Source organism: Bufo gargarizans, chromosome 6 (genome assembly GCF_014858855.1).
Source record: "Bufo gargarizans isolate SCDJY-AF-19 chromosome 6, ASM1485885v1, whole genome shotgun sequence".
Taxonomy (NCBI): domain Eukaryota; kingdom Metazoa; phylum Chordata; class Amphibia; order Anura; family Bufonidae; genus Bufo; species Bufo gargarizans.
Window position 1 is genome coordinate 205,110,577 of NC_058085.1, and position 144,179 is coordinate 205,254,755.

General features: G+C 45.2%; 1 protein-coding gene across 1 annotated transcript; it reads left to right on the plus strand.

Moving 5' to 3' along the window:
* The first annotated feature begins 20,174 nt into the window (after nucleotides 1–20,174).
* Nucleotides 20,175–115,162, plus strand: DUSP13 (dual specificity phosphatase 13). Its single transcript, XM_044298307.1, has 3 exons — nucleotides 20,175–20,364; nucleotides 112,511–112,728; nucleotides 114,411–115,162. The coding sequence occupies exons 1-3, from the start codon at nucleotides 20,210–20,212 to the stop codon at nucleotides 114,665–114,667; spliced, it is 630 nt and encodes a 209-aa protein (XP_044154242.1). The 5' UTR covers nucleotides 20,175–20,209; the 3' UTR covers nucleotides 114,668–115,162.
* Nucleotides 115,163–144,179: the final 29,017 nt, after the last annotated feature.

Consider the following 144,179-nt stretch of genomic DNA (forward strand, 5'->3'; position numbering starts at 1 on the left):
AACTGAGGGCATCTACTGGAGTATTATTTTTTTACTGGTACATTATGGGGGGCACTAGGAGGAAGGAGGGTGTGGAGCACTATGGGGGCATTTACTGTGGGCACTATATAGGGTTATTTTATACTGGCACATTATGGGGGCACTATGGGGACATTAGCTCAACTGGGGGCATTTTTTGCACTGTCACATTATAAGGAGAATTATTTCTACTGGGGGGGGGGACATTATGGTGGGCTTTATTACTCCCCCATGGTATGAGCCCCCTAGTAGCATCACCAGCCTCTCCCTGCTCTGCTATTCCTCTGCCCATTCTCCAAATTCTTATTATGAAATCTTTCTCATTAGGATAAAACACATCAGCTCTGCCGAGCCCCCGGCCAAAGTGTTTTAGTGTCAAGTAATTGTAAGTTTTCATGTGAAATATATTTGTTATACACATTTAACACCGTGTAGTCTGTTCTATAACCACCATTGTTTTGTGGCGGCGGACAGAAAATAATCTGAACGTGCCCCTCCCAAGACCAGGCTCTGGATCCGCCACTGCTGCAACTAAATCAGATGTAGGAGTTGTGTGACCTAGTTGCCATAGAGCCATGTTTGGCTCTAACTTTTGAATAAATAGTTTTTGCAGTTAAAACGTGTGCATACTTTTTTAATACTGTTATGTTTTCATGTCATTTTAAACGATAAGGTTGCAGTAAGGCCCCTTTAGTCCATGGCAAACTCACCAGGATCAGGACAGACAGCAGCAGTGGATAATGGTAACTGTGGAGAATAAGACCTACACATAACTCAGCAGGGTCAAGACAGACAGCGGTAGCAGGTACATGGTAACGGTGGAGTATAAGGCCTACACATAACTCAGTATGATCAGGACAGACAGCAGGAATGTGTTCCCAGGAATGGACCAGACCGGGGCAACAGCACAAATAAACTTAGACACCTCTGACAGCATCAGGTTCTTCGTCTAGAGCAGGAATGTGCTCCCATGCATGCAAAATGCAATATTTTCCATTGAATTTTTTCTTTTTTCAAAGGTATTTTAACTTTGTAAAGCCCACAATAAATTAGTGCGAATTTAGCTCCACACGCCACTGGTCTGCTCTGAGTTTCCATATCAGGCACATCGAGTCTGGAACAGAACACTGCGGTAACGCAGCCTGCCACGCCGTGTGCTGATTCCTTCAAGCCAGAGGGCAGCAGGACTGGCGGGGTTTAGCAGCGGCTCTCTCATCCTCCTCTTGTCTGTGGTTTTCGGGGATCCCTGGTGTTGTCCGTGGCTGGGGGGAGGAGACCGAGGACGACATTCTCCTGGGCGATGAGCAGGAGCCAGGGCACTCCAATTTAGTGCAAATGGGGACCTTTATGCTATAGTGTTTGAAGAGGGACCCCTGTATAAAAAGCATAAAGGGCAAGGACCAGTACTGGGTGGCAACGTACTTAGACCCCCTGTACAAACACAAAATGGCGGACATGTTACCAGCATCACAGAGGGCTGTCAGAATGCAGCATTTCCAGGCCTTGCTGCGAGAGATGCTGCATTCTGTTGTTGCGGGCGCTAGCAGAGGAATTTCTACCCACAGCGAAACAGGTGCGTGTACCAATCGTACCGCGCCTGCGAGAAGAGGGCAGTTTGAAGATATGTTTGTCACTTTGGATATGAGATCCTTCTTGCAGCCAACCAATAGACAGCCGCCCTCCGGATCCAGCCTCAGGGAACGCCTAGACCGTCAGGTGTCCGACTACATCGGGTTAACGGCTGGCTCTGAGAAGCGAGGAACCCCTGGTATACTGGGCGTGCAGGCTTGACCTGTGGCTAGATCTGGCACAGTTTGCTATGGAACTCTTGGCTTGCCCCTCGTCGAGTGTCCTGTCCGAAAGGACGTTCAGCGCAGCATGGTGGATCGTGACCGATAAGCGCACTCGCCTAGCTCACAACACTGTGGACTACCTCACATTTCTAAAAATGAATGAGGCATGGGTCTCAGAGGAATTCAACACCTGTGACGACCACGTGTAATTAAATTTACTCATGCCAGCTTACACATATCTGCCACCACCCAGAACAAAGAATGGTCCTTGTTTTATGTATATACAGCGGCATAAAAGGCCTTTTCTGTCAGGTGAATGCCAAATTTTGGGGGCCTCTACTCCAGTGGCTACAGTTAAATTTGTATCCAGTGACTGCCTATTGTACCTCCAGCCACATCATCACAAGTTCTTTTCTGTCGGGTGAATGCCTAATTTTTGGGGCCTGTACTCCTAAGATAACATTTTTCTAGGCTCCAGCAGGGCACATTTTTGAGTTTCCCTTTAAGGCCTCGTTCACATCAGCGTTCAGACTTTCTGTTCTCCTGCTCCGTTATAGGAGCAGGAGAACGGAAAGGACGGATTGGGCACATAACTGAGGCGAGCGGAGTCTATGGACCCCATAGACTATAATGGGGTCCGTTAGGTTTACGTTTAGAAAATGATTTTGGAGCGGAGACAAAAGTCCTGCATGCAGGACTTTTGTCTCCGCTTCAAAATCATTTTCTGAGCGTAAACCTAACGGACCCCATTATAGTCTATGGGGTCCGTAGACTCCGCTCGCCTCAGTTATGTGCCCAAATCCGTACTTTCCGTTCTCCTTCTCCTATAACGGAGCAAGAGAATGGAAAGGCTGAACACTGGTGTGAACTCAGCCTAAGACGCTTAAAAATGGCCCCTGATTAAAATACATATTTTTCGGGGGAATTTTTGCCAATGATCCCCTCTGGTATATCATTGCCCATGTTGTGGGACCATTTGTGTACTTCTAGTAAGTGTTTGCTGGCTGCAAATATGACCTGAAGGTTTTTCAGGTTCACCTTCCATTAAGGTGAATGGGGCCCGCCGCGAACACGCGGTTCGCAAACATTTGATAGCGAACGCGCGTTCGTGAAACGTCCCGGCCAATGTTCATCCATCACTATTGGGGAGCACAGCGGCACAGTATAGGGGGTGGTAGGGTGATTTGTCCAGAAGATGGGAGGATGATGGAAAAGTAGCAAACTAAGATTTTGTTTGTCAAACTGCTAAAAAATGTCGGTCTGGTCTGAAGGTCTGAAAGGAGAAGATGAGGAAAAGAGAACATCTGCATCAAAGAGATGTCACTGGATGTAAGAGGTATGTGGCGCTGTATTACCCTGTATGTAGGGGTGGATGGAGGGGTTAGTAGTACAGTACTATCTGCACATTGTAAAAAAGTACTATATATTTGTGTCAGAAGTCGTGCTTTTTAAATTTTTTGAATAATGATACAGCCATTTTATTTGATACTTTTGTGCTGATTCTTTTTTTTTTTCTCTATATAAAGGGACATTTTAGTCACCAGAACCACAACAGCTAAATGTAGTAGTTCTGGTGTCTTTAGCATGTCTCTGCAAGCTGTTTAATGTAAACACTGCCTTTTCAGAAAAAAGGAAGGAACACCTCTAGTGCCAATCACCATTATTAAAGTTTACTGCTCTACGAGGTGTGTGTATTATTATTTTTTTTGCCTGTGTGTTGTGGTGGAATGAGTGATTGCATGTTAGGGTGTGGGAAGGCGGGATCCAGGGGGCCCAAGAAAATTCTTGCCCAGGGTCCAATCAATATTAAAGATGGCCCTGAATGTCTGCACAGATTTTCTTCTGCAGTAAGTGCATTCGAGTTCAAACTGAAACAACTGCTGTGTATCCATCCAGTATGATCATACCATTAGGTTACATCTACACAAAATGTAAATGCTGCTGTTTTACAATAACAGCAATCTTATCCACATTATCACTGTAAATTGTCCTTATGTGTAGACTGTAAATCCACCATATTTCACTTACGCTGCAGATTTTCATTTTCATTCTGATTTCTATCTTTGCAATACATAGGGTAAAATCTGTGTATATCTGCAGCATCCTAGAACTGTGGCAAAATCTGCTGTGTGCAGCCAAACATTGCTGGTTATACAAATATATGGGGATTTTCTGCCACAGAATTGTGGGTGGCAAACCTACAGCATTTACTATGATAGCAAAGTGAATGAGATTTTACAAAATCATCTGTATAGAATGTAAATAATATTGCAAAGCCAGAAGTAAATGAAGCAGAACGTGAGAAGAATAAGCGATGCCTTTGTTTCCCATTCTGTTTGGCGAACTTTTCAATGCGTATACATAAACATAATAAATATATTAGTGGGGATTTGCTCTGGTAGACAGGCTTGTGGACGCAGTACAGTGGCAATGACAACGTCTTTAACCGCCTCCGGACCGCCTAACGCAGATGTGCGGTCCCGAGGCGGCATCGCTGCGCAGACTGACGCATATACGCGTCATCTCGCGAGACGCGAGATGACGCGCTATGCCGGCCCGCGCATGCGCAGTTCGGGCCGGCATTTCGTCAGGGAGTAAATCGTCATCAGCTTGCCAGCCAATGATCGCGGCTGGCAAGCTGATGATTTTTAAAAAATCCAATCAGAGTGCCAGATAGCAGATCATATTAGTAAATATGATCTGTTATATGGCTGCCTGCTCCTCTGCTGGTTCTTTTTGTCGGTTGGATCCAGCAGAGGAGCAGGCTACACAGTGAGTACACCAACACTACACACTTAGCCCCAGATCACCCCCCTGAACCCCAATTAACCCTTTGATCACCCCTTTGATCGCCCCTGTCAATCACTAGTAAAAGGAAAAAAGTGCTCAGTGCAAACTGTCACTTTTTTTTTTCACTGGTATTGACCGTTAGGTTTCAGTATAGTTTAGGCCCCTTGGTTAGGTAGTTTAGGGATCAGTTAGCGCCCAGCCCACCGCACTGCAGTCCGTTATTCGCTGATTAGCGTATCGCTAATCAGCATTTGTACTTTTATAGTATCTGGAAGTGATCAAAACTGATCACGGTCAGATCTATAATTGTATTAGTATCACTTTAGTTCTCCCTCCACCCAAAATGCAGTGTTTGCCCGATCAGGCCTGATCGGTCGCCCACACGTGCGTTCGCCCACACCCGCCCCACCGCAGTGACAAAAAAAAATAATTTTTTTATCGCTGCACATTCACTTTACACGCACTGCGGCGATAAAAAAAATCAGTTTTGATATTTTTTATCAACCGCAGCGGCCTCCGGTACTTCGCTAGCCTCCCCTTTGTAAGACAGGCTTGCTTTTTTTTCTTGGGTAGTCTCAGGGAATACCCCTAAATTTAGTTGCCCAAAATGTCAAACAGGGGGTATTCTTCTGAAGAGGCCTACAGGCAGGGGCGTACATAGAAATCACTGGGCCCCATAGCAAAAATCTGAATTGGGCCCCTTAACCCCGCCCACTACCCACCATGACCCCTCCCACTTCCTGACCTGGCTCCTCCCATGCCACACCCCCATTAAATACATTTATACATGACCTACAGAAACTGTTATGGATAAACATTTTTATTTTATTATTAATCAACTTTGTTGCAGTAACGTATAAAATGTACATGTATTTTCCAATAAGGATTTGTTCTGTGAAATAAAATATTTACCCAAAAAATAAATAAAAAAATATTAACTTACTTTGAAGATGACGTGTCTGCCTCTGAAAGTCCAAGTCAAAAGAAGTATGGTAGCATGGCGGGGATCAGAAAAATAAACCTGAAAGAGTAAAACAATGCATATCACATGTTAAGTTGAGCTGTTACAACTAGTAATATTGCATTTAACTCCTGTTATATTAGCCAAAACACTTAACGCACTAATTTTACACAGGATGAATGCTATATGTGTGCTGTCCACATCTATATGTGAACTTGTCAATGGGTCCCGTCCACATCAAAATGTGGATGCCAAATAGACTGCAAAATACATAGGGTTTGTATGAATGCACCCTTACACTCAGAATACTTACAGTATTTACCGGTGATTTTCCATGTATAAACCAGGGGACATTTTTCATCCAGAACTTGAATCAACTATACAACTTCAGATTTTCCCAATTCAACAAACTTTGATAACTGTCAAACTTTCAAACAGTAAAACGATGTGCCAACCTGTAACATAATTAAGATATATTAGGTTCTTTTCTCAGGTTGGTATTTCTGTTCCAATGTTATATATACGGCTGCTTTATACCCTATAATGAAAGTCCATATTATTTATAGGTATTATTGCCAATGTATTCTGTTAGATCTTACATTGATAAAATTTGTGAATACATTTTAGTCAGGCCTGAAAACCAAAAACTCATTTTTAATTAACAGGCCTGGAATTTTTCTATGTAATATACCAATCGAAAGAATTGTACTAATCAATGTAATTAGTGGTATCTACAGAATCATTAATTTAAGAGCTAGATTTATGTGAATTTTTTTAAATTGCTATTTCACATGCTTACAAGCAAGGGCATATAGTTATATGAAATAGGGCATACATCAGCTGTATACATAACTGGAAAAATATAACGTTTAAGGGCTGCAAGGAGCAGAACAACGAAAGTAACGGAAAAGCTGGATAGGGCACCTAACTGACCCAAACAAAGCTGAACAGATTCCACTGACTACTGTTTCCAGTCAGTATCCTGTATTTTACTGGAGAAAAAAGTCCTGCATGCAGGATTTTTCTTTCCACTGTGTCTAACTTACTAGGTGTCTTTCTGGAGGGCCCCAAATGAGGCCTCCAACGCAGACATAAAGAAGCCCTAAAAGTAAAAAGATATAGAACAACTTCATGCAAACATCACACAACTGATAACGAAAACGAATAAACTTTCATAAACAGAAATGGGTGAAGTGATGAAAACAGTTAACATTTACAGGTAATCTGGGTTGGTATGCATCTTAAATAATGAAAAAAAAAACAATTTGGAATGCATAACATAATTGAACCACTCTGCCAGGTTTGATCTATAACTGATTCAAATCCTGGAAAATACTTAGTAGAACCACCCATTTCTGTAAGAAAAACCTTTCCAACCGGCATACTTACGGTGTACCTTCAATTTTAGAACGGTTGTCTACGTGCTTTGCTTTCTGCAAAAGTGTTGATTATATGGTCTATGTCTAGCTGTTTTGCCCTGGCATTTTCAATGCTTAGGATAGCAAGGCCAGAGAGTCTTTGCTCAGACATTGTACTTCTCAAATAATTCTTTATCAACTTCAGTTTTGAGAAGGACCTTTCAGCAGAAGCCACAGTAACTGGTAGAGTCAGGAACAACAGGAAAGCTATGCACACATCTGGCAGATGGGATGAAAGTGCATTGTTCTCCACAAAAAGCAAATCTGCAAGGTCTTTCACAGAAGATGACTTTGCAATTTCAGGTTTAAGTGCAGACCTAAAGCTAAGGAGCTGCCCTGGAAATTCTGGCGACAGATCTTTTTCATATTTTTTCTGCAGATTTGACGCGGATTCAAACAAAGTGTCATCTGATACGGCAGCCAGAGCTGCTGGCTGAATGATATGAAAACGTTCCACAACCTGATTCATTCCTGTAAATCTGTTATTTAGTTGATTTATGATTATGTCTAAGCAGTTGTAAAAAACTGTGACTTGGAACCTCTCTTCCGGATTTTGCAATCTGTGATCAACACAAATCTCATCAAAATTACTTTTCACCTTGGGAGTGCGTTTGTTGTCAAAATGTGGAGAAATGTTCCAAGTGCTTGCTAGTGAGACAGCATTTTCTTTGGCCATTTCAAAATTGTTTCTATAGCTTGAAAGTTCATCAGCTACATTCTTTATCAAATTAGTTGCCTTCGATAAATCCATGCTTTTAGCCTGGAGCATGATAGACAGAGCATTAACACTCTGAAAAACTTTTGTTTGAAGGACAATTAGGAAAACAAAGTTGAATGACTCAATTTTCTTTTTAAGTCTCATTGCCTCATCTCTCTCACTTTTTTTGGAGGAAGTAAGGGTACTTTCACACTAGCGTTTTTCTTTTCCGGCGCTGAGTTCCGTCCTAGGGGCTCAAATCCGGAAAAGAACTGATCAGTTTTATCCTAATGCATTCTGAATGGAGAGTCAGTCCTTCAGGATGCATCAGGATGTCTTCTGTTCAGTCTTTTTGACTGATCAGGCTTTTCAGAAAAACGTAGCATGCAGTATTTTTACCTCCGGCCAAAAAGCCTGAACACTTTGACTGAACGCCTGATCAGGCTTTTTTCCCATTGACTTGCATTAACGCCGGATCCGGCCCTGTGTGTTCAGTCAAAACGGATCCGGCTTTTGCATGTTAAACCCGAAAAATGTGAAAAAAAAGTTAAAGTCCATAAATGGCGGATCCGTTTTTTCCAATGCATTTTTCCATTGTGATCGAAAGCCTGATCAGGATTCAAATGTAATCCGTTTTCACACGTTTTTCCGGATCCGGCGGGCAGTTCCAGTGTTGGAATTGAACGCCGGATTAAAACAACGCTAGTGTGAAAGTAGCCTAAGAATAAGTTTTGACAGGGATTTCAAAACGTCTGGAAAGCGAAAACGTAGGGCAAGCAATGCTTCATACCGAGATGACCATCGTGTTGGGCATAATTTCTTTAAAGTTATAGAAGACTGGCTTTGGAACGAAGAAAGAATTTCCCAACGCCTTATACTTTCCCCAAAGAATTTGTACAATGTTTGTACCATGTCATTAAAGCTGGACATTTCTGTGCTGTCAGAAACGGCATCCTGCAGCACTAAATTCAAATTATGGGCTGCACAATGAACATAGAGAGCATTTTTTTCTCTTTGTAAAATGCGAGTCTGCACACCAGAGTAGACCCCACTCATTGTGGCCGCTCCATCATATCCCTGACCACGACACTTATCTAATGACAGACCGTGCCTATCAATACATTCCAAGATTTCCTTTTCTATACCAGCAGCACTCTGGTCATGCACTGCCTGAAAGCCAAGAAAACTCTCGTGAATACATACTTCTGTGGCTCTCATGTTTTTATCTCTCTCTATAGATATATATCTCACCACCTGACTCATCTGGTCTATCTTTGCAATGTCTTGAGTTGTGTCAATAATCAGGGAATAAAAATGCGATTGCTTCACATCCGATAAAATCTGATGTTGAACCGTTTTGGATAAAATATCTATTAATTCGTTTTGAATTCGGGGGCTTATATATTTTGCAGTGCGCTCTGGTAATTGTAGCAATTGTTTTAGGAGAGGATCATACTCCGCTAGCAACTCTATGATTGCAAGGAAATTACCACTGTTGACTTTTCCTACTTTTTCTCTGTGACCACGAAACGCCATATTTGCCATTGCCATTGTCAAGGTGACATTAACAATGCGTTTTAAAACTTGCCTCCAGAAGTTTTTTTCTTTTCTAATTTGGCTTTCAGTTTCCTGGTCAATTGTTCCCTCCCGTCGCCACTGATCATAAATCACACAAGCGTCAATATGAGTCTGTGAACTTTCATGAATCTGTATTTTGGTCGATAAGCCTTTCCAATTTTGTATGCCTTTGGCCCAAGCTGGGTTTAACCCCAATTTCTTTCTATCTCCAAACAGCCAGCATGGCTCACAGTATACAGCATTTAATTTTGGAGAGTAACATAGCCAAGTAATTGGAAATGTGTGGCCAGTCTTAGTTACCCTTTCATAGTAGGTCTCAGAAAAGCACCTTTTTTGCTCATCTTCAAGGACCATTGGCAATAACAAATCTCTTCACACTGGCATCTGTAATAGTTATTGGGAAGTTTGCTCTGTCTGTTACATATTCTTCAGAAGCCAAATCTATATTTATACCAGTGACATCAGCACCAGTGGCTAAATCACTGCTAGATAATCCAGCATCATCAGAGCAACTTGGCTCACTTTCACCAGGTTCTGTAGTACTCAATTCAGGGATACTGTGCAAGTCAGCTACAGTACTGGGGTCGCCGACCTGTACAGACTCCTGCACTATGGCAGCTGAGGGGGTAAGACTTTCTGGCATGCCTTCTACATTCTGGTTGGGTTCAGTAACAGAAGAACTTTCACCACAGCTAGGAACATTAAAGAAACTAGTAATTTTTGGAAGTTTTCCAGTTTTTTGGCTTTCCTCTCTCTTTTTTTTGCGCTTCTGAGCGCCACTGAGATGTTGGTAACTTGACATCAGGACACTCTGTAGAAACAGTATAAATAACCTTTAATGTTTACTAACTATCTCATAACTTTTGTAAATGTGATAGAACAGGCAAATAAAGGACACTGTGTAATATATACTCAGTATAATCGTGAGAAAATGACCCTATTTCCAATTTTACGCTCCTTTCTTCCATCCCCCAAGTCCTAATTAGGTTTTTATTCTGCAAAGGCATCTGGGGGGGAAATTAAGTTGTCATATTACAGGTAACATAGAGGTCTATGGAGAGGTGTGGGGTCATGATGAGTGAACTAGAGAGAGAACAATCATAGGCAGAGCAAGACACATACACGCTACAGCAAGAAATAGTGTTATATCTTGCTGCCAAGTTATTTTAATTAAAATGGTTCAACTTCCATGCTACATGCAATGGTTTTTGACTGGCCGATTCCCGGCATTATCTGCCAGAATAGCCTGAGCCTGCAGGTGGCTGTGCCACATATGAAAGTCGCCTTAGGGCACTTTCACACGCGTTTTTCTTTTCCGGCATAGAGTTCCATCACAGGGGCTTTATACCAGAAAAGAACTGATCAGTTTTCTCCCCATGCATTCTGAATGGAGAGTAATCCGTTCAGTTTGCATCAGGATGTCTTCAGTTCAGTCTTTTTGACTGATCAGGCAAAAGAGAAAACCACAGCATGCTACGGTTTTCTCTTTGGCGAAAAAAAAATGAAGACATGCCTGAATGCCGGATCCGTCCTTCCGGCCTGCGCATGCGCAGACCAGTAGAAGTGTGAAAAAATGTACAAGACGGATCCGTCTGTCCGCATGACTAGCGGAGAGACGGATCCGTCCTTGCAATGCATTTGTGAGACGGATCCGAATCCGGATCCGTCTCACAAATGCTTTCAGTCAGCGGCTGATCGGCGGTTCCGGCGGACAGTTCCGACGACGGAACTGCCCACCGGATCACACTGCCGCAAGTGTGAAAGTAGCCTTAGGAAGTCTATTTCTCCTACCTTTATGTGTGTGGTTATGTATATAGCAGATCAGGTACATCACATAATCTGACAGAGACTGCCAAAGGGATGATAAATAAATGCCATATACAAGACATATAATGTTCAGACACAAAATCATTACTAGGATTCTCAGAAAAGTAATTTTAAATGGGTTGTGATTGTCTCACTTTAGCAAATGGCATTTATCATGTAAAGTTAATACATGACACTTACCAATATATTGTGATTGTTCATATTGCTTCCATGGTTATGACCACCCTGGATTCCAGCAGCGGTGGCCGTGCTTGCACAATACAGGAAAAAGCACCAGCTTCCCAGAACTGAGGCAGCAGACATTGCTCACCATTTTTTTTCTATAGTGGGCAAGTATGTCCACCGTGGCTGTATTGCAGGGTGGTCATAACCCCTGGATAAGAGCAGTGTATACTGTCATGGAAAAATGAATCCAGCCAGCAAAGAAGGCAATCAGTCAGTCATCACTCCTAACTTGTCTGTTATAATAAATGTATTTTCCATTAAATAACTCTGGAACTTCTTTTACTCTATGTTTTGCTGTGCCTCTATTATTCCTATTACAAGTTAGTAAATTTAATGCCAACTGGTTGTTATCAGCTAGTGGTGTTTCCCTTTACAGGTTGACATTCACCAATCAGTGCTGACAGTGGTATGCTGTGTAAGGACCCTCCCTGGGGTCAGTAACATACAGTTGGCATTGAACCGACAACTGTCTAATAGAAATAACAGAGGAACCACACAATTCATAGTGAATTATAGGAAAAGATGATCCAGAACGACTTAATTGAGAATTCAATTATTCACCGTTCTGGAAGTCATGGTCTTCCCTCTACCTCTTATCCAACAAGTTGTAGTAGTACAGATGTGGGTGCACTGCCCAGTCAGCTGTACTTACGTGGTCAAGCTTCTTCTTTCTGTGCTGAGGTCACTACTAGCGTCCTCTTCTCCTCCGCTTGCTTTTCTGACAAACTTCTTCCTCTGTGCTGTGCAGCTCAAGGGTATATTCAAAATGTAATTCTGAGGAAGGATCAAAACACACAGTCAAATCAGTAAAATATTTACTATGTGGCCACATTTCTATTTTCCACTATTAACATGTCTAGAGAGACTATTCACAAAACAAAACAATAGTTTAACTTTTTACTGAGCTGGGGACAGTGTAAAAAATCAAGGAGACAAGCACTATTTTGGTCTGTAATGGGAATCTAGCATGCCCATTATAGTATATGGGTTCATATTCGGTACTCTTCACTTGACTGAGTCTGAGAGACGAGTGACAGCCTAGTTATACAACTGTAGATGGGCAGGAGAGATCACTACATGGGGCTCATATGTTCAAGTAAAATACCGCCCCAGTGAAGTGAACTGCTGAGGATCTGTAGATGCAGAATTTACAGGATTTTGGCTGCAGCACTGACACCTCCATGCTCCATACAATATTTAGCGTCCCTGTTGCGTGCCGGGACAGCGTCTCCTGGAACGTCAGAATTAGGTCACTTTATGCTCGGCGACGGCAGTAAAACAATGAGGCCCCGGTGAATGTAGACGCCGGATACCAGAGTCTGCGCCGGGTTTATGTGCGAGTTAGGCTACTTTCACACTAGCGTTCTGCTGTCCGCTCGTGAGCTCCGTTTGAAGGAGCTCACGAGCGGAGCAGAGCGCTTCCGTCCAGCCCTGATGCAGTCTGAATGGATGCGGATCCGCTCAGACTGCATCAGTCTGGCGGCGTTCAGCCTCCGCTCCGCTCGCCTCCGCACGGCCAGGCGGACAGCTGAACGCTGCTTGCAGCGTTCAGCTGTCCGCCTGGCCGTGCGGAGGCGTGCGGATCCGTCCAGACTTACAATATAAGGCTACTTTCACACTAGCGTTCATAGGTCCGTTCGTGAGCTCCGTTTGAGCGCCGTGCGGAGGCGAGCGGATCCGTTCAGACTTACAATGTAAGTCAATGGGAACGGATCCGCTTGAAGATGTCACCATATGGCTCAATCTTCAAGCGGATCCGTCCCCCATTGACTTTACATTGAAAGTCTGAACGGATCCGCTCAGGCTACTTTCGCACTTTCTAAGTTATTAATGCAGACGGATCCGTACTGAACTGAGCCACCGTCTGCATTAATATGATCGGATCCGTTCAGAACGGATCCGATCAAACGCAAGTGTGAAAGTAGCCTTAAAGAGGAGGCTCCAAACACAGAAAACAATCTCAAGAAGTGAAAGGATGACACTTTACATCAAGTCTGAGGATGATTGGGGATCTCCTATGGCTCCGCTCCCTCCTAACATAGAGGGGCCCAGTGCATGATGGACATAGGATGCAAGGAAAGGAGCGGAGCCAGAGGAGACCCCCAAACATAGAGGGGCCCAGTGCATGGACATAGGATGCAAGGAAAGGAGGGGAGCGGAGCCAGAGGAGACCCCCAAACATAGAGGGGCCCAGTGCTTGAGTCCCTGGACAGAGGATGCAAGGGAAGGAGGAGTAGAGGAGCCCAAAAAGACCCCCACGGGCCCCACCATACATAGGGGGCCCAGTGCCTGGCCCTGGTGGACAGATAGAAAGGGAAGGAGGCAGAGCGGAGCCAGAGGAGACCCCCAAACATAGAGGAGACCCCCAAACATAGAGGAGACCCCCCCCCCCAGACTGTGACTTACTTGCCAGCTCAGTCACGAATCTTCTGATCTGTACACTTCCTCTAATCCTCCCTCTCCCTCTGGCTCAGTCAGCACAGCAGTCAGCTCAGCGCTCAGCACTCAGCACTCAGCAGCAGCTCGCCTCGTCTCTCCTCTCCTCTCAGCTCAGCTCAGGGCAGGCACTCCACACTGACTCTGGAGGGGTGACGCCGGCCGTCGGCGAATTTCGAGCCGATTCTCCCGCCCGCCCCCTTGCGCCACTGGCCAATCAGCAGCTGCCTCAACAGAGAGTTGCCTTGTGCTGATTGGCCAGCGGCTCGCGCCGAGTCAGGAGGAGGGTCAGGTCACGTCTGAGACACTGTGAGGTGAGCCGGGTCAGTCTCAGGTCAAGGGGGGGCCCGGGGGGGTGGGGGGCTGTAATCTGTGCGTCGAGGCCAGGCGATTGCAGAAGATTAGGTAAGACTAAGGCCCCATGCACACGGCCTGTGTTTCACAGCCGTGTGCGGGCCGTGGAACCGCGGCCTGGATCCCTCCTGAGAGCAGGAGCGCACGGCGTCACTGGTTGCTATGACGCCATGCGCTCCCTGCTGCCGCCGCAATACAGTAATACACTGGTATGATCTATACCAGTGTATTACTGTACTGTGCCGGCAGCAGGGAGCGCACAGCGTCATAGCAACCAGTGACGCTGTGCGCTCCTGCTCTCAGGAGGGATCCAGGCTGCGGTTCCACGGCCCGTACACGGCTGTGAAACACGGCTGTGTGCATGGGGCCTAAGAGTTTTAGACACACGACACACGACATGTGTCACGTGACATGACTTATCAGTTCAGTTGAGAAAAGCAGCTGGCGCCAGCCGCATAGCCGGCTGCAGGTCATGAGTGGGCGGGGCCAAATAGGATGGTCGGGGCTTTCTCTGCGCTACGGGCCCCCCAGTGCCGCGGGCCCCATAGCAGTGGCGTGGTCTGCCTCTATGGGCGGTACGCCACTGCCTACAGGCTTCTGACCCAGTCGGATGAGGAATGGGAACACTTATCTGATGAATCCAGCGGGTCAGAATACGAACCTGTAGAAAGCAGTGGCTCTCTGACCCAAAGTTCGGACGAGGAGGCTGAGGTCCCTGATAGCACCAGGCGTACCCGGCCCCGTGTCGCTAGACCGCAGGTTGCGCAGGATCCGCTTCAAGAGCAGCAGAGTGGGGCTGGTGCTGTCGGATTACGTGGTGAGGCATACACCAGCAGCCCAGCCCTCCCTGGACCTAGTACCAGCACTGCCGTACAACCTGGTGAAGTAGCGAGCACCAGAAGGGCAGTTGAAGCTGGTACGGTGGCACGTGCAGTAGTGACCCCGTCGCAGCCACCGCAAAGACGTGCCCGTAGAGCCCCTAGAATCCCAGAGGTGCTGGCAAACCCTGATTGGCAGTCCCCAACTTCAGCCGCACCTGTAGTTTTCCCTTTCACTGCCCAGTCTGGAGTTCGGGTTGAGACAGCTCAGATCGGTTCGGCCCTGGGATTTTTTGAGCCGTTCTTGACTGCGGAGCTCTTAGACATAGTTGTGGCCGAAACAAACAGATATGCCACACAATTTATAACCGCTAACCCGGGAAGCTATTATGCCCAGCCTTTCCGGTGGAAACCAGTCCAAGTTTCCGAAATTAAAACTTTTCTGGGCCTCCTCCTCAACATGGGTCTAACTAAAAAGCATGAATTGCGGTCATATTGGTCCACGAACCCAATTCATCACATGCCCATGTTCTCTGCTGCTATGTCCAGGGCACGCTTTGAGGCCATCCTGCGTTTCCTGCACTTTAGTGATAACAGCACCTCCCGTCCCAGAGGCCACCCTGCTTTTGACCGGCTCCACAAAATTCGGCCCCTCATAGACCACTTCAACCTGAAATTTGCAGATTTGTATACCCCAGAGCAAAACATCTGCGTAGACGAGTCCCTGATACATTTTACCGGGCGCCTTGGCTTCAAACAATACATCCCAAGCAAGCGCGCCCGGTATGGGGTCAAATTGTATAAGCTCTGTGAAAGGGCCACAGGCTATACCCACAAATTTCGGATCTATGAGGGAAAAGATCAGACCCTGGAGCCGGTCGGTTGCCCTGACTGCCTGGGGAGCAGTGGGAAGACAGTTTGGGACTTGGTGTCACCCTTATTCGGCAAGGGGTATCATCTTTATGTGGACAATTTTTACACAAGTGTGGCCCTCTTTTTGTTTCTAGAACGGATTGGTGCCTGTGGTACCGTGCGAACTAGTCGCGCAGGCTTCCCCCAACGGCTCGTTAGCACCCGTCTTGCAAGGGGCAGAGGGCCGCACTGTGTAACGAAGAACTGCTCGCGGTGAAATGGAGAGACAAGCGTGACGTTTACATGCTCTCCTCCATTCACGCAGACACGACAATACAAATTGAGCGAGCAACCCGTGTCATTGAAAAGCCCCTCTCAGTCCACGACTATAACCTTCACATGGGAGGGGTGGACTTCAATGACCAGATGTTGTCTCCGTATTTAGTTTCCCGCAGAACCAGACGCTGGTATAAGAAGGTGTCTGTATATTTAATTCAATTGGCTCTGTATAAGGCCCCTTTCACACGGGCGAGATTTCCGTGCGGGTGCGATGCGTGAGTTGAACGCACTACACCCGCACTGAATCCTGACCCATTCATTTCTATGGGGCTGTTCACATGAGCGGTGATTTTCACGCATCACTTATGCGTTGCGTGAAAATCGCAGCATGTTCTATATTCTGCGTTTTTCACGTAACGCAGGCCCCATAGAAATGAATGGGGTTGCGTGAAAATCGCAAGCATCCGCAAGCAAGTGCGGATGCGGTGCGATTTTCACGCATGGGTTCTAGGTGACAGTCTATTCACTGTATTATTTTCCCTTATAACATGGTTATAAGGGAAAATAATAGCATTCCGACTACAGAATGCTTAGTATAATGGTGCTGGGAGGGTTAAAAAAAATAAAAAAGTTAACTCACCTTATCCCCATGATCGCCTAGTTCCCGGTCGGTCTCTTCTTTAGCTGTGGCTAAAGGACCTTTGGTGATGTCAGATCACATGCTCCATCACCATGGTGATGGACCATGTGATTGGAGCATGTGATCTGACATCACCAAAGGTCATTCAGCCCAAGCCCACAGCTAGAGAAGAGACCGACCGGGAACTACACGATCTTGGGGATAAGGTGAGTTAACGTTTTTATTTTTTTTTAACCCTTCCAGCACTATTATACTAAGCATTCTGTATTCAGAATGCTATTATTTTCCCTTATAACCATGTTATAAGGGAAAATAATAGAATCTTCAGAACATCAATCCCAAGCCCGAACTGCTGTGAAGAAGTTCGGGTTTGGGTACCAAACATGCGCGATTTTTCTCACGCGAGTGCAAAACGCATGACAATGTTTTGCACTCGCGCGGAAAAATCGCGGGTGTTTCCGCAACGCACCCGCACATTTTTCCGCAACGCCCGTGTGAAACCAGCCTAATAGTTTTGTTCTCTACAGTAAGGCTGGGAGAACTGGATCCTTCCTCAAATTTCAGTAAGAGATCATCGAGAACCTCCTGTATCCAGGAGGTTCCGTGGCCCCATCCACCAGTGTAGTTGGCCGTCTACATGAGCGACATTTCCCCAATGTCGTTCCTGGTACCTCAACCCAACCGTCACCCCGAAAAAGATGTCGTGTCTGTAGCAGGAGTGGAATAAGGCGTGACACCCGCTATTTCTGTCCTGACTACCCTGCCCACAAGTGACCCCATTTTGGAAAGAAGACACCCCAAGGTATTCCGTGAGGGGCATGGCGAGTTCCTAGATTTTTTTATTTTTTGTCGCAAGTTAGTGGAATATGAGACTTTGTAAGGAAAAAAGAGAAAAAAAATCATCATTTTCCGCTAACTTGTGACAAAAAAAAAAAATTCTAGGAACTCGCCGTGCCCCTCACGGAATACCTTGGGGTGTCTTCTTTCCAAAATGGGGTCACTTGTGGCGTAGTTATACTGCCCTGGCAATTTAGGGGCCCATATGTGTGAGAAGTACTTTGCAATCAAAATGTGTAAAAAATGGCCTGCAAAATCCGAAAGGTGCACTTTGGAATATGTGCCCCTTTGCCCACCTTGGCAGCAAAAAAGTGTGACACATCTGGTATCGCCGTACTCAGGAGAAGTTGGGGAATGTGTTTTGGGGTGTCATTTTACATATTCCCATGCTGGGTGAGAAAAATATCTTGGTCAAATGCCAACTTTGTATAAAAAAATGGGAAAAGTTGTCTTTTGCCAAGATATTTCTCTCACCCAGCATGGGTATATGTAAAATGACGCCCCAAAACACATTCCCCAACTTCTCCTGAGTACGGCGATACCAGATGTGTCACACTTTTTTGCTGCCAAGGTGGGCAAAGGGGCACATATTCCAAAGTGCACCTTTCGGATTTCACCGGTCATTTTTTACAGATTTTTATTGCAAAGTACTTCTCACACATATGGGCCCCTAAATTGCCAGGGCAGTATAACTACGCCACAAGTGACCCCATTTTGGAAAGAAGACACCCCAAGGTATTCCGTGAGGGGCATGGCGAGTTCCTAGAATTTTTTATTTTTTGTCGCAAGTTAGTGGAATATGAGACTTTGTAAGAAAAAAAAAAAAAAAAAAATCATCATCATTTTCCGCTAACTTGTGACAAAAAATAAAAAGTTCTATGAACTCACTATGCCCATCAGTGAATACCTTAGGGTGTCTACTTTCCGAAATGGGGTCATTTTTGTGGGGTTTTTCTACTGTTTAGGCATTGTAGAACCTCAGGAATCATGACAGGTGCTCAGAAAGTCAGAGCTGTTTCAAAAAGCGGAAATTCACATTTTTGTACCATAGTGTGTAAACGCTATAACTTTTACCCAAACCATTTTTTTTTTTTGCCCAAACATTTTTTTTTTATCAAGGACATGTAGAACAATAAATTTGGCGAAAAATTTATATATGGATGTCGTTTTGTTTTCAAAATTTTACAGCTGAAAGTGAAAAATTTCATTTTTTAGCAAAAAAATCGTTACATTTTGATTAATAACAAAAAAAGTAAAAATGTCAGCAGCAATAAAATACCACCAAATGAAAGCTCTATTAGTGAGAAGAAAAGGAGGTAAAATTCATTTGGGTGGTAAGTTGCATGACCGAGCGATAAACGGTGAAAGGAGTGTAGTGCCGAAGTGTAAAAAGTGCTCTGGTCATGAAGGGGGTTTCAGCTAGCAAGGCTGAAGTGGTTAAGTTAAACAGTGCAGTGTTTTATTTACACAGACGTGAAGTGACAAAATAACAAGTTCAAGGAAAAGCAGTCACCTTGAGTTTGGTGTTTGTTCACACCAGGCTGCAGCAAATAAGTCCTTGAATGAAGCAGTAGTCCATGTGCTTTTGTCCACAAATAATGTAGCATGCCTTAATCCCAGCCCAGACTCTCAGACTCCAACACCGAGACTGACAGCGCTCCACTGTCAGATGGAGGATAATCCACACAGCGGAACATGCTGGCTGGGTTTTTATATCCCAGCCCAAAACCCGGCCTGGAACCGTGGGGAACAGCCACCCACCCTGCTCTTTGGCTGCTCCCAATAAGAACCACCCCGTATCGGCTTTACAGCCATACTAACAGCTGAAGTGTCAGCCTGCAATTGCAAAACTGACACTTCAGGGAAAAATCCGATTCGTACCTCACCGAGGCCAGGAACCTCGGTGACATGTATACACACACATACACACATATATGTAAATGCTGTGTAAGCTCTGCATAAAAGAAGCACAATGTGATTCAGGACATCCTTTCAAAGACTTGTGAAAATCTTATGCAGCAGAGAATGGATGTTAGTCCTGTCTAAAGACCAGTTCTTTTAGGAAAACTAGAAACGGTTTATTCTTTGCATTTTTAGTGTTAAGATTTCTTAAAAATATTTTTTAAACACTTGTAAATTTAATTACTTTTGATACTGTTTTCTTACTGAATAGAAAACTAAAGACGTTGAAGGGAACCTGTCACCTGGATTTTGTGTATAGAGCTGAGGACATGGGTTGCTGGATGGCCCCTAGCACATCCGCAATACCCAGTCCCCATAGCTCTGTGTGCTTTTATTGTGTAAAAAAAACGATTTTATACATATGCAAATTAACCTGAGATGAGTCAGAGCTTGAAAAACTGACTCTTCTCTAGTCACACAAGTAAGATATGACTCTTATGTTAATTTGCATAAAAGGCAGGAAGTACAAAAATGCATAATACTTATTGAATTCGTCTGCAAATGAAATAAAAAGTGTAATTTATATGTTTAGGGTAACACAATGAACATTTAGAAACGCTCAGTGAGGGTAGCATAGTAGAGGTGACAGCTTCCCTTTAATGGCTTTGCTGGTGTGCCACCTTTACTTCAGAGAAAACCATACTTGTCACCTGTCACATGTAATCACAGTTCAACTGTCACAGCTTCTACTCACTCGGCTATTTCATTTCCTGCTTGTGATGTTATGGCGGAGAACACCGAGAACAACTCCAGAGCTGAAGAATCTGAAGCAAATGTATATCCTACTATAGCACAGCTTCAAAGTCTCTTGGACAGCAGACGAACCTCTTCCACTCACCGTGTGGATGAAGTGTGGCCAAACCTCTTCTTAGGAGATTTGTAAGTAATGGCTTGACCTGAAGCAGAGAATATGCTAATCTATAAAACACCTTATAAAACTATTGTTCATTCATCTAAATCATATAATTTCTTTTTTAGCTTGACTTATAATTCAGATATATATATATATATATATATATATATATATATATAACCTTTTTGAAGCAAAGTTCATTTTAGCTGAATGTCTGCTTCTGTGTACAGTATTCTCTAATATATTACCTCAGTCTCACATATAAGTGATTTGATTTTGGTAATAGCAATGAGCAGTCACTGAGATAAAAACAAAAAACAAACCCAAGGCTGCGCTCCTGGACATGTAAGCAGCAAAGAGGCAGAGTTTTCAGTATCCTTATTCTTTCATAGAAGAGAAGGTTAGAAATTATCGCCATCAACAAATACAAACATTGGAAACAGTCAACAATCTTGGTTATGAGGGAGATTTACTTATCAAAATGAAGCAGAATTATGCCACAAACTGGCACACATGCTGTGCACTATATTAATTAGGTGTTTCAGACAACGTACCGCATTTTACGCTTTATAAGATGCACCCCCCCAAAGTAGGGGTAAAATGTCCGTGCGTCTTATGAAGCAAATACTAGTGAGCGCTTCCATTATTGAAGCACTCACTAGCATGCTTTAGGTGCCGGGAGTAGGGACTGAACGCTGCAAGTGCTTGTAATACTCACCCTCCCGGTCTCTGGGGCCGGTGCTGCACTGTTCTGACCCCGTACAGCGTCAGGACGTAGTGCGCACACTATGACCTGACGCTGCACACATTCAGGTGACCGTGCAGCAGGGCCCGGAGAAGACAGGGGAGTGCGACTTCTAAAGAGACTGCCAGACCCGGAGCGGAGCTGTGGTGCAGGAGAGGTAAGAGACTTTTTTTTTTTTTGTCTGATGGGGGTCTGAAAGAAAAGGGCTGATATGAGGTCTGATGGGGGTCTGAAAGAATAGACCTGATATGAGGTCTGATGGGAGTCTGAAAGAAAAGGGCTGATGGTCTAAAAGAAAAGGGCTGATCTGAGGTCTGATGAGGGTCTGAAAGAATAGGGCTGATCTGAGGTCTGATGACGGTCTGATAGAATAGGGCTGATCTGAGGTCTGATGACGGTCTGAAAGAATAGGGCTGCTCTGAGGTCTGATGGGGTCTGAAAGAAAAGGGCTGATGGGGGTCTAAAAGAAAAGGGCTGATCTGAGGTCTGATAGGGGTCTAAAAGAAAAGGACTGTTCAGAGGTCTGTTGGGGGTCTGACACAGAGGGCTGATATGGAGATCTGATGTGATGCCGTGATATTTATGGGGATCTGATGTGAGGATCTGATATGAAGTCTGATGAAAAATATATTTTTCTTATTTTGCTCCTCTAAAATCTGGGGTGTGTTTTATCATCGGTTGCGTCTTATAAAGCATGATGTACTGGAAAAGGACATGTGAATTGCTGTAAAGGGGACATGGCTTAAAGGGGTTTTCTGAGATTTTGATATTGATGACCTATGATCAGAATAGGTCATCAATATCAGATTGTAGTGGGTCCCACTCCAGGCAACCCTGCCAATTAGTTGTTTGAGTAGGCCATGCCGCTCCGGGGACCGTCTTTGCATCTTACTAGACCTGTGATGTCGACTTCATCAGTCACATGGTAAAGGCTCAGCTCAGTCCCAATCAAGTGAATAGGGCTGAGCTGCAATACCAAACATGTGGCTGCTATCCAACGGCAGGACCAGGGGCATAGTTGGGAGTGGGCAAGCAGGCCACATGCCCCAGGCATAGAGGGTTGAGGGTGTGCCAGGCCATGTAATTTACATGGTGAAGCAGGGAGCTGTCTGCTCCCAGCTTCATCATTGAGCTGAACTCCGGCACTCCTCAGCAGTCCACACACCACAATGCTGGTATGTATAGGAGGAGTGCGCAGGCCTGGGAATCAGTCTCTTCCTACACAGCCCAGCAGTGCGATGTGTATGTGGGACTGGATTGTGCTACTGCTGGGGAATGCTGAATGTACGCGATCATTGGGGAAACGGAGTATTCAGTGTTTTTATGTTTTTTTAACGTTATTAATGGAGCTGGAGGGAACACTATTGAAAGGGGCAGAATTAGATAGTTACATAGTTGTTAAGGTTGGAAAAAGACAAAAGTCTATGAAGTCCAACCTGTAATCATGCTATATTGATCCACAGAACAAATTCCTGGATCAATGTCCATCTCCCTTTTAAAAATGGGTTGGGCCAAAGGGAAAGGGTGCGTAGAACAAGATTTCTATACATTGTCATATGCCTCAATGTTATTTTGAATTTAAAAAAGTAATCTAAACTTTTTTTTAAGCCATCTCCTGTAGAATGTGGGCATTACTACTGTGAGGGGGCACAATGTGAGCTAACTACAGTGAGGGGGACACAATGTGGGCATAACCACTGTGACATGCACAATTTGGCCATTACTACTGTGATGGGTACGATGTGGGCATTACTATAGTAAGGGGGCACAATGTGGGCGTTACTTCTCTGAGGGTGGCATAATGTTACTATTACTACTGTCAGAGGGCACAATGTGGGCATTACTACTTTGATAGTGCACAATATGGACATAACTACTGTGACGGGGCACAATGTGGACAAAAGTACTGTGAGGGGACACAATATGGACATAACTACTGTGATGGGGCACAATGTGAGCATTACTATTGTGAGGGGGCAAATTGTGGGCATAACAAATGAGAGGTCACAATGTGGCTATTGCTACAATGTGAGCATAACAACTTTAACGGGGCACAATGTGGCCATAAGTACTGTATGGGGGCACAATGTCGATATAACTACTTTGATGGGGCATAATGTGGACATATCTACTGGGAGGAGGCAGAATGTGGGCCTTACTACTGTGAAGGGGCACAGCATAACTACTATGTGGTAGCACTAAGGGAAAGCAATGCCCTAGATTACCATGTTGTGCCATTGGGATGGCTAGGTCTTACGTTGCCAGCACAGTGCTCCCTGCTGGGTATTTAAAAGTGACCGATAACCATCCTTTGTTTATGTGGTTATTCTTTTTGTTCTTTTACCACAGTGATCTGTTCTGGTTGCAGTGGACATCACGCCAACACACTAGCAAAACCCTGGATTCAGTAGGACCAGTTGGTTCTTTCATTTATAGTGTGCTAGCAAAAGGAACCGACTTTGCACGGGTATATTTCATCTATTTCATTTAATGTTTGTGTATGTCATTGAAAGATATCGACAGTATCCACCATAACAGTGACATCTACAGTACCCTGCCCCAGCAGTGAAGAAAAATCGTTGGGTTGTTATGGGAACCTGGTGTAAAACTGTGTGTATGTGGAGTCTAAGGGCCTGAGAGTTTCTATTGGCTGATAAGGGTCATGTGACCAGGCTTCTATTGGCTAATACATTTATGGGGAATATCTTACGCAGAGATGTCCTTTTGAACAGCTTACTCTCAGACAGCAGCACTGTGCTGTCTGAGTGTGGGCTGCAGGGAGAAAGTCACTGTCCCTCCCACCCCTGAAGCTGACAGAAGTTGATTTTTGCCTTCATTTTTTCAATCCCTGTCGGCTGCGGAATGGGAGTGACCTAACCAGATTGGGGCGTGGCTTACTGGGTCCTGCCCCCTGAACTGTCACCTCCACAGCACTCCGTTGCCTTAAGTAAAACTGTGTGTATGTGGAGACTAAGGACCTGCAAGCTTCTATTGGCTGATAAGGGACATGTAACAGTGTGTATGGCAGATGGGATATGAAGAGAAAGACCTGAAGGCTTCTATTGGCTAATGTAGGTCATGTGATGTGTAATATTTGCATTTTTGGGGGAATATTTCAGGAACGGTACGTGCTAGAGAGCTGTGACCCCCACAAGATTTATTTCCAGGTAGCAAGGGATATGTATACCAAGTTTTGTTGAAATCGATGGTTGCGTTTTTGAGTGATCGCGGAACATACATACATACATACATATATACAGTATCTCACAAAAGTGAGTACACCCCTCACACTTTTGTAAATATTTCATTATATCTTTTCATGGGACAACACTGGTGATATGACACTTAAATGCAATGTACAGCAAGTGTACAGCTTGTATAACTGTGTAAATTTGGCGTGTCCTCAAAATAACAACACACAGCCATTAATGTCTAAACCATTGGCAACAAAAGTGAGTACACCCCTAAGTGAAAATGACCAGATTGTGCCCAAAGCGTCAGTATTTTGTGTGGCCACCATTATTTTCCAGTACTGCCTTAACTCTCTTGGGCATGGAGTTCACTAGAACTTCACAGGTTGCCACTGGAATCCTCTTCCACCGCTCCATGACGACAGCACGGAGATGGTGGATTTTAGAGACCTTGCACTCCTCCACTTTTGTGTTTGAAGATGCCCCACAGATGCTCAATAGGTTTTAGGTCTGGAGACATACTTGGCCAGTCCAGCACCTTTACCCTCAGTTTCTTTAGCAAGGCAGTGGTCATCTTGGAGGTGTGTGGGGTTGTTATCATGTTGGAATACTTCAATGTGGCCTAGTTTCTCGAAGGGGGGGGGGGGGGGATCATGCACTGCTTCAGAATGTCACAGTACATGTTGGCATTCATGGTTCCCTCAATGAACTGTAGCTCCCCACAGCCGGCAGCACTCAGGCAGCCCCAAACAATGACACTCCCACCACCATGCTTGACTGTAGGCAAGAAACACTTGTCTTTGTACTCCTCACCTGGTTGCTGCCACACATGCTTGACACCATCAGAACCAAATAAGTTTATCTTGGTCTCATCAGACCACAGGACATGGTTCCAGTAATCCATGTCCTTAGTCTGCTTGTCTTCAGCAAACTGTTTGCCGGCTTTCTTGTGCATCATCTTTAGAATAGGCTTCCTTCGGGGATGACAGCCATGCAGACCAATTTGAGGCATTGTGCAGCGTTTGAGCACTGACAGGCTGACCCCCCACCCCTTTAACCTCTGCAGCAATGTTGGCAGCACTCATATGTCTATTTTGAAAGGACAACCTCTGGATATGACGCTGAGCATGTACACTCAACTTCTTTCTTTGACCATGGCAAGGCTTGTTCTGAGTGGAACCTGTCTTGTTAAACCACTGTATGGTTTTGGCCACTGTGCTGCAGCTCAGTTTCGGGGTGTTGGCAATCTTCTTATAGCCTAGGCCATCTTTATATAAAGCAACAATTCATTTTTCTTTGTCATGAGGTGCCATGTTAAACTTCAAGTGACCAGTATGAGAGAGTGTGCAAGCGATAACAACACATTTAATACACCTGCTCCCTAATCATACCTGAGACCTTGTAACACTAACAAGTCACATGACACTGCGGAGGGAAAATGGTTAATTGGGCACAATTTGGCCATTTTAACTTGGGGGTGTACTCACTTTTTTTGCCAGCGGTTTAGATATTAATGGCTGTCTGAGTTATTTTGAGGGCACACCAAATTGACACTGTTATACAAGCTGTACACTGACTACTTTACATTGTATCAAAGTGTCATATCTTCAGTGTTGTCCCATGAAAAGATATAATAAAATATTTGCAAAAATGTGAGGGGTGTACTCACTTTTGTTAGATACTGTACATACATATATACGTCCTTCTTTATATATAGATTGGTGCCGCTGTGTACTCTATGATAGATTTTATCAGGTGTACATATTGGAGGTCATTTACAAAAACTGGCTATTTACGCTGATCTTTGTGTCAGAGGATTGGCCTAATTTATGAATGGAGTATAAATGAAGGATTTTTTTGCACCTGGAATAAAAAATACTCGGGCCCCTGACTGGAATAATTTTTACACATTTCAGGCTTAAAAGATAGTAACTGTGTTGAGGCTGAAGTCCCAGCCACTGTTACCCACTTGCCACTCCTAAATAGTTGCAAAAAAGGAGGCTTGCGACTAAAAGAGGCGTAAAATTATCCATAACGATATTATTAAAAGTTATGTTTTAAAGCTGTTCACCCATAACCCTAAGGCGACTGGGTAGGATTGGGTGAGTATAGTTATTCATTGGGCAGAGTTAGAGGCGTGGCTTAGTATAAATAAAAATATACTTCTAATTTGCTAAAGTTCATAAAGTTTACAGCTAAGAGCGGGTGGAGGGGTACCATTTTGAATCCTTGCCCTGGGTGCAGGAAAGCCTAGATACACCTCTGGACAGTGCTGTGCTTGATAAGTTACATGGAGGCCACAGCACTCACTGGAGCCCCGCAACCAACTCAAACAGCCAATTGTGCAGGGATGCCAGGTTTTGGACCCCAGCCGATCTGATATTGATGGCCTATCCTGAGGATAGGTCACCAATATCAGAATCTCAGAAAACTCCTTTAAGATGTGACAATGTGTGCGAAAATTGCAAAAAAAGACAGTCTGTGAATGCACCAAATTTAGCATCAGCTACTGTGATAAATCTGGCACATCTTTAGCCTGCATAGTCTAAAGGTCCATTTACATGTGCAAATTATCAGGCCAATAATCAGGAACAAATGTTGTACAAAAATAAATTACCGCATTTTTCGCCCTATAAGATGCACCGGCCCATAAGACATTTTGAACTAATGGTGGTCTGTGCATGACACTACTATGGGGGATCTGTAAATGGCACTGTTATGGGGGTGATCTGTGGATGGCTATATATGTGTCACCCACAGATCCCCACCCCATAACAGTGCCATCCACATATCCCCCACCCCATAATAGTGGCATCCACAAATCACCCCCCCATAACAGTGCCATCCACAGATCTCACCCCCCCTAACAGTGCCATACACATATCCCCCACCCCACAATAGTGGCATCCACACTTATGAATAGAGTTGAGCGAACACCTGGATGTTCGGGTTCGAGAAGTTCGGCCGAACTTCCCGGAAATGTTCGGGTTCGGGATCCGAACCCGACCCGAACTTCGTCCCGAACCCGAACCCGAACCCCATTGAAGTCAATAGGGACCCGAACTTTTCAGCACTAAAAAGGCTGTAAAACAGCCCAGGAAAGAGCTAGAGGGCTGCAAAAGGCAGCAACTTGTAGGTAAATCCCCTGCAAACAAATGTGGATAGGGAAATGAATAAAAATAAAATAAATAAAAATTAACCAATATCAATTGGAGAGAGGTCCCATAGCAGAGAATCTGGCTTCACGTCACCCACCACTGTAACAGTCCATTGTCATATATTTAGGCCCAGGCACCCAGGCAGAGGAGAGAGGTCCCGTAACAGAGAATCTGGCTTCATGTCAGCAGAGAATCAGTCTGCATGTCATAGCAGAGAATCAGGCTTCACGTCAGCCACCACTGTAACAGTCCATTGTCATATATTTAGGCCCAGGCACCCAGGCAGAGGAGAGAGGTCCCGTAACAGAGAATCTGGCTTCATGTCAGCAGAGAATCAGTCTGCATGTCATAGCAGAGAATCAGGCTTCACGTCAGCCACCACTGTAACAGTCCATTGTCATATATTTAGGGCCAGGCACCCAGGCAGAGGAGAGAGGTCCCGTTACAGAGAATCTGGCTTCATGTCAGCAGAGAATCAGTCTGCATGTCATAGCAGAGAATCAGGCTTCACGTCAGCCACCACTGTAACAGTCCATTGTCATATATTTAGGCCCAGGCACCCAGGCAGAGGAGAGAGGTCCCGTAACAGAGAATCTGGCTTTATGTCAGCAGAGAATCAGTCTGCATGTCATAGCAGAGAATCAGGCTTCACGTCAGCCACCACTGTAACAGTCCATTGTCATATATTTAGGGCCAGGCACCCAGGCAGAGGAGAGAGGTCCCGTTACAGAGAATCTGGCTTCATGTCAGCAGAGAATCAGTCTGCATGTCATAGCAGAGAATCAGGCTTCACGTCACCCAACATTGGAACAGTGCATTGGCATATATTTAGGCCCCGGCACCCAGACAGAGGAGAGGTTCATTCAACTTTGGGTTGCCTCGCAATATAATGGTAAAATGAAAATAAAAATAGGATTGAATGAGGAAGTGCCCTGGAGTACAATAATATATGGTTAAGGGGAGGTAGTTATTGTCTAATCTGCACAAAGGATGGACAGGTCCTGTGGGATCCATGCCTGGTTTATTTTTATGAACGTCAGCTTGTCCACATTGGCTGTAGACAGGCGGCTGCGTTTGTCTGTAATGACGCCCCCTGCCGTGCTGAATACACGTTCAGACAAAACACTGGCCACCGGGCAGGCCAGCACCTCCAAGGCATAAAAGGCTAGCTCTGGCCACGTGGACAATTTAGAGACCCAGAAGTTGAATGGGGCCGAACCATCAGTCAGTACGTGGAGGGGTGTGCACACGTACTGTTCCACCATGTTAGTGAAATGTTGCCTCCTGCTAACACGTTGCGTATCAGGTGGTGGTGCAGTTAGCTGTGGCGTGTTGACAAAACTTTTCCACATCTCTGCCATGCTAACCCTGCCCTCAGAGGATCTGGCCGTGACACAGCTGCCTTGGCGACCTCTTGCTCCTCCTCTGCCTTGGCCTTGGGCTTCCACTTGTTCCCCTGTGACATTTGGGAATGCTCTCAGTAGCGCGTCTACCAACGTGCGCTTGTACTCGCGCATCTTCCTATTACGCTTCCGTGCAGGAAGTAAGGTGGGCACATTGTCTTTGTACCGTGGATCCAGCAGGGTGGCAACCTAGTAGTCCGCACACGTTAAAATGTGGGCAACTCTGCTGTCATTGCGCAGGCACTGCAGCATGTAGTCGCTCATGTGTGCCAGGCTGCCCAGGGGTAAGGACAAGCTGTCCTCTTTGGGAGGCGTATCGTCATCGTCCTGCCTTTCCCCCTAGCCACGCACCAGTGATGGGCCCGAGCTGCGTTGGGTGCCTGAAAGTGCTAAAAATGACCCCTCTTCCTCCTCCTCCTGGGCCACCTCCTCTTCCATCATCGCCCTAAGTGTTTTCTCAAGGAGACATAGAAGTGGTATTGTAACGCTGATAACGGCGTCATCGCCACTGGCCATGTTGGTGGAGTACTCGAAACAGCGCAACAGGGCACACAGGTCTCGCATGGAGGCCCAGTCATTGGTGGTGAAGTGGTGCTGTTCCGCAGTGCGACTGACCCGTGCGTGCTGCAGCTGAAACTCCACTATGGCCTGCTGCTGCTCGCACAGTCTGTCCAGCATGTGCAAGGTGGAGTTCCACCTGGTGGGCACGTCGCATATGAGGCGGTGAGCGGGAAGGCCGAAGTTACGCTGTAGCGCAGACAGGCGAGCAGTGGCAGGATGTGAACGCCGGAAGCGCGAACAGACGGCCCGCACTTTATGCAGCAGCTCTGACATGTCGGGGTAGTTGTGAATGAACTTCAGCACCACCAAATTCAGCACATGCGCCAAGCAAGGGATGTGCGTCAAACCAGCTAGTCCCAGAGCTGCAACGAGATTTCGCCCATTATCGCACACCACCAGGCCGGGCTTGAGGCTCACCGGCAGCAACCACTCGTCGGTCTGTTGTTCTATACCCTGCCACAACTCCTGTGCGGTGTGGGGCCTGTCCCCCAAACATATGAGTTTCAGAATGGCCTGCTGACATTTACCCCGGGCTGTGCTGAAGTTGGTGGTGAAGGTGTGTGGCTGACTGGATGAGCTGGTGGAAGAAGAGGAGGAGGAAGCTGAGTAGGAGGAGGTGGCAACAGGAGGCAAAGAATGTTGCCCTGCGATCCTTGGCGGCGGAAGGACGTGCGCCAAACAGCTCTCCGCCTGGGGCCCAGCTGCCACTACATTTACCCAGTGTGCAGTTAGGGAGATATAGCGTCCCTGCCCGTGCTTACTGGTCCACGTATCTGTGGTTAGGTGGACCTTGCCACAGATGGCGTTGCGCAGTGCACACTTGATTTTATCGGATACTTGGTTGTGCAGGGAAGGCACGGCTCTCTTGGAGAAGTAGTGGCGGCTGGGAACAACATACTGTGGGACAGCAAGCGACATGAGCTGTTTGAAGCTGTCTGTGTCCACCAGCCTAAATGACAGCATTTCATAGGCCAGTAGTTTAGAAATGCTGGCATTCAGGGCCAGGGATCGAGGGTGGCTAGGTGGGAATTTACGCTTTCTCTCAAATGTTTGTGAGATGGAAAGCTGAACGCTGCCGTGTGACATGGTTGAGATGCTTGGTGACGGAGGTGGTGGTGTTGGTGGTACATCCCCTGTTTGCTGGGCGGCAGGTGCCAATGTTCCTCCAGAGGCGGAGGAAGAGGCCGAGGCGGCAGCAGCAGAAGAGGCCGAGGCGGCAGCAGCACAAGAGGTAGCAGGGGGAGCCTGAGTGACTTCCTTGCTTTTAAGGTGTTTACTCCACTGCAGTTCATGCTTTGCATGCAGGTGCCTGGTCATGCAGGTTGTGCTAAGGTTCAGAACGTTAATGCCTCGCTTCAGGCTCTGATGGCACAGCGTGCAAACCACTCGGGTCTTGTCGTCAGCACATTGTTTGAAGAAGTGCCATGCCAGGGAACTCCTTGAAGCTGCCTTTGGGGTGCTCGGTCCCAGATGGCGGCGGTCAGTAGCAAGCGGAGTCTCATGGCGGGGGGTGTTCTGCTTTTGCCCACTGCTCCCTCTTTTGCTACGCTGTTGGCTCGGTCTCACCACTGCCTCTTCCTCCGAACTGTGAAAGTCAGTGGCACGACCTTCATTCCATGTGGGGTCTAGGACCTCATCGTCCCCTGCATCATCTTCTACCCAGTCTTGATCCCTGACCTCCTGTTCAGTCTGCACACTGCAGAAAGACGCAGCAGTTGGCACCTGTGTTTCGTCATCATCAGAGACATGCTGAGGTGGTATTCCTATGTCCTCATCATCAGGAAACATAAGTGGTTGTGCGTCAGTGCATTCTATGTCTTCCACCGCTGGGGAAGGGCTAGGTGGATGCCCTTGGGAAACCCTGCCAGCGGAGTCTTCAAACAGCATAAGAGACTGCTGCATAACTTGAGGCTCAGACAGTTTCCCTGGTATGCATGGGGGTGATGTGACAGACTGATGGGCTTGGTTTTCAGGCGCCATCTGTGTGCTTTCTGCAGAAGACTGGGTGGGAGATAATGTGAACGTGCTGGATCCACTGTCGGCCACCCAATTGACTAATGCCTGTACCTGCTCAGGCCTTACCATCCTTAGAACGGCATTGGGCCCCACCAAATATCGCTGTGAATTATGGCGGCTACTGGGACCTGAGGTAGTTGGTACACCAGGACGTGTGGCTGTGGCAGAACGGCCATGTCCTCTCCCAGCACCAGAGGGTCCACTAACACCACCACGACCATGTCCGCGTCCTTTACTAGATGTTTTCCTCATTGTTATCGTTCACTACAACAACAAAAATATTATTTGGCCCAATGTATTGAATTCAAATTCAGGCCTTTTTTTACAGACACCTAACACTATCTGGCTATCTATTTAGGTACCGTATTACACTAATACAGGCACAGCAGTAACCACAGATTTAGCTGACTATAAATTTGAGGCCTATTATTTAGGCGCTGGGTGACAGGTATACGTTTACAGACAGAATTAGACTGGGATATGCACAGTAGCGTGTGTGTGAAGTTATTGAGAATGACCCTATGTGCACCTTGAATCTTATATACCCTTTTAGGGATAGATTTAATGTAGGTCTGATACATCAGAAACCACTAAATTAGGAAATTGCAAAATTGGGAATTGTATTTCAACCCAGAACAAAAACTGTGCTTTGACGGACACTAAATAACTTGACCAGCTACAGCAATAATGACAGATTTGGATGAATATAAATTTGAGGCCTATTATTTAGGCGCTGGGTGACAGGTATACGTTTACAGTCAGAATTAGACTGGGATATGGCCAAAAAATAACCACACTATTGATGGTAAATGCACTTGGTGTGACAGCTTGACCCTGATATAGGATATAGTCAAAAAAACAACCACACTATTGAGGGTTAAATGCACTTGGTGACAGCTTGCCCCTGATGTAGTATATGGCCAAAAAATAACCAAACTATTGATGGTTAAATGCACTTGGTGTGACAGCTTGACCCTGATGTAGGATATAGCCAAAAAACAACCACACTTTTGAGGGTTAAATGCACTTGGTGACAGCTTGCCCCTGATGTAGTATATGGCCAAAAAATAACCACACTATTGATGGTTAAATGCACTTGATGTGACAGCTTCACCCTGATGTAGGATATAGCCAAAAAACAACCACACTATTGAGGGTTAAATGCACTTGGTGGCAGCTTGTGCTGGCACACCACAATACACAAAATGGCCGCCGATCACCCCAGAAAAAAGTGATTGAAAAACGCTCTGGGCAGCCTAAAAACAGTGAGCAATTCAATAGCAGCAGTTCAATCATCCACAGCTGCAGATCGATCTCTGAATGAAGTCTTTTGGAGGAGTTAATCACTGCCTAATCTCGCCCTAACGTCACAGCTGCAACCTCTCCCTATACTGATCAGAGCAGAGTGACGTGCGGCGCTACGTGACTCCAGCTTAAATAGAGTAGTACAGATGGGGCTGGGGATCGGAACTTCAATGAAAGCTATTATTATAAAATGTTTAGGCAATAAAGCAGTGAGTGAGCGGTGGGGCCGGAGTACAGTGACCGCACCGGCCCCGCCGCATTTGCATGACACCGGCCCCTCCTCCCTCCCCATCCAGCTGATACATCGCAGTCTGCAATGTAAAATGGAAGCATTCGTCCCATAAGACGCAGGGGCATTTCCCCCCACTTTTGGGGGGGGGGAAGTGCATGTTATAGGGCGAAAAATACGGTAATATGCAGTGGATCAAAAAATCTTGACAGGTCAATTATTCACATTTTGTTCTGCAGTGTGTAGATGAGAGTTCTTACAATCGTATCCACTCTGCTGGCACTGTAAATACCCTGTGTGGGTATACCCTACACTGTCTGATGTAAAGATCGGAATTGTTTTCAGCAGAGCCCTTAAGCCAATGAACTGTAATAGCATGTCACAGCAAATGGGTAGTTAGGCCTCAACAATCTACTATTAAAGCATAACTGTCATGTTTTCATAAAAAATAATACAATATGAGGACATAGGCGTGCGCAGCCTATTGCATTAGGGTGTGCACCCTAAAGCACAAATACACACGCCGCGCGCATGTATGTATATATATATATTATACCCACAGATCCGCGCGCATGTATGTATATATATATATTATACCCACAGATCCTCCATAACAGTGTGTCCGTTTTTATTGTACTAACCTAATACTTAAAAGACAAGCTTTCAAGAGTTTTCCTTTCTTCCTCGGTACGCTGGAGTATTCAGAAACAATCTATTCCTAAGGCTGGGTTCACATCTGCGTTATCCCATTCCGTTATAGGTTCAGTTTCAAACGGAATATAACGGAATGGCCAGATGGAATGCAAAACGGAAACCTTTCAGAGGCATTCCGTTTTGCTCTGTCCTAATAGAAGTTTATGAGAAAGCATAACGGATCGGTCTGGGCCCTTTATGCTGTTATCCTGTCGACAGGACTTTGTTTTCCGTCTTGTAAAACGGGAACTAGATGGATCCGTTTTGATTCCCTTAGACTTTTATGAGGACGGAGAGCAAACGGAAAGCCTCCTGCAGAGTCCGCGCTGTACGAGAGAGATAGCAGTGGCTGTGAAGGGAAAAGTTCCAGAGCACAATGACCGCCCCAGAGCCTTTCTGCTGCCTGACTGACCGTATGCTGCCACAGCCCAGCCTGCAGGACATCAGAGAGCCCTGGGGGCCACATTACAGCACCACTACATTTACTTATTATCAAAAAGCATCATACATAACTAAAAAAACAACAACAATTTTTTACTGTCCCTTTTAGCAAAAGCCAGAATATAATAAAAGACAAAAAATAAAACAATTTACTTACAAAAGAAGATGTTCAGTCGTCTGCTGTGCCGTCCTCTGCTTGCTTCCGCGGATTCTTTGCCCACTTTTCTGTCTCTCCTCAGTGCGCAGGCGCAGTGTTATGGGGGACCTGTGGATGACACACTGTTATGGGGGACCTGTGGAAGGCACACTGTTATGGGGGATCTGTGGATGACGCACTGTTATGGGGGATCTGTGGATGACACACTGTTATGGAGGATCTGTGGATGACACACTGTTATGGGGGATCTGTGGATGACACACTGTTATGGGGGATCTGTGGATGATGCACTGTTATGGGGGATCTGTGGATGACGCACTGTTATGGGGGATCTGTGGATGACGCACTGTTATGGGGGATCTGTGGATGACGCACTGTTATGGGCATAAGTGGATGACACTGTTATGGGGGATCTGTGGATGACGCACTGTTATGGGCATCAGTGGATGACACTGTTATGCGCATCAGTGGATGATGCACTGTTATTAACAGTGCGTCATCCACAGACCCCCCCCCCCCATAACAGTGTCCTCCACAGATATCCCCTTAATAGACTGTTAGACCTTAATAGACTGGCACTGTTATGGGGGCATCTGTGTGGAATCTGACACAGATGCGGGGGGATTTGTGAATGACACTGTTATGGGGGGCCGGGGGGATCTGTTAATGACACTATTATGGGGGGCCGGGGGGATCTGTTGATGACACATATATATAGCAGCATCTTGTGCGATATATGTGTCATCATCCACAGATATCTCCCCCCACCCCCCATAACAGTGTCCCTGACAGTGACTGACCCCCAATAGGGGATGGAAGCCGGCAACTATTGTACGACCCCACGGTTCCTCATGTAGGTGAGCTTGTAATTAAACTTGTGCCAAGTTGTGCTGCTATCTAATAATCTACCACAGTACCACTGACGTACTGGCACAGTCAGGACTGCCGATAGTATTCACATCAGTTTATCTTTTTCACAGTGCACAAAAGACCTGACCTTCACCATCCATTCACTGGGCACTGGGCGGGCTCCCGCTCTTCAAACATTCATACTAGGCGGCCGGCAGCAGCATAGCGTGACGTCACTCACTCCGTCACTCCGCTCGCGCATGCTCATCCCACTTAATGAAGGAGGCGGAGCAGGCGCGTGACGTCGGAGTGAGTGACATCACGCGGCCGGCCGCCGGGAGACGGAGTCACGGAGCACAGGAGCAGTGGATACACTACAGTATTATACTCGTCGTCAGTCGATGTATGTCATATTGAAGCTGTGCGGACAGTGCGGGGCTGGCAGCTGGGGCTCAAGCGGCACTGCCACAGGCAGCAGCGCAGGAGGCGGAGCACAGGGGTGTGATTAGGGTGTGCCCAGGCACACCCGGCACACCCCGTGCGCACGCCTATGTATGAGGATCTTCTAAATATGGCTCCTTTGCCAGTTCTCTGAGGCCAAAACTGCTTTCCCTCACATTCCCATACACACTAGTTGTAGCCAGCAGCTCCCTGCCAGTCAATCAGATTGGATTACTGAGAGACACGCCTCCTCACTCTGAAGCCTATTGCAGCCATGCAGTGTGAAGGTCCGCCTCTCCATCTTCCAGTCTTCTTAGACAGAGACAGACAAGCCATAGAAACTGTCTTTTTAGGAGTCAGTGGAAAGAGACAGAGGACATTAATGAAAGCTGTTATTATAAGGTAATTACAGATCTTTTAGCAATCATTGACAGACTAACTCAGGTATACATGCCTAGCTCTAATAAACTAGCAAATAAAATACAAATATGACAGTTACCCTTTAAGTCTCTGTGATGGCACAGGTTCAGAAGTTGTGCCCTTGCTATCACTTGCATGTGCCAGCTGGCACTCCACTCTCACTGCTGAAATCAGAGTTAACACAGTAGTTTAACCCCTTAGATACCACTGTCAATGCTGCTTGTGACAGCCACATAAAGAGAGGGAGAGGGCACTCATCTCTTTTGCCCCCCTGCAATGCAAATGTGGGGTGCCGAAGGGTTGCTATGGCAGGCAGAGACTAACAATGGCCTCTATGTCTGCCATGTATGGGCCAAATAGGCATTACAGGTATGTCAGTTTTACTGTAAGAGACATAATACACAGCAGTACAATAGTATGAGTAATCAGAGGATCACATGTTCATGTCTCATAGATACAGAGGAAAAAACATTTAAAACGTAAAATATAGTGTTGGAAAAAAATATAAATATATATTATTTAAACACATTTGTGTTTAAATTTTAACAAAAAAATACCATATTTTTTGTTTTATAAGATGCACTTGATTATAAGACGCACCTAAGTTGTAGAGGAGAAAATCTGAAAGACATTTTCCATCAGACTTCAGATCTGCTCCCAGTTTTCATTCGACCTCAGATCAGACCCCCTGTCTTCATCAGATCCCCGATCTCCATCATATCTCAGATCAGACCTCTCAATCTTCATCAGACTCCCAAATCAGACCACTAGTCTTCATCAGACCACCTGCAGACCTCCCAATCTTAATCAGACCTCCAAATCAGAGCCCCAGTTTTTAATCAGACCACCAAACTGTATCAGATCTCAGATCAGCCCCCATAAGACCCCCAATCTTCATAAGACCTCAAATTAGATCTCCCATAATCTTTATCAGATCCCCCAATCAGACCCACAAACTTTATCAGACCTCAAATTAGACACCACCCCTATCAGACCCCCATTTTTTATTAAATTTCAGATCAGACCCCCAATTTAGACCCTTAATCTCCATCAGACTTAAAATCAGACCACTAATCTTCATCAGAACCCCCAGTCTTTTTTCAGACCCCCCATTGATACCGCAATCTTTATCAGACCTCCGATCAGACCCCCCAATCTTTATTAGACTTCCTATCAAACCCCCCAATCTGTTTCAGAATCCCTAATCAGAACTCCAAACTTTATCAGACCTCAGATCAGAACCCCCAATCATACCTCCAATCTTTACTAGACCTCAGATCAGACCCCCAATCGGAATAAGACCTCAGATCACTCCCCTAATCAGACCCTCAATCGGTATCAGACCTCAGCTCAGACCCTCCCAGTCAGATCCATAATCCTCATTAGACCTCAGATCAGACATAAGTTAATGTATTTATTTTATCTATTCTGCTCCAGACTGCACCCTTGTCTTCTGGGCCCCTATGTGCACTACTTCCTGACGCTATATGCAGTCAGGACACAGTGAAGTGCAGGTCCTGGAAGACAACTAGGGAGCAGTGAGTACAGCCAGTGCTAGCAGCACTACAACCACTGCTCCCTGTGCCTTCTGCAAACTAGTGAGCTCTTCCATACTGGAAGTGCTTATTAGTATTTGCTTTATAAGATGCACTGCTATTTTCCCACTAATCTTGTGGGAAAAAGTGTGTCTTATAAAGAGAAAAATACAGTGCATAAATATCACCATGTCTGTAATTACCCACACAATAAAGTGATCACATTTTTATTGAACAGATGAAAAAAAATGTATGCAACAGATATCTGTTTCACATTTCTGACAGAATGTTACAGCTTAAAATGAGGTATCACAGATTGTCAAAAAGAAAAACATATATACATATTGTTGTATAAAAAAGTCCATAGCGTTACCCCTGGATGACATCAATAGACATGCATTAGGACAATGAGTTGAAGATGATGGTGAGCGTTTGTACAGAGTATTAAGTCAAAGGAGTGGAGCACCATGATCCCCAGATCTTGTTACTTTTGTAGTCACAACCTCTATGCTTATATACAATGTGCTCATACAGGATAATGGTATTTATCAAGGTTTTCCATTGGCTAAGAGAAGGGCATCTGTCCCCCATCCACCTAAGCGCAATGACTTTGCGTGCCATAATTAGCTCCTCCTTTAAGAATATTCTAGTATAGTGGGAATATAATGCCTCGTCTAGGATACCAAAAAGGCATATAGTGAGAAGAGTCAGTACATGTAGGTTTATCACTGTGGGTAGGAAACTAGTAACATCCTGCCAGAATTGTTTGATATAATGGCAATCCTACATGAAGTGCCAAAAGTTTGCATTATCTGCAGAACATTGGTGGCATCTATTATGGGAAAGGCGACCCATTCTATACAGCCGAGAAGGTGATAAATAACTCTGGTGTATGTTACACAGTTGAATAAATCTGTTGTTAATAGCAGGGAAAACATCAAGGGTTGACTCCAAAATATCCAGTATACTGTATCCTCGTCCAAGAGATTAGGGATTACAGCTCTCCATCTGTCTATAAACTTAAGGTGAGTAGGATTCAATTTAGTGTCAATTAGATGAGTGTAGAGAGTTGAAATTATACCATAGGGTCCTTGAGAATGAACTATTACTATGAGGGAGTAGGTACAGTAGATATTGCAACTGGGGACTCTGAGAAATGAGCATTTAAGGCATGCCTAAGCTATAAATTACGGCAAAATGCAGTTCTGGGGATCTGGTGTTTGGAGTGGAAGTGATCAAATATTCGAATCACATTATCCTGATAATCATCGCAAGACAACATACATTATGTTATTTCCAAAACTAGAGTTGAGCGGACACCTGGATGTTCGGGTTCGAGAAGTTCGGCCGAACTTCCCGAAAATGTTCGGGTTCGGGATCCGAACCCGATCCGAACTTCGTCCCGAACCCGAACCCCTTTGAAGTCAATGGGAACCCGAACTTTTCGGCACTAAAAAGGCTGTAAAACAGCCCAGGAAAGGGCTAGAGGGTTGCAAAAGGCAGCAACATGTAGGTAAATCCCCTGCAAACAAATGTGGATAGGGAAATGAATAAAAATAAAAATTAAATAAATAAAAATTAACCAAAATCAATTGGAGAGAGGTGCCATAGCAGAGAATCTGGCTTCACGTCACCCACCACTGGAACAGTCCATTCTCAGATATTTAGGCCCCGGCACCCAGGCAGAGGAGAGAGGTCCCGTGACAGAGAATCTGGCTTCATGTCAGCAGAGAATCAGTCTTCATGTCATAGCAGAGAATCAGGCTTCACGTCACCCACCACTGCAACAGTCCATTTTCATAAATTTAGGCCCAGCACCCAGGCAGAGGAGAGAGGTCCCGTAACAGACAATCTGGCTTCATGTCAGCAGAGAATCAGTCTTCATGTCATAGCAGAGAATCAGGCTTCACGTCACCCACCACTGCAACAGTCCATTTTCATAAATTTAGGCCCAGCACCCAGGCAGAGGAGAGAGGTCCCGTAACAGACAATCTGGCTTCATGTCAGCAGAGAATCAGTCTTCATGTCATAGCAGAGAATCAGGCTTCACGTCACCCACCACTGCAACAGTCCATTTTCATAAATTTAGGCCCAGCACCCAGGCATGAGGAGAGAGGTCCCGTAACAGACAATCTGGCTTCATGTCAGCAGAGAATCAGTCTTCATATCATAGCAGAGAATCAGGCTTCACGTCAGCCACCAATGCAACAGTCCATTGTCAGATATTTAGGCCCAGCACCCAGGCAGAGGAGAGAGGTCCCGTAACAGACAATCTGGCTTCATGTCAGCAGAGAATCAGTCTTCATATCATAGCAGAGAATCAGGCTTCACGTCACCCACCACTGCAACAGTCCATTTTCATAAATTTAGTCCCAGCACCCAGGCAGAGGAGAGAGGTCCCGTAACAGACAATCTGGCTTCATGTCAGCAGAGAATCAGTCTTCATGTCATAGCAGAGAATCAGGCTTCACGTCACCCACCACTGCAACAGTCCATTTTCATAAATTTAGGCCCAGCACCCGGGCAGAGGAGAGAGGTCCCGTAACAGACAATTTGGCTTCATGTCAGCAGAGAATCAGTCTTCATGTCATAGCAGAGAATCAGGCTTCACGTCAGACACCAATGCAACAGTCCATTGTCAGATATTTAGGCCCAGCACCCAGGCAGAGGAGAGAGGTCCCGTAACAGACAATCTGGCTTCATGTCAGCAGAGAATCAGTCTTCATGTCATAGCAGAGAATCAGGCTTCACGTCACCCACCACTGCAACAGTCCATTTTCATAAATTTAGGCCCAGCACCCAGGCAGAGGAGAGAGGTCCCGTAACAGACAATCTGGCTTCATGTCAGCAGAGAATCAGTCTTCATATCATAGCAGAGAATCAGGCTTCACGTCAGCCACCAATGCAACAGTCCATTGTCAGATATTTAGGCCCAGCACCCAGGCAGAGGAGAGAGGTCCCGTAACAGACAATCTGGCTTCATGTCAGCAGAGAATCAGTCTTCATGTCATAGCAGAGAATCAGGCTTCACGTCACCCACCACTGCAACAGTCCATTTACATAAATTTAGGCCCAGCACCCAGGCAGAGGAGAGAGGTCCCGTAATAGACAATATGGCTTCATGTCAGCAGAGAATCAGTCTTCATATCATAGCAGAGAATCAGGCTTCACGTCACCCACCACTGCAACAGTCCATTTTCATAAATTTAGGCCCAGCACCCGGGCAGAGGAGAGAGGTCCCGTAACAGAGGATCTGGCTTCATGTCAGCAGAGAATTAGTCTGCATGTCATAGCAGAAAATCAGGCTTCACGTCAGCCACCACTGCAACAGTCCATTGTCAGATATTTAGGCCCAGCACCCAGGCAGAGGAGAGAGGTCCCGTAACAGAGGATCTGGCTTCATGTCAGCAGAGAATTAGTCTGCATGTCATAGCAGAGAATCAGGCTTCACGTCACCCAACATTGGAACAGTCCATTGGCATATATTTAGGCCCCAGCACCCAGACAGAGGAGAGGTTTATTCAACTTTGGGTAGCCTCGCAATATAATGGTAAAATGAAAATAAAAATAGGATTGAATGAGGAAGTGCCCTGGAGTACAATAATATATGGTTAAGGGGAGGTAGTTAATGTCTAATCTGGACAAGGGACGGACAGGTCCTGTGGGATCCATGCCTGGTTAATTTTTATGAACGTCAGCTTGTCCACATTGGCTGTAGACAGGCGGCTGCGTTTGTCTGTAATGACGCCCCCTGCCGTGCTGAATACACGTTCAGACAAAACGCTGGCCGCCGGGCAGGCCAGCACCTCCAAGGCATAAAAGGCTAGCTCTGGCCACGTGGACAATTTAGAGACCCAGAAGTTGAATGGGGCCGAACCATCAGTCAGTACGTGGAGGGGTGTGCGCACGTACTGTTCCACCATGTTAGTGAAATGTTGCCTCCTGCTAACACGTTGCGTATCAGGTGGTGGTGCAGTTAGCTGTGGCGTGTTGACAAAACTTTTCCACATCTCTGCCATGCTAACCCTGCCCTCAGAGGATCTGGCCGTGACACAGCTGCCTTGGCGACCTCTTGCTCCTCCTCTGCCTTGGCCTTCCACTTGTTCCCCTGTGACATTTGGGAATGCTCTAAGTAGCGCGTCTATCAACGTGCGCTTGTACTCGCGCATCTTCCTATCACGCTCCAGTGCAGGAAGTAAGGTGGGCACATTGTCTTTGTAGCGTGGATCCAGCAGGGTGGCAACCCAGTAGTCCGCACACGTTAAAATGTGGGCAACTCTGCTGTCGTTGCGCAGGCACTGCGGCATGTAGTCGCTCATGTGTGCCAGGCTGCCCAGGGGTAAGGACAAGCTGTCCTCTGTGGGAGGCGTATCGTCATCGTCCTGCCTTCCCCCCCATCCACGCACCAGTGATGGGCCCGAGCTGCGTTGGGTGCCACCCCGCTGTGACCATGCTTCATCCTCATCCTCCTCCACCTCCTCCTCATCCTCGTCCTCCTCGTCCTCCAGTAGTGGGCCCTGGCTGGCCACATTTGTACCTGGCCTCTGCTGTTGCAAAAAACCTCCCTCTGAGTCACTTCGAAGAGACTGGCCTGAAAGTGCTAAAAATGACCCCTCTTCCTCCTCCTCCTCCTGGGCCACCTCCTCTTCCATCATCGCCCTAAGTGTTTTCTCAAGGAGACATAGAAGTGGTATTGTAACGCTGATAACGGCGTCATCGCCACTGGCCATGTTGGTGGAGTACTCGAAACAGCGCAACAGGGCACACAGGTCTCGCATGGAGGCCCAGTCATTGGTGGTGAAGTGGTGCTGTTCCGCAGTGCGACTGACCCGTGCGTGCTGCAGCTGAAACTCCACTATGGCCTGCTGCTGCTCGCACAGTCTGTCCAGCATGTGCAAGGTGGAGTTCCACCTGGTGGGCACGTCGCATATGAGGCGGTGAGCGGGAAGGCCGAAGTTACGCTGTAGCGCAGACAGGCGAGCAGCGGCAGGATGTGAACGCCGGAAGCGCGAACAGACGGCCCGCACTTTATGCAGCAGCTCTGACATGTCGGGGTAGTTGTGAATGAACTTCTGCACCACCAAATTCAGCACATGCGCCAGGCAAGGGATGTGCGTCAAACCGGCTAGTCCCAGAGCTGCAACGAGATTTCGCCCATTATCGCACACCACCAGGCCGGGCTTGAGGCTCACCGGCAGCAACCACTCGTCGGTCTGTTGTTCTATACCCCGCCACAACTCCTGTGCGGTGTGGGGCCTGTCCCCCAAACATATGAGTTTCAGAATGGCCTGCTGACGTTTACCCCGGGCTGTGCTGAAGTTGGCGGTGAAGGTGTGTGGCTGACTGGATGAGCAGGTGGAAGAAGAGGAGGAGGAAGCCGAGAAGGAGGAGGTGGCAACAGGAGGCAAAGAATGTTGCCCTGCGATCCTTGGCGGCGGAAGGACGTGCGCCAAACAGCTCTCCGCCTGGGGCCCAGCTGCCACTACATTTACCCAGTGTGCAGTTAGGGAGATATAGCGTCCCTGGCCGTGCTTACTGGTCCACGTATCTGTGGTTAGGTGGACCTTGCTACAGATGGCGTTGCGCAGTGCACACTTGATTTTATCGGATACTTGGTTGTGCAGGGAAGGCACGGCTCTCTTGGAGAAGTAGTGCCGGCTGGGAACAACATACTGTGGGACAGCAAGCGACATGAGCTGTTTGAAGCTGTCTGTGTCCACCAGCCTAAATGACAGCATTTCATAGGCCAGTAGTTTAGAAATGCTGGCATTCAGGGCCAGGGATCGAGGGTGGCTAGGTGGGAATTTACGCTTTCGCTCAAATGTTTGTGAGATGGAGAGCTGAACTCTGCCGTGTGACATGGTTGAGACGCTTGGTGACGGAGGTGGTGGTGGTGGTGTTGGTGGTACATCCCCTGTTTGCTTGGCGGCAGGTGCAAACGTTCCTCCAGAGGCGGAAGAAGAGGCCGAGGCGGCAGCAGAAGAGGTAGCAGGGGGAGCCTGAGTGACTTCCTTGCTTTTAAGGTGTTTACTCCACTGCAGTTCATGCTTTGCATGCAGGTGCCTGGTCATGCAGGTTGTGCTCAGGTTCAGAACGTTAATGCCTCGCTTCAGGCTCTGATGGCACAGCGTGCAAACCACTCGGGTCTTGTCGTCAGCACATTGTTTGAAGAAGTGCAATGCCAGGGAACTCATTGAAGCTGCCTTTGGGGTGCTCGGTCCCAGATGGCGGCGGTCAGTAGCAGGCGGAGTCTCTTGGCAGCGGGTGTTCTGCTTTTGCCCACTGCTCCCTCTTTTGCTACGCTGTTGGCTCGGTCTCACCACTGCCTCTTCCTCCGAACTGTGAAAGTCAGTGGCACGACCTTCATTCCATGTGGGGTCTAGGACCTCATCGTCCCCTGCATCATCTTCTACCCAGTCTTGATCCCTGACCTCCTGTTCAGTCTGCACACTGCAGAAAGACACAGCAGTTGGCACCTGTGTTTCGTCATCATCAGAGACATGCTGAGGTGGTATTCCCATGTCCTCATCATCAGGAAACATAAGTGGTTGTGCGTCAGTGCAGTCTATGTCTTCCACCGCTGGGGAAGGGCTAGGTGGATGCCCTTGGGAAACCCTGCCAGCAGAGTCTTCAAACAGCATAAGAGACTGCTGCATAACTTGAGGCTCAGACAGTTTCCCTGATATGCATGGGGGTGATGTGACAGACTGATGGGGTTGGTTTTCAGGCGCCATCTGTGCGCTTTCTGCAGAAGACTGGGTGGGAGATAATGTGAACGTGCTGGATCCACTGTCGGCCACCCAATTGACTAATGCCTGTACCTGCTCAGGCCTTACCATCCTTAGAACGGCATTGGGCCCCACCATATATCGCTGTAAATTCTGGCGGCTACTGGGACCTGAGGTAGTTGGTACACTAGGACGTGTGGATGTGGCAGAACGGCCACGTCCTCTCCCAGCACCAGAGGGTCCACTAACACCACCACGACCATGTCCACGTCCGCGTCCCTTACTAGATGTTTTCCTCATTGTTATCGTTCACCACAACAAACCACAACAACAAAAATATTATTTGGCCCAATGTATTGTATTCAAATTCAGCTGAATATAAATTTGAGGCCTAGTATTTAGGCGCTGGGTGACCGGTATAGATTTACTGACAGAATTAGACTTTGAAATGCACAGTAGCGTGTGTGTGAAGTTATTCTGAATGACCCTATGTGCACCTTGAATATTATATACCCTTTTAGGGATAGATTTCAAATAGCTCTGATATAGCAGAAACCACTAAATTATGAAATTGCTAAATTGGGAATTGTATTTCAACCCAGAACAAAAAATGTGCTTTGACGGACACTAAATAACTTGCCCAGCCACAACAGTACAGCGGTAACGACAGATTTAGCGGGATATAAATTTGAAGCCTAGTATTTAGGCGCTGGGTGACCAGTATGGATTTACTGACAGAATTAGAATGAGATATGGCCAAAAAATAACCACACTATTGCTGGTTAAATGCACTTGGTGTGACAGCTTGACCAACCACACTACTGAGGGTTAAATGCACTTGGTGACAGGCGCAGCTTGCCCCTGATGTAGTATATGGCCAAAAAATGAACAGACTATTGCTGATTAAATGCACTTGGTGTGACAGCTTGACCAACCACACTACTGAGGGTTAAATGCACTTGGTGACAGGCGCAGCTTGCCCCTGATGTAGTATATGGCCAATAAATGAACAGACTATTGCTGGTTAAATGCACTTGGTGTGACAGCTTGACCAACCACACTACTGAGGGTTAAATGCACTTGGTGATGGGCGCAGCTTGCCCCTGATGTAGTATATGGCCAAAAAATGAACAGACTATTGCTGGTTAAATTCACTTGGTGTGACAGCTTGACCAACCACACTACTGAGGGTTAAATGCACTTGGTGACGGGCGCAGCTTGCCCCTGATGTAGTATATGGCCAAAAAATAAACAGACTATTGCTGGTTAAATGCACTTGGTGTGACAGCTTCACCCTGATGTAGGCTTTAGCCAAAAAACAACCACACCATTGAGGGTTAAATGCACTTGGTGACAGGCGCAGCTTGCCCCTGATGTAGTATATGGCCAAAAAATAAACAGACTATTGCTGGTTAAATGCACTTGGTGTGACAGCTTCACCCTGATGTAGGCTTTAGCCAAAAAAACAACCACACCATTGAGGGTTAAATGCACTTGGTGACAGGCGCAGCTTGCCCCTGATGTAGTATATGGCCAAAAAATAAACAGACTATTGCTGGTTAAATGCACTTGGTGTGACAGCTTCACCCTGATGTAGGCTTTAGCCAAAAAACAACCACACCATTGAGGGTTAAATGCACTTGGTGACAGCTTGCCCCTGATGTAGTATATGGCCAAAAAATAAACAGACTATTGCTGGTTAAATGCACTTGGTGTGACAGCTTCACCCTGATGTAGGCTTTAGCCAAAAAACAACCACACCATTGAGGGTTAAATGCACTTGGCTGAGCGAGTGAGCGAGGATTATAAAGTTGTGAGCAGGGCCACACAATAATTGCTGCGCGGCCGCACACAGCTTGAAGGGAACACTGACTGCAGGGGCCAGGGGAGTCCACAGGCAGCCGGGCCCCCTGGAGTGTCGGGCCCAGTTGCAACTGCGACCCCTGCGACCCCTGTATGTACGCCACTGGTATAGTCCAAAACATCTGGAATACCAAATGCATATGGATGAAAAGATGGTGTGTGTGAATGGTCAGTAACAAGGGTTGGGGCCTTGACGTGGCGTTACTGCTCACATGTGTATCTATGTGACAATTCAACCAATGTGAGTGACTGTAATACTGATGAGGTAACTAAATACTGTGACGATGGAGAATTAAACGACTGTATCTCCTACACACTGCTTACACCGTGATCCTATCTCCTACACACTGCTTACACCGTGATCCTATCTCCTACACACTGCTTACACCGTGACCATATCTCCTACACACTGCTTACACCGTGACCGTATCTCCTACACACTGCTTACACTGTGACCGTATCTCCTACACACTGCTTACACCGTGACCGTATCTCCTACACACTGCTTACACCATGACCGTATCTCCTACACACTGCTTACACCGTGACCATGTCTCCTACACACTGCTTACACCGTGACCGTATCTCCTACACACTGCTTACACTGTGACCGTATCTCCTACACACTGCTTACACCGTGACCGTATCTCCTACACACTGCTTACACTGTGACCGTATCTCCTACACACTGCTTACACCGTGACCGTATCTCCTACACACTGCTTACACTGTGACCGTATCTCCTACACACTGCTTACACCGTTGCCGGTTCTCCTACACACTGCTTACACCGTGACCATATCTCCTACACACTGCTTACACTGTGACCGCATCTCCTACACACTGCTTACACCGTGACCGTATCTCCTACACACTGCTTACACCGTGACCGTATCTCCTACACACTGCTTACACCGTGACCGTATCTCCTACACACTGCTTACACCGTGGCCATATCTCCTAAACACTGCATATAAAATGACTAAATGGAAACGTACGAAAGTCATTCCAAGGATCCGTAATGCAGATCATTTTGTCACGTTCGTTTCCATTTTTGTCTCCGTTCAGCTAATCTTTTCTTGAATAAGTAGGATTTTAAACTGTCACCCCACTTCATGTATTCAGATCCCCAGGGTTGTCATTTGCTTTGAATCATGTAAATGCTCCGTTGCTAATCTCTAGAGGGCTGTTTTGAAATTTTAATTATGTCCAGTTTCAGCTCTGTACACGACTATATGCACTAAAACATATATAGTGTTAGTTAACGTGCCATATTAATCGTGCGTACAGGAGTACATGGCATCATGATGTTGTTCATGTTGTGCCTCACAATAGGCTATTGTCCCACACTCATATGATCTATTAGTGCTATACAATAGTCCCACCGGAAGCTCGACTTGCACAGCATCATTCTAATCTATGATTGTGTGTACTCCTGTTGGCACGATCAATGCCACTACGGGACATATGGCCCTTTTGTAGGAAATGTAGAAAATTCAGGGGTTGGCAGCACTACTCATCCCACTCATTTGGGTACTGACCAGGAAATGGCTTACAAGCTAAATGGTGCGCGCAGATAGGGATCCTGGCTGGGGGTCCCAACTCATCCAGACAATTCAATAATCCGCAGCACTCGCCGGTAAATGATGAAAATAGTGGTGATTTATTCACTCAAGCAGCCAGTATACAGTGACGTTTCGACCTCAGTTGGTCTTTATCAAGCAGTGATAAAACTGCTTGATAAAGACCAACTTAGGTCGAAACGTTGCTGTATACTTGCTGCCAGTGGCGTAGCGTGGGTTGCCAGCACCCGGGGCGAGCCATGTATTGCGCCCCCCCCCTCCCAACCTGTGGACACGCCCCTTTTACAGCTAATGTAGCAGTCCTATGTAACACCACAGATAACATGGTGACAACGCTCTAAGTACAGATGATGTAGTAGATGGGTATAAGGCCCCAGAATTCAGAACACGCACAGTGTGACCTGAAGTCTGGGGCCAGGATGCAGCAGGGATGCGCCAAATTCTCAATCCACCCCCCCCCCCCCAACCCTACCGTATAACAATATGTGTTTGGACATTACATACATCACTACAAAATATACAGTATAATACAGCACCACATACCTCATCCATCCAGTGACGTCTCCTGTGATGTAGACTTTCCTCAGCATCTTCATTCAGAGATAAGACCGCCATGACACCTTCTTTCAGCCACGTCACATCTCTGCAGAGTTTTATTAATATTAGTTATTATTATTATATATAATGCCCCACTCTGTATAATGACCCCTCTGTAATATTAGGATATATAATGGGCCATTATATATCCTAATAATACAGAGGGGGCCATTATATATAATAATTATCCAGAGGGTCCATTATATATCCTAATATTACAGAGGGGTCATTATATATAATAATTATACAGAGGGGCATTATATATATATAATATTAATACAGAGGGGGCCATTATATATCCTAATATTACAGAGGGGTCACTATATATAATATACAGAGAGGCCTTTATATATTATAGTTATACAGAAGGGGCCATAATAAATAATAATTATACAAAGGAGCCATTATATATTATACAGAGGGGCCATTATATATTATAATAATACAGAGGGGCCATTATATATCCTAATATTACAGAGGGGCCATTATATATTATAGTTATACAGAGAGGCTATTAATAATGGGCCCTCTGTATAATTATTATATATTATGGCCCCCTTGTATAATTCTAATATATAATGGCCCCTCTGTATTATTATAATATATAATGGCCCCTCTGTATTATTATAATGGCCCCTCTGTATTATTATAATGGCCCCTCTGTATTATTATAATGGCCCCTCTGTATTATTATAATGGCCCCTCTGTATAATATATAATGGCTCCTTTGTATAATTATTATTTATTATGGCCCCCTCTGTATAACTATAATATATAATGGCCTTCTGTATAATGTATCATGGCCCCTCTGTATAATATAAAACGGTACCCATTCTTTAAATATACTGGCCACCTCCATAGTGCCCCCAGTATGGCCCCCAGTACTTACATAAAAAAAAAAAAGTACTCACCTCTCTTCATCACCTCTTGCAGTCTTTGCTTGGGCGTCCCGGCGCAGGCAGTCAGGAACACATCACCGTGGCCTCCTGCGCCGCGTCATCGCGTCATCTCGCGAGACCCGGCGCAGGCAGTCAGGAACACATCACCGTGGCTTCCTGCGCCGCGTCATCGCGTCATCTCGCGAGACCCGGCGCAGGCAGTCAGGAACACATCACCGTGGCCTCCTGCGCCGCGTCATCGCGTCATCTCGCGAGACCCGGCGCAGGAGGTCACGGTCATATAATCACGATCTCCTGGACTCCTGCGCCGCTCTACTGCGTTTTAAAGCTTGATGCCAGGCGGAACGGAGGGGATGGGAGCCATAGGCTTCCATCACCCTCATTTTACTGCCTTCTGCCTGGCGCCCCCTACAATTTGGCGCCCGGGGCAACGGCCCCCCTGGCCCCCCCCACGCTACGCCCCTGCTTGCTGCTTGAGTGAATAAATCACCAGTATTTTCATCATTTACCAGCGATTGCTGCGGATTATTGAATTGCCTTTTATAGGCAATACAGTCGTGTGAAAGAGTTAAATCTGGTGTACTCCAGCCACAGCGCTACCTGCTCCATTCTCAATATAGGTGCTTGTCCCATCGGTGGTACCCACACCTATCAGACAATGGTTGTATATCCAAGCGATATGCCACCATTGATTGGAATACCCCTTTAACAGCAGTTAGTACCTTGTGTGTCCATTGTGGTAGTCACACTAGTTATGTCATAGCATCATAGGGAAATCATTAATCAAACTGTAAAATTACAATTTATTAATGAATTCATGATGCTGATGGACCGTGACTCCCACGAGGGCTCATATGAAAAGGGGTAAGATTGAACAACGAACAAGTATTTGCTGTTCATGTGCCAATCATAGGGTATACGATCAATAAAGAGCCAAAAGATAGCTCATTATTGATGGTATTGTTCATGGTTCAGCCACCTTTGGCAATAATGCAGTTTTGAAAAAAAAATATGATATACTCATGCAACTGCTCGGGCGTCATTGAGTCCATCAAATTGATTATGCTTACCCCATAATCGTAGTTAGGGCTGCATTGGATCGCCAACTCTGCTCCTTCCCAGCGGCGAATCAAGGCAGCACTAAACTCCTTCTGATGTTCGTCCAAACCTTCTACAATGTTGGAAAAAACCTCTCCGCGGTCCACATAATAATTTTGGTTTGGCACACCGGATCTCTGCATGCTCAGCAGGGCTCTTAAATTTGGATGTCAACCTAAGAGCCTCTGTTGAGCAGAGGTATCCGGTAGGGGACCCGGATTCTCCTGAGCAGATGCATGAGGGACAGGAGGGCTGGCATTGGCGATCCATTCATTTTCCGCATCAGGAGGTTGTTCAGTCTCCAGAGTGCTGCTTTTAGTTCTGTATGAAAAAAAATAATAAAAAATTGACCTTTAAAAACACCATCCATGTCCGATGCTACGTCTACATTACACTATAAGTTGGCTGTCCAAAACAGGGTAGCCAAACGCTCTGCTGTTTCAGACAGTCCCTTAAATTACATTTCTTTTTACATTTCTTTAGAAAAATAAAAATTATTTACCTTCTTTGTGCCATTGTGCGTCACCGTAAACCAAGGCCGCTGTATATATACTCCTTGAGGTTGCTCCAGACCCAATCAGGGACTGAACCTCCTTCTTATAGTCCCTCCTGAAGCTGTCCCGGATAGATCAGCAACGCGTTGTGTACCTGTTTGAAAGTTGAAAAGAAAATATAAAAACATGATGTAAGGTAAAGAACAATATGAATGTATTAAAAAAAAAAATTGCTGTACTTACTACATATCTTCGGAGACGCCGCATTTAAATCCCCCCAGGTCTCAAAAAGGTCATGTCCCTCCATGGCCGCTTGGTCCGATGATGATCAGTGTGTTGCCCGTCGTAGTGGTCCCATAAAGATTGACGCGCCACCACAAGTTAGATGAGGAGCTCGTTATCAATGGTAGGGACCCCAAACTCCTCATCCTCTATGTTGTAGCCTCTTGAAATAAAAAAATTAAAAAAAATATAAAAATCTAATTAAAAGCCAAATAGAAAATGCTAATTTAAACTACTTCAAGATTTACAAGTCTATGAACGCCAAGCACACTCCCGTGAACTCTGTAGGCGACTGGGGGATCCTGACTGGTTGCTCTATTTGAAGGTTGCTCAAACAAACCAACATTTTTTTACCATATTGTATTTAAAAAAACAAATAATAGACAATGCTCTACCTTCTCTGTGAGTATCAATCAAGGAAACCACCTTCTCCCTCATATGCCACTCGACCCAGTACTCGACATAGTTGACCAAAAAAGCTAAGAGAAAAAAAATTACAATTTATTTTTAGTGTGAATAAGGTTAGCCACAGGAGGAACTGACAAGTATTAAAGTATTTCAACATTAAACCAAAAACACATCGATTTCTAATAGAGAATCCAAGATTATAAAATTAACTTTGAAATCAATGCTCTACCTTCTCCGTGAGTATCAATCAAGGAAACCACCTTCTCCCTCATATGCCACTCGACCCAGTACTCAACATAGTTGACCAAAAAGATAAAAGTTAGCATATGTTATTCTAAATAACTTTAGCCACAGGAGTCAGTGACAAGTACTACAGTATTGCAACATTAATAGTGAATACAGCTGTAAAGGGAGAATATTACTTACCAATATTTATGCACATATTAATAATTAGTATTTATAAATAGGAGGAGTCGTCTACCGATGACTCCGCCTATTTATACCTTTATATAAATAATACATACTTTCACTGTACTTTGCCTTACGCTAATCACTAAACTAGCTGCATGCGCCTTACTGAACTATCGCTAATAACCACACGTTACACAGATAGTTACAAATAAAACGAGATATTTATTAATACCTACAGTACACTACGCTTGCAATACACGGTTCCCAAATTCCACCCACAGAACTATCTAATACAGTACACACACATATATTAGCAGCCCACCCCACCTGGTTCTAATCCTTTTCCTAAGGGAACAACGAGGGTTAACAGTGGCGCTGCAGGGGTGAATGCAGTCCACAGACACAGAATAGGGAGCAGGGATGCTCCTGCAGGGTTTGGGTAGGGGATTGGTGGTAACTGAAGGATAGGGATACAGCAATGCAAGGGTTCATACCCTGCAAGTGAATGCTGGGGTACAGGGGAATAGTAGGGGTTAAGTGGTATAGGGCACAGGGTAAAATAAGGGTTAATATCGTTGGTGGTACAGGGGGAAGGTAAGGATACTCAATGCTCGTTGTCCAGGGGGTGCTCATCCGCCTGTGCTGTGCGCGTGCCATGGGCAAAGACACGTGGGCAGGCTCGGTGATATGACTGCATGCGCACAGCAGGGCCGCACCACTTTCTGACAGGCGGGAGAAGCCTTTGATCTCCCGCCTGCAGCACTTTGCATTCTGGACAGCGCGATAGTAATCGCGCTGCCGGAATGCACATAATAGAAGGAGGGGAGGTTTCTCCCCTCTTCCTATTATGCATAAATATCTTCAGCAGAGCTAGAGATATCTCTTTGAAGCATACAGGATGACCAGACTTTTGTCCGGTCATTCTGATGCAATTAGCCTGATGGTATCAGTGTGAATGCTTGGGACACATTCACACTGATACATCTGGCTTCAGGTGAACCAGGGGACATAATATATTATATACATGTATATGGATGCTTGGGGCACATCCATACACATATATACACTGATATTGGGGTATATATCTATGAGGGGACATATATGTGTATATATATATATATATATATATATATACCTATTAGGGGGCACATATTTCCCACAGGGGCCACAATGGACCACTAAGGGCAGATGTGCGCAGCTGCTGGGCACATCTGCGCACATCATCCTACAAGGTGGCTATTAATGTATGCTTATATATTATACATGCATGCATATATATACATATACACATACGTCTCAACCCTTCCTCAACAACAGCATAAAAGGAACAGAGGGGATTTTAAATGAAGACTGGTACATAATGTTAATTAAAAGTGATGTGATTAAGTTTGAATACAATATAATTATAAACGAAGAGTGGTCTAATAATGAAACAATCCTTCAATTTAAAAATTGTAATAACAGTTTACAAATCTTTTTTTGCCTCATTGATTATGGTGCCCCATATAATGGGGGGCATCGAGATGGTACTCATACATCACCTACAAAAATAATTAAAAACAATGTATTTTATATTGCCTCATTTTAAAATGATTTTTTTTATTGTCTCATGTTTTTTGGGAGTGAATTATTAATAAAAACATGAAACTTTGAAATGATTTAATCATTGAGGATTGAGTATAAAGACAATTTTTAAAACCAAACAATTGATGCATTGTCTGGTAGACCTGACCTTTATACTGGAGTAGGGCACAAGCTATTTCCATTCTTGCATCCTTTACGTATTCCGCAGATGTCATTGTCATCTCTTCAGAGATTGTTCTTCTCCGTAGGAACTCATTTGCAAACTGTTAAATATCAATTCACATTTTAACGGCAGTTCACATTTCTTATCACTGATAATCACTGTCTTATAAATAATTTTACCATCAAGATTAACACTCCACAGCTACTGGAACCCTGCTGGTTGCTGTGAAACATTATCCATGTGCTCCATTGTTCTGCCTGTTCTTCCGGCTTGTATATCCTCAAGAAGATACTATTTAAAAAATAATACATTAATATATCAAAATTAAAGCTTTTTTAACATCCGTGTGCACTTGACATAATTTTAAAATGCATTTGACATTCTTCAAACAAGCTGTCAGAGCACCTGCCTAGCCTGTGTCTTGAGACATATCAGTTATATACACTCACTTAAATAATTATTAGGAACACCATACTAATACAGTGTTGGACCCCGTTTTGCCTTCAGAACTGCCTTAATTCTACGTGGCATTGATTCAACAAGGTGCTGATAGCATTCTTTAGAAATGTTGGCCCATATTGATACAATAGCATCTTGCAGTTGATGGAGATTTGAGGGATGCACATCCAGGGCACGAAGCCCCCGTTCCACCACATCCCAAAGATGCTCTATTGGGTTGAGATCTGGTGACTGTGGGGGCCATTTTAGTACAGTGAACTCATTGTCATGTTCAAGAAACTAATTTGAAATGATTCAAGCTTTGTGACATGGTGCATTATCCTGCTGGAAGTAGCCATCGGAGGATGGGTACATGGTGGTCATGAAGAGATGGACATGGTCAGAAACAATGCTCAGGTAGCCCGTGGCATTTAAACGATGGCCAATTGGCACTAAGGGGCCTAAAGTGTGCCCAGAAAACATCCCCCACACCATTACACCACCACCACCAGCCTGCACAGTGGTAACAAGGCATGATGGATACATGTTCTCATTCTGTTTACGCCAAATTCGGACCATTTGAATGTCTCAACAGAAATCGAGAATCATCAGACCAGGCAACATTTTTCCAGTCTTCAACAGTCCAATTTTGGTGAGCTTGTGCAAATTGTAGCCTCTTTTTCCTATTTGTAGTGGAGATGAGTGGTACCCGGTGGGGTCTTCTGCTGTTGTAGCCCATCCGCCTCAAGGTTGTGCGTGTTGTGGCTTCACAAATGCTTTGCTGCATACCTTGGTTGTAACAAGTGGTTATTTCAGTCAACGTTGCTCTTCTATCAGCTTGAATTAGTCGGCCCATTCTCCTCTGACCTCTAGCATCAACAAGGCATTTTCGCCCACAGGACTGCCGCATACTGGATGTTTTTCCCTTTTCACACCATTCTTTGTAAACCCTAGAAATGGTTGTGCGTGAAAATCTCAGTAACTGAGCAGATTGTGAAATACTCCGGCCCGTCTGGCACCAACAACCATGCCACGCTCAAAATTGCTTAAATCACCTTTCTTTCCCATTCTGACATTCAGTTTGGAGTTCAGGAGATTGTCTTGACCAGGACCACAATCCTACATGCATTGAAGCAACTGCCCTGTGATTGGTTGACTAGATAATCGCATTAATGAGAAATAGAACAGGTGTTCCAAATAATTCTTTAGGTGAGTGTATAAAATACTCCTACAGCAAAGATCCTTCCTGCCTCCTCTGTTGTGGTAATGGGATTTAGTCATCCAGTTGTCTTCTTCTAATTGGCTCAGATATTAAATATTTAAAACACAAAGTGATTGAGGGATCCCATTTATGTAGCGGTGTTGGTACCCTGTACCCCCGGGATAGTTTGTTGTAGGAAGTCTCTTGTGCTCTTGTGGCTAACAGTGCTTTGTGTTTTAAATATTTAATATCCGAGCCAATGATAAGAGGACAACTGGATGCCTAAGTCCCATTACATAATACACAATTCTACACATTTTGTTGGCAATGCTCTGACCTAGTACTCGGTCAACAAGGCTATACTCAAAATAAGTTTCCAAATTCAAAAAACAGCATCCTTTCTCCTATAGGTTTGCTACCTCACTATCTGTGCATTTAACAATTAACATCTCTAATTTTTCTACAAAAGTGCAAAGGCAATGATTTCTAGACTTTGGAAATCAACGGCCTCACAAATGCTAGAGGAATGGTTTGAGGCAGTAATGTTATATCAAAGAATGGAGGAACTGTTAGCCCACAGTGTGTAGGTGATACGGTCACGGTGTAAGCAGTGTTTAGGATATACGGTCACGGTGTAAGCAGTGTGTAGGATATACGGTCAAGGTGTAAGCAGTGTGTAGGAGATACGATCACGGTGTAAGCAGTGTGTAGGAGATACGGTCACGGTGTAAGCAGTGTGTAGGTGATACGGTCACGGTGTAAGCAGTGTGTAGGAGATACGATCACGGTGTAAGCAGTGTGTAGGAGATACGGTCACGGTGTAAGCAGTGTGTAGGATATACGGTCACGGTGTAAGCAGTGTGTAGGAGATACGGTCACGGTGTAAGCAGTGTGTAGGAGATACGGTCACGGTGTAAGCAGTGTGTAGGAGATACGGTCACGGTGTAAGCAGTGTGTAGGAGATACGGTCACGGTGTAAGCAGTGTGTAGGAGATACGGTCGCGGTGTAAGCAGTGTGTAGGAGATACGGTCACGGTGTAAGCAGTGTGTAGGAGATACGATAACGGTGTAAGCAGTGTGTAGGAGATATGGTCACGGTGTAAGCAGTGTGTAGGAGATATGGCCACGGTGTAAGCAGTGTGTAGGAGATACGGTCACGGTGTAAGCAGTGTGTAGGAGATACGGTCACGGTGTAAGCAGTGCGTAGGAGATACGGTCACGGTGTAAGCAGTGTGTAGGAGATACGGTTGTTTAATTCTCCATTGTCGCAGTATTTATAGTTACCTAATCAGTATTACAGTCACTCACATTGGTTGAATTGTCACATGGATACGCATGTGAGCAGTAACGCCACGTCATGGCTCCAACCCTTGTTACTGACCATTCACACACACCATACTTTTCATTCATATGCATTTGGTATTCCAGATGTTTTAGACTACACTTCCCATAATGCTTTACCAGCATGATGGGAGATGTAACACACAGCATCTGGACGGCCTAAGGTTACCTACCTCTGAACTACCGGTGATCACAGTACACAATGGTGAAGTAGCTGTGCAAACAGGAGCAGCTTGTCACGTGTCAGATGCCCCTTCAATGCTCCAGCCAGGGCGCGGGCCTCAAACATGGGCTTCTTCATTCCACTTCAGGTACTTTGTGTTCCATAGGAGAACATGCTTCTCAGAGTTGTGACACACACAAAAAAAAATAAAAAATGGTTAGAGTAAATGGCAGAACAGACACAGTGCATGCCGACTGACGGTGCACATATATACAGCAGACAGACACAGATTGTGGGAGACAAAGAGACGGAGATTACTGAATCCAGTGAGCGACGGATTTGGTGGCAGATGTGGGGCAGTCCCTCTGGCTGGGGGGCAGATTCTCATCCCTCTCCGAGTGACGAGATGGCTGCAGTTTTGTAGCAAAAAACATGCCATGGCATAGGAGATCAAGGTATTTTTTATTTATTTTTTGTTAAACTAGGGTTATACACATCTAACACACAGGCCACACGTGCTGCACAGCTCCACATCTAACGCACAGCCCACAAATATAATACACTGCCCCCCCAAATATGCTGCACATCCATCCCCCAATATACTGCACAGACACACCCCAATATATTGTGCAGACAACTTCAATATACTGCGTAGATAGCCACCCATATACTGCACAGAAAGCACACCAATATACTGCGCAGACACACACAATATACTGCGTAGATAATCCCCCAATAAACTGCGCAGACACCAAAAATACACTGCGTAGACCCCACAACTTCAATATACTGGGCGGACACCGCCCAATATACTGCACAGACCTCCCTATATAATGCACAGACATCCCCCCATATACTGGGTAGACAGCCCCAGAATATACTGCGGAGACACCCCCCAATAGAATGTGCAAACACCCACATATGCTGCGCAGACCCCCCGCAATAGAATGTGCAGACACCCCGCATATACTGCACAGACAGCAGCCCCATATACTGCACAGACCTCCCTATATCATGCGCAGACAGACCCCCCGATATAATGCACAGACCCCCCATATACTGCGCAGACAGCCCCCCAATATACTGCACAGACAGCCCCCCAATATACTGCACAGACAGCCCCCCCATATACTGTACAGACAGACCCCCATATACTGTGCAGACAGACCCCAACATACTGCGCAGACAGACCCCCTACATAATAGAACCTATATATAAGAGAACAATCAATCAAGAACCAATATGAGAATAGCTCCTGCAAAGGGTTAAAATCGCTTTTGAAATGGATATTTATACTACCCTCGGCGCTTGCGCACTGGGACGTAATTTTTCCCTACCCCCACATTGCGCAGGCGCGTATATCGGGTGGATTTTCATGAGTTAATCGCGCTTCCGCACTGGGCCGTAATATTTCCCTACTTCGGCTCCCAGACGCATGCGCACTGTCCCGGTGTGCTGCTGAAATCGGCAGTGAGATTTTCCATATACTGTCCTTTTGCGCATGCGCAGATGGTCAAAACTAAGGCACACCTCCACACGTCAACGCCGATGCGACAGAAAGTCAGGAGGTAAGGAAATCTCACGAGGTAGGTTTGTGTAACTCTACACCGGCATCACTCAGGGTCAAATGATCGCAGTTCTGACCATGTGACCTGAGCAAGTCGTTACCAAGGAATCGTGACGCTCCCCTGCCGCCATGAGGGAACGCTCGGCACTCGGGGAGAGCGAACGTCACGTGGCCACCCAGGGGCTGCCTGCAGCACTACAGAATAGCGCGCAGGAAGACACTTGGCAAGAAAAGACAGTGGGCAAGAATCCCACAGTACAATAAAGAGGGGGACACAAAACAATAAAACTCATGGGGATATATATACATCCCCAAAAGAGATATACAAATTACAACTTTGGAAAAATAGGCAAATAAAGAAATAAATTGCACACAGATAAAAGGAATATGATGTGTACTGCATACAGAAATTATTACTATGCATTTATATATATATATATATATATATAAAAATAAAAGAAAATTCGGCGGCACCAGTAAACTGGCTCAGGTGCAACGTCCAAGGGAATGAGCTTTACCCTTAATATATACCAGAAATTGGACAGCACTCCAAGACTTTAAAAAACTGTGTCTTTATTCACCCATGTGAAGCAGTAGCGACGTTTCAGCTCACAACTGAGCCTTTCTCAAGTTGTGAGCTGAAACGTCGCTACTGCTTCACATTGGTGAATAAAGATACCGTTTTTTCAAGTCTTGGAGTGCTGTCCTATTTCTGGTATACATATACATATATATATATATATATATATGTAAATTAATAAAAAGCAAAGACTGTATATGTAAAAAAAATATATATTTCACAATATCATATTCTGTAGCGCTGCAGGCAGCCCCAGGGTGGCCACGTGACGCTCGCTCTCCCCGAGTGCTGAGTGTTCCCTCATGCCAGTGTTCTGCCGAAATATAGTTTGCCGAAAGTCTATAGCGGAAGTCACGTGGCGCGCTGCGCAAGCGTACTTCCGCAAAGCGTTCCTGCAGCCGCCACTGTAGTAGTTCGCACACCGCGCATGCGCACACTTAAGGGTATAGATTTCATAAAGTGACAGTCATCTCCATTAAAATACAGCTCCGCCACCACCCCCCCTCCCCAATGCTCATTAATCTACATTAATTTGTACCCTCGCGGGCTCACTTCGCTCGTCACGCATCGGGCTCGGCCTCGCTGTGCTCAGCATTTAGTAAAACTAACTCTATGCCGCCATTGATAGTAAAGAAGGAAATGGATGGTAAAGAAAGAGATGGATAGTCTCTTTCTTTACTATCCATTTCCTTCTTTACTATCAGTGGCGGCATAGAGTTAGTTTTACTAAATGCCAAGCGCAGCGAGGCCGAGCCCGATGCGTGGCGAGCGTACAAATTAATGTAGATGCTGTATTTTACTGGAGATGACTGTCACTTTAAGACGATGATTCGGATGATTTGTGGAAGTGCGCTTGTGTGCTTGCGCAGCGCACCACGTCACTTCCGCTATAGACTTTCGGCAAGCTATAGAGATCTGGCAGAACACTGGCCGGGGAGCGTCACGATTGCTTGGTAACGGCTTGCTCAGGTCACATGGTCGGAACTGCGATCATGTGACCCTGAGAGATGCCGGCGTTCCTCCTGTGTAAGGTGCGGCATCCAGAGCTGCGTGTGTGTGCTTTTTGCTCCAAATAGTAATAAAATGATTTCATGGTGTATAAGCCCTTTGTGGCATTATATTTATGTATAAGTTTTATTCTATTTGTTGTATGCATTTATCACTATGATTAAACCTTGGGGTCATTTTAGGATACCGCCCACCTCCCCTTTGACCCTGTTTGTTTGCATGTGTTCACCTGTATATAGATTAGATTAATCCTCCGTGTGGGCCCAGGCACGCTCATCTTAGGAACTCTGCATCCGTGGCTGCATACCTACCTATCCACTGGGGATTGGTTTCATCCCGACACGATTATATTAGTGTTGTGTCTACATTTGCACAACCGTTCAAGGTGAGCCTCCGCCATTGGAGTTTATTCCTATTTCCCATACGTTTTCACCCTATGGTGCGCCATGTGTTTTTTCGTTTTTTGTGCATGCAGTGAATATTACACCTATCCAATCGGAGTCTCTAGTTATGTGAATACCCAGGTACTTAAAATGGGGAACAATTGGTAAGTCTTGGATCTGGACTGGCCAGTCTGCATCATTTAATGGGAAAAGGGAAGATTTAGCCCAATTAATACACAGCCCAGAGTATTTTCCAAAGTCATTGATAAGTTCCATGGCTTGAGGAAGTGTGTCCTCTACCTGGGACATAAATAGTATCATATTGTCAGCATACAAACCCACCCTATATTTCCTATCTCCCACTTTGATGCCATAGTACATGGGGTCTTGCCGAAAGCGTATGGCCAGGGGTTCAATGGCCAATGCAAATAGCAGAAGGGATAAGGGACATCCCTGCCTTGTGCCCCTGCCTAGTCTGACATATGGAGAGCGAACCCCATTTACTGATATATTAGATCTGGGACTGTTGTATAGTATTGAGACCCATTTAAGAAAATCAGGCCCTAAACCAAAACATTTCAAAACAGCTAACAGATACAGCCACTCCACGGAGTATCAAGAGATGCCAAGGCCCATAGCTGCTGCTGCCGAAATCCAATCTGAGTTACTACCTGCACTCGCCTGATATTTTTGGATAAGGAATTCCCAGGCATAAATCCTGATTGATCAGGGTATATGATGCTAAGAATACACTTGTTCAATCTAGTCGCTAATATTTCAGCTAGTATCTTATAGTGTAGATTTAACAGGGAGATCGGACGGTAGGATTGGAAGGATTTTTATCTGATTTAAGAATAACTACTATGGTGGTGTCATATAGTGATGGGGGTAGGGAAACAGTGGAAAAAGCCGCATCATACATTCTCTTTCTCTGAGAGTACCTAGCATAGACTTCCAGAGGAATACCATCCGGGCTTGGGGACTTGCCATTAGCCAGCGATGGCAGTGGAACTCTCCTCGTTCGTAATTGGGGAGGCTAACATAAGGGCATTATCTGGTTTATTCAGCTCTGTAACATACACCAGAGTTATTATTGCTCACTGCTCCATGGGTTTTGTGCTACCTGAGACTGATACAGTTCTTCATAAAACTCCTGGAATCTCCAGTAAAACAGTGCCGTCTTCAGCTTAAATTCCCAGCACTGTAGAAGATGACAGGTTTTGGTGTATTAGATGCGCCAATAGCTTACTAGACTGATTGCCCAATTCACAATAAGACTGCTTAGTAAACAACAGCTTTCTCTTTTAGAAGGGTAAGATTCTGATTCCCCTTACTCAGCCAGGCATCCGTATGCATATCTGTGGGGATTGATATATATATATATATATATATATATATATATAGCGCTTCTAGACGGGTACATTCAGATGCCAATTTAGAGATGCACTTAATATGAGATAGATGATTTCAAGCGCCCCCTTAAATAGGCCTTCAGAGTTTCTCATGTGAGAAGCGGGTCACCAATAGGCTCATGTTACTGTCATTTTTCATGTCTGAACATGTCATGTTCAGACATGAAAAATGACAGTTGGTCTGGGACCCAATCATTATTGGTAAGTAGGGATAACCAAAAGGAATGTATTCTCATAGAGTTGCTGATAGGTCTATCTGACATGCACATATTCAGCTGTACGGTATATGTGGCAAAAAAAGGGGCTCATAGGATAGTATGAAATTGTGAGGTTATTCAGACACAAAGGTGCCAATTGTTGTTCTCACCTTTATGTGTTGTGCATCAGTGGCACAACACTCGTGAGATCAGTGGGTCGGTGCTGCCGGTAACTCTCAATCCTCGTGAGTGGAGTGTCCATGGGGGGATATGTACTAGGACAGTACAAAACTGTGATACCTCTTGGCGCAAACACGACTCCAGTAGCTATTTGCAATTTTTTTTTTATTATTAGTTAATGAGCAACAAAGCGTTTCAGAGTAAGTGTACTCCTTTCTCAAGTCTAAAAAACATAATATTTCGTAAAAGGTAATAAATATATAGCGATAAAAAGTGTATTGATACCAAGGCCATAACAGAATAAAAGATTATTTGATGAGGATAAATAAAGTGAATTGATAAAAAAAAATACTGTATTTTTCGCCCTATAAGGTTTTTGAGGAGGAAAATAAGAAAAAATATATTTTTAACCAAAAGGTGGGCTTTGGGTGGGTTTTGAACTAATGGTGGTCTGTGCATGACACTACTATGGGGGATCTGTGGGTGGCACTGTTATGGGGGATCTGTGGATGGCACTGTTATGGGGGATCTGTGGATGGCACTGTTGTGGGGGGGATCTGAGGGGGGCACTGTTATGGGGGGGTGATCTGTGGATGGCACCGTTATAGAGGTGATCTGTGGATGGCACTGTTATGGGGGGTGATCTGTGGATGGCACTGTTATGGGGGGGTGATCTGTGGATGGCACTGTTATGGGAGGTGATCTGTGGATGGCACTGTTATGGAGGGGATCTGTGGATGGAACTGTTATGGGGAGTGGATCTGTGGATGGCACTGCTATATATGTGTCACCCACAGATCCCCCACCCCATAATAGTGGCATCCACAGATCTCCTCCCCCATAACAGTGCCATCCACATATCCCCCACCCAATAATAGTGGCATCCACAGATGCCCTAATATACGGAAGCTAAACCTGTGGGAGGGGCCGGTGTCATGCAAATGTGGCGGGGCCGGTGCGGTCACTGTACTCCGGCCCCACCGCTCACTCACTTCCTTAATGCCTAAACATTTTATAATATATTCATTGAAGTTCCAATCCGCAGCCCCATCTGTACTACTTACTAAATGTCCTGTAGTGTCACGGGGCGCCAAAGGCGCACTCGGTCTCCCATCAGCCGCAGACCTGCTGCTTAGCTTCGGGAGCGAGGATCTGTGTTTGGCCTCGTTCCCAGGGCGGCTTTGCTAGCTGGGAGGCTCCCTGCTCCTAGGTCTGCCTTGAGCACCAAGCTGATCACTCTGTGCTCGACTTGTCTGTCTGTTGGTCATGTGACGCTGGCCACGTCACATGACCCTCAGACCCCACTATAAATACAGGCAGCCTGCTGGCCACAGGTTGCCTGTTAATTCTAGGTTCCTAGCTATTTGTTGGACTACTGAATACTCACCTGATCCTGTTCCCTGACGATCCTTTGCCTGCTCCTCCTGTACTGCGCATCCCTCCTGGTATTGTGACCTCGGCTCCCACCTGACTACTCTTTGCGGACTCCTCTGGTACTTCTCTACTCTCCTGGTATTTTACCCCGGTTTCTCCTGACCATTCTTTGCTTAACCCTTTGTACTGCGTAGCTCTCTTGGTTCTGACCCGGTCCGTTCACGTTACGTATTTTGTCTTGTCTGTCTTCCCTGCACATATCCTAAGTAAGGGACTGTCGTCCAGTTGACCTCTGTCATCAGGACTCGTGAGGCAAGTAGGCAGGGCCAGGGGTGAGGGTGGAGCGCAGTGGTCACTATCCTTCCCCCTTTGTGTGTGTGGACGTGACCATTACATGTAGCAGGCAGAGCAGGGCGGCCGTTACTCACTGATGTCACGTTTATGAATGAAGTAGGCGGCGAAGGCAAGTGATGTCAGTGAGTTACGGCCGCTTGCCCTGCTCTGTCTGCTACAGGACATTTAGTAAAAAGTACAGATGGGGCTGGGGATCGGAACTTCAATGAAAGCTATTATTATAAAATGTTCAAGGAAGTGAGTGAGCGGCGGGGCCGGAGTACAGTGACCGCACTGCCCCGCCGCATTTGCATGACACCGGACCCTCCTCCCTCCCCCGTCAGCATTCGCCCCATAAGACGCAGGGGGCATTTTCCCCCCACTTTGGGGGGGGGGGGGGAAGTGCTTCTTATGGGGCGAAAAATACGGTACTTAAATAATTATTAGCCGGATAAAAGTTGCATAAAATATCATAGGTTACAGTAAATAGTACGTAGGTCGACTTGTCAAACATATAAAGCCCTCCTTGACTTACTAATTTTGTGGGTCGCTGAGTAGTAAGGTGATATATAGTACAAGGTTTAAGTCGCATATATATATTGATAAAAGGGGTATATGGGGTAAGGGAATAAACAAGTTTCCACAAAGGGAGACCAGGGGTATAACGTCATGGTCATAGTGCATAGAAGGAGGCTGGGTTAGGCTGTCATGATAATCGCACAACAGGGAGGCTGACGGTGGAGTGTAATGATAAGAATACTACAAGTGCTCTGTTATACTTTCATGATGATAATAATATGCAGCGAGAGGCTAGAGTGTATTGACATGGGATTACATAGAAACATAGAATGTGTCTGCAGATAAGAACCATTTGGCCCATCTAGTCTTCCCAATATACTGAATACTATGAATAGCCCTGGGCCCTATCTTATATAAAGTATGGCCTTATGCCTATCCCATGCATGCTTAAACTCCTTCACTGTATTTGCAGCTGCCACTTCTGCAGGAAGGCTATTCCATGCATCCACTACTCTCTCAGTAAAGTAATACTTCCTGATATTACTTTTAAAACTTTGCCCCTCTAATTTAAAACTATGTCCTCTTGTAGCAGTTTTTCTTCTTTTAAATATTCTCTCCTCTTTTACCTTGTTGATTCCCTTAATGTATTTAAAAGTTTCTATCATATCCCTTCAGTCTCGTCTTTCTTCCAAGCTATACATGTTAAGGTCCTTTAATCTTTCCTGGTAAGTTTTATCCTGCAATCCATGTACTAGTTTAGTAGCTCTTCTCTGAACTCTCTCCAAAGTATCAATATCCTTCTGGAGATATGGTCTCCAGTACTGAGCACAATACTCCAAATTAGGTCTCAGTAGTACTCTGTAGAGCGGCATGAGCACCTCCCTCTTTCTACTGGCAATGCCTCTCCCTATACATGCAAGCATTCTGCTAGCATTTCCTGCTGCTCTATAACATTGTCTGCCTACCTTTAAAGGGAACCTATTACCGGGATTTTGTGTATAGAGCTGAGGATATGAGTTGCTAGATGGCCGCTAGCACATCCGCAATATCCAGTCACCATAGCTCTGTGTGCTTTTATCGTGTCAACAAAACTATTTGATAGATATGCAAATTAACCTGAGATGTGTCCTGTCCCTGACTCATCTCACCTACAGGACTCATCTCAGGTTAATTTGCATATGTATCAAATAGTTTTTTTTTACACAATAAAAGCACGCAGAGCTATGGGGACTGGGTATTGCGGATGTGCTAGCGGCCATCTAGCAACCCATGTCCTCAGCTCTATACACAAAATCCGTGTGACAGGTTCCCTTTATGTCTTCTGAAATAATGACCCCTAAATCCCTTTCCTCAGATACTGAGGTTAGGACTGTATTACTGATTTTATATTCTGCTCTTGGGTTTTTACGCCCCAGGTGCATTATCTTCCACTTATCAACATTAAATTTTAGTTGCCAGATTTTTGACCATTCCTCTAGTTTTCCTAAATCCTTTTCCATTTGGTGTAACCCTCCAGGAACATCAACCCTGTTACAAATCTTTGTGTCATCAGCAAAATGACACACCTTACCATGGAGGCCTTCTGCAATTTCGCTGCTAAAGATATTAAACATGGGTCCCAGAACAGATCCCTGCGGTACCCCACTGGTAACAAGACCATGGTCTGAATATACTCCATTGACTACAACCAGGGCCGGTTCTATAATAAGGCAGATGGAGCGGCTGCTTGAGGGCGCAGAGAATAGGGAGGGGGAGGGGGGCGGCGCCAGGGCAGAAAATTCATTTGAGTAGTCTGTCTGTGCGGCCCGCAGGGAGAAATGTGTGTGCCATGGGGGGGGGGGGGGGGTGAAATGGACATAATGGAGGGGGGAGAAATGTGTCAACATGGATGGAGGGGGGAGAAATGTGTCAACATGGATGGAGGGGGGAGAAATGTGTCAACATGGATGGAGGGGGGAGAAATGTGTCAACATGGATGGAGGGGGGAGAAATGTGTCAACATGGATGGAGGGGGGAGAAATGTGTCAACATGGATGGAGGGGGGAGAAATGTGTCAACATGGATGGAGGGGGGAGAATTGTGTCAACATGGATGGAGGAGGAGAAATGTGACAACATGGATGGAGGGGGGAGAGAAATGTGACAACATGGATGGAAGGGGGAGAGAAATGTGACAACATGGATGGAAGGGGGAGAGAAATGTGACAACATGGATGGAGGGGGAAGAAATGTGACGACGTAGATGGAGGGGGGGGAGAAATGTGACGACGTGGATGGAGGGGGAGAAATGTGACGACGTGGATGAGGGGGAGAAATGTGACGATGTGGATGGAGGGGGGAAATGTGACAACATGGATGGAGGGGGAGAAATGTGACAACATGGATGGAGGGGGAGAAATGTGGCAATATGGATTAAGGGGGGAGAAATGTGGCAACATGGATGGAGGAGGGAGAAATGTGGGGGCTGATGTGACATAGGTGATTTGACATGGAGGGGGAGAAGTGTTACATGGAGGGCTGATGTGACATAGGTAATTAGATATGGAGGGGGAGAAATGTGACGACGTGGATGGAGGGGGAGAAATGTGAAGACGTGGATGGCGGGGGAGAAATGTGACGACGTGGATGGCGGGGGAGAAATGTGACGACGTGGATGGAGGGGGAGAAATGTGACGACGTGGATGGAGGGGGAGAAATGTGACGACGTGGATGGAGGGGGAGAAATGTGACGACGTGGATGGAGGGGGAGAAATGTGACGACGTGGATGGAGGGGGAGAAATGTGACGATGTGGATGGAGGGGGAGAAATGTGACATCGTGGATAGAGGGTGAGAAATGTGGCAACATGGATGGAGGGGGAAATGTGACAACATGGATGGAGGGGGAGAAATGTGGCAATATGGATTAAGGGGGGAGAAATGTGGCAACATGGATGGAGGGGGGAGAAATGTGGGGGCTGATGTGACATAGGTGATTTGACATGGAGGGGGATAAATGTGACATGGAGGGGGAGAAGTGTTACATGGAGGGCTGATGTGACATAGGTGATTAGATATGGAGGGGGAGAAATGTGACATGGAGGGGTGAGAAGTGTGACATTGAGGGGGTGAAATGTGACATAGAGGGGGAGAACTATGACATGGAGGTCTTGAGGGGGTCTGATGGATGACATGGGGGGCTTATGGATGACATGGAGGGCCTGATGGCTGACATGGGTGGTTGGTGGCTGACATGGGGGGCTGATCTGAGGCATTGGGGGGCTGATCTGAGGTCTGATTAACATTAGGGATCTGATTGCTGGTCTAACTTGAGGTGTAATATATAAGCCGGTGCATCTTATAGGGCGAAAAATACGTCCCTTTAACCAGCAATTTTCTGAAGCAGAGCGAAGATACCAGTACCACACAGAGGAGAAGCCAGCTCATACAGACGGGGCCAGGTGAGCTGCGGAAGTAAGGGGGGCGCCAAAATTTAGCTTCACTTGTATTGGCAAAAATCCTCGCACCAGTCCTGACTACAACCCTCTGTTGTCTGTCCCTCAGCCACTGCCTAATCCATTCAACAATATGGGAGTCCAAGCCCAAAGATTCTAATTTATTGATTAGCCTTCTATGTGGGACAGTATCAAAAGCCTTACTAAAGTCTAGATAAGCGATGTCTACTGCACCTCCGCCATCTATTATTTTAGTCACCCAATCAAAAAAATCTATAAGATTAGTTTAACATGAGCTTCCTGAAGTAAACCCATGCTGTTTTTCATCTTTTAATCCATGGGATTTTAGATGTTCCACAATCCTCTCCTTAAGTATGGTTTCCATTAATTTCCCCACTATTGATGTCAGGCTTACTGGCCTATAGTTGCCTGATTCCTCCCTACTACCTTTCTTGTGAATGGGCACAAGAAAGGTAGTAGGGAGGACGACTCCTTTTACCAGTGATTGGTTAAATAAATCTGTTAATGGTTTTACTAGTTCACCGCTAAGCTCTTTTAATAGCTTTGGGTGTATCCCATCAGGCCCCTGTGACTTATTTGTATTAATTTTAGACAGCTGACTTAGAATCTCTTCCTCTGTAAAGACACATGCATCAAAAGATTCATTAGTCTTCCTTCCTAACTGAGGTCCTTTTCCATAATTTTCCTTTGTAAAAACTTAACAGAAGTATTCATTGAGGCAGTCAGCTAGTTCTTTATCTTCCTCCACATACCTTCCTTCTTTTGTTTTAAATTTTTTAATTCCTTGTTTTAGTTTCCTTATTTAATTTATGTATCTTAAGAATGTATTATCGCCTTTTTTCATTAACTGAGCTAATTTCTCTTCTGCCTGTGCTTTAGAAGCTCTTATAACTTGTTTGGCCTCTCTCTGCCTAATCTTATAAATTTGCCTGTCATCCTCGTTTATTTATTTTTTTATAACTACTAAATGCTATCTTTTTGTTTTTAATGATTTTAGCCACTTCTGCTGAGTACCACAGTGGTCGCTTCCTTTTTGTTGCTTTTACTGACCAGCCTAATGCAATTATCTGTTGCCTTCAATAGTGCCACTTTTAAGTAGTCCCATTTCTCCTGGACTCCATTGAAACTGTTCCAATCTGATAGGGACTTGTATACTACTAATCTAATTTTAGAAAAGTCTGTTTTTCTAAAATCTAAAACTTAGTTTTTGTGTGGTGTGACTCAGTCGCTGTACTTATAGTAAACCACACTGACTGGTGATCACTAGATCTCAAGCTTTCCCCTACAGTAATATCAGATACCAAATTCCCATTTGTTAATACTAAATATAAAATGGCCTCCTTCTGGGTTGACTCCTCAACTACTTGCTGTAGAGAGAATCCCAGTAGGGAATTTAGAATATCTGTACTCCTGGGAGAACTAACTATTTTGGTTTTCCAGTTTACATCAGGAAGATTAAAGTCTCCCATAATGATAACTTCCCCTTTCAATGTCATTTTAGCTATTTCCTCAACTAGTAGATCATCTAATTCTTTGACTTGGCTAGGTGGTCTATATATCACACCTACACAAGTTACCTTATAATTATCAAGCTGCAAGGTAACCCAAACTGACTCTAAATTGGTCTTGCTAACTTGTATTAAATTAGATTTGATGCTATCTTTCAAATACAGGGCCTCCCCCTCTCTTGCCTTCTCTGTCTTTCCTATATAGAGAGAACTAACTAACACTAAACCGACATTTTGAAATCCAAGCACAAAAAACGAAAATTGCACCACAAACCATATCAGAGAATGTCCCAACACTTCCTGACGGGACACCAAAAGCCATCAACACGGGACTCAAACCAAAATCCACATTTGACCCTTTACATCACAGAGGCAGCAACATTCACCGCCCTCGTCACCAAAGACCTTAGGACTATCAATAAAGATGTGAACATTCCCAACAATCTCAGTAAAAACTAAAAGAATGCCCTAAAGAATCTGTCAATCGTCATAAGAAGTGCAGACAAAGGAGGTGGCATTGTGATACAGGATAGAAGTGATTACCTAGCCGAAGCATACAACATTTTGAAAGATGAAGAATATCATGAAATCTTGAAAGAAAATCCACTCAAAGAGGATGCAAAAAAACTGGCACAACTGCTTGAACCGGCCGAAAAAGCAACAAATACTATCGGGGGGAAAAAAGGAGTATATCACGGTGAACCACCAGAACCTAGCACTATTCTATCACCTACCTAAGGTGCATAAATCTATAACTAACCCACCAGGGAGACCAATTATCTGCAAAGAAAAAGGGGGTCAGTCAGCACATCCCAAAGCGCAGGGGCACGTTGCTATGGCTGAGAACAAGACTGTTAGACAAAAGTTACAATGCAACAGCTCACTGCAAACCAAATAAAGTACAAAATAGCATCATAATTGCAAATACTATACTAATAAGTTAGAGATGCTTGGCAAATCGTTTTGTACAAAATTATTTGAGCCCGTCTGCCACACGTCAAGGCAATCTCTAGTTAGACGGGTTCCTAACACTAAATTTTACCTGTTATGTGCCATGACGGCTATCATATAATTCAGAAAGTGCAGGTTCCGCATGCATGCTGGATCCGCCTGAATTTCTGTCATTTTTGGTGCCAAAATGGCCTCCATTGTATCCACGGAAAGCAGTTACCAGCATGCATGCCGGGCCCACTCCACACCACCCCTGGCGCTAAAGGGTCACCAAGGACTGCAATGAGAGTCCACACACTATCTCTCTCCTGGTGCCAGATGGCTTCAGTGAGTGAGGGGGAGCAGGCCAAGCTTTATACTAACACTAATTAAATTTCAATACACTTATACAGCCAACAATATTACTCATACAGCCAATGCATTCCAATACAGAAGTATTGGAATGCATTGTAAAGGATTAGACCCCCAAAAGTTCAAGTCCCAAAGTGGGGAAAAAAAATAAAGTGAAAAAAAAGTTGAAAAAATAAAGTTTCCCCCCAAAAATTAAAAGTTTCAAGTAAAAATAAACAAAAACGTCATTTTCCCCAAATAAAGTAAAAAAATTGTGTAAAACTTACATAAGAAAATAAAAGTATACATATTATGTATTGCCACGTCCGTATTGACCTAACCCCTCAGATGAACACCGTAAAAAATAAAAACTGTGCTAAATAAACTATTTTTTTTCACCTTACACCACAAAAAGTACAACAGAAAGCGATCAAAAAGGCGTTTGCCCACCAAAATAGTACCAATCTAACCGTCATCTCATCCCACAAAAATCATACCCTACTCAAGGTAATCGCCCAAAAACTGAAAAAATTATGGCTCTCTTCAAAAATGAAATCATTGTGTAAAACTGACATTAAAAAAAGTATATATATTAGGTGTCGCCCCGTCCGTATCGACTGGCTCTATAAAAATATCACATGACCTAACCCCTCAGATGAACACCGTAAAAAATAAAAAATAAAAACTGTGCTAAATAAACAATTTTTTTGTCACCTTACATCACAAAAAGTGTAATAGCAAGCGATCAAAAAGTCACACGCACCCCAAAATAGTGCCAATAAAACCGTCATCTCATCCCGCAAAAATCATACCCTACCCAAGGTAATCGCCCAAAAACTGAAAAAATTATGGCTCTCAGACTATGGAAACACTAAAACATGATTTTCTTTTGCTTAAAAAAAGAAATCATTGTGTAAAACTTACATAAATAAAAAAAAGTATACATATTAGGTATCGCCGCATCCGTGACAACCTGGTCTATAAAAATATCACCTGATCTAACCTGTAAGATGAATAACAAAAAATAAAAACTGTGCCAAAACAGCTATTTCTTGTTATCTTGCCTCACAAAAAGTGTAATATAGTGAAACCAAAAATCATATGTACCCTAAACTACTGGGAAAAAAATTATTAAAATTGAAAATCTGCCCAAAAAGTGAAATTTTGAAATTGTATCCCTATTTTCCATTAATTCTTGTGGAACACCTAAAGGGTTAACGACGTTTGTAAAATCAGTTTTGAATACCTTGAGGGGGTAGTTTATAGAATGGGGTCATTTTTGGGTGGTATCAATTATGTAAGCCTCGCAAAGTGACTTCAGACCTGAACTGGTCCCTAAAAATTGGGTTTTTGAAAATTTCAGAAAAATTTCAAGATTTGCTTCTAAACTTCTAAGCCTTGTAACATCCCCAAAAAATTCAATATCATTCCCAAAATGATCCAAACATGAAGTAGACATATGGGGAATGTAAAGTAATAACTAGTTTTGGATGTAATACTATGTATTAGAGAAGTAGAGAAATTGAAACTTGGAAATTTGCTATTTTTTGCAAATTTTAGGTAAATTTGGTATTTTTTACTCCATTTTACCAGTGTCATGAAGTACAATATGTGACGAAAAAACTATCTCAGAATGGCCTGGATAAGTCAAAGCATTTTAAAGTTATCAGCACTTAAAGTGACAATGGTCAGATTTGCAAAAAATGGGCAAGTCCGTAAGGTGAAATAGGGCCGAGTCCTTAAGGGGTTAAAAGTCTCATTCAACACCATGGAATCTGTGGATGACACATACCGTATATAGCATCCTATGCTATGTGTCATCCACAGATCCCCCATAAGTGTCATCCACAGATCCCCTTCCCCATAACAGTGCACAGATCCCCCTCCATAACAGTGTCATCCACAAATCCCCCCATAAGTGTCATCCACAACCCCCCCATAACAGTGTCCTCCACGGATCCTCCTCCCTATAACAGTGCCGTCATCCATAGATCCCCTACCCAGAGCTCACAGTAGTATACATTTATAAACTGTAATCGGTATCCTGCAGACAGTAACTTTAACTTTAAAGGGACACTGTCAGGCCCAATAAGCATTTTTAGCTATATATATGCCGGCATAGGTCTTCTCATGTGTATTAAAAACATATAAGTATACCCCCTGTCCACCTTATAAATACAGTAAAATCATGTTTGATAACCTGATAGAATCACTCTCCTTTGCGCCCAAGGCACAGCGTTTCAGCTCAACTTGTGCCCAGCCGTGCCCCAACCGCCGTTTTCAAGCGCCGCCCAGCTCATCAATATTCACTTTGCTGGCCGGCTTCTGCAGCAAGACATGTAGTGGCTGTGATCACAATTTCACAAAGCCGGCGCCGGCGCAGCTGAAGCCACCTCTGAGATGCTTATTGGACGCAGGCGCAGTATCATTGTGGCCACTGGGAATGCCGGGCAAGCTGCAAGTGAAACTGATGCCCATAGCTTTCTATTGGGCATGCGCGGGATCTCGGAGCGTCGGAGACAGCAGAAGCCACCCAGCGAAGTGAATATTGATGAGCTGGGCGGCGCTTGAAAACGCTGACACAAAAAAGAAAATATGGCTCGGGACCGGCCGGGCCCCCCAGGGTCTGGGCCCCTTACAGGGGTATCGGCTTTACCCCCCTGATGGAGGCCCTGCACCCACCCCACTTCCTAGAATAATTTAGCAAAGGGGGTCACTACTGATTAGTGCGCTAGAGAATTATCCTCTGGATAAAACTTGTCCACTAAAGGATCTAAGAGCATGTTGCAGTCCACACATGGCCCTGGCATGCGGAAATGCAGTAGCAAAAGAGATTGCCAGATGTAATATCATCAATGAGCCCGGGGGGAGTTGGAATGTATATACCTATGATAGTATACAGGGTGCAGCTATAAAGATATACAAAGTAGGTTGTGTGGCAAGAATGATTTGCCCATTATTCAACCGTCTAGTAGAGTCCGGAATTAAATTAGTCTCCTATAGGCAGAGAATATGGGGGTTGAATCCTCTTATCATGGAGAACACCATAGCCCATTTCCACTGAGTCCCTAAGCCCCTAACATTCCATGATATTACTCTTAAGTTCGCCATTTAAACAGCCTGTGTACATAATAAGGCAGTGAGACCACAACAAATAGTAAGGAGAACGGACCCAGTGCTGAAACATAATCATACCCACATATCTCATATACTGACAGGGATGTGTCAACAGTGAGATATAGCATAAGGACTACTATAGTGCAAAACAGCAGTACAGATAGTATAGTCAGCACCAAACTTAACGTCAAACAACAATGAGAAATCTTTAAAAGGAAAAGAAAATGTTTCTTGCAAGTAGCAGGTTATGTATATCTAACCTATGGTCTAGCAGCTTTTCGTGGCAAATATTACTGGGTGTGCCAATGGCAGAAGTTTGCCACTTGCACATTACAGGCCGCGAAGAGCAGCTAGGCAGACAGACCCAATCTCGGATCCACATGAGAGGCTGATAGCTGCCATGGCGTGGAAGGGGTCTACTAGAGAACATTCCACCAGCACAACATTAATAAACAATCCCCTAAGGCCCCTTTCACACGGGCGAGTTTTCCGTGCGGGTGCGATGCGTGCGGTGAACGTATTGCACCCGCACTGAATCCGGACCCATTCATTTCTATGGGGCTGTGCACACGAGCGGTGATTTTCACGCATCACTTGTGCGTTGAGTGAAAATCGCAGCATGCTCTATATTGTGCGATTTTCACGCGACGCAGGCCCCATAGAAGTGAATGGGGTGCGTTAAAATCGCATAGCATCCGCAAGCAAGTGCGGATGCGGTGCGATTTTCACGCACGGTTGCTAGGAAACGATCGGGATGGAGACCCGATCATTATTATTTTCCCTTATAACATGGTTATAAGGGAAAATAATAGCATTCTGAATACAGAATGCATAGTAAAACAGCGCTGGAGGGGTTAAACATTTTTTTAACTCGCCTTAGTCCACTTGATCGCAAAGCCCGGCATCTCCTTCTGTATCCTTTGTTGAGCAGGACCTGTGGTGAGCATTAAATACAGGTAAAGGACCTTTGATGACGTCAGATCACATGCTCCATCACTACGGTGATGGACCATGTGATTGGAGCATGTGATCTGATGTCACCACAGGTCATTTAGCCCACAGCTAGTAAAGAAGAGACCGGGAACTATGCGATCAAGAGGATAAGGTGAGTTAACATTTTTTTATATTTTTTTAACCCCTCCAGCACTATTGTACTATGCATTCTGTATTCAGAATGCTATTATTTTCCCTTATAACCATGTTATAAGGGAAAATAATACAGTCTTCAGAACATCAATCCCAAGCCCAAACTTCTGTGAAGAAGTTTGGGTTTGGGTACCAAACATGTGCGATTTTTCTCACGCGAGTGCAAAACGCATTACAATGTTTTGCACTCGTGCTGAAAAATCGCACATTTTCCCGCAACGCACCCGCCTCTTATCCGGGCCAAAAATAAGACGCCCGTGTGAAAGAGGCCTAAGATACAGGCTTCAATAGATGTCAGACATTTCAGTCAGATATGGGATTAGGGCATTCGGATCCGGCAATGCGCCGAAACGACGTTTAGCTTAAGGCCGGATCCGGAACAATGCCTTTCAATGGGCATTAATTCCGGATCCAGCCTTGCGGCAAGTGTTCAGGATTTTTGGCCGGAGCAAAAAGCGCAGCATGCTGCGGTATTTTCTCCGGCCAAAAAACGTTCCGTTCCTGAACTGAAGACATCTGATCAGGATTCTTCCGGCATAGAGCCCCGACGACGGAACTCTATTCCGGAAGTAAAGAACGCAGGTGTGAAAGAGCCCTAATAGGGCCGATCATAAATCTGACTTGGCTAAAACTGACTTTAGCCATATGTGAAAGTGGAGTGAGCTGTCAGAGTAATGATAAATCTGTCCCTAAGTTCGTATTTTCTGTTATTTACGCTAACAGCGTTTCTTGTCATATTTCTCTACAATACGAGTAAAATAGACGCAGTTTACATTTGGTATTATTTGCGCTAAAAGCGTTTCTTGTCATATTTCACTACAATACGAGAAAAATAGGCACAGTTCACATTTGGTGTTATTAGCGCTGAAAGCTTTTCTTGTCATATTTCTAGAGAAAGTACAAGAAATAGAGAAGTACGAGAAATATATATACGCAGTTCACTTTTCCTGTTATTTACTCTGAAATAGTTTTGCTGCCAATTTTAAATCCTTTAGTTGCCTATCTCAGTGAAAAAAGAAAATTATGTTTGGCGCTTTTAGGGGTGTTTGAATTTGCTTTTAATTTATTTACCGTAGTTCAGCTAAAAGTATGTCCGACAGAGAAGTGCCAGTCCCTGCACAGGGGAGTGTCAGAGGCGTAAATGATTCTGGCGCAGGCACAGGTCGCAGCAGAGTAAGGGGGAGTGGCAGCAGGGGTTTCTTCTCGAGGCCTCAGGTCCATATGTCAGCTAGCGGTCCTGTCTTGAGCAGCAACCCAGCGGTTCTTGATTGGTTGACTGGATCTTCGACTTTATTGCAATTGAAAGAAGCACCAGCAGCCTGAGTCTAGAGTCACTGATCAGCAGCTTTCTTCACCCGCATAGTTAAAAAACTACTTACCAGCAGCATCAGGTAGACCTGGAGCAGGACCTGAACCAGCAGGTGGTGACATACTTTGACAGCACCCTGCCAGCCATCATAGAAGATCCGCTGGAATACTGGGCAGCCAACATGGATTTGTGGCCGCAACTGGCCGAGTTTGCCCTGAAAAAGCTGTCCTGCCCAGCCAGTAGTGTGGCATCAGAGTGGGTGTTTAGTGCCACGGGGGCCATAGCTACCACAAGAAGAACTCGCCTGTCCACCCAAAATGTGTAGAGACTTACTTTTGTCAAGATGAATCAGGCATGCATCAGCCAGGATTTCCACTCACCAATGCCTGATGCATCAGATTAGATCATCCATCTCCACACTATGTCACCGTGCCACTCTGTGGTATCATGCTGCTGCTGTTGCTGCCATGTCCACACTATGTCACCATGCCAATCTGTGGCCTCCTGATGCTGCCATCTCCACACTATGTCACTCTGCCACTTTGTGGCCTCCTGATGCTGCCATGTCCACACTATGTCACTTTGCCACTCCATGGTATCATGCTGCTGCTGCTGTTGTTGCCATCTCCCCACTATGTCACCCTGCCACTTTGTGGCCTCCTGATGCTGCCATGTCCACACTATGTCACCTTGTCACTCCGTGGTATCATGCTGCTGCTGTTGCTGCCATTTTCACACTATGTCACAGTGCCACTTTGTGGCCTCCTGATGCTGCCATGTCCACACTATGTCACCTTGCCACTCTGTGGTATCATGCTGCTTCTGTTGCTGCCATCTCCACACTATGTCACTGTGCCACTTTGTGGCCTCCTGATGCTGCTATGTCCACACTATGTCACCTTGCCACTCTGTGGTATCATGCTGCTGTTGCTGCCATTTCCACACTATGTCACCGTGCCACTCTGTGACCTAATCATACTGCTGCTGTCATCTCCACACTTTGTCATTGTGCCACTATGTGGCCTCCTGATGCTGCCGCCACCTCCAGACCCTGTCATTGTGCCACTTGGTGGTCTCCTCATGCTGTGGACTTCTCATGCTGTTACCACCCTCTCCAATCTATGAAGGAGTCTCTATTGTCCTTGTTTAGCTTTCTGCAAATCACCATTTATTTGACCTTTCTTCTGATCGGTCAGAAGGAAGGAAAATTTAGATGCACAATGGATCCTGTCTGTGTAGCAGCCGTATGGTTTGGCTTATGATTTGGTAGCCAAAAGCAGGAGTGGGTACAAAACACAGAAGACATGCAAATATTACCTTCACATGTCATCTCTGTTTTAGATCCACTCCTGTTTTTTTGGGCATTACCAATAATCATGGATTACTGAGCAAATGTTGACCGAGTGAAGGCGTATGCTCCCCAGACAGGATCCGTTTTTTGTGGGTTATTGTTCTGACCAATTAGAGGAAGGGAAAAATAATCAGTGACTTCAACACAAATTTACTGCTGACACCCTCTGCACTCAGTCGGGGGGAAGGGGGGGGGGGGGGGCTCTACTTGTATAAGCGTTTAATAGAACAGGTTCTGTAGTTAATACTTGAGTTAATACTTGAGTTATTTGGTCAGCTTTGGCCCGGTGACTTCTCAAATAAGTGAAGTGTGCAGTGATTCTAATAGCGATGCCTGTCTGACTGACAGTATTATTTCACTACCCCAGAAAACTCCCTATGTGTGTTATTGCAAGGCACAGTGTTCTACACTCATATAAAGGCTCTATGCAGCCCAGAAATAGCATTTTTTTTATCCTGATTCGTCATGAATATATTCGGATCGAAGCAAATTTTTTCGGAAAATTTGACGAACCAGCAGAATCAAATTTTTTTGAAATTCGCTCATCTCTACATATGACATTAAATAGTTAAATATATGGATTAAAGTCCCGGTTAAGGCCTTTAATACACTTCACGTTGCTTCAAAAGTGAGTGGTTGCCACTGCTCCGTGGGGCGTTGTACCCGTTTGATGACCTGGAATTTGAGTTGGGTAATGTTGTGTTGAGCTTTGGTGAAATGATCGGGAATTGGAAGCCAGTTCTTTTTATATCTGATGGTTGACTTGTGGCTTATAATGCGGTCACGTTGTGTGGTTTTGCCCACATATACAAGGCCAAATGAACATTTAATCAAATATATGAAAAATGAAGAGTCGCAAGTGAAGAAGTCTCTTACTGGAAAGGATTTGCCTGTTTGGGGATGTGTAATGTGATCACCTTTGATTATGTTGGAGCAGCAACTACATGTCACTACCAGAGCTTTGAGACGTTCTCACAGCTCTGTGTCTCCACCCCTGTGATGATGTCACTTAGAGTTTGGAGGTGTTCTCACTGTTCTGTTTCTCCGCCCCTGTGATGAGGTCTTTACTTCCAGCTGTCTCTCCTGCGTTTGATTTCCCTGCCTTTAAATCACCCCTCCTCCTATTGCAGGGCGTGGATTATATTTCTGTCATGGAACCATGAACCAGACGTACAACAAGAGATGAGTGGAAATAAGAAGGCTTTATTGAAAATAAAGCTGTAAGGCAAAAGTCCAAACGGATGGCTAAACCGAAGCAGGGTCTTGCGAAACCAGGGATCAGGAACCAGACGGGTAGTCAGACGAAGCCAGGATCAGGAATCAGCAGGGTAGTCAGACGAAGCCAGGATCAGGAATCAGCAGGGTAGTCAGACGAAGCCAGGATCAGGAACCAGAAGCAGCAGCAGTCTTAGAAGCATGTGAGCACAGGAGGACCAAGCAAGGAACTGAAGCCACAGACCTCCTATATATATGAGCTAGGCATCCAGCTCCTCCCAGTGGGAAGGAGGAGCCGCAGGGTGGGAGGCTACAAGAAACCCAGAAACCAAGATGGCCGCCAGCACATGTCAAACGAAGGAGGACAGCAAGGAGGTAAGACCATGACAGTACCTCCCCCTCAAGGGCCCCTCCTCCGCGGAGTAAGGAACGGTTTCTGAGGGAAGCGTGCGTGGAAGGCTCGGAGCAAGGCAGGAGCATGGACATCTGCGGAGGGAACCCAGGAACGCTCCTCTGGACCATAACCACGCCAATGGACCAAAAACTGCACCCGGCCGCGGACCAGGCGTGAGTCCAGGATATTGCTCACCTCATACTCCTCACGATTGCCCACTTGGACCGGACGAGGCCGAGGAATCGAGGAAGTGAAACGATTACACACCAGTGGCTTCAACAGGGAGACATGAAACACGTTGGAGATCCGCATGCCAGGAGGAAGCGCAAGGGCATAGGCTACCGGGTTTACCCTGCGAAGCACTCGGAAGGGACCAACAAAGCGAGGCGCCAGCTTGGGAGTGGGCACTCGAAGGTTGAGGTTGCGGGTGGACAACCATACGCGGTCTCCGACCTGGTAGGAAGGAGCGGGCGCTCGTCTGCGATCAGCCTGGAGTCTCTGGCGCTGCGCAGAGACCTCAAGGGACCTCTGGATCTGTACCCAAGAAGCACGTAGGACGGAAAGGTGATCCTCCACAGCCGGAATATCCTGGGGAGAGAATACCTCCGGTAACACGGCAGGTTGGAACCCATAATTGGCCATGAAGGGAGACGTCCCAGAGGAAGAGTTCACCGCCGTGTTCCTGGCAAACTCAGCCCAAGGCAGGAGGTCAACCCAATTGTCTTGGTGATCGGAGACATAGCAACGAAGGAATTGCTCCAAGGCCTGATTGGATCGTTCTGCGGCCCCATTGGACTGAGGGTGGTAGGCCGAGGAGAAAGAGAGATGAATCCCCAACTGGGAGCAAAAGGCGCGCCAGAACCTGGACACAAACTGACTCCCCCGATCCGACACAATCTCCTTGGGCAAACCGTGCAACCGGAAGTCCTCCCTGGCAAAAATCGAGGCCAACTCTTGTGCAGAGGGTAACTTCTTAAGAGGATCACAGTGGCACATTTTGGAAAACCGATCCACTCTCATGAGAATGACCGTATGGCCTCGGGATGCAGGGAGGTCCACAATGAAATCCATCCCCAGGTGTGACCATGGACGCTCCCCGGTGGCTATGGGTTGCAAAAGGCCCAACGGAAGGTGCCGAGGGGACTTACTCTGGGCACAAACGGAGCATGCCTGCTACATATGCGGCGATGTCGGAACGTAGAGAAGGCCACCAGAACAGACGTGAAACAGCCCAGGACAGCTGATTCTTTCCAGGATGCCCCGCGGCCTTGGAGTTATGGTAGGTTCGCAACAACCGAGTGCGCAACTCCTCAGGCACAAAACACCTGCCGTTGGGTCTCCCAGAGGGAGCACCAGATTGAGCCGCCAAAATCTGCTCACCCAGGGGAGAGGTCAGGCTGGTGCGAATGGCGGCCAGGATCTGATTCGGAGGTATGACCGAAGTCGGAATCGACTCCTCCCCGGACAGCTCGGAGTACTGCCGTGATAAGGCATCCGCTCTGATGTTCTTGGAACCGGGTAGGTAGGAGACCACGTAATTAAAACGTGACAAGAACAGAGCCCATCTGGCCTGACGTGGTGTCAATCTCTTGGCCTCAGAGAGGTAGGTCAGATTCTTGTGGTCCGTCAGGATGAGAACCGGAACCACCGAGCCCTCGAGCAAGTGCCTCCATTCTTTAAGGGCCTGCACGATGGCCAATAACTCCCTGTCACCAATCTGGTAGTTGCACTCCGCGGAAGACAGTTTCCGGGAGTAAAACCCACAAGGAAGCAGAGGACCCTCTGGTGTTCTACGCTGAGACAGGAGGGCGCCTACTCCCGTCTCAGACGCGTCCACCTCGAGGACAAACGGCAACCCAGGGTTGGGATGCGACAGAATCGGAGCCGACACAAAGGCGGACTTTAGAGCCTCAAAAGCTCGGATGGCCTCGGGCGGCCAGACCTGGGGATTACTGCCCTTCTTGGTCAGATCCGTGAGAGGCTTGGCTAGCCTGGAAAAGTCCCTGATGAACTTCCGATAATAATTGGCGAAGCCCAAAAAGCGCTGCAGGGCACGAAGACCACTGGGCTGGGGCCACTGTAAGACAGCCGAAACCTTCTCAGGATCCATGGAGAACCCCTCAGCGGAAATGATGTAACCTAAGAAGGTTACCTGGGATCGGTGAAATTCGCATTTCTCAAGCTTACCGAACAGCTTGTTCTCTCGTAACCGTTGCAACACTCGTCTGACATCCAGAATGTGGGCCTCCATGGATTCAGAATATACCAAGATGTCATCCAAATAGACCACCACACACTGCTGCAACAGGTCACGGAAAACATCGTTGATGAATTCCTGGAAGACTGCGGGCGCATTGCACAACCCAAAGGGCATAACCAAGGATTCATAATGACCGGTCCTGGTGTTAAACGCGGTCTTCCACTCATCGCCCGCCTTGATCCTTACCAGGTTATATGCCGCCCTCAGGTCGAGTTTGGTAAAGACTGTGGCCCCTTTGAGGCGATCGAACAGCTCGGAAATCAAGGGTATCGGGTAAGCGTTCTTGATCGTGATGCGATTGAGACCCCTGTAATCGATGCAAGGCCTCAACTCACCGCCCTTCTTTTTCACAAAGAAAAATCCAGCCCCTGCCGGGGACGAGGATTTGCGAATGTGTCCGCGTGAAAGCGCCTCCCTCACGTACTCCTCCATGGCCTCATTCTCCGCTACCGACAGTGGATAGACTTTGCCACGAGGCGGAACGGCACCAGATTGTAACTCTATGGCACAATCGTATGGGCGGTGCGGAGGTAGGGCAACCGCACGCACCTTATCGAATACATCCCGGTACTCCTCGTATTCAGGAGGCAACAGAGAGTCCGAGGAAGTACACAGCAACTTGACAGGCCCATGGATGCAACTAGCCCCACACTGCGGTGACCACGAGAGGATCTCGGCCGATTTCCAATCGAAAGTCGGATTATGCTTCTGGAGCCAGGGGTACCCCAAGACCACCGAGTAGTGTGGAGACGAAATAACCTGGAGACAGACCGACTCTCTGTGAACGGCACCAATGGCCATCCCCACTGGAAGGGTCTCATGAGTCACGTGTGGCGGCAGAAGGGGTCTGCCGTCTATCGCCTCAAGAGCCAGTGGGGAACCTCGAGGCTGCAGAGGAATGGAATTGGCGGCAGCGAACACACTATCAATGAACAAACCACCAGCACCAGAGTCCACCAACGCCTGGGTCGTCACCGAGCCCCCGACCCAGGAGAGGACAACAGTAATCAGTGGTTTGTCAACACGGGAAACCGGGGACGAGGAGACTCCACCCAAGATCTGCCCCCGACAGGATCTCAGGTGCGAGCGTTTCCCGGACGGTTCGGGCATGCCAACCGAAAATGCCCACCGAGACCACAGTACATGCATCGGCCCTCGCGTCTCCGGAGTACCCTCTCCCCCTCGGACAGGCGAGCAAACCCCAGCTGCATGGGTTCACCCCCAGACAAGTCATCCCCAGGAGGCGTGGGAGGAGATGGAGGCACGGGTGGGACAGCAAACGTAGGCGCCAATCTGTTAGAAGGCCTCCGCAGGCTCTCCTTAAAGGAAGGTCTCTCCCTGAGTCTGGTGTCAATCAAAATCAGGAAAGAAATAAGAGACTCGAGCTCCACTGGTAGGTCCTTAGCTGCAACCTCATCCTTCAAGGCATCCGAGAGACCATGAGAGAAAGCAGCGACCAGAGCCTCATTATTCCAGCCCACCTCTGCTGCCAGGGTACGAAACTCAATGGCGTATTCAGCTACGGATCGTGAACCCTGTCTGATGGACATAAGGAGCTTCGCAGCAGAGGCAGCACGAGCCGGCACATCGAATACCTTCCGAAGAGAAGCAACAAAACCAGAAAACTCGGCAACCACCGGATTGTTGTTCTCCCATAAAGGGCTGGCCCAGGCCAAGGCCTTGTCCGAGAGCAGCGAGATCAAGAAGCCCACCCTTGATCTCTCAGTAGGAAAGGCATGTGGCAGCAACTCGAAGTAAATGCCCACCTGGTTAAGGAAACCTCGGCACTGAGTTGGCTCTCCCCCAAAGCGCTGTGGAAGGGGGGCAGAACCGGTCATACCCCGAAACACCGCAGGCGCAGCAACAGGTGTCGGGGTAGACTCTGGCGCAACAACCGGAGCGGCAGTAGGAGCGGGCCCAGGAGCGACAACCGACCCATCGGCAACGGAAGCTAAATGAGCCGTGCGTTCAAGCAGGGTTTGCAACGCCACAGCGAACCGACCCAACAGGTGATCCTGCTGATCAAGTCTGGCAACCAGCGTAGGTAGCGAGGATGGCCCTGTACCGTCAGAATTCATGGCTTGGTCCTAATGTCATGGAACCATGAACCAGACGTACAACAAGAGATGAGTGGAAATAAGAAGGCTTTATTGAAAATAAAGCTGTAAGGCAAAAGTCCAAACGGATGGCTAAACCGAAGCAGGGTCTTGCGAAACCAGGGATCAGGAACCAGACGGGTAGTCAGACGAAGCCAGGATCAGGAATCAGCAGGGTAGTCAGACGAAGCCAGGATCAGGAATCAGCAGTGTAGTCAGACGAAGCCAGGATCAGGAACCAGAAGCAGCAGCAGTCTTAGAAGCATGTGAGCACAGGAGGACCAAGCAAGGAACTGAAGCCACAGACCTCCTATATATATGAGCTAGGCATCCAGCTCCTCCCAGTGGGAAGGAGGAGCCGCAGGGTGGGAGGCTACAAGAAACCCAGAAACCAAGATGGCCGCCAGCACATGTCAAACGAAGGAGGACAGCAAGGAGGTAAGACCATGACAATTTCTCTTTTCAGTTGTAGCTCTGCCTTGAGTATCTTCACGTGTTAAGCTACTAGTTCTCTGGACCTGTGTTCAGCTGCTGCAAGCACTCCGGATATTGCCAGCGGCCCTTGGATCCGTCTTCTCTGCGGCTGCAGCTCCATCCGCTAAGTGTGCAGACATTGTTGTGTACCTGGTGATTTCCTGACTGGATCTGAGGTGGCCACGGTTCCCTCCATATTCTGAGCAGGGCATCGGTGGCCGTGCCCCTTCCACTATTGTAGGGGTTACAGGGCTCATCAGTCTAAGGTACGTGGGCATGCCTCATTCCACCATTTGGATCCGGGCATGTGCTTTAGCAGCATAGGGAGAGTGAGGGTCTGACAGGGGTCACCCTTTCTCTTCCCTAGTTTGGTCCGGTCAGTAGCTCTTCTTACTGTGTATGCTCTGGTTACCCTTAAACAGCCGTGACATTATAATCCACCAAAACCGTCCTTGTTGACATGGATCCGCTTTCTGGCTTGGTTGACCGCATGCAGGGTCTTTCTTTGGAAGTAGCGGATCTCCGTCAATCTGTGACTCAGCTACAAACATTGGGCTCTGCTCCGGCTCATGGAGTCTGTTGCGAGCCAAAGGTCTCACTTCCGGAAAAGTTCTCCGGGGGCAGTGAGAATTTTGTTCGCTTCAGAGAGGCTTGTAAACTCCATTTTTGTTTGTGTCCCCACTGGTAATGAGGAACAGAGGGTGAGGATTGTCATCTCCCTGCTCAGGGGTAATGCTCAGACTTGGGCTTTTTCGCTGTGATCAGGGGATCCCTCCCTTCGATCCGTGGAAAGATTTTTTGTGGCCCTGGGGCAGATATATGATGACCCGGATCGTGTTGCTCTGGCAGAATCGAACTGTCTGCGGAGCTTTATTGTTCTGAATTTCGGAGATGGGCAGCTGATTCAGGATGGAATGATGCTGCACTCCGAAGTCAGTTCTGTCATGGTCTCTCAGAGGGTTTGAAAGATGCCTTTGCTTTCCATGAGAGACCAACGTCCTTAGAGTCTGCCATGTCATTGGCGGTACGCCTTGACAGGCGTCTAAGGGAAAGAGACAAGACCTCTCCGTCCAGCCATTGTCAGTCTAGGGGCAATGGTGCGGACTCATTCAGTATGCAGGGGTCTCATCCTGTCTCGCTCCCCTCTGAGGAGGAGCCCATGCAGCTAGGCCGACTTGCCCCTGATAAAAGAGGATTTAGTCCTCAGAATATGGTGTGTTTTTGTTGTGGGGGCATAGGTCATTTGGCAAATGTTTGTCCCTCTAGGAGATTCCTGAACTGTACTAAGAGCGATAATAAGAGAAAAACCTCAAGAGGTAGATCATCAGGTTCTGCTTCATCTGCTACTTTGGGCAAAGTTGATGTGGGAATTGATGCTATTCCTCTGACCTGCAGTTCCCGTTTTATCCTGTCTGCCAGGGTGGCGCTAGAGAGCAAAGTCATTCCTTGTGAGATTTTTGTCGATAGTGGAGCGGCCGTCAATCTTATTGACACTCAATTTGTAGCTTTGCATGGTTTTCAGGTTTGTACATTAGAAAAGGATATGGGGGGCGTGGCCGGATGCCAGGAGGAGAGGTCGCATAGTGCCAGAGCTCCGGCTGTGGAACTCCGACAGCGGCACAAAGCGGTTATATTTCAAAGATTTTGGAGATACTTACCTACCCCAGAACGAACCCTGCTCCAGTACTCCTTCCGATGATGACCAGAGGAAGGAAGAAGGGATCGCAGCCTCAGAAAATGACGGCATTCTTCCATCCAGCTCCTGGGTCTTCACAAGATGGCGCCGGTTCCCGCCACACAGAGGGAGCGCCCTGTCCGTCCTCTGCAGCGGAGCTCATTCAGCGTTCACCAGGGTCTCCCTCTTCAGCAGGATCCGATTCTCCTTCTTCACAGGAACCTAAAAAACAAAAGAGGGTGAGTGAACAGCAGCCATACAGTCCTCCCCTTGATACTTACCCTGCGTCACCAGGCATAGATCCTGGATTAACAGTCACTGCAATGCAGGACATGCTGTCAGATCTAAAAAGATCTATTCATGGCGACTTTAAAGAGACAATCTCTGTTATTCATGCAGACATAGTCGCTATAGGAGAAAGAACCGCACATTTGGAAGAAAAAATGGAGGAATTTGTCTCAGCGCATAACTCACTAGTTGATAATCATAATGCGGTTGAAGATGACATAGCCACCATGAAACTTAAAATCGCTGATCTGGAGGATCGCTCCAGAAGAAACAACATTAGATTCAGAGGCATTCCTGAAAGTGTTCTGGACTCTCAGCTGCAGGACTTTATTGCGGACCTCATAGTGGCATATCTGCCAGACACTCCTGGGCCAGAGTTGATAATAGACCGGGTTCACCGGGTTCCCAAACCCAAAGCTCTTCCAGCCTCTATTCCCAGAGATGTTCTTGCCAGAATACACTTTTATCACCTAAAAGACGCCCTAATGAGAGAAGCTCAAAAAAAGAGGACGGATATCCCTGAAAGATTTTGTAATGTCCTCCTATTCACTGACTTATCACCAGCGACACTGAGCAGGAGACGCGAGTTCCAAATATACACCAAAGCATTAAGGGATAACAATATTCCTTACAAATGGGGTTTCCCTGTCAAGCTGATTGTGAGATACCAAAATTCATCAAATGTCCTAGTTTCTCCACAGGAAGCGTCAGTAGCTTTTGCCAAATGGAACATCTCTGTGCCACCGGAGGGCGCCAAAGCCAAAGACAAAGAAAGAGACAAAGCAATGAACTCTCCTTCTAATAGACCTTCCTCTGATAGAAGCCACCTTAACCTAACTCCAGAATGGACCAAAGTGGGAAGAAATCCTCCGTGAAACTTATGCTGGACAGTTTCTTTGATACCATAAGTATCCATCCATGTTATACTTATTTGGTTATACTACTATTATTCTATTCTTATGGGTTCCACACCCTGATGCTCTACCTCTGAGAACACATATTACATCTCTGTGTTCACATTCCCTAATCCACTGTTTTCCTAACGCCTCCCATACTAAGTGAGATACATCACTACTTGTGGTCACTGTTAGACCATTGTTATGTTTCTGTTATTTATTAATCTCTTTTTTTTCTATGTTTTATCTTATTGTTTCACAAGGTTACACAAAAAAGGTCTACCTCAAACAAAGGAAGTCAAAGATTCAAATCTGCGTTCCCCACAATTTCTTTACGGTAACATAGGTGTACTTCACTATTTCACTTACACACTAATAATCAATCATCTCAGGTTAGAAATCTTAGCATATTGCATTAGAAATCAATATGGCTAGTAAAGGTATAAAAGTCTTCTCTGCAAATGTTAAAGGTCTTAATAGTCCATTTAAGCGGTCAGCATGTTGGAATGAGGTGAGGAAACAAGGAGCTGACATCATCTGTATTCAAGAGTCCCACCTTAATAAGGAAGACTCCTACAGATTTTCTCACCCCTCCTTTCCACACATTTTTTTCTCATCAGCTTCAAATAAAAGAAAAGGTGTGATTATAGGTTTCAAAAATTCTGTTGCCTTCCAGTGTCATAATACAATAATTGATGAAGAGGGCAGATACATTATCATTATATGCGATATAAATAACTCTAGATACACAATAGTTAATCTATATGCCCCTAATGCTGATCAGATCAATTTTATCAAACGTACAGTCAAATTAGCTCAGGATTATAAGCAAGGTTCTCTGTTGATTTGTGGCGACTTCAATATGTGTCCTGACTCCTCAATTGATAGGCTGCCCTCTCCTCTTCCCTCTCAAAAGAATTCACACCTCAGAGAATTCTTATTCCAAGAGGGTCTTCTAGATATATGGAGGGTTCACCATGCTAATGAAAAAGATTTTACTTTCTTTTCACACCCACACAATACTTACTCTAGAATTGACCTCTTTGTATCAGATAAATGGCTCCTTCAAAAAGTGTTAGAAGTATCAATCTCTAATATAACGTGGTCTGACCATGCGTTTATCACTCTTACTCTGGATGACAAGTATAGTAATAGAATATATTCCCCATGGAGACTCAATAACTCCTTACTCCAAAATTCCTCTATTCGTACAGAAGTAGAAAATTCATTAAAAGAATATTTTAAATCCAATGACAATAAGTTGGTTTCAGATATTACATTATGGAGTGCGCACAAGGCATTTATAAGGGGTGTTTTGTTAAAACATGCGGCTATCCAAAAGAAGAATAGACGGAAAACTCTAGATAAATTACTAGCTGATATCAAAAACCTAGAGGATTCTTCTAAGATTTCTTTAGACCCTAAAATTCTCAGCAAATTAAAAACAGCCAGACACCATTTATATCTCCATTTACACAAAAAACATGAATTCCACCTGCGTAAAGTCAATTCAGACCACTACTCTCAAGGTAATAAAGCATCCAAAATTTTAGCTAATAGAATTAAAAAAAGAGAAATTAAATCAAGAATCCCCTTCTTATACGACAGTCAAGACCAAAAATTATATAATCCCAAGCATATAGCAGAGGAATTCGCCAAATATTATGAAAATTTATATAATCTGGAGAAAGCATCTGACATTGTCCAACCGACTACTGAATATATTAATGATTTCCTTACTGGTATATCACTTCCTTCCATAACATCAGCCCAAAATCAATCCCTTAACGCTAAAATCACACATCAGGAAATTTCTGAAGCAATACATTCCCTCAAAAACAATAAATCTCCTGGTCCAGACGGGCTTACAAATGAATATTATAAAATTTTCTCACACATTCTAAACCCCTTTTTGAATAGATCCTTCAACTTAATAGCAGAACAGGAGTCGATCCCCAAAGATATGTTAAACGCACTGATAATTACGCTCCCAAAACCTGGTAAATCTGCAGACAAGCCGGCTAACTTCAGGCCTATATCGCTACTAAACTCAGATATAAAGATTTTTGCGAAAATTTTGGCAAAAAGATTATCTGGCATTCTTCCCACATTAATAGCTAATGACCAAATTGGTTTTGTCCCCAACAGGCAATCATCAGATGGCACTAGGAGATTCATAGACCTTTTAGATGTAGCACACTCCACCCGAATGCCTTCTCTGCTCCTCTCCTTGGACGCGGAGAAGGCGTTTGATAGGATACATTGGAAATACATTCATGCAACCTTGAAAAAATTTGGATTTGGTGATTTTTTCCTGTCTGCGGTAATGTCTTTATATTCCAACCCCAGCGCCTCTATTTACTCATCTAGTTTCTTATCTGCTCCATTCAATATTAAGAATGGAACCAGACAAGGATGCCCCATGTCCCCTTTAATATTTGCCCTTGCAATGGAACCCTTTGCGGAGCATATCAGAACCTCCCCTCTCATTAAAGGGATAACGGTGGGAAACACAGATCACCGCATAGGTCTTTTTGCAGATGATGTGTTAATCTTAACATCAAACCCTGCAACTGCTTTAAATGCTATTAACAATATAATTTCTAAATTTGGCAAAGCGTCCTTTTATAAAGTTAATATCAACAAGTCTCAAATTCTTGACCTGGGATTATCCAGAACTACCAAAAACTTAATCTCCAACTCGTACAAATACCCCTGGGCTGTAGAGTCATTGACATACCTAGGCATTCAGCTTGCATTCCCTACTAGTAAATTATTCAAAGTTAATTTTTGGCCACTATATAACAAGATAAATGATTCCTTAAACAACCTAAGAATGGACTCTCTTTCATGGTTAGGGAGAATAGCAGCAATTAAAATGATGATATTACCCAAAATCATTTATATGTTTCGTAATATTCCAATTGCCATTCCCAAAGGATATTTATCAAAACTACAATCCTTACTCAACCGACACATATGGGGGAAATTTAAACCCAGAGTGAAAGGTCTCATTCTTCAAAAATCACTTAAAACAGGCGGACTCAACATCCCTTCTATTAAACACTACTATGCCTCTTCTATACTTGATCAAATGAGATACTTGATTAAAAATGATACTTCTAAAAAATGGGTTGTACTGGAGAAAAATATAATGGGTGCCCATGACTTAAACTTATGGCTCTCAGCCACAGCGGTCTTTGGTATTAAACATGTCTCTTCACTATCAACCCTGAATGCAATCTACAGCATCTGGTATGTCATTGCTAGAACAGAAAAATTAGTTACTTCTTCAATCTCCTCCCTACCTCTAGAAATATGCGAATTAGCCATACCAGACCTTCAGATTAGTAACTGGATATCCTCCGGTATTACAGATATTGGTCAATTGAGAATTAATGAAGTTTTTGTCGATTTTGCTTATCTTCATAAAGAATTCAGCATCCCCAACTCAGATTTCTATAAATACCTTAGAATAAGACATCTACTTCAATCCCCAAGGAATTTTCAATTCATCTCACAAAACCATTCGCTAATGGATTGGATCCATATGACACATAGACTAGATAAAGGTATCACTAAAGGATATCAACTACTAAAAGAATCTAGCACAAATCCTTTACAACATACCATGGACTTGTGGAACTCTGAGTTGGGCTCTGATCTCACAGAAGCGGAATGGGGGGAAGCTTTCACCTCTGTATCTAAACTTTCCAAATGCTCAGACCATTTAGAAGGAGCGAGAAAAATACTATATAGATGGTATAGAACCCCTATGTACTTGAATAAAATATTTCCTGAAATGTCGCAAGCATGTTGGAGATGTGGTAATGCCTCTGGTACATACATACACATGTGGTGGGATTGCCCATCAGTTAATTGTTTATGGAACTCAATTTTTGAATTAATATCTCATCTGGCAGGCTCCCATATCACACCCTCTCCTAAGATGGCTCTTTTATCTGTAGGCCTTATTGAACTCCCTCATCATTATAGATCCATTGTTAGTCATTTAATATTTGCTACCCGCCTGAAAATTGCTGCCTGCTGGAAAGTCGGTGATCTTCCCAATATCAAGAGAATTCTTAGAACGCTAGATAATTGTTGTTTATATGAAGGAATTTGGGCTTCATCTAGGAACTCGAAAGTTACCTTTCTAAATAATTGGGATATGTGGCTGAACGACAATAAGTGCAAGATACCTCCCAATGCTTCTATTAGGTTATAACGCTACAGTCTTGTTGCGTTACCTGTACACTAATATTTTGCTATGTGAAGTACCTGTGATGTCATTTCTTATTACTGGTATTAGTTTATCTGTCTTATGAAGTGTAATCTCCAATTTTCTAAAGAAGTTTCACAAGTGCCTAAAAATACCTCTGCTACGAATGTATACATGTGATTGTATTCATGCAATTGTAACCTTTTTTTTTTTTTTTTTTTATGTAATTCTTAATAAAAATTATTGTTCAAAAAAAAAAAAAGAAAAGGATATACCTGTTTTTGCTATTGACTCTGCTCCACTCTCGCAGAGATCTCTGAAAGGCATTGTTCACAATATCCGGCTAGCTGTAGGTGACACTCATGTGGAGGAGATATCTTGTTTTGTCCTTAACGGATTGCCTTCTCCTCTAGTTTTGGGGCTACCCTGGCTCACTAGACATAACCCCACTATTGATTGGCAAGGAAGGCAAATAAATGAGTGGAGTGACTTTTGTAGAGAGAATTGTCTCACAGCGACTTTTGCAGAGGTGTCTACTAAAACTGTGCCATCATTTCTCTCTGATTTCTCGGATGTGTTTTCCGAGAGCGGTGTTCAGGAGCTACCTCCTCACCGGGAGTTTGACTGTCCCATTAACCTCATTCCCGGCGCCAAGCTGCCAAAAGCACGCCTCTACAATCTCTCACAACCGGAAAGACTCGCAATGCGAACCTATATCTCCGAGAGTCTCGAGAAGGGGCATATTCGTCCCTCAAAGTCACCTGTTGCCGCAGGTTTTTTTTTTTGTTAAAAAAAAAAGATGGCTCTCTGAGACCTTGTTTAGATTTTAGGGAGCTGAACTGTATCACGATTCGCGATCCCTATCCCCTTCCTCTGATCCCAGACCTCTTCAACCAAATTGTTGGGGCCAAGGTGTTTTCCAAATTGGATCTGAGAGGCGCGTACAACCTGGTCAGGGTCAGAGAGGGGGATGAATGGAAAACGGCCTTTAATACCCCTAACGGGCAATTCGAGAATCTCGTTATGCCTTTCGGCCTGATGAATGCTCCGGCCGTCTTTCAGCATTTTGTTAATAGTATTTTCTATCATTTAATAGGGAAATTTGTATTGGTGTATCTTGATGATATTTTGATTTTTTCCCCTGATGTTCAGACCCATCAGGATCATCTTTTTCAGGTCCTGCAGATACTGCGGGAGAATAAACTGTATGCCAAGCTGGAGAAATGTCTTTTTATGGTATCGGAGATTCAATTTCTGGGTTTTCTCCTCTCTGCTTCTGGTTTTCGCATGGATCCAGAGAAGGTCCGTGCTGTGCTGGAGTGGGAGCTTCCTGAAAATCAGAAGGCATTGATGCGCTTTCTGGGTTTCGCAGCAGAGGCAGCACGAGCCGGCACATCGAATACCTTCCGAAGAGAAGCAACAAAACCAGAAAACTCGGCAACCACCGGATTGTTGTTCTCCCATAAAGGGCTGGCCCAGGCCAAGGCCTTGTCCGAGAGCAGCGAGATCAAGAAGCCCACCTTTGATCTCTCAGTAGGAAAGGCATGTGGCAGCAACTCGAAGTAAATGCCCACCTGGTTAAGGAAACCTCGGCACTGAGTTGGCTCTCCCCCAAAGCGCTGTGGAAGGGGGGCAGAACCGGTCATACCCCGAAACACCGCAGGCGCAGCAACAGGTGTCGGGGTAGACTCTGGCGCAACAACCGGAGCGGCAGTAGGAGCGGGCCCAGGAGCGACAACCGACCCATCGGCAACGGAAGCTAAATGAGCCGTGCGTTCAAGCAGGGTTTGCAACGCCACAGCGAACCGACCCAACAGGTGATCCTGCTGATCAAGTCTGGCAACCAGCGTAGGTAGCGAGGATGGCCCTGTACCGTCAGAATTCATGGCTTGGTCCTAATGTCATGGAACCATGAACCAGACGTACAACAAGAGATGAGTGGAAATAAGAAGGCTTTATTGAAAATAAAGCTGTAAGGCAAAAGTCCAAACGGATGGCTAAACCGAAGCAGGGTCTTGCGAAACCAGGGATCAGGAACCAGACGGGTAGTCAGACGAAGCCAGGATCAGGAATCAGCAGGGTAGTCAGACGAAGCCAGGATCAGGAATCAGCAGTGTAGTCAGACGAAGCCAGGATCAGGAACCAGAAGCAGCAGCAGTCTTAGAAGCATGTGAGCACAGGAGGACCAAGCAAGGAACTGAAGCCACAGACCTCCTATATATATGAGCTAGGCATCCAGCTCCTCCCAGTAGGAAGGAGGAGCCGCAGGGTGGGAGGCTACAAGAAACCCAGAAACCAAGATGGCCGCCAGCACATGTCAAACGAAGGAGGACAGCAAGGAGGTAAGACCATGACAATTTCTCTTTTCAGTTGTAGCTCTGCCTTGAGTATCTTCACGTGTTAAGCTACTAGTTCTCTGGACCTGTGTTCAGCTGCTGCAAGCACTCCGGATATTGCCAGCGGCCCTTGGATCCGTCTTCTCTGCGGCTGCAGCTCCATCCGCTAAGTGTGCAGACATTGTTGTGTACCTGGTGATTTCCTGACTGGATCTGAGGTGGCCACGGTTCCCTCCATATTCTGAGCAGGGCATCGGTGGCCGTGCCCCTTCCACTATTGTAGGGGTTACAGGGCTCATCAGTCTAAGGTACGTGGGCATGCCTCATTCCACCATTTGGATCCGGGCATGTGCTTTAGCAGCATAGGGAGAGTGTTGAGGGTCTGACAGGGGTCACCCTTTCTCTTCCCTAGTTTGGTCCGGTCAGTAGCTCTTCTTACTGTGTATGCTCTGGTTACCCTTAAACAGCCGTGACATTATAATCCACCAAAACCGTCCTTGTTGACATGGATCCGCTTTCTGGCTTGGTTGACCGCATGCAGGGTCTTTCTTTGGAAGTAGCGGATCTCCGTCAATCTGTGACTCAGCTACAAACATTGGGCTCTGCTCCGGCTCATGGAGTCTGTTGCGAGCCAAAGGTCTCACTTCCGGAAAAGTTCTCCGGGGGCAGTGAGAATTTTGTTTGCTTCAGAGAGGCTTGTAAACTCCATTTTTGTTTGTGTCCCCACTGGTAATGAGGAACAGAGGGTGAGGATTGTCATCTCCCTGCTCAGGGGTAATGCTCAGACTTGGGCTTTTTCGCTGTGATCAGGGGATCCCTCCCTTCGATCCGTGGAAAGATTTTTTGTGGCCCTGGGGCAGATATATGATGACCCGGATCGTGTTGCTCTGGCAGAATCGAACTGTCTGCGGAGCTTTATTGTTCTGAATTTCGGAGATGGGCAGCTGATTCAGGCTGGAATGATGCTGCACTCCGAAGTCAGTTCTGTCATGGTCTCTCAGAGGGTTTGAAAGATGCCTTTGCTTTCCATGAGAGACCAACGTCCTTAGAGTCTGCCATGTCATTGGCGGTACGCCTTGACAGGCGTCTAAGGGAAAGAGACAAGACCTCTCCGTCCAGCCATTGTCAGTCTAGGGGCAATGGTGCGGACTCATTCAGTATGCAGGGGTCTCATCCTGTCTCGCTCCCCTCTGAGGAGGAGCCCATGCAGCTAGGCCGACTTGCCCCTGATAAAAGAGGATTTAGTCCTCAGAATATGGTGTGTTTTTGTTGTGGGGGCATAGGTCATTTGGCAAATGTTTGTCCCTCTAGGAGATTCCTGAACTGTACTAAGAGCGATAATAAGAGAAAAACCTCAAGAGGTAGATCATCAGGTTCTGCTTCATCTGCTACTTTGGGCAAAGTTGATGTGGGAATTGATGCTATTCCTCTGACCTGCAGTTCCCGTTTTATCCTGTCTGCCAGGGTGGCGCTAGAGAGCAAAGTCATTCCTTGTGAGATTTTTGTCGATAGTGGAGCGGCCGTCAATCTTATTGACACTCAATTTGTAGCTTTGCATGGTTTTCAGGTTTGTACATTAGAAAAGGATATGGGGGGCGTGGCCGGATGCCAGGAGGAGAGGTCGCATAGTGCCAGAGCTCCGGCTGTGGAACTCCGACAGCGGCACAAAGCGGTTATATTTCAAAGATTTTGGAGATACTTACCTACCCCAGAACGAACCCTGCTCCAGTACTCCTTCCGATGATGACCAGAGGAAGGAAGAAGGGATCGCAGCCTCAGAAAATGACGGCATTCTTCCATCCAGCTCCTGGGTCTTCACAAGATGGCGCCGGTTCCCGCCACACAGAGGGAGCGCCCTGTCCGTCCTCTGCAGCGGAGCTCATTCAGCGTTCACCAGGGTCTCCCTCTTCAGCAGGATCCGATTCTCCTTCTTCACAGGAACCTAAAAAAACAAAAGAGGGTGAGTGAACAGCAGCCATACAGTCCTCCCCTTGATACTTACCCTGCGTCACCAGGCATAGATCCTGGATTAACAGTCACTGCAATGCAGGACATGCTGTCAGATCTAAAAAGATCTATTCATGGCGACTTTAAAGAGACAATCTCTGTTATTCATGCAGACATAGTCGCTATAGGAGAAAGAACCGCACATTTGGAAGAAAAAATGGAGGAATTTGTCTCAGCGCATAACTCACTAGTTGATAATCATAATGCGGTTGAAGATGACATAGCCACCATGAAACTTAAAATCGCTGATCTGGAGGATCGCTCCAGAAGAAACAACATTAGATTCAGAGGCATTCCTGAAAGTGTTCTGGACTCTCAGCTGCAGGACTTTATTGCGGACCTCATAGTGGCATATCTGCCAGACACTCCTGGGCCAGAGTTGATAATAGACCGGGTTCACCGGGTTCCCAAACCCAAAGCTCTTCCAGCCTCTATTCCCAGAGATGTTCTTGCCAGAATACACTTTTATCACCTAAAAGACGCCCTAATGAGAGAAGCTCAAAAAAAGAGGACGGATATCCCTGAAAGATTTTGTAATGTCCTCCTATTCACTGACTTATCACCAGCGACACTGAGCAGGAGACGCGAGTTCCAAATATACACCAAAGCATTAAGGGATAACAATATTCCTTACAAATGGGGTTTCCCTGTCAAGCTGATTGTGAGATACCAAAATTCATCAAATGTCCTAGTTTCTCCACAGGAAGCGTCAGTAGCTTTTGCCAAATGGAACATCTCTGTGCCACCGGAGGGCGCCAAAGCCAAAGACAAAGAAAGAGACAAAGCAATGAACTCTCCTTCTAATAGACCTTCCTCTGATAGAAGCCACCTTAACCTAACTCCAGAATGGACCAAAGTGGGAAGAAATCCTCCGTGAAACTTATGCTGGACAGTTTCTTTGATACCATAAGTATCCATCCATGTTATACTTATTTGGTTATACTACTATTATTCTATTCTTATGGGTTCCACACCCTGATGCTCTACCTCTGAGAACACATATTACATCTCTGTGTTCACATTCCCTAATCCACTGTTTTCCTAACGCCTCCCATACTAAGTGAGATACATCACTACTTGTGGTCACTGTTAGACCATTGTTATGTTTCTGTTATTTATTAATCTCTTTTTTTTCTATGTTTTATCTTATTGTTTCACAAGGTTACACAAAAAAGGTCTACCTCAAACAAAGGAAGTCAAAGATTCAAATCTGCGTTCCCCACAATTTCTTTACGGTAACATAGGTGTACTTCACTATTTCACTTACACACTAATAATCAATCATCTCAGGTTAGAAATCTTAGCATATTGCATTAGAAATCAATATGGCTAGTAAAGGTATAAAAGTCTTCTCTGCAAATGTTAAAGGTCTTAATAGTCCATTTAAGCGGTCAGCATGTTGGAATGAGGTGAGGAAACAAGGAGCTGACATCATCTGTATTCAAGAGTCCCACCTTAATAAGGAAGACTCCTACAGATTTTCTCACCCCTCCTTTCCACACATTTTTTTCTCATCAGCTTCAAATAAAAGAAAAGGTGTGATTATAGGTTTCAAAAATTCTGTTGCCTTCCAGTGTCATAATACAATAATTGATGAAGAGGGCAGATACATTATCATTATATGCGATATAAATAACTCTAGATACACAATAGTTAATCTATATGCCCCTAATGCTGATCAGATCAATTTTATCAAACGTACAGTCAAATTAGCTCAGGATTATAAGCAAGGTTCTCTGTTGATTTGTGGCGACTTCAATATGTGTCCTGACTCCTCAATTGATAGGCTGCCCTCTCCTCTTCCCTCTCAAAAGAATTCACACCTCAGAGAATTCTTATTCCAAGAGGGTCTTCTAGATATATGGAGGGTTCACCATGCTAATGAAAAAGATTTTACTTTCTTTTCACACCCACACAATACTTACTCTAGAATTGACCTCTTTGTATCAGATAAATGGCTCCTTCAAAAAGTGTTAGAAGTATCAATCTCTAATATAACGTGGTCTGACCATGCGTTTATCACTCTTACTCTGGATGACAAGTATAGTAATAGAATATATTCCCCATGGAGACTCAATAACTCCTTACTCCAAAATTCCTCTATTCGTACAGAAGTAGAAAATTCATTAAAAGAATATTTTAAATCCAATGACAATAAGTTGGTTTCAGATATTACATTATGGAGTGCGCACAAGGCATTTATAAGGGGTGTTTTGTTAAAACATGCGGCTATCCAAAAGAAGAATAGACGGAAAACTCTAGATAAATTACTAGCTGATATCAAAAACCTAGAGGATTCTTCTAAGATTTCTTTAGACCCTAAAATTCTCAGCAAATTAAAAACAGCCAGACACCATTTATATCTCCATTTACACAAAAAACATGAATTCCACCTGCGTAAAGTCAATTCAGACCACTACTCTCAAGGTAATAAAGCATCCAAAATTTTAGCTAATAGAATTAAAAAAAGAGAAATTAAATCAAGAATCCCCTTCTTATACGACAGTCAAGACCAAAAATTATATAATCCCAAGCATATAGCAGAGGAATTCGCCAAATATTATGAAAATTTATATAATCTGGAGAAAGCATCTGACATTGTCCAACCGACTACTGAATATATTAATGATTTCCTTACTGGTATATCACTTCCTTCCATAACATCAGCCCAAAATCAATCCCTTAACGCTAAAATCACACATCAGGAAATTTCTGAAGCAATACATTCCCTCAAAAACAATAAATCTCCTGGTCCAGACGGGCTTACAAATGAATATTATAAAATTTTCTCACACATTCTAAACCCCTTTTTGAATAGATCCTTCAACTTAATAGCAGAACAGGAGTCGATCCCCAAAGATATGTTAAACGCACTGATAATTACGCTCCCAAAACCTGGTAAATCTGCAGACAAGCCGGCTAACTTCAGGCCTATATCGCTACTAAACTCAGATATAAAGATTTTTGCGAAAATTTTGGCAAAAAGATTATCTGGCATTCTTCCCACATTAATAGCTAATGACCAAATTGGTTTTGTCCCCAACAGGCAATCATCAGATGGCACTAGGAGATTCATAGACCTTTTAGATGTAGCACACTCCACCCGAATGCCTTCTCTGCTCCTCTCCTTGGACGCGGAGAAGGCGTTTGATAGGATACATTGGAAATACATTCATGCAACCTTGAAAAAATTTGGATTTGGTGATTTTTTCCTGTCTGCGGTAATGTCTTTATATTCCAACCCCAGCGCCTCTATTTACTCATCTAGTTTCTTATCTGCTCCATTCAATATTAAGAATGGAACCAGACAAGGATGCCCCATGTCCCCTTTAATATTTGCCCTTGCAATGGAACCCTTTGCGGAGCATATCAGAACCTCCCCTCTCATTAAAGGGATAACGGTGGGAAACACAGATCACCGCATAGGTCTTTTTGCAGATGATGTGTTAATCTTAACATCAAACCCTGCAACTGCTTTAAATGCTATTAACAATATAATTTCTAAATTTGGCAAAGCGTCCTTTTATAAAGTTAATATCAACAAGTCTCAAATTCTTGACCTGGGATTATCCAGAACTACCAAAAACTTAATCTCCAACTCGTACAAATACCCCTGGGCTGTAGAGTCATTGACATACCTAGGCATTCAGCTTGCATTCCCTACTAGTAAATTATTCAAAGTTAATTTTTGGCCACTATATAACAAGATAAATGATTCCTTAAACAACCTAAGAATGGACTCTCTTTCATGGTTAGGGAGAATAGCAGCAATTAAAATGATGATATTACCCAAAATCATTTATATGTTTCGTAATATTCCAATTGCCATTCCCAAAGGATATTTATCAAAACTACAATCCTTACTCAACCGACACATATGGGGGAAATTTAAACCCAGAGTGAAAGGTCTCATTCTTCAAAAATCACTTAAAACAGGCGGACTCAACATCCCTTCTATTAAACACTACTATGCCTCTTCTATACTTGATCAAATGAGATACTTGATTAAAAATGATACTTCTAAAAAATGGGTTGTACTGGAGAAAAATATAATGGGTGCCCATGACTTAAACTTATGGCTCTCAGCCACAGCGGTCTTTGGTATTAAACATGTCTCTTCACTATCAACCCTGAATGCAATCTACAGCATCTGGTATGTCATTGCTAGAACAGAAAAATTAGTTACTTCTTCAATCTCCTCCCTACCTCTAGAAATATGCGAATTAGCCATACCAGACCTTCAGATTAGTAACTGGATATCCTCCGGTATTACAGATATTGGTCAATTGAGAATTAATGAAGTTTTTGTCGATTTTGCTTATCTTCATAAAGAATTCAGCATCCCCAACTCAGATTTCTATAAATACCTTAGAATAAGACATCTACTTCAATCCCCAAGGAATTTTCAATTCATCTCACAAAACCATTCGCTAATGGATTGGATCCATATGACACATAGACTAGATAAAGGTATCACTAAAGGATATCAACTACTAAAAGAATCTAGCACAAATCCTTTACAACATACCATGGACTTGTGGAACTCTGAGTTGGGCTCTGATCTCACAGAAGCGGAATGGGGGGAAGCTTTCACCTCTGTATCTAAACTTTCCAAATGCTCAGACCATTTAGAAGGAGCGAGAAAAATACTATATAGATGGTATAGAACCCCTATGTACTTGAATAAAATATTTCCTGAAATGTCGCAAGCATGTTGGAGATGTGGTAATGCCTCTGGTACATACATACACATGTGGTGGGATTGCCCATCAGTTAATTGTTTATGGAACTCAATTTTTGAATTAATATCTCATCTGGCAGGCTCCCATATCACACCCTCTCCTAAGATGGCTCTTTTATCTGTAGGCCTTATTGAACTCCCTCATCATTATAGATCCATTGTTAGTCATTTAATATTTGCTACCCGCCTGAAAATTGCTGCCTGCTGGAAAGTCGGTGATCTTCCCAATATCAAGAGAATTCTTAGAACGCTAGATAATTGTTGTTTATATGAAGGAATTTGGGCTTCATCTAGGAACTCGAAAGTTACCTTTCTAAATAATTGGGATATGTGGCTGAACGACAATAAGTGCAAGATACCTCCCAATGCTTCTATTAGGTTATAACGCTACAGTCTTGTTGCGTTACCTGTACACTAATATTTTGCTATGTGAAGTACCTGTGATGTCATTTCTTATTACTGGTATTAGTTTATCTGTCTTATGAAGTGTAATCTCCAATTTTCTAAAGAAGTTTCACAAGTGCCTAAAAATACCTCTGCTACGAATGTATACATGTGATTGTATTCATGCAATTGTAACCTTTTTTTTTTTTTTTTTTATGTAATTCTTAATAAAAATTATTGTTCAAAAAAAAAAAAAGAAAAGGATATACCTGTTTTTGCTATTGACTCTGCTCCACTCTCGCAGAGATCTCTGAAAGGCATTGTTCACAATATCCGGCTAGCTGTAGGTGACACTCATGTGGAGGAGATATCTTGTTTTGTCCTTAACGGATTGCCTTCTCCTCTAGTTTTGGGGCTACCCTGGCTCACTAGACATAACCCCACTATTGATTGGCAAGGAAGGCAAATAAATGAGTGGAGTGACTTTTGTAGAGAGAATTGTCTCACAGCGACTTTTGCAGAGGTGTCTACTAAAACTGTGCCATCATTTCTCTCTGATTTCTCGGATGTGTTTTCCGAGAGCGGTGTTCAGGAGCTACCTCCTCACCGGGAGTTTGACTGTCCCATTAACCTCATTCCCGGCGCCAAGCTGCCAAAAGCACGCCTCTACAATCTCTCACAACCGGAAAGACTCGCAATGCGAACCTATATCTCCGAGAGTCTCGAGAAGGGGCATATTCGTCCCTCAAAGTCACCTGTTGCCGCAGGTTTTTTTTTTTTGTTAAAAAAAAAAGATGGCTCTCTGAGACCTTGTTTAGATTTTAGGGAGCTGAACTGTATCACGATTCGCGATCCCTATCCCCTTCCTCTGATCCCAGACCTCTTCAACCAAATTGTTGGGGCCAAGGTGTTTTCCAAATTGGATCTGAGAGGCGCGTACAACCTGGTCAGGGTCAGAGAGGGGGATGAATGGAAAACGGCCTTTAATACCCCTAACGGGCAATTCGAGAATCTCGTTATGCCTTTCGGCCTGATGAATGCTCCGGCCGTCTTTCAGCATTTTGTTAATAGTATTTTCTATCATTTAATAGGGAAATTTGTATTGGTGTATCTTGATGATATTTTGATTTTTTCCCCTGATGTTCAGACCCATCAGGATCATCTTTTTCAGGTCCTGCAGATACTGCGGGAGAATAAACTGTATGCCAAGCTGGAGAAATGTCTTTTTATGGTATCGGAGATTCAATTTCTGGGTTTTCTCCTCTCTGCTTCTGGTTTTCGCATGGATCCAGAGAAGGTCCGTGCTGTGCTGGAGTGGGAGCTTCCTGAAAATCAGAAGGCATTGATGCACTTTCTGGGTTTTGCTAACTACTACAGAAAGTTCATTTTGAATTATTCCTCTATTGTCAAACCCCTTACTGACATGACAAAAAAGGGGACGGATTTTTCCTCTTGGTCGGAGGAGGCGCTTGCAGCCTTTTCTAAGATTAAAGAGAGTTTTGCGTCTGCTCCCATCTTGGTGCATCCCGATGTTTCCTTACCTTTTATTGTTGAGGTGGATGCTTCCGAGGTGGGTGTGGGTGCAGTTTTGTCCCAGGGCCCCTCTCCTGCCAAATGGCGACCTTGTGCCTTTTTCTCTAGAAAACTCTCCCCGGCAGAGAGAAACTATGATGTGGGAGATAGGGAGTTGTTGGCCATCAAGTTGGCTTTCGAGGAATGGCGCCATTGGTTGGAGGGGGCCAGGCACCCTATCACCGTTTTTACCGACCATAAGAATCTGGCGTACTTGGAGTCGGCCAGGCGTATGAATCCGAGACAGGCCAGATGGTCTCTGTTCTTCTCCAGATTCAATTTTGTTGTTACTTTCCGCCCTGGGATCAAGAATGTGAAGGCTGATGCTCTCTCTCGCTGTTTTCCGGGAGGAGGAAACTCTGAGGACCCGGGTCCCATTTTGGCGGAGGGGGTAGTTGTTTCTGCTCTATATTCCGATTTGGAGGCCGAGGTCCAGGCTGCCCAGACTGAGGCACCTGCCCGTTGTCCCTCCGGGAAGTTGTTCGTGCCTCCTGAGCTACGTCACAAACTCTTTAAGGAACATCATGATACGGTTCTTGCTGGTCACCCCGGGAGTAGAACCACGGTAGATCTCATTGCTCGGAGATTTTGGTGGCCGGCTCTTCGTAAGTCTGTGGAGGGTTTTGTGGCTGCTTGTGAGACGTGCGCTTGCGCTAAGGTCCCTCGTTCACGACCTTCAGGTTCCCTTCTCCCGTTACCCATACCTTCCCGTCCTTGGACACACCTGTCCATGGACTTTATCACGGATCTTCCTCGTTCCTCGGGGAAGTCGGTGATCCTGGTGGTCGTGGACCGTTTTAGCAAGATGGCTCATTTTGTTCCTTTCCCTGGTTTACCCAATGCTAAAACATTGGCGCAAGCTTTTGTCGACCATATTGTTAAATTGCACGGAATTCCCTCTGATATTGTTTCCGATAGAGGCACGCAGTTTGTGTCCAGGTTCTGGAAGGCTTTCTGTTCTCGCCTGGGGGTTCGGCTGTCCTTCTCTTCTGCTTTTCACCCGCAGTCGAATGGTCAGACTGAGCGCCTCAATCAGAATCTGGAGACATATTTGCGCTGTTTTGTGGCGGAGAACCAGGAGGATTGGTGTTCATTTCTCACTCTTGCTGAGTTTGCTTTGAACAACCGTCGGCAGGAATCTTCTGATAAGTCACCATTTTTTGGTGAATATGGGTTCCATCCGCAGTTTGGGACATTCTCGGGAGGGGCTCTTTCTGGTTTACCTGAGGAGGAGAGATTTTCCTCGTCTTTGTCTACCATTTGGCAAAAGATTCAGAGTAATCTCAGAAAGATGAGTGAGAAGTATAAGCGTGTGGCTGATAAGAGACGTGTGCCTGGTCCGGACCTGAATGTGGGTGATCTGGTGTGGTTGTCTACAAGAAATATTAAACTGAAGGTTCCCTCCTGGAAATTGGGTCCCAAGTTTATTGGGCCTTATAAAATGTTGTCACTCATCAATCCTGTTGCCCTCCGCCTTGATCTTCCACGGGTTTGGAAGATACATAATGTATTTCACAGATCTCTCTTAAAACCATATGTCCAGCCCACGGTACCCTCCTCTTTGCCTCCTCCTCCGATTTTGGTTGATGGCAATCTGGAGTTTGAGGTTTCCAGAATTGTGGACTCTCACATTGTCCGCGGTTCTCTTCAGTACCTCGTTCATTGGAAGGGTTATGGTCCTGAGGAGAGGATGTGGGTTCCGATGTCGGACATTAAAGCCACTCGCCTTATCAGGGCATTTCATAGGGCTCATCCTGGGAAGGTGGGTCCTGGGTGTCCGGAGTCCACCCGTAGAGGGGGGGGGGTACTGTCACTACCAGAGTTTTGAGACGTTCTCACAGCTCTGTGTCTCCACCCCTGTGATGATGTCACTTAGAGTTTGGAGGTGTTCTCACTGTTCTGTTTCTCCGCCCCTGTGATGAGGTCTTTACTTCCAGCTGTCTCTCCTGCGTTTGATTTCCCTGCCTTTAAATCACCCCTCCTCCTATTGCAGGGCGTGGATTATATTTCTCTTTTGAGTTGTAGCTCTGCCTTGAGTATCTTCACTTGTTAAGCTACTAGTTCTCTGGACCTGTGTTCAGCTGCTGCAAGCACTCCGGATATTGCCAGCGGCCCTTGGATCCGTCTTCTCTGCGGCTGCAGCTCCATCAGCTAAGTGTGCAGACATTGTTGTGTACCTGGTGATTTCCTGACTGGATCTGAGGTGGCCACGGTTCCCTCCATATTCTGAGCAGGGCATCGGTGGCCGTGCCCCTTCCACTATTGTAGGGGTTACAGGGCTCATCAGTCTAAGGTACGTGGGCATGCCTCGTTCCACCATTTGGATCCGGGCATGTGCTTTAGCAGCATAGGGAGAGTGTTGAGGGTCTGACAGGGGTCACCCTTTCTCTTCCCTAGTTTGGTCCGGTCAGTAGCTCTTCTTACTGTGTATGCTCTGGTTACCCTTAAACAGCCGTGACACTACAGTGGAGGCAAGACAAGGTGCCATGACGTAATATCCTGAGGAAGGTTTGTCTCTGCTGATGTGTGTGATTTTCCACGTCAGCCTTGACAAGTTTGTTTTTAAGATTAGCTGCTCTTTTCAAACATATGAGGGGTGGGGCTTGAAAGGATTAGATAGTTGGGTAAGCTTTTTTTAGAAGTGGCCAAAGTTTCTTAAATGTCTGTTGAATTTTTGGCATTAGAGGATGGCAAGTGTGGACAAAGGAGACCCGTTCCATTGTTTACCTGTTCTTTTCAGTGGAGTGGGAGATATTTGACATTTCTTTGATTAGGAGTTTACTGACCATGGTTTGAAGTTGTGTCTGTTGGCTTTGTGGATCTGAAACTATGCGATTGATACGGTGAAATTGGGAGCATGGTAACGTTCTTGGGATTCTGAGCAGGCAAACTCTCTAAGTTTCTCAGCCGCAGTCAGCACTTTATTGTGAGTCATGTTCAGTCCTCGGGATCTGCTCAACCTTCTGCCTCCAGGTGGGGGAATTTTGGTGGCTGTTAACTACAATTCCCAGCATGCTCTATTAATTTCTGTGAGATTTCTGAGAAGAGCAGAGGAAGAATGCATGCTCAAAGTTGTAGTCTCACTGGAGTGTCGGTGGTTGCCTACCTCTGCATTAGATGTACCCCAAAATTATGCCATTACATTTTTTTTTTATATATACACATTCTGCCAAAAATAAAACAAGCCCTTACAGGGCTATTTCAATGGAAAAACAAACAAAAAAATGTAGCTTTTGAAATACGCTGATAAAAAAAAATTAACTAAAAACTTTGGAACCTTACTTACTTTGGATACCATAGTTTCTGGGGCCATAACTTTTTTACTTTTCCATTCACATATCGATATAAGGGCTTGTTTTTTTTCCTAGACAAGTTGTACTTTCTAATGCCACCATTTAATACGGCATACAATGTAGTGGGAAACAAGAAAATAATTCCAAATGAGGTGGAATTGGGAAAAAACACCATTTTATAGGTTTTGTCCCCAAAACTGACCTGTGCCCTACATTCTCTGGGTCAGTATGATTACAAAAATACCAATATATATACATAGGTTTTATAGGTCTAAATATTGTAAAAGTAAATTAAAACTTAAAAAAAACAAACATTTTTTTTATAGTTATGCCTACTGAGCTGTGTGCGGGCTAATTTTTTGCGGGACGACACCATTTTGAAGTGTGTTTGACTTTTTGATCACTTTTTTTCAAATTTTTATGAGTAAGAGAAGCGATGAAAAATTGGCAAATTAGCCATTTTGATATATTTTTCCGTTACGCCATTCGCCGTATTGAAAAAATGCGACACCTGTGAGGTGGGATGGATTTTCTCGGGCAAAGGAGAAGTGCTCACTAACACAGATTTAGACAGATTTGTGAACAATATTTGAGAGTAATTTTGTGTATGTAGAAAATGTTTCAGATCTTTGAGTTCAGCTCATGCAAATTGGGAGCAAAACCGAAAGTGTTGTATTTATATTTTTGTTCAGTGTAATATTTTGATTTTCTAAGATACTGACTTTTGGGCTTTCATAAACTGTAAGCCATAATTATCAACATTTAAAGAAATAAACCCTTGAAATAGATCACTCTGTGTGTAATGAATCTATATCATATGAGTTTTACTTTTTGAACTGAATTACTGAAATATATTACATTTTTTGATTATATTCTAATTTATTGATTCATCTTTATAGGTTATGATTAATTTGTCAAAAAATGTATATGGAGGTATACATTTGTTGCAATATGTCAATTAATTAGCCAAGATTTAAGTATGACTTATTTTCATCTGTTTAGACTAGCAAACTACAGCAAGCTGCGGTATTTTGTCCGGTCAAATACCGTACAAGGGACGGAATGTAAGACATTCTGATGCAAACTGAACGGATTGCTTTCCATTCAGAATGCATTGGGACAAAATGGAGCGTTTTTTTTTTTTCTAGTATTGAGACCATTTACCGTATTTCAATAGCGGAAAAGAATAACGTTAGTGTGAAAGTACCCTAACACAGATGTTTTTTTTTGTGTGTGTTTTGTTCTTTTTGTTGATTAAAAAAAAGTTTCTGTATGTCGTTATCTTAAAAATAAAGTCTCACAAACAGCTATATAGACATTTCTAATGTCCATTCCTTGTGTTCTTTAGCCCAAACAAGTCTCTTCTGCTTGTTGCCTGTCCTTAGCAGTGGTTTCCTAGCAGATATTCTACCATGAAGGCCTGATTCACACAGTCTCCTCTTAACAGTTGTTCTAGAGATGTTTCTGCTGCTAGAACTCTGTGTGGCATTGACCTGGTCTCTAATCTGAGCTGCTGTTAACCTGCGATTTCTGAGGCTGGTGACTCCGATGCAGGGCCGGCCTTAGGTGTTCAGGCGCCCTGTGCGAGCTAACCTTGTGGCGCCCCCCTCCTTACACCTGGTCGCATAAACACACACAAAGAGGAAAAAAATCTTTGTATCAAATATTTTATTTTTATTACAGATAATTTAAGTGCAAACAAGTACAATAATAAATAACTGGATTGTCTGGTAACAATAATGTATGTCAAACACATTAAATGCAGAAAAAAACTGCTAAATTATATAATATATGTGCAAATGCAATAATAACTGGGAACAGTGGTAGACAAAATATACACCTCCTGACAAGTAATATTAATCTAAACCTCAAAATACAACTTTACGTGCTTTTGTCTTTGCAAACTCATCAATCACGTTGTTCATGTCCAACATCTTCAATACATTGCTTTCAATTGATAATACTGATAAAGAGGTTAGTCTGTCATCAGTTATTGATGATCTTAGATACGTTTTAATGAGTTTTAACTTGGAAAAGCTGCGTTCTCCTGACGCCACAGAAACAGGAATTGTCAATAGAATCCGAAGTGCTATCCACATGTTTGGAAATGTGTCAGTCAGGCCATTTCTCACTATGAAATTGAGTGTATGGCGTGGTGCTGTAGCATCTTGAGGTAGTAGGCTTTGAATATGCCAAAGCTCCTCTGAAAGATCTAGACCATTAATGTCAGATTGGCTGCTCTTCTCTAATGCCTTCTGCAACTGCAAGCAACAGTCCCTTAAGTTTTCTCTTGCTGGAAGATGTCTCATATCGTATAAAAATCTCCATACTTTGTTGTGCTGTTCCATTTGAGTAAAACGCTCCTCCAAAGATTTAGCAGCAGTATCAACCAAAACATTAAAAAAATCCATCTTAAATTTCTTCGTGGGATCTGTTAAAGGTTCATTTTGGCATTCATAATCAAACAAGGCTTATTTTCTGTGGATACGAGAAGGCTTTTTAAAAACAGGCTCCACATTCACTTTTTCTGCTAGTTCCTTTGCAATTTGGAAGGAGCTTTCAAATCCAGACTCTCTGAAATGTATAAAAAAATTGTGACATTTCTGGATTAGGTTTGAGACTAAAATTATATCTGCAGCCTCATTCTGCATAGCTTTGCTCACAATATTAACATGGTACAATATATCATACCAAACACACAATGACATTATACATTTAAACTCCACAATCTGCTGAGATAGTGTGTTAGCCTCATGACAAATGTTTGGTTCAGTGTGGGTTTCCTCAGACAAAACAATCAATGCTTCTTGTATTTCGCCTAGATTATGTCTTAGTGGTTTTAGGCAATTTATACGGCATTCCCACCGCGTGGTGCACAAAGGCTTTAAAGTGAGACCAGAAACATGGTCAGACAAAATATTCCATCTCTTCACGGATCCTGAGAATAGAACGTAAAGGCGCTGAATGATCCCAAATAGTAGCATCGATTCCTTGCATGAACGTACTGCATCTCCAATAACCAGATTAAGACAATGACAACCACACGGTACAAATACTACTCTTGGGTTTATGTTTAAAATTTTGGACTGAACACCATTGTTTTTTCCTGCCATATTGGCTCCATTGTCATAACCTTGTCCACGACAATTATCAATGTCCAAATTTTTTCCTGCAAGAAATTCAAGGAGGAAATCACTCAATCCTTTTACAGTTGTATCCTCTACTTTACAAAAACCAAGGAAATGTTCCTCTACTTGAATATTTCCAGAAAGGTCTTCCAAAAAATGAATTGTAAAAGACATCTGCTCTTTATGGCTTATATCTGGTGTGCAATCAAGAATAATGGAGAAATATTTTGCATTTCTGCAGCGTTGTAAAATGTCCTCAATTACCTGTTTGGCCAGAGATAAGATTTATTATTTCAATTTGAATTGTTTTTCCACAGTAGTGGTCCGCAGTTTCTTTTGATACCACCCTGCGTAAGTGTTCTGCCATCACACTGTCATATTTTCCTAATAGTTCGACGAGACCTAAAAAATTTCCGTTATTAGATGTAAAAAGTCGATCCGAAGAGCCTCTGAAGGCCAGATTACGTTCTGCTAAAAACTGGACAATATTCAACAGCCTCTCCATCACAGATCTCCAGTGTTGCCTTTCACGGCTCATGAGATTTTGGTAGTTTTGATCAATCGCATGTTTTGAGTTCAGCCTCAGTTGTGTTTCAGTCCACATCTGCTGGGCTGTAAAATGGCTGCTGGAGGTTTCATGCGATTTCAAAATATTTGACATAGGAGTCCAGTCATCTGATCCTCCAAGGGCAAGCAATGTTTTAGGATTCTTATCAAATAATTTGCAAGAGAAACAGAATACTTTATTGGCCGATGAGGAGTATACCAACCATTGTCGTGTTTGTTCTTCACCACTGTCTAATTTTCTTTTATAGAATGCTGAAGAAAAATGCCGATTATAGGCATCTTTTTTAAAATCAAAACCTTGTACCTGTACAAGACCAACATCTAAAATACGATCAATATTCTTAGGTATCAATTTTGTCCATAAAGCAGGATCTGTCAAGCTTGATTTTTCATATGTGCTTATGGTTTCATCAAAAGGGTCTGGGCCAGAAGGTATATTAGAATCCTCTTCTTCCAAAGATGTTCTAGATGTTGAAGGCTCACTGAGCTGAAGATGTACATCACTTTGGCTACTGCAGCTTTCTTCATCTTTTTTTTCTGTGGTTTGTAAACCACTAGGTGCTGGTGTTCCAAAATATTTTTTTTATTACTCCAGCACTCTTCTTGTCCGCCAAATCCATAAGAGCCCTTCGTTTTCGATTCTGTGCACCTGACAGTTTTTTGGGACCCATAATGCTGCTACCTGCTACTACACGATACGGTATCTGAATCTATGGGACTCCTGTGAATATACCATAAAAGTTTTATCTGCAGTCCTATTTACCACCACAGATAACACAGTGATAACTCTATGAGTACAGATAATGTAGTAGATGTCACCTGCAGTCCTATGTAACACTACAGATAACACAGTGATAACTCTCTGAGTACAGTCTACAGATAATGTAGTACATGTCACCTGCAGTCCTATGTAACACCACAAATAACACTTAGCTCTCTGAATACAGATAACACAGACAGTGATGGCTCTCTGATTTCTGAAAATGTAGCAGTGTTACCTGCAATCCTATGTAAAACCATAGATAACACTAGTGCTGATAATGTGGTAGTGTTACCTGCAGTCCTATGTAAAACCACAGATAACACTAGTGTAGATCATGTGGTAGTGTTACCTGCAGTCCTATGTAAAACCACAGATAACACTAGTGTAGATCATGTGGTAGTGTTACCTGCAGTCCTATGTAAAACCACAGATAACACTAGTGTAGATCATGTGGTAGTGTTACCTGCAGTCCTATGTAAAACCACAGATAACACTAGTGTAGATCATGTGGTAGTGTTACCTTAGTGTGCCTTCCTGTGTCTATCGCACGGACTCCCTGCTGGCTGCGCTGCCTCCTCTTCCTTCTTCTTCCTCCGCACAGAACGTCCTGATGCAGCTGCGTCAAGACATAGGAACAGTGGGCATGGTGATGGTGACAGACAGGAAGACACACACACACACACACAGACACACACACACACACACACACACACATACATATGATAAATATGATCACATCACAGTTCCTGCCTGTCTGCTTTGGTATAGCTGGGCTATGCCAGGCTTTAGCAGAGTGGGCACAGGACAGTGGACACAGGGCACAATATGTATGCAAGCTCAGCTGAGCGAGTGCAGGGCAAGGGCCCGCATACACATTACTCCTCCTGCCTGTCATACCCCCCCCCACACCGGGCATTTTGGGGGGCATTAGGGGTTGGATGATGCGGATTGTGCACATAGCCACCAATAATATACCCCCCCTCCTAAAGGTAACTGATGTGCTGGGGGAGAGGACTATGATTGGTGGCTATGTGCACACTCAACATCAGCAGCAAGGAGTTAAAGTCCAACCCTTAATGGCCCCCAAAATACCTGGGGGGGGGGGGGGTTGATGTAGTAGCAAGAAAGCACACTGTCCCCCTGTCCTCTATGAGCCCCCCCTCACCCATTGCACACTTTTCCCACTCCAGCACCCCCCCCCCCCAGTCACCATGGCATTGGCACATTTCTCCCTGTACCCTCCAGATGGGCAGCATCAGCACATCTCTGTCCCGTCCCCCCCAGTCACCATGGCATTGGTTACCAATGCCATGGTGACTGGGGGGGACAGAGATGTGCTGATGCTGCCCATCTGGAGGGGGCAGGGAGAAATGTACCAATAATTGGTACATTTCTCCCTGTCCCCTCCAGATGGGGAGCAACATCAGCACATCTCTGCCCCTCAAGTCATCATGGCATTGGCACATTTTTCCCTGTCCCCTCCAGATGGGCAGCATCAGCACATCTCTGTCCCGTCCCCCCCAGTCACCATGGCATTGGTTACCAATGCCATGGTGACTGGGGAGGGGGGCGCAGAGATGTGCTGATGCTGCCCATCTGGAGGGGACAGGGAGAAATGTACCAATCATTGGTACATTTCTCCCTGCCCCCTCCAGATGGGGAGCAACATCAGCACATCTCTGTCCCCCCCAGTCACCATGGCATTGGTACATTTCTCCCTGTCCCCTCCAGATGGGCAGCATCAGCACATTTCTGCCCCCCCCCTCCCAGTCACCATGGCATTGGTTACCAATGTGTCACACTGTGTAAGTCGGCCGCCCGCCCGCAGGCCCTGCAAAATAAAGATTTGCGTCACGGCGGGCTGTCGGCCGCCCGGCGCCCCTGTTGCTATGGCGCCCTGTGCGGCCGCACAGCCCGCACACCCCAAAGGCCAGCCCTGCTCGGATGAACTTATCCTCCGCAGCAGAGGTGACTCTTGGTCTTCCTTTCCTGGGGCGGTCCGCATGTCAGCCAGTTTCTTTGTAGCGCTTGATGGTTTTTGTGACTGCACTTGGGGCACTTTCAAAGTTTTCCCAATTTTTCGGACTTTCTGACCTTCATTTCTTAAAATAATGATGGCCACTCATTTTTCTTTACTTAGCTGCTTTTTTTTTTGCCATAATACAAATTCTAACAGTCTATTCAGTAGGACTATCAGCTGTGTATCCACCTGACTTCTCCACAACGCAACTGATGGTCCAAACCCCATTTATAAGGCAAGCAATCCCACTTATTAAACCTGACAGGTCACACCTGTGAAGCGAAAACCATTTCAGGTGACTACCTCTTGAAGCTCATCAAGAGAATGCCAAGAGTGTGCAAAGCATTAATCAAAGAAAAAGGTGGCTACTTTGAAGAACCTAGAATATAACATATTTTCAGTTGTTTCACACTTTTTTGTTATGTATATAATTCCACATGTGTTAATTCATAGTTTTGATGCCTTCAGTGTGAATCTACAATTTTCATAGTCATGAAAATAAAGAAAACTCTTTGAATGAGAAGGTGTGTCCAAACTTTTGGTCTGTACTGTATATATATATATATATATATATATATTATTATTATTTTTTTATTTTTTTTATTTAATTTTTTCATAACTCGGACAACTCCTTTAAGGTCATCCGAAATGCTGACCTGTAAAATATAGCTCTTATAAAACCTGTTTAATGTCTGATTATAATCTATTTAATCTTTGCATCCACAGGAACACTGCCAATAACAGGTATGAACTGTGGAAGCTAGGCATCACACATGTGCTAAATGCAGCTCATGGACGAAGGTATTCTGAAGGCAATTCTGACTTTTATGGGGCAAGCATCATATATTATGGTGTGCCAGCTAATGATGTGCCCGAGTTTGATATGAGTAAATATTTCTATTCGGCATCAGAATTCATTCACAAAGCATTGACCACACCAGGAGGTAAAAATTTTATTTTTATTTTTTTAACTTTATTTCTCCAATGCACCTATAAGAAAAATATCTCATAGTTTTGTGTATACAGCTACTGTCTAGACAAATGACATGTACGGCCTAGAGGGAAGTGACTTCCAGCAGAGTGTCATATATGTACGATCTGCTGATCAGTACAGGGCCCCTGCTGTATCTGCCAACGTCACTGAAAACACTGTTGTTGGTGGATTAACCTCTCATATGCTGGGGTCAATGCATCTATCGGATTTGCAGAGGGAAGTGGCTCCCAGCACTGCGATGGCAGGGTACTGATTGTTGATATGGCTCTCAGAAGCCTTAGAAAAGCTTCTGGGTGTACCAGCTATGGAAGTCCACGAGGCTCATAATGTAATACTGACAGTTTCACTGTATTAAAACAGGTAACAGACCCTGAAATGTTGAAGTCCCATAGTGGGACAAAAATAAAAAGTTAAAAATAAATAATTAACAGTGCCAAAACCATTTTTTGGTCACCTCATCTCACAAAAAGAGTAATATTGAGCAATAAAAGAGTACTATGTACCCCAAAATTGTACCAACAAAAACATCAACTTATCCCACAAAAAAGTGAACCCCCACACAATTGTTTCCAGAAAAATAAAATTCTCAGAAAATTGCAGCACAAAAACATAATTTTTTCAAAAATGCTTTTATTGTGTAAAACTGAACAAAGTTCAACCAAGTTTTCACGGCCAAGTATTTCTAAATTCTGTAAAATGCCTGTGGGGTCAAAGCACTTACTACACCCCCAATAAATTCCTTGAGTAGTATAGTTTCTAAAATAGGGTCACCTCTTGGGGGTTTCTACTCTAGGGGTTCCTCAGGGTCTCTTCAAATGTGACATGGTACCCAAAAACCTTTCAAACCAAATCTGCCCTCCTAAAATCATATGCCACTCCTTCCCTTCTGAGCACTGCAGTGTGTCCATGTAACTGCTTATACCACATATTAAGTGTTTCTGTAAACTGCAGAATCAAGGTAATAAATATTGAGGTTTGTTTTGCTGTTAACCCCTGCTGTGTTACAGGAAAAAAATTATTAAAATGCAATAATTTTACTTTTTTTTTGAAGATTTTCCATTTCTCGTGGAACATCTAAAATGTTAACAAAGTTGGTAAAATCAGTTTTGAATAATTTGAGGGTGTGGATTCTGAAATGTGGTCATTAAAAAAGTCAGTTTGTGGAGATTTTCGTAAAACTGCTTCCAAAATTCTAAGCTTTCTAACATTCCAAAACTAAACTAAATATTGCCAACATAAAGTAGACATATGGTAAATAATAAGTAATAACCATTTTATGAAGTGTCACTGTCAATCTTAAAAGAAGAGACATTCAGATTTAAAAAATTGTAAATTTTTAAACATTTTCTGTAGATTTGGGGTTTTCTTTATAAATAAAGGTAACATATTGACTCAAATTTACCATTAACATGAAGTTTGATCTGTCATGAGAAAACAATCTCAGAATCGGTTGGATAGGTAAAAGCATTCCAACATCACTAGCACATAAAATGACATGTCAGATAGGCTCTGTCAGGAAGGTAAAAAATGGCTGTGTCAGGACACGGGCTAAAGTTTGTAACTGAAAAATATTTTTTGTTAAAAGTCAAAATAAACAATCTTTTTTTGACCATGACATGTACTCTTTTGCAGCCAGGCTTCTGGTACATTGTGTTGTTGGTATCAGTAGATCTGCAACTCTGGTTCTGGCTTACCTAATGATCCATCATCATCTCTCCCTTGTTGAAGCCATTCGCACAGTACAGAAGAACCGCTGGATATCCCCCAACAAAGGTTTTCTTCGGCAGCTTCTACACCTGGATGAAGAACTCTGTCAGATTAGAGAAAACCAGACTAGATTAGAGACAAACCAGCACGAAGGGGGAAGAAGTGAACAGAAGAGAGCATAACCTACATTTTTTAGCATGATTACATTTATTCTATTCAAATGCTGGACAGCTTTAGTTTTTTTTTTTATTATTACATTCTACTTTATTATGGATAAAAAATTAGTGCTTATTATTTTTGTGACCATTGGTCTTCTAAAATTTTCATTTTTCACTGCCTTTACATACTGCTTTTTACTGAAATCTATATTCAGTATCCTGTCTAAGGCTACTTTGAAATCTGCATTTTTGCTGGAACCGTCATGGATCAGAAAAAATGCTTGAACGGATCTGGTTGTAGGTGTATTATCTCTAAAATAGCCATGACGGATCTGGCACTAAAACAATTGTAAGTCAATAGGGGCCGGATCCATTTTCTTTCCGAGAAAACTTACATGCTTGCAGATGCTTGCGATTTTCACGCAGCCCCATTCACTTCTATGGGGCCGGTGCTGCGTGAAAAACGCCCAAAATAGAGCTTGCTGCGATTTTCATGGAATGCACAAATGATGCGTGAAAATCACCTCTCGTGTGCTCAGCCCCATAGAAATGAATGGGTCCAGATTCAGTGCGGGTGCAATGCGTTCACCTCACGCATTGCACCCGCACGGAAAACTCGCCCGTGTGAAAGGGGCCTAAGGGTGGATATTTTCCTTGTTATGCCTCCAGGCTTGTTAAAAAAGTTGGACTTTGACTCATAGGAAGCCATTTTCAAAAGGTGGCACCATTAAGATGCTTATTTTTCAAAGGGTGATACCTCACAACACAGATCTATCAGAGAATTTCTGTAAGGGCAAGATTTGTATATCTTATCTCTAATTACCTGACAGCTCATTAACACTGAATTGAATGTGACTTAAATGAGAGTTTATGGGCTCTTAGGAAAGTACAGATGAGTGCTACAGAGTCAGAAAATCAGACATTATACAGTGCATGACAATCTGTTTCTAAGGGCTCTTTCACACCTGCGTTCTTGTCTTCTGGCATAGAGTTCCGTCGTTGGGGCTCTATGAAGGAAGAATCCTGATCAGTTTTATCCTAATGCATTCTAAATGGAGAGAAATCAGTTCAGGATGCATCAGGATGTCTTCAGTTCAGGAACGGAACGTTTTTTGGCCGGAGAAAATACCGCAGCATGCTGCGCTTTTTGCTCCGGCCAAAAATCCTGAAGACTTGCCGCAAGGCCGGATCCGGAATAAATGCCCATTGAAAGGCATTGATCCGGATCCGGCCTTAAGCTAAACGTCGTTTCGGCGCATTGCCGGATCCGACGTTTAGCTTTTTTAGAGTGGTTACCATGGCTGCCGGGACGCTAAAGTCCTGGCAGCCATGGTAAAGTGCAGTGGGGAGCGGGGGAGCAGCAGAGGGTGCTCCAGAGTGACGTCAGGGCGCCCCAAGAGCATGGATCACGTTATCGCATGGCACGTCATCCATGCGCATGGGGAGCTCTGATGTCATTCTGAAGCGCCCCGGGAGCCGTGCGGACTGTAAGTATACCGCTCCCCCACTCCCCGCTCCTACTATGGCAACCAGGACTTTAATAGCGTCCTGGGTGCCATAGTAACACTGAACGCATTTTGAAGACGGATCCGTCTTCAAATGCTTTCAGTACACTTGCGTTTTTTCCGGATCCGGCGTGTAATTCCGGCAAGTGGAGTACACGCCGGATCCGGACAACGCAAGTGTGAAAGAGGCCTAACTAAGCTAAAACCAGCCCTGCACCTCATGGACTTAGAATTCTCCACATTCATTGTTCCAGTTGCTATGGTAGATTTATATCAAGTTGACAGTTTAGGATACTTTCACACTTGCGCTTGATCGGATCCGTTCTGAACGGATCCGATCATATTAATGCAGACGGAGGCTCCGTTCAGTACGGATCCGTCTGCATTAATAACTTTAAAAAATTTCGCAAGTGCGCAAGTAGCCTGCGCGGATCCGTTCAGACTTTCAATGTAAAGTCAATGGGGGACGGATCCGCTTGAAGATTGAGCCATATGGTGACATCTTCAAGCGGATCCGTTCCCATTGACTTACATTGTAAGTCTGAACGGATCCGCACGCCTCCGCACGGCCAGGCGGACACCCGAACGCTGCAAGCAGCGTTCAGCTGTCCGCCTGTCCGTGCGGAGGCGAGCGGAGCGGAGGCTGAACGCCGCCAGACTGATGCAGTCTGAACGGATCCGCTCCATTCAGACTGCATCAGGGCTGGACGGAGGCGTTCGGGTCCGCTCGTGAGCTCCTTCAAACGGAGCTCACGAGCGGACCGACGAACGCTAGTGTGAAAGTAGCCTTAGGGGGCATGTCCAGCTGAGGAGGGTTTATCTTTTCTGCTGCAGCTGTCTCCCTATCACATGGTGGAACTGATGGAACTGAGCATGGGTGTCCACCTGAATGAGATGAACAGAGAAATGAGAAAGAAAAAACGGCAAATGATGCAAAACAGATACATTTTATTGAACTAAACCACTGGCTATACTAAATGTTTAATGACAGGCTATTACAGAAATATTCAGATCCTGGTTTGAAAACTGCTGAATATTATTTGTGGGACAACCACTTTAAGTCTGTAGAAGACAAACAGTTGAACGTTTTTTAACAGAGACCAATTGGAAATTTAAAATTTGTAACCTGATTATTAGAATTTAACAATAAAAAAATGCTCCAAAAGCTGTCCATAGCCTTTAATTGTTGACCATGGCTGTTTATATGTCATTATTTACATTTGCTTGCAATAAGTATGTTTCAACTTGTGTAAAGAAAACCTTTTCACTTTTCCAACTATAATACATATTAAGAAATTACAATGTGGCCTATAGTAAAATGTATATGGCATTTAACAACCACTTGCATTAAGGATGAGCAAACCAGCTTCCTTCTGAACTTTGCTATTTTTCGGACAGCAGACGAATAGGGATGAGCGAACCCGAACTGTATAGTTCGGGTTCGTACCGAATTTTGGGGTGTCCGTGACACGGACCCAAACCCGGACATTTTCGTAAAAGTCCGGGTTCGGTGTTCGTCGCTTTCTTGGCGCTTTTTGAAAGGCTGCAAAGCAGCCAATCAACAAGCGTCATACTACTTGCCCCAAGAGGCCGTCACAGCCATGCCTACTATTGGCATGGCTGTGATTGGCCAGAGCACCATGTGACCCAGCCTCTATTTAAGCTGGAGTCACATAGCGCCGCCCGTCACTCTGCTCTGATTAGCGTAGGGAGAGGTTGCAGCTGCGACAGTAGGGCGAGATTAGGCTGATTAACTCCTCCAAAAGAATCCATCCATTGATCGATCTGCAGCTGTGGATGATTGAACTGCTGCTATTGAATTGCTCACTGTTTTTAGGCTGCCCAGAGCGTTTTTCAGTCACTTTTTTCTGGGGTGATCGGTGGCCATTTTGTGTCTTGTGTTGCGCCAGCACAAGCTGCCACCAAGTGCATTTAACCCTCAATGGTGTGGTTGTTTTTTGGCTAAAGCCTACATCAGGGTCAAGCTGTCACACCAAGTGCATTTAACAAGCAACAGTCTGTTTATTTTTTGGCCATATACTACATCAGGGGCAAGCTGCGCCTGTCACCAAGTGCATTTAACCCTCAATGGTGTGGTTGTTTTTTGGCTAAAGCCTACATCAGGGTCAAGCTGTCACACCAAGTGCATTTAACCAGCAATAGTCTGTTTATTTTTTGGCCATATACTACATCAGGGGCAAGCTGCGCCTGTCACCAAGTGCATTTAACCCTCAATGGTGTGGTTGTTTTTTGGCTAAAGCCTACATCAGGGTGAAGCTGTCACACCAAGTGCATTTAACCAGCAATAGTCTGTTTATTTTTTGGCCATATACTACATCAGGGGCAAGCTGTCACCAAGTGCATTTAACCCTCAATGGTGTGGTTGTTTTTTGGCTAAATCCTACATCAGGGTGAAGCTGTCACACCAAGTGCATTTAACCAGAAATAGTCTGTTTATTTTTTGGCCATATACTACATCAGGGGCAAGCTGCGCCTGTCACCAAGTGCATTTAACCCTCAGTAGTGTGGTTGGTCAAGCTGTCACACCAAGTGCATTTAACCATCAATAGTGTGGTTATTTTTTGGCCATATCCCAGTCTAATTCTGTCAGTAAATGTATACCTGTCACCCAGCGCCTAAATACTAGGCCTCAAGTTTATATCCAGCTAAATCTGTCGTTACTGGTGTGGCTGGTCAAGTTATTTAGTGTCCGTCAAAGCACAGTTTTTGTTCTGGGTTGAAATACAAGTCCCAATTTAGCAATTTCCTAATTTAGTGGTTTCTGCTGTATCAGAGCTATTTTAAATCTATCCCTAAAAGGGTATATAATATTCAAGGTGCACATAGGGTCATTCTGAATAACTTCACACACACGCTACTGTGCATTTCCAAGTCTAATTCTGTCAGTAAATCTATACCTGTCACCCAGCGCCTAAATACTAGGCCTCAAATTTATATTCAGCTAAATCTGTCGTTACTGCTGTACAGTTGTGGCTGGTCAAGTTATTTAGTGTCCGTCAAAGCACATTTTTTGTTCTGGGTTGAAATACAATTCCCAATTTAGCAATTTCCTAATTTAGTGGTTTCTGCTGTATCAGAGCTATTTTAAATCTATCCCTAAAAGGGTATATAATATTCAAGGTGCACATAGGGTCATTCTGAATAACTTCACACACACGCTACTGTGCATTTCCAAGTCTAATTCTGTCAGTAAATCTATACCTGTCACCCAGCGCCTAAATACTAGGCCTCAAATTTATATTCAGCTAAATCTGTCGTTACTGCTGTACAGTTGTGGCTGGTCAAGTTATTTAGTGTCCGTCAAAGCACATTTTTTGTTCTGGGTTGAAATACAATTCCCAATTTAGCAATTTCCTAATTTAGTGGTTTCTGCTGTATCAGGCCTACTTTAAATTTATCCCTAAAAGGGTATATCTGATTCAAGGTGCACATAGGGTCATTCTGAATAACTTCACACACACGCTACTGTGCATTTCCAAGTCTAATTCTGTCAGTAAAATCTATACCTGTCACCCAGCGCCTAAATACTAGGCCTCAAATTTATATCCAGCTAAATCTGTCGTTACTGCTGTACTGTTGTGGCTGGTCAAGTTATTTAGTGTCCGTCAAAGAACATTTTTTGTTCTGGGTTGAAATACAATTCCCAATTTAGCAATTTCCTAATTTAGTGGTTTCTGCTGTATCAGAGCTATTTTAAATCTATCCCTAAAAGGGTAAATAATATTCAAGGTGCACATAGGGTCATTCTGAATAACTTCACACACACGCTACTGTGCATTTCCAAGTCTAATTCTGTCAGTAAATCTATACCTGTCACCCAGCGCCTAAATACTAGGCCTCAAATTTATATCCAGCTAAATCTGTTGTTACTGCTGTACTGTTGTGGCTGGGCAAGTTATTTAGTGTCCGTCAAAGCAAATTTTTTGTTCTGGGTTGAAATACAATTCCCAATTTAGCAATTTCCTAATTTAGTGGTTTCTGCTGTATCAGAGCTATTTTAAATCTATCCCTAAAAGGGTATATAATATTCAAGGTGCACATAGGGTCATTCTCAATAACTTCAGACACACGCTACTGTCCATATCCCAGTCTAATTCTGTCCGTAAAACGTATACCTGTCACCCAGCGCCTAAATACTAGGCCTCAAATTCATAGTCAGCTAAATCTGTGGTTACTGCTGTGCCTGTATTAGTGTAATACGGTACCTAAATAGATAGCCAGATAGTGTTAGGTGTCTGTAAAAAAAGGCCTGAATTTGAATTCAATACATTGGGCCAAATAATATTTTTGTTGTTGTGGTGAACGATAACAATGAGGAAAACATCTAGTAAGGGACGCGGACGTGGACATGGTCGTGGTGGTGTTAGTGGACCCTCTGGTGCTGGGAGAGGACATAGAAACATAGAAACATAGAATGTGTCGGCAGATAAGAACCATTTGGCCCATCTAGTCTGCCCAATATATCTGAATCCTATGAATAGTCCCTGGCCCTATCTTATATGAAGGATAGCCTTATGCCTATCCCATGCATGCTTAAACTCCTTCACTGTATTTGCCGCTACCACTTCTGCAGGAAGGCTATTCCATGCATCCACTACTCTCTCAGTAAAGTAATACTTCCTTATATTACTTTTAAACCTTTGCCCCTCTAATTTAAAACTGTGTCCTCTTGTGGTAGTTTTTCTTCTTTTAAATATGCTCTCCTCCTTTACCGAGTTGATTCCCTTTATGTATTTAAAAGTTTCTATCATATCCCCTCGGTCTCTTCTTTCTTCCAAGCTATACATATTAAGGTCTTTTAACCTTTCCTGGTAAGTTTTATCCTGCAATCCATGGACCAGTTTAGTAGCTCTTCTCTGAACTCTCTCTAGAGTATCTATATCCTTCTGGAGATATGGCCTCCAGTACTGCGCACAATACTCCAAGTGAGGTCTCACCAGTGTTCTGTACAGCGGCATAAGCACTTCACTCTTTCTACTGCTTATACCTCTCCCTATACATCCAAGCATTCTGCTGGCATTTCGTGCTGCTTTATTACATTGTCTTCCCACCTTTAAGTCTTCTGAAATAATTACTCCTAAATCCCTTTCCTCAGATATCCCTTTCCCGTTCTGCCACATCCACACGTCCTAGTGTACCAACTACCTCAGGTCCCAGTAGCCGCCAGAATTTACAGCGATATATGGTGGGGCCCAATGCCGTTCTAAGGATGGTAAGGCCTGAGCAGGTACAGGCATTAGTCAATTAGGTGGCCGACAGTGGATCCAGCACGTTCACATTATCTCCCACCCAGTCTTCTGCAGAAAGCGCACAGATGGCGCCTGAAAACCAACCCCATCAGTCTGTCACATCACCCCCATGCATATCAGGGAAACTGTCTGAGCCTCAAGTTATGCAGCAGTCTCTTATGCTGTTTGAAGACTCTGCTGGCAGGGTTTCCCAAGGGCATCCACCTAGCCCTTCCCCAGCGGTGGAAGACATAGAATGCACTGACGCACAACCACTTATGTTTCCTGATGATAAGGACATGGGAATACCACCTCAGCAAGTTTCTGATGATGACGAAACACAGGTGCCAACTGCTGCGTCTTTCTGCAGTGTGCAGACTGAACAAGAGGTCAGGGATCAAGACTGGGTGGAAGACGATGCAGGGGACGATGAGGTCCTAGACCCCACATGGAATGAAGGTCGTGCCACTGACTTTCACAGTTCGGAGGAAGAGGCAGTGGTGAGACCGAGCCAACAGCGTAGCAAAAGAGAGAGCAGTGGGCAAAAGCAGAACACCCGCCGCCATGAGACTCCGCCTGCTACTGACCGCCGCCATCTGGGACCGAGCACCCCAAAGGCAGCTTCAAGGAGTTCCCTGGCATGGCACTTCTTCAAACAATGTGCTGACGACAAGACCCGAGTGGTTTGCACGCTGTGCCATCAGAGCCTGAAGCGAGGCATTAACGTTCTGAACCTTAGCACAACCTGCATGACCAGGCACCTGCATGCAAAGCATGAACTGCAGTGGAGTAAACACCTTAAAACCAAGGAAGTCACTCAGGCTCCCCCTGCTACCTCTTCTGCTGCTGCCGCCTCGGCCTCTCCTGCTGCTGCCGCCTCGGCCTCTTCCTCCGCCTCTGGAGGAACGTTGGCACCTGCCGCCCAGCAAACAGGGGATGTACCACCAACACCACCACCACCTCCGTCACCAAGCATCTCAACCATGTCACGCGGCAGCGTTCAGCTCTCCATCTCACAAACATTTGAGAGAAAGCGTAAATTTCCACCTAGCCACCCTCGATCCCTGGCCCTGAATGCCAGCATTTCTAAACTACTGGCCTATGAAATGCTGTCATTAAGGCTGGTGGACACAGACAGCTTCAAACAGCTCATGTCGCTTGCTGTCCCACAGTATGTTGTTCCCAGCCGTCACTACTTCTCCAAGAGAGCCGTGCCTTCCCTGCACAACCAAGTATCCGATAAAATCAAGTGTGCACTGCGCAACGCCATCTGTAGCAAGGTCCACCTAACCACAGATACGTGGACCAGTAAGCACGGCCAGGGACGCTATATCTCCCTAACTGCACACTGGGTAAATGTAGTGGCAGCTGGGCCCCAGGCGGAGAGCTGTTTGGCGCACGTCCTTCCGCCGCCAAGGATCGCAGGGCAACATTCTTTGCCTCCTGTTGCCACCTCCTCCTTCTCGGCTTCCTCCTCCTCTTCTTCCACCTGCTCATCCAGTCAGCCACACACCTTCACCACCAACTTCAGCACAGCCCGGGGTAAATGTCAGCAGGCCATTCTGAAACTCATATGTTTGGGGGACAGGCCCCACACCGCACAGGAGTTGTGGCGTGGTATAGAACAACAGACCGACGAGTGGTTGCTGCCGGTGAGCCTCAAGCCCGGCCTGGTGGTGTGCGATAATGGGCGAAATCTCGTTGCAGCTCTGGGACTAGCCGGTTTGACGCACATCCCTTGCTTGGCGCATGTGCTGAATTTGGTGGTGCAGAAGTTCATTCACAACTACCCCGACATGTCAGAGCTGCTGCATAAAGTGCGGGCCGTCTGTTCGCGCTTCCGGCGTTCACATCCTGCCGCTGCTCGCCTGTCTGCGCTACAGCGTAACTTCGGCCTTCCCGCTCACCGCCTCATATGCGACGTGCCCACCAGGTGGAACTCCACCTTGCACATGCTGGAGAGACTGTGCGAGCAGCAGCAGGCCATAGTGGAGTTTCAGCTGCAGCACGCACGGGTCAGTCGCACTGCGGAACAGCACCACTTCACCACCAATGACTGGGCCTCCATGCGAGACCTGTGTGCCCTGTTGCGCTGTTTTGAGTACTCCACCAACATGGCCAGTGGCGATGACGCCGTTATCAGCGTTACAATACCACTTCTATGTCTCCTTGAGAAAACACTTAGGGCGATGATGGAAGAGGAGGTGGCCCAGGAGGAGGAGGAGGAGGAGAAAGAGGGGTAATTTTTAGCACTTTCAGGCCAGTCTCTTCGAAGTGACTCAGAGGGAGGTTTTTTGCAACAGCAGAGGCCAGGTACAAATGTGGCCAGCCAGGGCCCACTACTGGAGGACGAGGAGGACGAGGATGAGGAGGAGGTGGAGGAGGATGAGGATGAAGCATGGTCACAGCGGGGTGGCACCCAACGCAGCTCGGGCCCATCACTGGTGCGTGGCTAGGGGGAAAACGCAGGACGATGACGATACGCCTCCCACAGAGGACAGCTTGTCCTTACCCCATGGCAGCCTGGCACACATGAGCGACTACATGCTGCAGTGCCTGCGCAACGACAGCAGAGTTGCCCACATTTTAACGTGTGCGGACTAGTGGGTTGCCACCCTGCTGGATCCACGGTACAAAGACAATGTGCCCACCTTACTTCCTGCACTGGAGCGTGATAGGAAGATGCGCGAGTACAAGCGCACGTTGGTAGACGCGCTACTGAGAGCATTCCCAAATGTCACAGGGGAACAAGTGGAAGCCCAAGGCCAAGGCAGAGGAGGAGCAAGAGGTCGCCAAGGCAGCTGTGTCACGGCCAGCTCCTCTGAGGGCAGGGTTAGCATAGCAGAGATGTGGAAAAGTTTTGTCAACACGCCACAGCTAACTGCACCACCACCTGATACGCAACGTGTTAGCAGGAGGCAACATTTCACTAACATGGTGGAACAGTACGTGTGCACACCCCTCCACGTACTGACTGATGGTTCGGCCCCATTCAACTTCTGGGTCTCTAAATTGTCCACGTGGCCAGAGCTAGCCTTTTATGCCTTGGAGGTGCTGGCCTGCCCGGCGGCCAGCGTTTTGTCTGAACGTGTATTCAGCACGGCAGGGGGCGTCATTACAGACAAACGCAGCCGCCTGTCTACAGCCAATGTGGACAAGCTGACGTTCATAAAAATGAACCAGGCATGGATCCCACAGGACCTGTCCATCCCTTGTGCAGATTAGACATTAACTACCTCCCCTTAACCATATATTATTGTACTCCAGGGCACTTCCTCATTCAATCCTATTTTTATTTTCATTTTACTATTATATTGCGAGGCTACCCAAAGTTGAATGAACCTCTTCTCTGTCTGTGTGCCGGAGCCTAAATATATGCCAATGGACTGTTCCAATGTTGGGTGACGTGAAGCCTGATTCTCTGCTATGACATGCAGACTAATTCTCTGCTGACATGAAGCCAGATTCTCTGTTACGGGACCTCTCTCCTCTGCCTGGGTGCTGGGCCTAAATATCTGACAAAATGGACTGTTGCAGTGGTGGCTGACGTGAAGCCTGATTCTCTGCTATGACATGCAGACTGATTCTCTGCTGACATGAAGCCAGATCCTCTGTTACGGGACCTCTTTCCTCTGCCTGGGTGCTGGGCCTAAATATATGACAATGGACTGTTGCACTGGTGGCTGACGTGAAGCCTGATTCTCTGCTATGACATGCAGACTGATTCTCTGCTGACATGAAGCCAGATCCTCTGTTACGGGACCTCTCTCCTCTGCCTGGGTGCTGGGCCTAAATATCTGACAATGGACTGTTGCAGTGGTGGCTGACGTGAAGCCTGATTCTCTGCTATGACATGCAGACTGATTCTCTGCTGACATGAAGCCAGATCCTCTGTTACGGGACCTCTCTCCTCTGCCTGGGTGCTGGGCCTAAATATATGACAATGGACTGTTGCAGTGGTGGCTGACGTGAAGCCTGATTCTCTGCTATGACATGCAGACTGATTCTCTGCTGACATGAAGCCAGATCCTCTGTTACGGGACCTCACTCCTCTGCCTGGGTGCTGGGCCTAAATATATGCCAATGGACTGTTGCAGTGGTGGCTGACGTGAAGCCTGATTCTCTGCTATGACATGCAGACTGATTCTCTGCTGACATGAAGCCAGATCCTCTGTTACGGGACCTCTTTCCTCTGCTTGGGTGCTGGGCCTAAATATATGACAATGGACTGTTGCACTGGTGGCTGACGTGAAGCCTGATTCTCTGCTATGACATGCAGACTGATTCTCTGCTGACATGAAGCCATATCCTCTGTTACGGGACCTCACTCCTCTGCCTGGGTGCTGGGCCTAAATATATGCCAATGGACTGTTGCAGTGGTGGCTGACGTGAAGCCTGATTCTCTGCTATGACATGCAGACTGATTCTCTGCTGACATGAAGCCAGATCCTCTGTTACGGGACCTCTCTCCTCTGCCTGGGTGCTGGGCCTAAATATATGCCAATGGACTGTTGCAGTGGTGGCTGACATGAAGCCTGATTCTCTGCTATGACATGCAGACTGATTCTCTGCTGACATGAAGCCAGATTCTCTGTTACGGGACCTCTCTCCTCTGCCTGGGTGCCGGGGCCTAAATATCTGAGAATGGACTGTTCCAGTGGTGGGTGACGTGAAGCCAGATTCTCTGCTATGGGACCTCTCTCCAATTGGTTAATTTTTATTTATTTTATTTTTATTTTTATTCATTTCCCTATCCACATTTGTTTGCATGGGATTTACCTACATGTTGCTGCCTTTTGCAGCCCTCTAGCCCTTTCCTGGGCTGTTTTACAGCCTTTTTAGTGCCGAAAAGTTCGGGTCCCCATTGACTTCAATGGGGTTCGGGTTCGGGACGAAGTTCGGATCGGGTTCGGATCCCGAACCCGAACATTTCCGGGAAGTTCGGCCGAACTTCTCGAACCCGAACATCCAGGTGTCCGCTCAACTCTACAGACGAACCCAAATCTTTTCAGGTTGGTTTTGGATGAATCCACTAAAATGGCACATAGCACTTGTCGGCTGAAAAATAGAACTAGGGAGTAAGAAGAAGGGTTCTTAGGGTACTTTCACACTTGCGGCAGGATGGATCTGACAGGCTGTTCGCCATGTCTGATCCGTCCTGCGGCTATTTCGCCGTGCCGCCGGACCGCCGCTCCGTCCCCATTGACTATAATGGGGACGGGCGGAGCTCCGGCGCAGCATGGCGGTGCGCGGCGAAAGGCCGCCGGACTAAAATTACTGCATGTCAGGCTTTTTATTCCGGCAGCTTTCTCCATGCACCGCCGTGCCGCACTGGAGCTCAGCCTCCGTCCCCATTATAGTCAATGAGGACGGAGCGGCGGTCCGCGGGCACGGTGAAATAGCCGCAGGACGGATCCGACATGGTGAGCAGCCTGTCGGATCCGTCCTGCCGCAAGTGTGAAAGTAGCCTTACATGACCCTGAGAGGAAGTGTGTGGGGAAGGGGGGGGGGGGTAGGCTGTGAATTAGGGTGGATGGGTCAGCATCTGCCTGAAAAACAATCAGGGGCAGTCAGAAAGCAATTAAGCTCGTATTCTAGTGCCAGGGAGGGTGAAGGGAAAGACTCGAAATACAAAAAGAGAACAAGCAGGGAAGCTGACAGCCAAGGAGTTAGAACAGAGGAGCTGTGGCTGCTGTGCCTCCTAGCAGAACTGTAGCTGCTGCAAACCTAAAAAGTAGCTACCTACAAGGAAATCATTTCATTTTTTACCCCCATTTTCACAGAAATTTTTTTTTGGGGGGGGGGGGGGGGTGAGGTGGAATAAGTGGAAACTGTACAACACATGTTCTACCATCAGTCTAGCATAGCATACGGAATACTAGTGATAGCTCTGTGTCAGGTCATCTCACGTATTGTGATTGGGATGGTGACCTCCTAGAAATCCCTAGGCCTCTCCCTAACTCCTGCCAGTATGAGCAGATCCTGAAGGTGGAAATACTCATACGCCGAAAACCTAAAGCCCTGATAAAATTGACGAGCCCGAGAATAGGGAGCTGGAGACAAGACTGCTGGTTCCTCCCTAGATGAAGGAACCCGCGTCTCCCTGAGGCCTAGAAACAACATACAACAAAGAATAACAAACAGTGAAGGCAACAAGTGCTTAGCTTAGAGGAGTATGGAGAAGCAGGAAATCCAATACCACCAAGCTCTAGCAAGTCCAAGCAGAAAGTATCAACCGCATGGGTAGCTGTGTGAGGCAGACCTAAATAGAGCCTCATCACTGATAAAGAGCAGCACCTGAGGAGAGGTGAGATCCTGCCAAACAACAACAACAACATACATAGAGTAAAACAGACGGGTCCGTGACACGTATTTATTGGATTTTTATTTTTCGTTAGAAAAAATGTATACATCAGTGGTTGAGAACGAAATCCGCTTATTGTCTACACACATACCCACATGTTCAGTTCCAATTTTTTATTTTTTTATTTTTTTGGGGCAGGGGACATTGAATTTATGTGTAATCTTATTTTATTCATTTTTTGATTTTCATAAGCAAATGACACATTACATCACAGACATTGATATAAGTTATATGGGGACACAGTCCAACACAGGGACACGCAGGACCCTCAGAAAACAGCTGAAGTATCACAGACATTTTAACCTTTAAAGGGACTCGAACATCCCAGTCGTACCAGGGAACCCCAATCAATGAGGGCTATCATTGTGGAGGAGAGTAAGGTTTATTGTGAGCCCTCGAATGCCCAAGTGAGCACACTGAGTGAGTAATCCTAAACGGAGGTTCCTAAGACACATCAAACATAAAAGACACAAAAGGAAAGAGGAGTAGGAAGAGGGGAGGGATACTAAGGAAAGGGTACACCTGTCAAGAACCCTGCTGGGGAAAAATTCAGGAACAAACCAGATCCCTAAATCTCTGAGAGTCTAGAAAGAAAGTTAGAGAGTTGTATCTGTTCTGGTAAATCCCGCCTCTTTCCCGACTGTCGGCTATCAACTCTTCCATCCTAAGAATATGTTTCAATTCCTTGGCCCACTCAGACAATGTAGGGGGGGAAGTGGTTTTCCAGTGCCTTGGGATCACCATACGCGCCGCTGCTAAGAAGAGACGTAGTGCCCCTTTCTTAACTTGTGAGATAGAGCCCGGAATGAGAGACAGCAGTGTAACCTGAGGAGTATTAGGTATTGACTGGTTCGAATAGCTGGTATAAATATCCAAAACCTTCTCCCAGAAAGGCTTTATCAGCTGGCAGTCCCACCAGATATGCAACATAGAACCTTGCTCTCGTTCACACCGCCAGCAGTGATCGGGAACCGACGGAAACATCTGGTGTAGAGTAGTAGGACAATAGTACCACCTAGAGACAATTTTATAATTCTTTTCTTTAATTTGAGATGCCATAGACATCCCATGGGAGAGTGTACAAATCTTCTCCACTTCATCCTGCTGAGAAGGTAATTTGCAGGTCCCTTTCCCATTTTGCGAAGAAGGGGGCTCTGTCACCATTCTGGGATTGTAGCAAAACCTGATACATGGATGATATTGTACCGCGACCAACAGTGGAGGCCAGGTAAAGTTTGTCAAAGTCTGTCAACTGACCTATCGCTCCACCGGGAAACGTGAGACCCATGAAAGACCTGACTTGAGCGTACCCCAACCATGAAACTTGTGAGAAAGCTACGTTCTGTCTGAGGATCTCAATGGAGGATAATAGCCCCGAGGTGACTAAGTCCTTAACCCTCAAGATACCGTCCCCTACGGTTTTAATGAGAAAAGCGGAGGGTCGAAGGCCCGGTGAAAATGCCGGATTACCATGCAATGGGGTCATGGGACCTGGCCTAGCTGACACTTGTGACATGGAGATCCACTTATCCCAAATAGATAGGGCATGCCTTACCAGGTATGGCCATTCTTCAGAGGTCGGCCGTTTATCTAATTCAAGCCACGGCAACGCTTGAAGAGGCAGGGGAGACAAAGACTGCTCCAAACCTACCCACAATTTCTGAGCATCTTTATGAAGCCAGTCCCGTATTCTGGTTAGCACCGAAGCGCTATGATAGGTTAACATGTCTGGGAGGCCGAAACCGCCCAAGGATTTCTGTTTAGTCAAGACTTGTCTCCGTAATCTGGGTTTACTAGCTTGCCATATGAACTTGTTCAGACCTTTCTGTAGCTCTTGGAAATACGACCTTGGCACATATATCGGGACAGTTTGAAAGAGGTAAAGAAACCTCGGCAGGATGTCCATCTTGAAGGCAGACATGCGGCCAAACCAAGACAGCTTTTTAAGGGAGTATTTCTGCATGTCCTCCAGCGTTCTCCTTTGCAGTGGTAAGTAATTGAGTGGGAAAAGCAAGTGTAGCTGCGTAGGAATGAAAAGTTATTTCAGAGGGAATCTACATCTGCATCAGCCAAAGAGATGTTTAGTAGCTCCGTCTTTGAGAGATTCACCTTAAAATTGCTTAGGTGTCCAAATCTATCAAACTAGATTGACAGTAAAGATGGAATTGAGATGTGAGGGGACGACACGTATAGGAGCAAGTCGTCAGCGTATAACACCAGTTTCTGCTGTTTATTCCTGATGGAGATACCTGAAATGTCCGGATTGAGGCGGATAGCCTGAGCAAGGTGTTCCATTTGTAGTACATACAGGAGAGGGGACAACGGGCAACCCTGACGGGTTCCATTATGGATCTCGAAAGGTGGCGCTAGAATCCCATTAACCCTAACTCTGGCAGTAGGGTTGGTATATAAGGCCGATACATAATCTATGAATCTGCATCCCTATCCAAGATGCTGCAAGGAAGCTAACAGAAATCGCCAGTGAACCCTGTCAAACGCCTTCTCGGCATCCACAGACATCAGGCCAGCGGGGATCTGTCTTTCTTGCACATGGTGGATCAGTGTGATAGTGCGTATGGTATTGTCTCTGGCTTCTCTGCCAGGGACAAAGCCCACTTGGTCCAGGCTAATACATTGCAGTAAAATCAGCCGCAACCTATTCGCCAGGATCTTGGAATAGATTTTAATATCACAATTTATTAAAGATATCGGCCTGTAGTTACCACAAACCGTGCTATCCTTATTAGGCTTGGGAATGACAACGATATGAGCCTCCAGGGATTGTTTAGGGAAGGGACAAGTAGGAGAGATGCTATTGAACATTTTTGTCATCAAGGGACTAAGTAGATCAAGGAATCTGTTATAGAAAACGCCAGTAAATCCGTCCGGCCCCAGGCTCTTATGGCCTTTAAGAGATTTAACCACCAATTTTACCTCAGCCTCAGAGAGGGGTTGATCTAGATCAGCTTGCTGTTCTGGCGTAATCGCGGGCAGGGCCGTCTCATCTAGATAAGAGGAGATGCGACTATCCAGACCAGAGGGCCGCATGTCCGCGAATTGGCCTTTGATATTATACAAAGATGCATAATATTCCCTGAAAGCTTCAGCAATATGGAGAGGATGATGCAAGGTCTTACCCTGTGAGTCCTTAATCTCAGGGATATAGGATTGTGTCGATTTAGGATGAAGAAGTTTGGCAAGGGCCGACCCACATTTATTGGCGTTTTCGAACAAAAAGCCCTGGTATCGTTCCCTGGCATGTGTATGTTTCCTACCAATCTCTTCCCTTAATTTATTTCTCACCGAGGACAACTCCGACAGCAGATCAGGGCTAAGAGATCCCTTATGTAGGGATTCCAGGCGAAGTAACTCATCCGACAAGCTCCTAATACGTGCCTCTCTCTCTCTTTTTAGTCTCGAAACGTGCTGAATAAAAAAAAAAACTTAGGACACACTTGAGTGCTTCCCACTGCATAGGAGGAGCTGTGGAGTCAGTGGCGTGAGTGTCCATAAAATCTGAAATGGATTTCTCTATGGCTTGTCTACAAACCATATCCTTCAATAAATGTGCATTGAGCCGCCACATCCACTCTTTGGCCACTAAGTCAAGTAAAGCCAGAGTAAGAAAAACAGGGGCGTGATCCGACCATAATATCGAACCAACATCCATCCTAGGATGATAGGACAAAGCATGGTGGGAAATAACGAACAGGTCGATCCTGCTATAGGAGTCATGGGCTGGGGAGTAGTATGTGTAGTCTCGGCTCGTCGGATTTAACACCCTCCAGACATCCACCAGCCTATTGGACTGCAAGACAGAGCGGACCCTAGAGAGAGTCGAGTTAGGAATCAGCGATCTCCCAAGGGAGGTGTCCAGCGACGGATTAAGGGGCAAATTAAAGTCCCCTCCCAGCAGTACAATACCATCCATGAAAGATTCCAATGTTGACATGATAGCAGCAAATGCCTTACCTTGACCCGAATTCGGAAGGTATATGTTACCTACGGTGTACACTCTCCCATGTATGGCCAGCTTGACAGAGACGTAACGTCCCTTGTTGCAAGATCTAGAATCTAAAACAGAGCAAGGTAAGTTTTTATTCAACGCTATGGAGACATATCTTTTATCAGGGAGACCAATTTGATCTCAACCCTCTGATTGATTGGTGGCGCCATGACCAAATTACAGAGAGACCCTGACAGGATAGGTGGCAGGTACGGGGGTGAGGAAAACACACAACGGTAAGACAATACAACAGAAAATCACACAAGGACACCAGAGACAAAAAAAATGGGGGAAGGGGAAAAGTAATCAGACAAGACAAGACCACAAAAAGAAAAAAGGAAAAGACTACAGACGATTGTGTCTGTAGTCTTTTCCTTTTTTCTTTTTGTGGTCTTGTCTTGTCTGATTACTTTTCCCCTTCCCCCATTTTTTTTGTCTCTGGTGTCCTTGTGTGATTTTCTGTTGTATTGTCTTACCGTTGTGTGTTTTCCTCACCCCCGTACCTGCCACCTATCCTGTCAGGGTCTCTCTGTAATTTGGTCATGGCGCCACCAATCAATCAGAGGGTTGAGATCAAATTGGTCTCCCTGATAAAAGAGCAATGATCCTAGCTGGTTTGCAGAAAGAAAATGCTCAGATCCTACTTCTCCAGGAAACACATTTTAAGACGCACCATGTACCAAATTTCAGATCCAAGACGTACACCACATGGATCCATAGTACTAATCCAGATGCTAAAGCGAAAGGTGTCTCCATAGCGTTGAATAAAAACTTACCTTGCTCTGTTTTAGATTCTAGATCTTGCAACAAGGGACGTTACGTCTCTGTCAAGCTGGCCATACATGGGAGAGTGTACACCGTGTACACAAACAGGGAAGACACCCTAAGGTATCAAGGAAACTTCGGAATTGAGGTGAGTAACGAAAAAACGTTAATCAGGGAACTGTCTTCCAACAGCAGGTGTAGAGACCTGCCTGAGAGTATACCTAACCAGCCTTAAACCTCTGAGCGCCCCAAAAAGATGGCAGGCAAAAAGGGGGGGGGGACAATTCTACAAAAAGGTACCAATCCCCAACAAACAAACAGGAGACCCAGCAACAGGAGATCAAACTGTGAGATAGGGAAGCCTAGTGAAATGAATTACTCCTTCTTGGGAGAGGGGAACCATGTCACTAGATCTAGTAGAGAAATCTGCCTCATGAGAGCTGGACTTCAGCCAGCAGAGACCTTTTGGGAAAAACTATGTAAAGGGGTACAGCATACTCCTCAAATCGTAACTAAGAGGAACGATCAAGAAGGCAGTCTCCTATCTTCCACCCCTCTATTACGTCCTGGTGAGGTAGCCTTCCAAACAGAGAATCTCGACGGGATCGGGGGAGTGATAGTCCAGTCGGGGAGTTCAATATCAGGGAGGCCCAGCGCTGCCAAGAAATCAGCTAACTCAGACGGATCACGCCACCCCTTCTGACCACCAACTGGAACGGATAGCCCCACATGTAGGGAATGTCTCTTTCACGGAGGCACTCTAGCAGAGGACGAAGAGCTCTTCTCTGTTGTAATGTGGCGCGAGCCAGGTCCTGTAGAAGTGAGATATGAACTCCCCGAAACTCAATCGTGGCTGTGTTGAGCGCCTTACGCATGATCTCTTCTTTAATGGAGTAGTAGTGCAGGCGACATATCACATCCCTGGGTCTAGCAGGATCTGGATTTGGGGGGCCGAGTGTCCTGTGTGTCAATTTCCAGGTCATCAGAGACCGGCCTGTTCAAGATCATCTTGAAAAGTTCTTACAGGGTGTGAATAAGATCCGCTGTAGGGATAGCTTCAGGTAGGCCCCGCAGCCTGATATTATTGCGCCTACTACAATTTTCCACATCTTCATGTAGACGATAGAGCTGGCTAATATGCTGATCTCTTTGCACACCTTTATCTTCTAGCATGTCCAGGCGGGAGGACAGTCCACCCTCTCCTCCACCATTTGTAAATTGGTGGACAGGGTATGGAGTTCCTGCTTATAGGAGGTTTCAAGGCGCGCAATAAACTGTTCCATCTCTTGCCTGGTCGGCAGCTGTCGGACATGGGCTCTCCAGTCCCAAGGCGGATCTTCTGTGTCCGTCGGAGGGATAGCCTGGGATAAAGCTGGTTTCTGCGGGGTCTGTGCGGCCTGAGCCGGCGGCATGGAGTCTCGTGGGGCCTGGCAAGATGGCGCCGGCCTAGTGGCTCCGCCAGACATAACGTGGGCCGGGGGAGGTGAGTCCCTCTTCTGGTTTACAGCAAGCGATTGAGGCTGGATCATATTGTGGTGGGCCACCCCTGTCTTCTCCGCTTGCTTCGGAGTGTGTAAGGGCTTGTATGGGGGTGCAGTGATGTTCAGTTCGCGCGCAGCTTGTGGGAGAGCCGTGGCGCCCGAGTCGCGGCCCGTTACCTTCTGGCCTTCCAGAGCAAAAAACTGCTGGATGTCCTTGTGCCTCACGTCAGTGGGGGTACTAACGGAACCGGCAGAGGAACCCCTTCTCGTCCGAACCATCGGAGCCTGGAAATGCAGGTGCTGGTGAGCTAGAAATGCTTGCAAAAGCCCTCTCAGGACAGGAGCTCTCAGCGATGCGTGTTCACTCCGCCATAGTCAGGACACGCCCCCCGGGGACATTGAATTTAATGAAACCAGCATAAAACTTGTCCCTTGTCCCTATCAGTACACCACTACACAATAGGGTAACTATTTACTTGTGAGTGTTAAAGCAATATTAAGGGTCAGGCCTCAATAGTCCATTTCCATATATTCACTTTCCACGAGGTTGGAATTATATATTTTTGGGGGACTTGTTCAATTTAATTAAACCAGCATATATGTGTGATTACTACAGCAAAACACAGGGTAGTGCAGCCATCTACCTGTCAGTGTTAACTTGAAATGAACCATCAAGCCTCAATTGTCTGTTTCTGTGAATTCTATTTTTCACAAAGTTGGAAATCATTTTATTTAGGGATTATTCAATTCAATTAAACCAGCATAAAAGGTATACAAGATTACTACAACAATACACAGTCTAGGGCAGCAATTTACCTGTGAACGTTAATGTGAATTTGAACATCAGGCTTCAATCTACCTTTTCCGTGAATACCATTTACACATGGCTGGAATTTATTTTTATTTTTAGATTGCTCAATTTAATTAAACCAGTATATATATATATATATATATATATATATATATATGCATGATTACTACAGCAAAACACAGGGTAGTGCAGCAATCTACCTGTGAGCGTCAGGCCTCAATCGTCCATTTCCGTGAATTTCATTTCTGCATGGTTGGAATTTTTTATTTTTTGGGGGGTTGTGTAATTTAATTAAACTAGCATATACAGTATATGTGATTACTACAACAATACACAGTCTAGGGTAGCAATTTACCTGTGAGTGTCAACCTGAATTTGAGTGTTAGGACTGAATTTTTCATTTCTATTTATTTTATAACATGGTTGGAATGTAATAATTTTTTGGGGTTTTGGGGGAGATTGTTCAATTGAATTAAACCAGCTTATGCGATTATTACAGCGAAACACAGGGTTGTCCAGTAATCTACCTGTGAGTGTTAATGTGAATTTGAGTGTCAGGCCTGGTGTCACGGCTGTTAGTGAGCAACAAGAGTATACACTGAAGAAAGAGCTACTGACTGGACCCAAACTAGAGAAGATAAAGGGTGACCCCTGTCAGACCCTCAAAGCTCTCCCTATGCTGCTAAAGCACATGCCCGGATCCAAATGGTGGAACGAGGCATGCCCGCGTACCTAAGACTGATGACCACTGTAACCCCTACAATAGTGGAAGGGGCACGGCCACCGGTGCCCTGCTCAGTATATGGAGGGAACCGTGGCCACCCCAGATCCAGTCAGAAAATAACCAGGTACACAACAATGTCTGCACACTTAGCTGAAGGAGCTGCAGCCGCAGAGAAGACGGATCCAAGGACAGCTGGCAATATCCGGAGTGCTTGCTGCAGCAGAACACAGGTCCAGTGAACTGATAGCTTACAAGTGAAGATACTCAGGCAAGAGCTACAACTGAAATGAGAAATATAATCCACGCCCTACAATAGGAGGAGGGGTGATTTAAAGGCAGGGAAATCAAATGCAGGAGGAACAGCTGGGAGTAAAGACCTCATCACAGGGGTGGAGAAACATTGCAGTGAGAACTCCTCCTAACTCTAAGTGACATCATCACAGGGGTGGAGACACAGAGCTGTGAGAACGTCTCAAAGCTCTGGTAGTGACACCTGGCCCTTTACATTCATTTATTTCTCTGCACAGTTGAAATTTTTATTTGGGACTTATTCAATTTAATTAAACCAGCATATAGGTGATCAGTACACCAATACACAGGCCAGCACACAAAAGTATCTGTGAGTGATATATGCCTAAATGTGTTTCTTTATATTTCTGTGTTAACACATTATTATTTTTTATTAGGATTGTTGATTATATTCAAACCAGCATATATATGTGATTACTACACCAATAGACAAGGTAGTGCACAAAAGTATCTGGGAGTGATAAATTTAGGCATATATCTGTTTCCCTTTATTTCAGTCTAAGGCTACTTTCACACTAGCAGCAGGATGGATTTGACAGGCTGTTCACCCTGTCGGATCCGTCCTGCCGCTATTTCATTATGCCGTCGGACTGCCGCTCCATCCCCATTAACTATAGTTCCCGCCTTCTCCCGGTCCCCTTGGGCCAGTCAGGCGCATCCATGGACACTACGATGTCTTTCACATCATCATCCCTTTCAGCTTCTCCCGCTCAGACTCCTCTTCCTTCTCCCCATTGTCAGCCATCGATAATGGAATGAATGTGCAGTGAACAGAAACGGGGAACGCTGAAGCCACTTATGCAGTAGGTCAGGATATGGGTGGTTAATAGTCTATAGTTTGTTCATGATGCCAATTGCAGCATGCACAGGGTACTATCACAGGGCCCTCCCAAGGTGTTATAATGCACATGCCAGATTAGGAATGCCAGAGTGGTGTAATGGCATATAATGTCTCTATAGGTGGTGATATTTGTGTCAACGGTGTCTCCTACCTGGGCTGGACTCCTGGCTCACTTGCAATAAATTGAGTGTAGTGATAGTAGGAGTAATAGAGGGATTTTGCAGCAGAAATGATGTCCAGACCTTTAGATGAAGTTCAAACTTTTCTTTACTGATGATAACTTGAATCCAAACTGAATACAGCTTTGGTCTTTGGTCCCAGAAGGTTTTTGCACTATAAATCTGGAGCTTGCAGGAGCAACTTAGTAGCTCTGTAACTGTGGCAGGAATTTATCTTCTGTGCTTCTCTCTATCTTCTGCTTTGTGGGGACTGACTAGCTGAGGAGGAATGGCTTCTCCTAGGTCTCTGGACTTGACTCACAGATATATTCTCAGGGGATGCTTTCTTCTTGGAACTGGAGGTTGTCTGTAACTTTCTGCTTTCTTTTCATCCAGTTAAGCTGCAGGGCTCAGACTGGGAATTTGATCAATGCCTCAGCTGTGACAAGAGCCTGACTTTATTCCCTATGCAGGGGATCTCTTTACACACACACCCTACCCCTAGCAGAGGGTAGGCTACACTGAACCTAACTTCCTTCTCCACCAAAGTTGCAGGATATGGGAACAGTCCACACCTCCACAGAGGGGGAGTTAAGCTGGAATGAACGATCCCAGCCTAGATACACTAAACTGTAACTAGTTCCTTACCAATCCATTGCTGCCACCTGCTGGGGAACATAGAAAAATAAAAGGAACTTTACATTTAACATAGTTTTAAATGCACAGTTGTGAAAACATGAGCAAAATCATATTAGATGACAAGGTAAGGGCTCTTAGAAGACAGTAGCGGGGTAGAGGCGTGTAGTAACACAACTCTGGGGTGTTATACATGGCCAGGAAACAACTGTACATGAACAGCAATCCATAGGTGCTCAAGCTTAATTCCCACCTGGCAAAGTTACTGTCACGGCTGTTTAAGGGTAACAAGAGCATACACAGTAACAAGAGCTACTGACCGGACCCAAACTAGGGAAGAGAAAGGGTGACCCCTGTCAGACCCTCAACACTCTCCCTATGCTGCTAAAGCACATGCCCGGATCCATGTGGTGGAACGAGGCCTGCCCGCGTGCCTAAGACTGATGAGCCCTGTAACCCCTACACTAGTGGAAGGGGCACGGCCACCGATGCCCTGCTCAGAATATGGAGGGAACCGTGGCCACCTCAGATCCAGTCAGAAAATCACCAGGTACACAACAATGTCTGCACACTTAGCTGATGGAGCTGCAGCCGCAGAGAAGACGGATCCAAGGGCCACTGGCAATATCCGGAGTGCTTGCAGCAACAGAACACAGGTCCAGAGAACTAATAGCTAAAGAAGTGAAGATACTCAAGGCAGAGCTACAACTGAAAAGAGAAATATAATCCACGCCCTGCAATAGGAGGAGGGGTGATTTAAAGGCAGGGAAATCAAAGGCAGGAGGAACAGCTGGGAGTAAAGACCTCATCACAGGGGCGGAGAAACAGAACAGTGAGAACACCTCCAAACTCTAAGTGACATCATCACAGGGGTGGAGACACAGAGCTGTGAGAACGTCTCAAAGCTCTGGTAGTGACAGTTACTGGTGGTGCAGTTGCTGCTATTACTGGTCTTTTGCCTTTAGGGAGCTAATGGTGTGCGCTGAGCCTCACTGGAAGATTCCTAGTTGGCATTATTCTCTCAAAAAGCCATCCCTGCCTTGTACTCTTACATGGCAGACAATGTGGGCTGCTCCCTGTAATTGTCAGTGTGAGGCAAGGTTCACACCACAGTGGAAACCTGGGGGCAGCTCTTATGGACAGGGACATTACATGTCTTTCATGGCCCACTGGGTCAATGTTTTCCGGCAGCAGCAAGGCAACACTCCGACAATAAGGCCAGGTCCTTTTGACCCCTCCACGATTGTGTTGACCTGGCTCCCACACCAGGCACTTATCCGCTTCCTCCATGGACGTGTTCCCATCCCCAACAGCAGCAGGGCATAGGGTCTCTCGCACTACCCCTCCTTCCTGATCGGCTGTGCCGTCACCTGTCCTGCAACTGCCTATTTCTTTTGCTGCTTATTCTGCTCGGGAAGTAATGTATACTGCCGGCTCTGCTCTGCTTTTTAGCGAGGACAAGCTTAGTGAGGAGAGTCAGCAGCTACAGACCAGGACAGACTTGGTGGAGAAGTCCGCTGCGTCCTCCTTTAGGCGTGCAACTAGTGATGATGACAGTAGGCTGGGAGCACATGTTGCAAGTGTTCAGGTATGTGGCCATGAGACTGGTGAGGCTGACATAAGTGATGACCAAACAGTAGTGGATGATGATGTAGCCAACTGCATGTGGGAGCCAGGTGGAGAGGGTACATTATCATCAGCAGGCCTGTTAGACAGCAGCAGGGTGGAAGCAGTGGGAAATCTAAAGCCAAATGCGCCCAGGGTAGACCCTTTGCTATTCAGGAGTCTACCTGTCAGGAAACAACTAGTGGTTCACAGGTTTATAAATACAACGGCAGATAGCAAGGAGTGTTGGTGGTAAAATACAATACTTGGCAGTGTAGGAATCAATATTGTGAAAGACATTAGCATGACGGTATGCAGGATATGTGGGCAGGAGGTAAAGCAGACTCAGGAAGCAAATGTTGGCACCACTGCTCTGCGTCAACACATGGAGCGTCGCCATAAAGTGGCTAGGGAAAACCGAGGCACTAATGTAGTGGTACAGCCTGATGCAGCAACTGCTGCATCTCCTAGCAGACCGCACTCCTTCTCCAGCAGTCAGGGCTCCTCAACCAACGTCTATTGCTCCTGATGCTTCTCCTACTTCTTGTCCCTTTTTTCACCAGCAATCGATCACCGAGGCAATTGCAAAGAGTTAACAGTATAGGTGCACTCATCTAACGGTGCATAAGCTGACCAGAAGTTGAACCAGAGGAAGGCAAAAAAAAAACTGTGTGGTAGAAGCCAATTTTCCTCACACACGGCCCTTCTCCAGAAATCTAACAGCTATAACCTGTAATAGTATTACACTCCAGAAATACATCCAGGCCCCTCTTGAACTCTTTTAGTGAATTCACCATCACCACCTCCTCAGGCAGAGAGTTCCATAGTCTCACTGCTCTTACCGTAAAGAATCCTCTTCTATGTTTGTGTACAAACCTTCTTTCCTCTAGACGCAGAGGATGTCCCCTCATCACAGTCACAGTCCTGGGAATAAATAGATGATGGGAGAGATCTCTGTACTGACCCCTGATATATTTATACATAGTAATTAGATCTCCCCTTAGTTGTTTTTTTTCTAAAGTGAGTAACCCCTCTTATTGTCCTTATTTTTGGTCCACTAAAGAGTTATTGGGACACAGCTCCTGCAGGGGCATAAGGCATGTTTTATATATTTTTTGCTTTACTGGCTGCTGTATGCTTTTGCTTTGGTTTAGCCTGGGATTAGCTAGGACATTTGGTGGCCTGCACGAAGATGCGCACTTCCATATATGAGACCTGCTTGTCATAGTAACTGTTTCCCTTACTTCCTAACCAGCAGCACAAGTGGGGAGTTCTCCCTGTGAAACTAGTAGGACAGGTGGAATTTTTGTTGACAATAAATTTCCTACCAAGTAATAATTAAATAATTAGTGAAAACCCACCCCTATAAAGGGCAGACTGCCCATCCATTCAGTGCTTTTTTTCTCTGTCCCTGTGGACAGTAGGATGGGTCAGGCTACGGCCTGTCACTTTAAAAATACTTTTACTTTGACCAATTTTTTCCTATCGCTTGTCTGATGGTCCTAGCTTGTGGACATTAAGTCACTCCGGTCCCCTCTGCTCGTGGCGTTAATTTGAAATCCGCTGCACGCTGCACCGGCGGTAGCGGCAGTCCAGGCTACAGGGGCGGATCGCCGGCATCTCGCCGGCTCCTGCTGCATGCTGCACGGCCGACAGGAAGTGCGTCATTGACGACTTCCGGGTTCGAACCCAAATAAGCGAATGAACGCCCGGTATTGTTGCTGTCCTAGACCAACTAAATGTATAAACCCAAAACTAGACTCAGAACAGCATGATTTAAATAAATACAAAAATCTTTTATTGGACATACATTGTCCGGACACTTGATTCATTTCAAAATAACTAGTGGGCCTGAGCAATGACCCGTCTCATTATTCGTAGAGGACCTATATGTACTCCCACTAAGTGTATGTGGAGGATGTGAGAGGAGGCGGCGAGAAGGAGGCCAGGGAAGACCGCTCCACAGAGCACCACACCCAGGAACCGGATATCCGGTATGCGGCCCACCGTGGAACGCATCACCCCCAGAGCCAACCGACGCGGCCACCTCCCACATCCCAGCCCGACGTGATAGTGGATCACATGGACACACTTGACGCATAGTGCGCTCCACACTGGAACGCAAATAGTACTCCACTCTCTGGATCGAATGTGAACCGGATTAATGTCTATTCCGTTCCACACTAGGGCGCAAGCAATGTAAATTTATGGAGGTAAACTTATACAGATATTGAAGTATTAATAGGTATACACTTCAGGGAAGACATCCCCGAATAAAAATGAGGTGCATCAAATTAATCATTATATACAGTATATAAAAAATATACTGTGGAACAAATATAAATTCATAAATCCTATATATCATATCAGTCAAAACATTTAATGTTCATTTATAAGTTAAAATAAGTGAGAGAAAAAAAGTGAAGAAAAAGAGAAAGAAAGGTGATGCATGCCAAAAGAATGATGATGTGATAAAAGGTGATAAAATAATTGGTGGTAAGGGTGATAAAGGTGAAGTGAAATAAATATGGACATATATATAGTTAAAATAATTACCCCTATTCATACTACATGTTATACATATATACCCCTACTCAGGTGGGATCCATTAGTAACTATAACCATTAGATGTAACAGAGTCCTTGCATGTTCCGTTAGTTTTCTGTGATTGTGAGAACACTTTGTATCCTCCATTTATGTGGTTTCCCTACTGATACTTCTTATTGTGCACAGTTCCTCGGCGAACCATGTTATTCACTCCTCCACAGATGCTGTTATCCATCATATATACATATATCGCCAAAAGCAGCCTCAGGGAATTGCGACCAAAAATAGCCTATTAATGCAGAGAAGAACATTTTTAATAAATTAAAAACACAAGACTGTGTATTAAAAAGGTCAAAGAGATACACACCACTAAGCCTCATTTAAACCATATGGCATGACAGTGTTCAACTCGAAAATCCATTTGACCTCCTTTTGGGCGAGGACTTTCTTCCAATTGCCTCCCCTCCCACCTATCAAGACCCTGTCAATGCCTCTTACCTTCAAAAGGGAAGCATCACAGTTGTGATGGGTCTTGAAGTGTCGGGGAACCGTTTTTAGGTTGTAAGGATCATCTTCCTCCTTCGCTCCCAGAATTCCAAGAACATGTTCTCGTGTCCTTCGTCTCAACTGTCTCGATGTCATTCCTACATCGGATAGATTACAGGGACAAGTGGCAACGTAGATCACCCCCACTGTTGTACATGAAATCGTTTGTGTGATCTCGTAGTTCTTGCGCCCAGTACAGTCTGTGAAAAAATTTGTACGCATAATGTTGGGGCATGCCACACATTTTCCACACGGACGACATCCCCATTTGGGGCAGTTGAAACCAAAGAGGTTCCCTGTAGTATTACCCTCATAATGACTATGGACTAAAATGTCCTTTAAATTCTTTTCACGCCTGAAAGTTAGAGAGGGATGATGTGGTACATAACTCCGTAGGGTATGGTCCAATCTTAGTATATTCCAATGTTTCCCCAGGATAGAGGTAAGTTCCTTGTGTCCAGAATTATATGATGTGATAAATCTCACCATTTTGCTTTCATTCTTCTGTTTTCCCCGATCCTCCAGCAGTTTCACTCTTTTACTGTATTTAGCTCGCAAGTACGCCTTTCTTACTGAGCGATCACTGTATCCACGGTCTTTAAATCTCTTGGTTAAATCCACTGATCGTTTTTCAAAATCTTCATTCCTAGAACAAATTCTTTTCAACCTTAAGAACTGTCCCACCGGTATACCATCAAGTAATTTGCTCGGGTGATAGGAGTCGGCACGGAGGAGACTGTTCACAGCGGTCTGTGTGGATAAAATCTGTGTGGATAAAACCATTGTTATCCACACATAGAGCCACATCTAAGAAGTCCATTTTAGTTCTCCCCATCTTATAGGTAAGATGAATATTTACATTGTTTGTATTGAGGAGTGTCATGAACTCCTGTGGTTCGGCCAGCGTTTTTAAAACTAAAACGCAGGTGTATTGTTATTTGAGCCCACGGGCTGCATATTTAATGACATATAGTAGGTATATATGTTTTAAAAACGTGTATTTCTAGGGGAAAGTTAAGTGAGGCGGTGCTATCCAGAGGGGGCCGATCTAAGGTTAGGGGTGGAGCTATCCACCTATATAAGCCCACAACAAGAGGAGTACTTCCTCTTTCTGAGCAGAGAGCTAAGGCTACAGTTCTGTGCCTGCTAAACTATTACTGAGAGCTAAGGCTACACCTGTGGCTATTACTACTACTTCTAATCTGAACATTTCTTTTCAGATGGCATCTCCTAACGGTGATCAGCGCGGTAAATCCACGCATAAGCAGAGATAGTCTGCGCTTCCTGCGAGATTCCAATGCCGGACTCCTACGAGTACAATCTGTGTCCATCATGTCGTCCACCTCTGTCGCAACCTACTGCAAGCGACATGTTTGGATGGATGAAAGACTTCATGGGAAATTCTATTTCCGAAATTAAAAGCGCCCTCGCCTCAAGGAGACCAAGAGAATCATCTCCGGGTCCGATGCCTATGCTGGAAGAAATCTCAGTGGATGACCATTCCTCCTCTTCCTCTAGCCACGAAGATTCGCTGTTCCTGTTTCCAGCCGAGAAGACTCAAAGGCTTTTACGCTTCATCCGGTCAAGGGACCGTGATGTTGAGCAAGGGGAAGCTCCGCCATCCACCTCTAGGGGGTTAAGAACCTTCAAAGTGGACAAAAACCTTAAGCGTTTTATGCTTACAGAGTGGAAACACCCGGAGAAGGGTCCAGTCCTCAATAAGAGGTTTAAACTCATGTTTCCCCTCCAGGAGACGGAATCTGACCTTTGGGTACCGCCTCCAAAGGTTGATATGGCAATATCCAAACTGTCCAAAAGGACCCTAGTCCCGTCAGATGACGGTAGTAATCTCCAGGACCCATTAGACCGTAAGGTCGAATGCACCTTAAGGCGTAATTATTCTGCTGCGGCAGCCTCTGCGTCAGTAGCTGTCGCCCCCTCTGAGAATGCGGACTTTGTACGTTCCCGCATTTTAAGAATTCAGGCGGA

What these genes read in the sequence shown, in the direction of transcription:
- DUSP13 (XM_044298307.1), top strand. Translation starts at nt 20,210, where the DNA reads ATGGCGGAGAACACCGAGAACAACTCCAGAGCTGAAGAATCTGAAGCA. An exon ending in AACCTCTTCTTAGGAGATTT is followed by an intron (nt 20,365 to 112,510) that starts GTAAGTAATGGC and finishes TTGCATCCACAG; the next exon opens with GAACACTGCCAATAACAGGT. An exon ending in AGCATTGACCACACCAGGAG is followed by an intron (nt 112,729 to 114,410) that starts GTAAAAATTTTA and finishes ACTCTTTTGCAG; the next exon opens with CCAGGCTTCTGGTACATTGT.